This window comes from Chelonoidis abingdonii, chromosome 2 (genome assembly GCF_003597395.2).
Source record: "Chelonoidis abingdonii isolate Lonesome George chromosome 2, CheloAbing_2.0, whole genome shotgun sequence".
In the NCBI taxonomy this organism is placed as follows: domain Eukaryota; kingdom Metazoa; phylum Chordata; order Testudines; family Testudinidae; genus Chelonoidis; species Chelonoidis abingdonii.
This window is the reverse complement of record NC_133770.1, coordinates 151,720,461-151,856,970: the sequence shown is the minus strand read 5'-3', so window position 1 is coordinate 151,856,970 and position 136,510 is coordinate 151,720,461. Positions and strand designations below refer to the sequence as shown.

Here is a 136,510-nt window from a genome sequence, read left to right as displayed (position 1 = left end):
CTAGATCCATCATGGACAGGATGGACAGGAATGATGTCCCTAGCCTCTGTTTGCCAGAAGCTGGGAATGAGCAACGAGATGGATCAGTTGATGATTCCCTGTTCTGGTCATTCCCTCTGGGGCACCTGACACTGGCCACTGTTGGAAGACAGGATACGGGGCTAGAAGGACCATTGTTCTGACCCAGTCTGGCCATTCTTATGTTGTTCTTATGATGTAAGTGATGGAGCCTGAACTCTGAATTTCCTGGTTTTGTGTCACAGCCTTTTGTTGTTTGTCTACACTGCAATAAAAAATCTGCCGCACCGTGGCTCAGAGCTCAGGTCAGTAGACATGGGCTTGTGGGGCTCAGACTGGAGGGCTAAAAACTGCAGTGTAGACATTTGGAGTCGGGATGGAGCCTGGGCTTTGAGACCCTTCCCCCTCGTGGGGTCTCAGAGCCTGGCCTGAACATCCACACTGTGTTTTTATAGCCCCACAGCCCAAAGCCTGCAAACTCAAGTCAGCTGACCCTGGCCAGCCTGACCATGCTGCGGCTCTTTTATTGCAGTGTCAACAAACCCCATGTTATCTAAAATAGCTTTTGGCTGGCTGTGTACCTAACGTGCATTTGTGCAGCTCTGCTGCCGTGCAAGCCCCAGGTTAGCAGAGCTCAAGTCAGTGAACCTCGGGTTTGGAAACCCAGAGCTTGAGCAGACACACGGCCTGCTGACCCGAGGTTGAGAATTTTTGAACTCAAACCGCCAACCCAGGGCACCAGCTTCCACACCATTGAGGCCTGAGTCCAACCAATTGTAACCCTTCTGCCAGTCAGAGCTGGCAGCAACAAGGGCTGTGTTCTGTATCTAGGGGTCCTTTTTCAACAGTACAACACAAAACCAGCTCGAGCCCCCATCCCGTGACCTGGGACAATTACACATCACCTCTGGGGCGCCTCTGAGAGGCAATACTTCCCCTCTTGCACGCACAGAATCTTCGTGTAGCAAAGAAACTTTTAATAAAAGGAGGGAAATAACTCAGCATTAATTTGTGAAAACACCACAAACAGGGTTCACAAACATGAACCATGAGCAAAAGACCCACCCCCAGGTAAGTTGGGCAGTGTCCTTTTCCTCTGGGTTCTTAAGTCCAGCAACCAAAAGTCCCTTTAATGTGCCCCGTTCCTTCTCTGCACTCCACTCACAGTTGCTGTCCTTGGTCAGGGCAGATCCAGAGTTCACAGGTATATCTGCAGAGCTCATCTCCCAGCCTGGGCAGAGGGGGTAGGAAGGTGCCTTACCTGCTCAGCTACTCACTTGCTGTGCCTCTCTGCAGGGCTCTGCTCCAGTCCTTTCCACTGGCCACCTTGCCAGACAATTGCTGAGATATTTTCAGGTCCCACCACTTAATACGGCTTTTGGTAATTTCAGCTATTAGTGGGGGGGCCTCACTGCTGGTGCATACTGGGTAGTCTTTTACACCAGAGACACTATCCCAAAGCAACTCTAACATTCAGATCTAGGTATCACTGATTTCAGAACTACCCCATATAATGACTCTCACTTGAGCCTAAATTGCATCTTTAATTACACCATAATGAGAAATCACAACATATCTTCAACCCTTAAACAACATCCACACCCTTTTTTAACTCACTGGGTTTTAGAACCCATGTCGCCTGTCTGGCGAACAGCTTTTAGTTGAGGGTGAGTCCCTCCCTCAGGCTATGCCAAGTACAGTTCTGCAGCCCTTGATTCACACAACAAGGATAACAACCTTTTTTTACTCCTGCCCCAATACCAAGGAGACTGGGGATCCAACACCAGCCAAAATGATCATTTGGGCAAGCAATCCCATCATGCTGAGCATCTAGGCAGGGTGGGTGTGCCCATGCAAACGAGATCAGCTCCTGAATTCCTCTTCCACAGTTCACCACTACATGGCAGGGGAGCTCATTCAGATTCTGCTTACACAACCATATCCCAGACTTCCTAGCACCCTCCCAAAATGTGGTAGCTCTAGCCCTTTGCACATGACCTGCAGGAAATACTTGAGTGTCCATCCCCACATGTCACTGGAAGTTTGAGCAGCCTGTCAGCACATCCTGTCAAGCCAGGCGCGCCCAGAAACCAGAACCAGCAACATGGAGGAGTTGCTATTTGAAGAACTTCTCTGGCTTGTGCTGACACCCCTGTTTGAAGAAACAGGCAGCACTTCCATAAGCTGCTGGTGGATGTTCCAGCAGCATTTTCTGACCCACCGAAGGCACCTGACATCACTAATGCTGGAGGGTACAGCAGACTCAAGTTGGATGAGGCTGCTCATGACATGTATAGCCACTGATACCTCTGATGTGGAGCAGTGCTAGAAGCACAGAGTGATGGGACCATATCATCATGCAGAGCTGGGAAGAGCAGCAGTGGCCCAGAACTTCTGCATGCAGAAAGCTACATTTCTGGCTTTGTGACTCTTCCCAACCTTCCAGTGGCAAGACACACTCAGGAGGGCTCTGGCATGTCCAGAAGTGGGCTGCTATAACTGTCTGGTAGCTGGTGATCCCAGACTGCTACTGGTCCATTGCCAACCAGTTTGGGGATGGAAAGTCAACTGTGAGTATTTGGTGGCAGTTTTCTGAGACAATCAGACATGTGGCTTACCTCTGGTGCCAGGCATTAGAGATATTACTGAAATAATTGCTGGGTCTGAGTGAATGGGGTTTCCAAACTGAGCCAGGGCCTCTTATGGGACTCATGTGCCAATAGTTTGCCCTCCTCAAGGGGCACGAGTACATAAACCGCAAAGGGTCATGGACCACAGAGGATGGTTTATGAATATCCTTGTGCGTTTTACTGGACAAGTTCCTGATGCCAGGGTTTTCAAGGACAGGCTGGGACAATATTCCCACCAAATGACATTATCATAAATGGAGTTACTGTCCCCACGATTAGTCTGGGAGACTCTGTGTACCCTCTTTTGCCTTGGTTTATCTTGATCTCAGAGGCCCTGGCAAAGGACCGTTTAATTACTCTCTCAGCAGGTGTAGAATGGTGACTGAATGTGCATTTGGCAAATTGAAATCCCACTGGTGCTGTCTAGAGACACATTTGGATGCCAGTGTCATCAGTGCTGTCTGCATTACTGTGGCTTGCTGCGCTCTTGACAATCTTTGTGAAGCCCAAGGTCACCCAGGAGAGCAGGGGCCCTCTGAACCAGTGCACTCAGCCAGACAATGCAGCTACCACAGCTGGAGCTGGCTGCACCGGGGTAACAGAGACCAGAGATGCTCTGTGCTCCCACATCATAGACTTTCATGGGCCAATGGAGGTGGAAGAATAGTACCTTTATGAACGTGCTTGTGCAGTGCTTGCCATACATTAGGTAACTGGGGGAAGGGAGTTGAGTGCCATGCATTGTACTTATGAATAACTTGACCACTTATGAAATAAGGGAAGGAGAGTAAAACGATGGATTAAGGTATCTGGACTGACAAATACACCCTGTTTGCCTACAACTTCAAAGTGGCCACTTATCGTGTGTTTATTATTTTAAATACACGTTCTGTTATGTGCTGCAATGAGAGGAATATGATTTCTTAATAAAATAAAAACCCTTTCTTTTTGAACACGTCTTAGAAAGGCACAATATTAACCCTTGCCAGGCAGGCCAGCGGCCATAAGCACACCAAAACCCTTAACACAATTAGGAACTAAATGCATGAACACCGGCAAACAGTGATACAATTTCCAAGCCGGAACCCCGTACTGCGGCATGTCCCCTCGCCCCCATTCTCCCTTCCCTTCGTTGCACGGTTGTCACGCACTGGCACCAGGGCAGGAGGTGTCCACAGGGGAGATGTTGTTCAGTCTGGGGTACATTTGGCCTATCCATCTGCTGATAGGGCCCAATTGCATGGCCCACCCACTGTTCCTGGTCCATCATCCCGGGGAGGGAACTCAGGGCAGACACAGTAGGAACCTGGCAGCCATTAGTGAAAGCAGCTGCTCAAATGATTCTTTTTGCTGTGCTCTATCTTCCTCCCCTAACCACCATTCCTCTTCCAGGAACTAGGGAGCAAGTGGGGGGGATAGCTCAGTGGTTTGAGCATTAGCCTACTAAACCCTGGGTTGTGAGCTCAGTCCTTGAGGGGGCTATTTAGGGGAACTGAGGTAAAAAATCTGTCTGGGGATTGGTTCCCCCTTTGAGCAGGGGGTTGGACTAGATACCTCCTGAGGTCCCTTCCAACCATGATATTCTATGAAGTGTCTACTTAGAAAGCCAGCTGGAGCCTTTCCAAGTCCCACTCTCTTTGCTATTGGCCCTGTCCAGAATGCCAACCAAAAGTTCATCCTGGAAATGTTTCCTTTCAGACCAGTCCATGACAGTACAGTGACCCAGGCTTCTCCCCACACACAGGTGAGCTGTTGAGGTACTCTGGTCTGTAGAGGTCAGTGGGCCTGGAAGCAGCCAGGAAACACAAGGTGATGGTTGTGTCTCAGAGCATGAGCAAGAAAAATGTCTTTTGGAATTTCAGGGACATAAAAAGTTACTCTCCTTCAATATATCATTAGCAGGATGTGTCAGCCCACAGAAGCTCCCTGGACACAGCTGGGTTAAACAGCAGTGAAAGATGTGACAGAGAATGGTAAGTTAGATATCACTTTTTCTAAAAACTGCAGACCCTTCTGGACTTGGGCAGAGGCTGGTTCCCACACAAAACTCCTCTGTCCTTTCAGGTGTTCCACATCTTGGAAGACATATCAGTTCTTGTGGTTCCCAAGTGGAAAAGAGAGGTTTTATTCCAAGCTGCCGGTGGAAGCCAGCCATGTGTGGCATTGACAGATTGAAATGAATGGCAAGTGAATAGCTCATCTATGAATGGAGTGGGCTGGACAGCTACTGAGGGGGTCCTGAAAATAAGCCTTCCCTGAAATGTGACTCTCTATCTGGAATTCCTGCCATGGGCTCAGCTTGCAGCTACAGCACCTGGGATTCAGTCAAAATTCATGGGGGAATCAACCGGATGCTGCGTTCTGGTCCCTGACTTTGCAGTAAGTGGTTGTGAGTTGCTTATTCCACTCCCTGCACTGGTCACCGATCTAATACATTTCCAGTGCTGTCACCTTCTCTCATTCCTGGAGCTCTGACTAAAACTGATGCTTTGCTTCCCTCACCCCAGAGATTCACCAAAATCTGGCCATGCTCCTGTGACCTGTAAGGAGCATGCTTGGCAAAGGATGTCTTCTGGCCAGTGGGCACTGCAAACACAGGAGCAGGTTTGCTGCGTTTGCAGCTCAGGAAGCCGTCAGAACAGAGTCGGCGGGCGCTTCCATTTAGGGGCACTAGCATTTGGGGGGGTGGCATTTTGCCACCCTTGGCGGCAATTTGGCAGCGGGGGTCCTTCCGTGCTCCGGGTCTTCAGCGGCAATTCTGCGGTGGGTCCTTCACTCGCTCCGGGACCCGCTGCCAAAGTGCCCCGAAGACCAGGAGTGCAGAAGGACCCCCCCGCCGCAGAATTGCCACCAACAACCAGGAGTGCGGAAGGACCCCCGCCTAGGGCACCAACAACCCTGGCGCCGCTCCTGTGTCAGAATCAAATGGAAGGCTTGTTAAATGCCAAACAGTACTTGAAAAAAGGGAGTTGATTCTGTTTCCTGGGAGTCAACTGGTGACTCCTGGGATAAAGAGGACAAAGAATTTCAGCCCATGGGATTGTGGGATAGCATTGGCCTGAGTCTGGTGGGGCCATGTCCATGCTTCAAAACAATAGGGCTTGAACCCTGGAACTCAGCTGGACTCGGGGTTGGCCCGTCCACTCCCATGAGGTCCTAGGACTCTGGGTACGAGCCCAAGTCAGAGAGATTTGTGTGTAGATAGAAGGGGGATTAGGGTTTGAGCCTGAGCTTACATGGCAGTGTAAACATGCTCACTGTGTGTAACACACTTTATCATGCCCCATGAAGGACAATCAGAAAGCCAGTGCTTACTTGAACACTAGATGGCAACGCTCACACTTGTATCTGTGCTCCAGAGGCTTCAGGAACTGCTGTGTTTCCGTCCCGATGCTGCCCAGAGCCTCTTCAAGAATTTCTTTGCACCAAGCCAGGATGGAGAGAGACGCTATGAACCAGGGCACGATAAACGCTTATGGCAAACCAAAGCTCCAGTCCACCCAAAGGCCTGGAGAGTGCCCAGAGCCAGTTCACTTAACACCTATTTCCCTTAAGCTCCTCAGGGTCTATCAACGCCCAGTTTCTTAACTGTATTGAAGCATCAGCAGCCTGAGACAGAGGAATTTGCTGACTTCATTGGGGCCTGGTTAAGGATACCAAGGGCTAGAGCAGTGGGCCCCAAACTTTTCACAGTTGCGCCCCCCCTTATCCCTGTCCACGTCCCCTCCCCCAGGGAATCAGGGCTGGGGCCAAGGCCAAGAGCGGAGCTGGGGCAGAAAGGGGCTGGGTGGTGTTCCCCTAGGCGGGCACGCCCCACAGTTTGGGGACCGCTGGGCTACAGTATTAATGATGCCCTACCAAGCACCTTCATGAGCCTCTGGGTCCGCTGGCAGTGCAGCACTAGGAACATGGATAACCTCAAAATCAGGGGAAAAAACACTGCCATGTGCTTTTCATCTCTCTTCCTGTAGCTGTGTGCTCTGTGGATGGCTTTAGATAGGACACAGCCACAGGCAGACATCTGTCCTCACCCTTCCTCACGTTGTCCCAGCTCTCCCTCTGTCCTCTCATGCACTGCTTTTATCTACAGCTGCAGTGATCTTTTTAGATATACGGTATTGTGTGTGTCATTATCATATACACAGAGGAGCCATTGCTCAGGGGGTTTCTGTAATAACTACCTACATCCCAAATGCCCTGCAGAGGTTCCCAACGTGGAACAGCAATGCTAAGTAGAACCATTCTGCTCACCTGGTGTATTCAGAAAAGCAGCCTCATTCATAACTTTCCAATGTGGGATTTTTTTAATTTTTTTTTTTCTGAGAAGCATTTAAGATTTGGTGCACAGCCCCAGTTAAAATGGGTCAATGCTGCGATAAGGAAACTCGTGTTATAAACAGAAGACAAGCACTACCCCAAACTGAATCAGACATTCAGCTGCTTCAGGGCAATTTATAAAATGCCAAGGAAAAGTAACTACTCAATTTAAATGCCACACCACTGAAAATCTACCGTTGTGATACATCACTGAATGTGATCAAAGCTGGTGAATGACATCAGGCACTGAGAGGGGTTAGAGAGAGCTCCATCTCGAGACTCAGCTGATACAGAATTTAAGGTTGGGAATATATTAATGCCAGTCAACATAATTTCTATGGAAATTAGGTCTTGTTAAACAAACTGATTTCATTCACTGGGCCTCAGTTCTAGTGCTGGATGGGCAAACACCTCTTGTCCCAGCCGCAGGAGCTCAGAGACAAGCCTCCTGCTTTGGCAAAGGAGAGAGGCGTTGGACACTTTGGAACATAACTATCCCTCTGCAACACGTTCCACCTTCAGCAGAGAGTGGTTCGGAAATGCATGAGTTGCGTCTCGCAGCATCATCGTCCTGGCAGTGATGGCAGGAGGCTTCAGCAGGACCTTCTCCAGGGAGCATGGTCTAGAATTAATGACGCTATGCACTGATTCCTTCCCAGCCTGCAGGAAGTTTTTCTTTGTTCACCCACACCCTAACTGCAAGAAAATTTACCCGCACTGGGATGGACCTTTGACATAATAGCTGCCAGTGCTGCTGCCCCCTGAAGAAAGAAAATCAATGCCGGTGGTGCTTTAGCAATAACTTCCCACCTCGCTGGCAGCACTCTCCCCGCTGCAAGAGAGAGGAGTGACAGGAAAACGATGGGGTGAAGGACAGCAACAGGAGATGGCTAATGACCAGTTAAAGGCGGTTATCAATGGCAAGAATGGAGACAACACGCAGGAGCCTGCAGCAAATTCAATGGTTATTTCATAAACATCCTTCTCTCATCTATGCATTAGAGCTGCTCCCACTCTCTCCTGCCTCTCTCTCCCCCAGGATGCAGCTGGTTGGGGTCTTTCACACACAACCTGTATTTACAAGAACACTTCAAACTACTCAAGTCTCAGGCTTACAGCACTGTAGCAAACAACTATGACGTTATTAAGTAACACAGGCCAGGGAGTGCGTGTGTGTTAAAAACTATAACATCTACCTTGAGTGTCCCTGTAACCTTCCCTGCCTCGATTTCCACATCTGAAAAAAAAAAAAGTTACTTATGTGAATTGTAACTGTTGTTCTTTAACATGTGTGGACTTCACGTAGGTGTGCATGCACCCAGCACACCAGAGCTGGAGAATTTTGCTTTGACGTATCCACAGAGGGGCAGTGCTCGTGCCTTATGGCCATAGCCCCCTCCCCGCTGTATGAGGCAGCACCGCCCCGACTCCAGTGCAGAGGGGATGGAAGGTGATTGTGGAAACACGTCTGCATCACATCTTGAAGAACAACAGTTACAAGACAGGCAAATAACCCATTTTTCTTCTTTGAGTAGATGCAGCCATGTATTGCACATGGGTGACTCTTAAGCAACACTCGCAGGAGGTGGGGCTCAGAGTCTATTTAAACCAGGATGGCAGGCCCACCTTCCTGAAGTCTGCCTCTGCTCAGGATGCTACAGTAATCCCATAATGGTTCAGAAAAGTATGTCGCAGCCTTGCAAACATCCAATATTGAAACATCACTTAAATGCCATCAACGTAGGCTGCACTCTCGCAGAAGAAGCTCAAACTCTTTGAAGGGGCACAGAGCTATTTCATAAGCTGTCTTGATACAGGAAGTTATCCCCCTACAGAGAGTCTGTGAAGAGACTGCTTGTCCCTTCATTGGGCTGCATAAGGCAGAGATGAGGCAAAGCACAAACCGATGTAGTTCTGTCCAGGTAAAAGGGCAGACATCGCCTCACATGTGAAGACATTCCTGCCTCGGGGCTGAATGGAGCTTAAAGAACCCAAGTAATGCATTGCCTGGTTTGAGTGAAACGGAGACCGCTTAGTGTGCAGCTGCACTGTCACTTTGTGTTAGGAGAATTAGATGTAACGAGGCTCTGCCATCAGAGCCTGCAACTCTCACACTTGCAGATGTGATTGCCACCAGGATCACTGTATTTTGACACAAAAAAGAAAAAGACAAAGATGCCCGAGGATTGAACAGAGGTGCCATCAGAGCGGCTAAGGCCAGGAAGAAACTGGCTCTCTCACTGGTGGGTGGAGATGGACTCTTTTTAAGAACCTTGTTACCATGGTTTGGAAAATACTGACCTCCACAGATGGGTACATGAAGTGCCAAAATCGACGCCAGATGCACCCTCAACAAGCTAAGTCCCAGACCTGACGGCTGAAGATGTAACAGGTACATCAAGACGTCCTGGATATCAGCCAACTTTGGTGGAACTCTGTGGACCAACAACCATATCAAAAAATGCTTCCATTTGGCCAAACAGGCCATTCTAGTAGAGGTTTTCCTGCTGTTGAGTAGAATCTGCCTCTGAACATTGCTCTTCCTCCTCATTTAACCAAAAAGCAGCCATGCTGCGAGATGCAGAGAGCTGAGCATGGGATGCAAAATCTGACCATGATGCTGAGTCAGAAGGTCAGGATGAAGAGGACGGGACATGGGATGCTGAAAACACAAGAAGGTTGGAGAAGCAACATAGTCTCGGCCGTGGCGGAGCAAGGAAGATGACCTTGGCAAAGTCCATTTTCAGTTTGAGGATGACGTGAGGGATGATCGGAATCAGAAGGAACATATACAGGAGTGCCAATTGCCAACTCAAGAGAAAGGCATTGATTAAGGACACTGGACTGAGAACTCCTGGAGAGCAAAACAGATGGCATTTCTTGTTGTCTCTCATGACAAACAGGTCGATCGTTGGGATGCCCCAAGCTGCAAAGATGGACTGAAAGATGTTGTAGGAGCAGTAATGATCTGTATGCTATGTATAACCTGTATGCTCAAAAGGTCTGTTACACTCTGCCCCACCCCCTTTGTCTCCTCTCCCTCTGAATACCTGTGAAGTGGCTTTCCCCCTCCTCTTCCCTCCTGGGATGCTTGCGGGATGAATGGGCTGGTTGAACAGCAGGAAGATCAGAAGAGCTCCCAGGTAGACAAGGTGTCTGGGACTCTAATTGAGCAGCAATCACATGCCCAATGCACGGACATTGCCTGAGGTGGAGTGTGACCAACCAGATGCGGCCAAGTCATCTCCAGTCGCAGGCCATGAGGAGCAGGTCCTTAAAAGGGGAAGGGGCTATGTGCTCAGCAGTGCACTCACAAGCTTGTACCTCCCGTGAAGGCCCTTCACCCGGACTGCCTGGCCAGTGGTTCACCACGTTGCATTCCATCGTGCCTCAGGAAGACTTACCTTCATCACATCCTCCATCACAGCGCTGCGGGACACTTACCTTGAAGAATCCTGACATCTCCAGTGCCATGCCTGTCCTGGGAGCATGAGTATGCGACTGTGAGTGTGACACCCCCACCCCCTCTTTTGAGCTTAGCTATCAGTATAATAAACATGCTGCTTTCTGCCAAACTCTAGTGGGTTATTAGTCCTCCCTAAGCTTACTAGCTGGTCCAATTTCCAGTAACATTAATGGTGAAGAATGTCGGCAGCTTAGTGGCGGATTTGACCCAAGAGCAGTGGTCCCCTTGTGCCCCCTAGTGCTCTCTTGGGTGGGTCCGGCTCGAGCCTGCGGGAAAAAGTGATAGGCTGGCAACCCACCGCAGGGAGAAAAGGACGCCACTGATAAGTATGCCACTGTAGGGGAAGGGGAAGCAGCCCGAGCAAGAATACACTCCCCCTTGGGGAGCAGCGCTGCCACCCGGGGTGCTGTTAGCTTGACTCCAAAAGAAAGGAGCAGACCCTTAGATGCCAGGGGCAGTTCCACCTGGGAGTACAATTCCTGAACTAGAGTTCATGTTGGATAAATATGTACTTATATAAGGTTCCAATAAGGCGGGACTGGATCGTGCAACCGCCTGGCTGCTGTGGCAAGCAGGCTGGCAATGGCAGGCGGCAGAGTCAGCTTGCCACCAAAACAGACTCACTCAAGCACTGATGTAATGAGTTGGAGAAGGAACGGGGTATGTGGAAGGTGCAGGCTGTGACTGCTAGCGCCCAGGTGTCTTCCCTTTCTGTAGCCGCAGTACAGGTGGCGGCAGCAGAGGAGGAGTGGGAGCGGGTGGAAGTAGAGAATGCTGCTCTGAGCCAGGCAGTTACCTGCCTGAAGGATCTGGTCCTGGAGGGGTCCATCCAGGAGAACAAGGTCTGGGGGGCTTATTCAGCCTGGGTCACCACCATTGGGGTGAGAACTCAGGGGGATGTGGGACCATGTGATGATTGGGATGGGGATATCTGGTGTTTTCTGAATCTCCCGGATCCGGATGGCCAGACCCCAGACACCGTGTTGCAGCGGTCCAGAGGGTGGACCGAAACCATGGGCCTGCGCCCCCCTTTTTCCGAATCTCCTGGATCCGGATGGCCGGACCCCAGACACCGTGTTGCAGCAGTCCAGAGGGTGGACCGAAACCATGGGCCTGTGCCCGCATGGGGCAGGATAGCTCCAAGTACCGGATGCACTGTGGCAGAGACTGAACTGACTCTCCGTGCAAGCAACAGAGTCAGCAAAAACCCTGAGTGGCCCCTCGTGCTCTGGGTTGAGTGGGTGGGCCCAGGATATGGTCACCCTGTGTTTGGGTCAGGTACTGAACCTAGCTGAGACCCGATGTGTGTTAAGAGCCACATCCAGGTTGGGAGGAGATTTAGCAGGGGCGGCTCAGCAGCAAACTGGTCATGCCAAACACAATAGTATCTTTGATAAGTTGGCGGGGATGGCGGCTGCCGTGGGGCCACGCGCATTGTTAGCAGAGTTTCTCAGCGACTGCTGCACCTGGGGAAGACCCCGTCTGGTTCATAAAGAGAATGGTTCTCCTGGCATATTTGTGTGGCTGGGTGTGGCTGCCACAGTGGGAGGGCACGTACCCCAGACCATAGCTCCAACAGCCCTGACTCCGGAGGAATTGAGGCTGATCGCCCAGAGTCTCCTAGTCCATGTACAGCAGGCAATCGGGAGGTGGAGACCCAGGGAACCTGCGGCTGTGGAAGCCCTGCTGGACGCAGTCCAGCAGACTGCTCTCATTGCCCCACCTGTGCCACAACCACCAGTGGACAACGCTGCTAAGTTGGCAGCAGTAGACTGCAGAAATCCCAGGAGACCAGACCCTCAGTCTGGAACCCGCAGGGGGCAGTCCTGCCTGCGGAATAACCTCTGGTGGGCTTTGCTGGAACAGGGGGAGGATATGGACAATTGGCATGGGAAACCCACTGGGGAGCTGATGCTCCAGTGCATGCAGCTGGGGATACCCCTTCCTGCAGGGGAACAGAGGGGCATCCCGGCCCCATCAGGAGCAGTGCCAGCTGGCTTGGATCCACCAGTCCAAGTCCCTTAGGGGAGCCCGCAGGAGGACGGATGCCTGGACAGGTGGGGGCGGGGGCAGGCATCCAGTAGTCCAAATGAGGGTAGGAATTACACGCATCCCCTGTGTGGCACTGGTGCAGCAGTTTTGCTTTTACCCTTTTCCCCCACAAATGTGTGCAAATTCGGTCTGTTGTGCTGGCTGCTTATGGGGGCCAGGAGAGAGGAACCTTGTTGTCAGCAACTAGGTGGGAATTGGCAGATTTGGTGGCTAACCTCCCCTAGGTTCATTTGCGGATAGCAGGCAAAGTTATTCAGGGGATTGATCAGCTCAGAGAGCTCCATTTGGTGGCAGTTTGTGCAAATCGCTCCATGTGACAGGTCCCCGCAGTGGACTGGGGGGGAAGATCTACAAGGAAGCTCTCTAGAGTGCTAACCCGCTCTGTGTTGGAGGTGGCAGCTGTGGAGCTTCCAGAGACAGATGAATGGAAAAAGCAGATTCTCAGGGTCTGGGCTAAGGACAAACACAATTGTGGTCTCTGAAATGGGGAGCCCATTGTCATTCAGAGTCCCCTGGTGCCACCCCAGAAACAAGACAAGTATCCTCCTGAGGCAGAGCAAGCTGTGGGTGAGATATTGGATGCCCTGACAGACCAGGGAGTGGTTTGCTTAACGACCTCTCCTTTCAACTCCCCCATCTGGCCAGTCCACAAGGCAGACGGGAAGACCTGGCAACTAACTATAGATTATCGCCAGCTCAATGCTTGCATCCCACAGCAGGCTCCAGTGGTGGCAGACATGGCCGCATTGTCGGAAAGAATGACGCCCAAGGCAAAGTGGTTCTCAGTGATTGATTTAACAAACTGCTTCTTTGTCCTGCCCCTGGCTCCAGAGAGCCAAGATCAATTTACCTTTACCTTTCGCAATACCCAATATATGTTCACCCAGGTTCTCCAGAGATTCCACAGCTCCCCCATGCTAGCCCGCCAAGCTGTGACTAGCACCCTATATACCCTGGCCCTCTCTGACCGGCCATGGGACCCCGGACGGAAAATGGGTACACCGCGGACAACTCAAACGAGCAGGGTCTGCCCTGGAGGGAGCACTGTGCTAATTTGTTTCTAAGCTTCTATCTTTCAGACTCCAAACCAGATCAGCAGGAGAACTGGTACCAGCTGAAGAGTTATAAAAATACCATGGTTACAGTGTCGCAACAAAGTCTGTGTTCAGTGTTCTGCGTTGCATGTTCTGTGTCTGTCTCTGGTGGGTGTCCTGTGCTAGCACTGGGTCCAGAGAGAGAGGGGACACTACACTAGACAGGGTAAATGCCTCTTCCTCTCTCTAGTTCCCCCATCTCCAACCAAATTACCGATCACATCCACCTCTGTACAAAAGACTCTCTTCCCCAATACATCAGGTTTATTTTTTGTTAGGTTCTGTAATAATCACTTTGTTGTTAAGTTTTATTATGGATACTGATACTCCTACAAATCTTATTTGCTATGTGTGGTCACAGCGGAGGCCATAATTCTGCCAGAGAAGGCACCTGTACCAAGGTCAGGGTGGTACCAAAGCAGAATGCAGAGTTTACCACCAAGACAATATCTGTGCTGAGGATGTCCTCAGTGCTGGGCCTGGCCCTGGCCTCAACTCTACAGGCTGAGGCACAGAAGGACCAGGCTGCTGTGCCGTCAGACTCCGTGTCTCTATGTGTGGGTGGAGGCCATGGCCACAGCAAAGTGCTGGAGGAGCAGAGAGTAAATCTGCTGCCCCCTGACATGCCACATAGAGACGATCAGTGCTGGCATTGATGTCACGGGTACCAGACTAAATGGACACAGAAGGCTGGTACCAGTCAATGGTCATGGCCTGGTAGTGGAAAGCAGTTTGAGGGATCTGCTCCATCCACGTGCCGAAGAAGGGGTGACATTATGGATGTAATACATCATCTCATTGAAAGGTGACAGGGCCAGGAAGAATGAACTCACAGACTGACCTGACCCATGGCCGAACTTTAACGCCTTGTTAGGAAGATCTGTAAACGAACAGAACTCTGAAATGCAGCCTCCATTGTTAGAGATAGAAGGGGAGCTGTTTGCTCAGGTCTTGTGATGTAAGCAAACAAGTCTTGTCCATTGTTATGGCTTTGATTTGAGGATCAAAAAAAAGGAGTATTAATATTTAGGAAGACACTTGAGTGAAATAGTATTTTGTCTATATCTCTCTTTGAGGGTTGTGGTAACCTGTGTCTGAACTGTTTAATGGATAAATTACCCTGTACTAATTGCCATGATATCTGGGAGACGGAGAGTTAAGCCTATTTTCTCAGGTCAAAAGGCTGCTGGAAATGTATAAAAACCCTGGGGCACAATCTTTCTTCATCTCAGATCTGCTTTGGGTTTCAAGAAGGGGAACCCCTAAGCCATAAGAATTGAGATCCCCAGTCACTGACTGGAGTCACCCCGAATACAGTGGAGTCGCATCAAAGGCACATTTAACTTACGTGATTTTAACTATACATGCTCAGCAAAAAACAAAACAAGAGAAAAATAACAATTTAAATACTGTACCTGTAGTGAGGGCGATTGCGCCTGCCATTCCACTCAATGAGCATTTGACTATATACGATGTTCGCCTTACGAGCTGACTTCAGAACCTAACCCTCGCATAAAATGTAACCTATGGACTATTTCTAAAAGATCTTTTGGCAACTATAAACTCACCATCTCTGCTATGTATCTGGACCTCAAGAAATTGAACTCAAATCTGTATGTATATTGATCTTTCAACCAACTCTCTCTCTCTTGTTTTTTAACAAATTTTAGTTTAGTTAATAAGAATTGGCTGTAAGCGTGTATTTTGGGTAAAACCTAATTTATTATTTGACCTGGGTCTGGGGCTTGGTCCTTTGGGATCAGGAGAACCCTTTCTTTTTCTCCTTTTACTGGGGTATTGGTTTTCATAACCAGACATCCCCATAACGAGTGGCACTGGTGGTGATACTGGGAAACTGGAGTGTCTGGAGAATTGCTTGTGGGACCTGTGGTTAGCCAGTGGGGTAAAACCAAAGTCTTCTCTGTCTGGCTGGTTTGGTTTGCCTGGGTGTGCAAAGGGACCCCAGCCTGGGGCTGACACTGCCCTGCTCTGAGCAATTTGTCCTGAATTGGTACTCTTGGTTGGGTCCCACCAAGGGCAGCATCGTTACAGAGGAACGGTGCAGGTCTGCACTCTGTCTCCACATGCCCTGGGATTGTCCCGAGCTGTGTTCCCTCTAAGCTGCACGGCCGCCCAAGAGTCAATCAAGTGCCAGGCACTGATTAGCAGAGCCCTGCACATCCGGCGATGTGTGCTGAGGCGCCCCTCCTCCCCGTCGCTCTGCTGCCAGCTGCTCCTGTCCTTTGCCTTGGAGCCCCGTGCCAGCTGCTTCCGGGACCCTCCTGCTGGCTGTGCAGAGCAGGGACAGGGGACAGGGCTCAAGAGCAGGACAGAGCTGTTGACAGCTGCTGCGGTCTGAACAAGCCTTCTGGTGAGTGCCGCTGGTGAGCACAGTGCCTCAGACTTCCACAGCAGCCAGCACGCGCACACGCACACAGAGTCCTGTCTCTTTCTCTCTCACACACACACACCTCCCAACACATACTTGTGTTACTGTTGTTACTTCTTGGTATTTCCTGCAATGCACATACATTCTCTGTAATTGTATTCTTTCAAAGGGCTATTTTAGTTTTTTGACTGGTCTGCACATTTCATACTTTTGTTTCTCTCTTGTGCTTGAATTTAATTCTTTTGATTAATGAGTTCTAAAATGCCAAGCCTGTCCTGGCTGGAGTAATTACCTCTATGATAACCTTTTAAAAATATATATTATGTCGAGGTTTTGTGTTTCCAGTGGTGGCTCACAGCCACACATCACCTCGATATCAGTGCACATAAAATTCATTCCACACATGGATGGAAAAAATTAGAGGGAACACTGGTCCCAATTAGTTTTAAGGGACTTCCTTTGTGACTCCGAGGAGGATGGGCAGCTCCTCCAGCTCTTGGGGAGACACCAGCACTGGAATGTGGAGCAACCTCAGCCCCCAAGTCCAAGGTGACAGACACAGGCCTCGGTGCCAAACCAGACCTCACGGCCTGCTCAAGAAGGTGCTGCTTCAACCGTAAGTTCCTGGCCACCTAGGTTCTTTTGGCAAGCAACTGCTGCTTAGCGCGTCCCTTGCCTAAACGCAGCATCCACCTCGTGCAAGGATCACTATTGGCAATTACTACACACACTCAACAGCAGTGCTTGAACCCCGGTGAGGACATCACACAGGGCGATAAGTATCCCAACTTCCGAGCTTAACCAACACTATCTAGAGTAGGGCTAGCCATTTAAAAGCTACATACCCGAAGAGGAAAACAGACAGAGAAGGGGAGGTGATAACCACACAGAGCTCTGACTCCAGTCATGCATGGTGAGAAGGAACTGAGGGGGGCTGGGCAGCGCCGCCTCAAATAGCCAGGGGAAGGCACAAGCATCGGCCCCACAGGTACTGCTAGGCAAAGTTCTCCAACTCCAATGCACTGAGCGCACACATGTCTGTGTGGAACGCAGCTGAACCTCCCCGAAGAAGGGGGCAGCATTTACTCCCCTCAGAGTGCTGGGGGGGCTCATCTGTTTGCAAAGCTCTGAAATCCTTCACTGAAAGATACTAGAAATATGCAAAGCATAAGGCCTTTTGATTTCCATTGCATGCTGAGAATCTAAATCCCACCTCCTCCTCAGGCTACAACGCAGGCGGTGATCAAAGGGGAAGGCTACAATGAAGAGATCACACGAGTGAAAAAAAAAAAAAAAAAAAGAAGTTTTATTAAACAGCAAGAGAAACCCCCAAACCAAAAGAAATGTCCATTTGGGCCTAGCATGGGTGCTGCACTCCTGCAGCCAACAGCACTAGTTCATATTGAAGGCAAAACTCAAATTCATGGCAAAGCAGTGCTGGATTCGCTATGGCTTCTGGCTGAACGTGGGCCCCGCTGTTGCTAGGATGGATGGGCTGGCCAGGCTGCTGCCCAGCGTTATAAGTGTGGTGCCAGCCCCAGTCGGCAGCATGCCCTGTGGCAGCAAATGTCTATTAGCCAGAGTCTCCCTGGTGTGGATGATGGTGCTGCCATTGTCCACCACAGAGGGCACCTTCCCCAGGGTTTCCACTGACTCGAGAGTGTGGCCGACTTTCTCCAACCTGCGCCCCAAGGGCCCGTCGCCCTTCGCTGCCAACGTGGAGGTCAGGATGACAGTCTTGGTAGTGTTCTGCAGGATGGGCCCCACTTTGGAATGCACCAGGCTGCAGGGCGGGTTAGCCGGCGTTGCAGAGGTGAAGGTCACAGCACTGGGGGGCGAGCTGGCAGAGGATGACGAGCAGGCAGACGAGGAGGGCGTCTGGATCCCCACAGGTTTCCAGGGGGCACCGGCAGCCTCAGCCATCACGGACTTGGTGAGCGCAGACAGCTTGGCATCTGACATGACATACAGGGTTTTCATGGGGCTGGTGGCAGTCACTGCGGGGACAGAGGGACAAAGACAGCTTAGTGTCCCCTGTGCTTTCCACCGTTTCCACAGGCCAAGCCTACAGCAGCTGGGGCAGAGTAACCAGGGTGTGAGCTGTGCATTGCTCAGTGGGCAAGTTACTTTGTAAACCACGGTATGTGCACAGGTCATCCCCAGAGCCAGCCTATACCCCCATAACAGCAAGTACCCAGGCATGCTGTGGCCCCCTAGGATACTTGGCACAGCACACTAGTACGATGTCCTGAGTGCCAGACCAAGGACCACCTATGCCAGCTGCAGATCCAGAAGCAGCCAAGGATCCAAAGTAATCCCCAAACTGCAACCCTCCTGGATAAGAGGAGGACAGATCTCCCTTAATAAAAGGGAGCAGAAACTCTCCCGGCCCACACTAACACCTTCCAGCCCACACAGAGCACCTCTTGACTGGGCCAGGTTAAGCTCCAGCCATGAAATCAGTGCTCTCCTAGCGGCTGCACTGCTCCCTGAGCTCCTGGGAACCCCCACAGCAACATGCACTATGCATCCGGGGGTACCAGTGCACAGGCCCTCCATCTAGAGGATGGAAATCATAATGCTAGTAGACAACAGCTGTGACTGATACCCAGCACTGGCATGAAGGTTCGCCTGCCTTGCCCTGATGTCCTGTTGCTATTTCTCTGATTGGAGTAGCGCTCCAGAGTCAGAATTGCCACCAAGACAACGACTCTCATCCTTAACTCACAGCTCGTCCTGCGCTGTGTCCTTCAAGTAAACTGATCAGAACATAAGAGCAGCCAGACTGGGTCAGACCAAAGGTCCTTCTAGCCCAGTATCCTGTCTTCTGACAGCGGCCAGTGCCAGGTGCCCCAGAGGGAATGAACAGAACAGGTCATCATCAAGTGACCCATCTCCTGTCGCTCATTCCCAGCTTCTGACAAACAGAGGCTGGGGACACCATCCCTGCCCATCCTGGCTAATAGCCATTGATGGACCTATCCTCCATGAATTTATCTAGTTCTTTTAATCCTGTTACAGTCTTGGCCTTCACAACATCCTCTAGCAGGGAGTTCCACACTCACTGCTTGTCTCCCACAGGGGACAGGGAAACCACCGGATTCCCAATGACCATGGCAGGCTTGTGCGAGGCAGGGGCGGCTCCAGGCCCCAGCACACCAAGCACGTGCTTGGGGCGGCAAGCAGCGGGGTGCGCTCTGCCAGCGCCGCGAGGGTGGCAGGCAGGCTGCCTTCGGCGGCATGCCTAAGGAGGGTCTGCTGGTCCCATAGCTTCGGCAGACCTCCCACATGCCTGCAGGAGGTCCGCCGAAGCCATGGGACCAGCAGACCCTCTGCAGGCATGCCGCTGAAGGCAGTCTGCGTGCTGTGCTTGGGGCGGCAAAATGCCTAGAGCCGCCCGTGGTGGGAGGGAGGACGACGAGGCCTTTTCCCCAGCAATTACACCAAAGCTACATGTATTGCACAGAACCCATGACCAGCAGTGACTGGTTCATCTCACTCACTGGTCTGAACACTGAGCCATACTGGCCTGCATTAGCTGAGCTCTAAGCAAAAGCCCTGTTTACACAGGTCACGGTGCCTTCAGCTCCGCCTTGAGGAGCAGAGGAGTGAGGAGGTAGGAGAAGCTGCCATGGAGGCTGTCCACGTTCTAGCCACACACAAACCCCAGGAGGCAGCTGAGACCGCCAGAGTAAGGAGGAAGGTCTACTTGGGGTTCCTCAAAGGAACAGCAGAAGTGCAAACGTACGGCAGCTCTAATGCTGGAGGAAGCAGGAAAGACAGGAGCTCTTGCACAGACCAGAGGAAGCGGGGTACTCAAAGGAGGTTAGCCCAGAGCAAGTCCTGAAACTGAGGTCAGCTGCAGAGTGGAAGGGTCAGATTCATGCCTCCATTACTAAGCGGTGGCCCTGACCTCTCCCACTGCCCAGCACACTCCTCTGGTGCATGCCTTTGGAGGCCCAAACAGCCTGGATTTGCCCAACACCAGGTCTCCTTTCACATGCAGGTTCAGGAAAAGCCCTTACTGCGGATCCACTGTCCTTCAAACCCTTGGCAGCAAAGTGGCTGCACAGAGAACAGCTCCATGGCTGGAGCACAACACCCCTGTTCTTCAACACTGATCATGTCCAGCAGGCGTGCTGCGTCTTCCAGCCAGCGATGTCAAAGCACCTCCCAAGCTGATCAGCAGGCAGGGATAGTCTTGTGGTTAAGGCACAGAATGTCAAGTCAGGAGACCTGGGTTTTAATCCCTGCTCAAGCTGGCATGTCTGACCTTTGGCACGTCACTCAGCTCCTGGGGCTCAGCTTCCCTGTCCGTACTGCCCAGAAATGGTTGGGAGACTTAATTAGTGTTTGTGAAGCACTCTGAGATCACTGGATGCAAATCTGCTGTAGATATGCAGAGTAGTATATATGCAAATCATTTCACCCTCAAACCAAACATAGCCACCTCTGGGTGGGACTACAGCAGCTGTTTAGGTCAGAGAGAGAACAAGATGACTACAGCCAATTAAAATCACAGGGAAGGGACATTAAAATGAAATTACCAAGTTTACATATGGCCAGGACTCCGGAACTATTTCTATCGTTGTGAAAAGCACTACAGACGTTAGAAAGGCCACAGCCGAGGTCCTATCCATCTCAACAAAAGACGGCATCTCTGGCAGCAGTAGGCTGGGGTATTATCTCAACCCTAGCTCATGGGTCACACCAGCACCTTCCAGCCAGGGAATGCAAGCTTGTGCCCAGGGAGGACATGCTGCATCTCACAAGGAGGCAATTGGCTACATTACCTTTACAGCAGCCGGCCAGGCTGTATGCCAGCACTGGGGTCAGATTCACAGGGAGCAGAAGTGCTACAGTGGCAATTATCTGGGACAAGATGAGCCCTCCTCCCCCACCACCTGATCTCCGCCCAGGGGCTCTGATCTCTTTGAGGCCAGAAGGCAGGATCTGGTGGAGTGAGCTCCGAACACATAAATGCTGTTGAGTGAGAAAGCTTCCTGCAGGTGCTCAACCCCTGGCTAGGTGTCCTGATTGCAGGTCCCCATAGCCATTGCCTTAACACAGGAACAGTCTCATGCCACAAAGACAGGGCCCTGAATGGTGCCCAGCTCAGCACCCCTGGTATGCTGGGATGTGCCTAAGATAAAGGCACTCATCTGAGAGCACAAGGCCTGACACAGAGAAAGCTGGAGTTTGACTTACCCTGCTCCTTTTAGTGACTCAGGGTACTAGGAATCAAGACAAGGGCACCTGCATGCCACCAGTTATCCTAAGGATCAGGAGCAACATTACCCCCTCCCCACCATCAAAAACGCATCACACAACTCACCAAATTCACTATGAGAGTGGCACTCTCCTTCCTCTGAAGCATCAGTTTGGGGCCATCACTGGAGGCAGGGCACCAGTGACGTTGAACCAACAGGTCTGAGCTGGTATGGAAAATCCTAGACTGCGCTGTTGAAAACCACCCCCTTGTCTTTCCATCTCTCACCACCCCTCTTTGTTTTGCTTGTATTTCCCAGTTGGGCTGGGGTTTATTTCGACCGTAAGCTCTGAAGGGCAGCGGCTGTATTTGCTGTGTTTCTCTGGAGCTACTGCAGTTCTGGCCACTAAACAACCAACCAAGAATACACTGAGGCTGCTACTGGGTTACCAGTCAACCAGGGCCGCTAGCGACACAAGAAAGCTTTCTGCAAACAACCACGGTGGCCCTCTAGCTAAAGTACAAATAGCCAAGGGAAACATTTCAAGGTAAAAGAGAAAAAGAAAATAGCATCTTCCCGCTTCCCTGTTGATCTCAGTGGGAGAACTGCTGGGGTTTGAGGTATGCCATGGTTCTAGCCTACAGACACTGGGAAATCATTAGAGTACTAGGCGTCAGCCTCTGCAGAACAGCAGGGACTTCCAAGTGCTCCAGAGCTGTTTGCTTAGACCCTAGCCCTTTGAGAAATCTAGCAGATAATGAAACACAGCTCCACTGTTTCCAAGCAGGGCTCTGTCCAGCCTGCTCATTTCGCCCAGAACGCTTATCATCCATTTGCCTCCAGCGCTTTTCTCTTCACTTTGAAACCAACAGGAAAGAAAGACTCAAACCAACCGTGATGCAACTTTTCTTACCAAAGCATTTTAAGGATACAATAGACTGCAGCTCGGTTGTGCGGATCTGGGTTCTCCCTGGGCAGTTGCAACAGACACACTTACTGAGCTGCAGTGGGTTGGATCCCTTCTCCCTAGTCTAGGTCAACAATAACGCACATCAGGGAGAGCTGCTAGTGTGGAAAGCACAGCTATACGGCAGCCAGTCACAGCCAGCAGAAATGCAGAACCTGAGCAGTCTGCAGCTTTAGGCCATGGAGCTGAACTTAAAATAACTATCCAGGCGTCTGGGCTAATGGTCTCAGTTACATGATGCTACATCTTCCCCTTGCGCTGTCACGCCCAAAGATGTGCACGCACGTACTCAAAGAAACCAGTTAATAGGGTCTTTTCAAAAGTCACAATCTCCAACAAGGTAGTTGGGTGTCCTGGCGATCCTGTCACACCACCACAGCAGCCCTGCGAGTCACCAGGCAGGCACGGCTCTAGCCCTTCCTCCACACTGACTCCAAGGCCTGGCTGCGTGTGCCCCAGAACTGCCATGCGCCTCACCTACAGGTGGCGTTGCTGCAGAGGTCAGGTGGGACGCGGGGTCAGCAGGAGCCGTCTCTATGCCAGCCTGAGCTTTGCTGAGTTCCATCTGAGACAGAAGCTTGCCAGGAGGGGCGCCACTGGAAGGTGGGGTGCTCAAGTTCCCAACTGCACCATCTGGAGCCTGAAAGGGTTAAAGTAATTGAGACCCAACGGAACTGCCAAGCAGAGCAGCAATAATTCACAGCACCCGCAGGGCTCGAGGAGCGTGATGCAGAGTGGAGAATGCCTCCTGTCCGGCCCTTAGCTAGCGGGGCTCTCTTTTCGTTGCCTATAACCCCTTTCAGCAGCGGGGAATTCAAATCCACTTCTCTACGTCTTTTAACCTTTCCTCTATGGCTCTTTTCCCTCCCTCTGACCAGTACTTGTCAGCTGGAGGACTCTGTGGAAGGAGACAAAGTTCTACAAAGACCTTTATTGCAATATCCCCATCAACCTTTGGGAGGGCAAGTTCAGCAGTGGTGACTGTGTCTTACCTAAGGTCTTATTCCCACCTCCACCAGTGACTCCATGGGTGACCTTGGGCAAGTCATTTCTCCACTCTGTGCCTCAGTTTCCTAGCTGTAAAATGCAGATAATACTGACCTATGTCCCTGGGGACTTGTGAGGCTTAATAAGAGATTCTGAGCGCTCAGGGATCCTCTGATGAAAGCAACCACCTGCTGTTACTATCGGGATACTGCCAAGAGCACAACACTATTGGAAGCAGCATGTTCACTTTCGCTTCTGCATCAGAAGAGCTCCTTGCTGAGCCATGAAAGATGCATGAGATCCCTTGGACATTCAGCCTGACGTCTGTGCAGAGCCCATTCAGTGGGAGACCTCAGTAAAGACGTCTAACCTTCCCCGCGCATTCCAGACACTAACCAGTTAGGGGATTCTTAAAGGGTCTATTAGGTATTCAGCTCATGGCTGCACTGTTCCATCCACATCCAGATTCACCCGCTTGCATTCGCTTCAAGGATATGTCTAGACTGGAGTTAATCAGCTGCCAGTTAACAAACGAGTTGGTACATGCTATATGGAAATCTGCTGCCGTGAGCTGTGTACAAACGAACGTGTACAAACGTGGTGGCTGATTCGAGTTACCCCCAGTGCAAACAAACCATCAGCGAGTGGGGGAGGCTTTTGCCCCTCGATCCCATCTCAGAGTGGACTTGCTTCCTCCAAGAAGCCCCACACTAACCCACACCGAATCCGTCAGACCAAACCTTCCCCAGAGTGTTGGCAACTGTGTGTCACTGAGGATGGAAGTTCCCTTGTACAGCATTTACACAATAGCCCTCTCCTAGCAGGGGATCCCAAAGACACCACGGAGTCCGTTCTCCAGCCCTGCACCAGGCACATGACCATTAGCAGCCCTGTTCCACAGAGAGGGCAACAGAGACACAAAGAGACTTGGCCAAAGTGTCTCAGCAGGTCACCTGCTGAGCCAGGAACAGAATCCAGGAGATCTGCACTTTAATGAGATGATCCATTCCTCTAAGGGGTGTACACCCTGTGCACTGCAGATCACACCCAGGTGCAGTTAGCCTGCTAAGAGCATCCCGTATCTGTCACGTCTGATGAGAAACCTAGGACAGCCTCTCTCACTAAGAACTTAGTGTTTGTACACCAATGCGAGGAGCCTAGGTAACAAATGGAGGAAGTGCAGGAAGTGAAACTGGATATTACTGGTGCAGGAAGTGAAACTGGATATTATAGGGATAACAGAAACATGACGGAATAGTAGTCACGACTGGAGTACAGGTATTGAAGGGTATGTGCTGTTTAGGAAAGACAGAAATAAAGGCAAAGAGAATCTGTCTGCGCAAAAATCACATTGGGGAAGAAAGCTACCAGAGCCTCCCCTGGGATAGTGCTTGGGGTGTGCTACAGACTGCCGGGATCCAATATGGACAGAGACCTCTTTAATGTTTTTAATGAAATAAACACTCATGGGAATTGTGTGATCATGGGAGACTTTAACTTCCCAGATATAGACTGGAGGACAACTGCTAGTAGTAATAGTAGGGCTCAGATTTTCCTGGATGTAACAGCTGATGGATTCCTTCACCAAGTAGTTGCTGCACCAACAAGAGGGGATGCTATTTTAGATTTGGTTTTGGTGAGTAGTGACCTCGTAGAAGAAATGGTTGTAGGGGACAACCTTGGTTCAAGCCATCATGAGCTAATTCAGTTTAAACTAAATGGAAGGATAAACAAAAATAGATCTGTGACTAGGCTTTTTTGATTTCAAAAGGGCTAACTTTCAAGAATCAAGGAAATTAGTTAGGGAAGTGGATTGGACTGAAGAATTTGGGGATCTAAAGGTGGAGGAGGCCTGGAATTACTTCAAGTCAAAGTTGCAGAAACTATCAGAAGCCTGAATCCCAAGAAAGGGGAAACATTCATAGGCAGGAATTGCAGACCAAGCTGGATGAGCAAACATCTCAGAGAGGTGATTAAGAAAAAGCAGAAAGCCTACAAGGAGTGAAAGATCGGAGGGATTAGCAAGGAAAGCTACCTTATTGAGGTTAGAACATGTAGGGATAAAGTTAGAAAGGCCAACAGCCATGTAGAGTTGGACCTTGCAAAGGGAATTAAAACCAATAGTAAAAGGTTCTATAGCCATATAAATAAGAAGAAAACAAAGAAAGAAGAACGGACGCTAAACACTGAGGTATGGAAGTGGAGTTAAGGTAATCTAGCCGGGTCAATTATCTAACAAATACTTTGCCTCAGTCTTAATAGGAGCTTAGGTTATAATGATAGGATGACAAATAGGAATGAGGATATGGAGAGGATATTACCAACGAATCCGAGTAGAAGCCAAACTCAAAAACAGCTTAATTGGGTCGAAATGAGAGGCCCAATAATCTTCATCCAAGAATATTAAAAGAACTGCCAACAGACATTACGAAACCCGTATTAGCAGAATTTAAAGTGATCTGTAAACTCGAGGGGCGTACCACAACTGGAGAATTTTAACATAGTTCCTATTTTTAAGAAAGGGAAAAAAAGTATCTGGGCACTAACAGGCCATCATGGTTTACATCTGTAGTATCCAAGCTTGAAAAATTCTTGAAGAGAATATCGGACAATCGATCATGTATTGGACAAAAACAACATGTTTTACAAAAGGTAGATCATGCCCAAACCAACTGATTTCCTTTTTGAGAAGTAATATTTTCTAGACAAACAAAATTGCCGTGGATCTATTACCTTAGATTTCGTAAGCATTGATACAGTTCCACATCGGGAATTATTAGCTAACTGGAAAAATTGGGACAATATGAAATTGGAAAGTGCAAGGAACCAAGGATGGTTAAAGGACGAGCTAACGGGCATACTGAAAGTGAAATTCAGGTTGGCGAGAGGTTATTAGTGGAGTTCTCAGGATCGGTTTGACCAAATTCTTATTTATCCTTTATTATTGACCTTGGCACCAAAAAGTGGTAATGTGCTAATATAGTCTGCAGATACACAAAGCTGGAGTATTGCCATACAGAGAAGGACCAGGATATCATATAGGAAGAATCTGGATTGACCTTGTAACTTGGAGTAATTATTTAATAGGATGAAATTTAATAGTGAAAGTGCAGTCATGCATTTTAGGGATTCATAACAAAATATTTTATAAAGCTGGGGAGGCATCAGTTGGAAGTAACAGAGAGGAGAAGAACCTAGAGTTGTTGTCCAAATTGAGATGACTATGGCTGCCATGTGATTGAGCTGTGAAATAAGCTAATGTGGTTAGGATGCCTTCAGGTGAAGTTCATTTCCAAATTAGAGAATAGGAGGTGTTAGTACGTATACAGGCACTTGTGGAGACCTCATCTGGAATACTTGTGCAGTTCTGGTTTCCATGTTTAAGAAGGAGGATTTCAAACTGGACGGTCAGAGAAGGGCTTACTAGGGATGATCCGGGAACAGAAAACCTGTCTTTGAGAAGGAGACTGAAAGAGCTTGGCTTGTTTAGCCAACCAAAAGAAGTCTGAAGGAGATATGATTGCTCTCTAAATATATCAGAGGAATAAATCCAGGGAGGCGAGAGGAATTATTTAAAGTCGCATACCAATGTGAACACAAGAACAAATGAAAATAAACTGGCTATCAGAAGTTTAGACTTGATATTAGCGAAGTTGGTCTTAACCATTAGAGGAGGAGGGAGTGGGTTGGAACAGGCTGTGGTAGGGGGGGTGCTAGGGGTGTGATCTGACGCCTAAGGAATAGCGAGGCAAAGACATTCTGGCTTCAAGACTAAGCTGATAAGTTTATAAGGGATGGTATAATGGGATAGCCTATTTTTGAAATTAAGTTCATCTTTGATACTAGCAGAAATATGGCCCAATGGCTTTGATGGGATGTTAGATGGGTGGGATCTGAGTTACTACAGAGAATTATTTCCTGGTTGTTTGGCTGGTGAGTCTTGCCCACATGCTCAGGGTTTAGCTGATCACCATATTTGGGGTCAGGAAGGAATTTTCCTCCAGGCCAGACTGGCAGAAGCCCTGGAGGTTTTTCGCCTTCCTCTGCAGCATGGGGCATGGGTCACTTGCTGGAAGATTCTCTGCACCTTGAAGTCTTTAAACCATGATTTGAGGACTTCAATGGCTCAGACACAGGTTTGATACAGGAATGGGTGGGTGAGATTCTCTGTCTGCATTGTGCAGGAGGTCAGACTACATGATCATAATGGTCCCTTCTGACCTTAAAGTCTATGATTGTATGAACTTGGCACCCACCCCGACAGACTGTGCTCTCTCCCTATTGCCAGCCTAATTCTCCCTGATTACTAAAGTGATTTTCCAACATGGAGCAGTTTTCTGAAGTAGCCCAGGCAGTGCTTGACTTCCAGGATATTCTGCAGACCCAAGAGCCTCTCTGCTTGGTGGTCCTCAAGCTGATTTTGACACTATTTATTTAAATGGCTTTATACAAATTGAGACAAAATGTTGTTTAAAAAGTCTTGCAAACTGCAACATCCAGTGGCCAAACAGTTTATTGCTTTGCCAGAAACCCAGGTCTAATTCCTTTGGTCAGAAGGGTCTAGACTGCTATGGAGGCAGAGGCTCAACTCCATAACCCCCAGCACTGATGGGCTCTGAAGGAAGCAGATACCATCCAGATACCCTCCTCCATGAAGGCTGGGGCTGCTATCACAAAACGTGTAAAGGGAAGACGAATCTTGGGCCGGGGCGGTGTCCTGAGCACTGGCACCTGAACTTTAAAGAAAAGAGGGGCTGCAATCTGCTCCATTTTAGACAAGCTGGAGCAGACACTGAAGGTCCTTAGAAGTTGCTAGCATGGCCTGCACTGGGCAATACATGGGTACCCTGATTGAAGCGGCTCAGGCACCTCCCTCACAATGCTCTGCCAGCACAGATCAGGCAGGGTTGGCATCAGTATGTTCACTAACACCCTATAATTCATTACAGGTTCAGCGGCCAGGGTCCTGGTCTGGGAGGCAGGAGACCTGGGTGCTTTTCCCAGCTCCACCACTGCCCCACAATGGAACCTTGGGCGGGTCCCAGTCACATCTCTTTCAGGATCCAGCTGGAAGCTCAGATCTCCAGCTACATTTGCAGGGCCAGCAATTAGGGAAAGATCATCTTTTTAGTAAGTGTGATCTGGAGTCCATGCCACTCACAGCCCCACAATGCTCATTTCTCAGAGAAGCAAAGAGTCCTGTGGCACCTTATAGACTAACAGATGTTTTGGAGCATGAGCTTTCATGGGTGAATACCCACTTGCATCTGACGAAGTGGATATTCACCCACGAAAGCTCATGCTCCAAAACATCTGTTAGTCTACAAGGTGCCACAGGACTCTTTGCTGCTTTTACAGATCCAGACTAACACGGCTACCTCTCTGATATTTCTCAGAGTATAGCTGCACCCAGCAGGAGAGGACCAAAACAGAAGCCAATGGTTCAAATGAGGGTACAGAGTCGTGTAACGAGGCGGTGTGGCTCCCCTCCTCCACAGGGAGGGTCAAGCCCCCTCAGACACTTAAGGGGGTGGGGCCACTGAGCAGTGAGCCCGCCCCTCAGAGGGTCAGGAGGCGACCCGGAAGTATAAAAGCCGGCCCTCAGCCCGAGCCCAGCCGCCGTCGCGAGCAGACCTGCCAGAGGGTGCTCGTGACTGAGAAGCTGCTGAGGCCCAGGGCCGTGGCCCTGACTGGCTGGAACTTCCCCGCGCCCACTACGACGAGGAGCTGCCGGAGCTTCCCCGCGCTCGCTACTACGAGGAGCTGCCCCATCCCTGCTACTACCCCGAGGAATTCCCGGACCAGGCCTGGCCGGACTTCCCAGAGGTACTGCCGGACCTACCGCCCAGCCCTGGCTGGGAGAAGCCCATGCTACTAGACTTCCCAGGGACTGACGCCCCAGGTCAGGTAGGCCCAGAGGGGGAGGTTGGAAGTAGCCCGGGGGCAGCTGACCCCAGTCAGGCTGCAAGTGTACTGGAAGCCATGTCAGTGTGTTGCGGTCAGGAACCCCACTGACCGTCAGCGGCGATAGCCGCAGCTAGGGCCCCAGGCTGGAACGCAGTGGAGTGGGTGAGCCTGCGTTCCCCCTGCCCCCGTACCCGGGTGGCAGAATCCCCCTCTCCCCGGCCTAAGGAGGCCAGCAGGCCTAGTGATTGACTGCTCAACCCTGAACCACAGGGGTCTGAGCTTTTGTAACTGTGTGTTTGGTGCCCAGCCTGAACCAAGGGCTGGGCCCCAGTTGATTGTGCTACTGCTCGGTCCTGCCCCAAAGGACCCGAGCTACCTGAACTATTGTAACTGTGGGTTGGTGCCCCGCCCGAACCAAGGGCTGAGCCCCCTTTAACTGTGCTACTGCTCGGTCCTGCCCCAAAGGACTCAAGCTGCCGGAACTATTAACTGCTCAACCCTGCACCATGAGGGGCTGAGCCTCTATAACTATGTATTCCTTGCCCCGCTCTATAGCAGAAGGCCGGAGTCCAAGCGACTGTGCAGTGGCGCTCAGCCCGGAAGACAGAGGCTGCCGCAGACACTGTGTGTCGAGGCTGGTGTGGCTCCCCTCCTCCCCAGGGAGGGTCGAGCCCCGGCCAGACCCGCTTTATAAGTCCCAGCACAGTTGGCACTTTCATGTTAAATGCACCAAGCATCCTACTGCTTCACCCCTGCTGCACAGACAGACACATCCACTGAGCTCTCCGTGGGGACTCCTCTGGCTTTTCCTTACATGCCCGCCCCCGCCCACCCCCCACACTCAAAGCCACTTGGTGCAGAGTAGTAGTGCACTACATTTCTCACACTGAATCTCAGCTCCTGTTCATGCTACCCAACCCCTTCCGATGGCTAAAGCCAATAGAGCACCTCATACAACAAACAAACCCAGTGTCCTGAGCAAACACCAACAAGTCACTATCCCCTTCATCTTCCAACAGCACTGGTCTCCATTATCAACCCTTGTGATGCCAGCATTAACCATGTGCCACTGGGACTGCGTTTTCTATTATTTAACTAATACTGAATCCTGAAAACATTCATCCCATCTAGATTCCAGCTATAACCCAGACAGGGGGCACTGGCCCAACAGAACTGCCTTCCGAGCAAATTTTTCAGATTCCAAGGCCAGAAGGGACCATTGTGATCATTTAGTCTGACCCCCTGTAGAGCACAAGCCAGAGACCTGCCCACAGTCATTGCTAGAGCAGATCTGTTAGAAAACATCCACTCTTGATCTCCATCACAACCTTTGGTAAGCCGTTTCAATAGTTAATTACTCTCATTATTAAAACGTTACACCTTATTTCCACAAAGGCTGTAGTGCAAGAACTAGCCAAGCCCCCATAATCAGGTGAAACCTTGGGGCAATCCAAAGCTTTAGCCCTAGGACAGGTGCAAGCTGCCTTTCTCAAAGGGGGCCAACCGTCCAATTCCCCGGACTTTCAACTCCCTTAGATCGCCCAGCTGTATTGGGAAAATGGCCTTTGTTCTTTGTGGTTATGTCCCTTAGTCTTTTATCAAGGCGCTCTTACTGGGAAAAGTGCTATCAAACAGAATTACACATTCTAATGGCAAATGTAAGTCAATTACATTAATGGATAGAATTAGACCAGTTGCTGAAATACACAACCCATGACATTTTGTTTCTAAAAGAACTCTCCATGGACACTAACACAATTAAGCACTGCCCTAAACACACAAACCCAACAATGTAAGTCAAACTCACAGCTTAGAATTAAGCCTCCAGCCTCACCTTGTAACAACGCCTGGAGTTAATCTATGCCTGGAAATGTCATGGGTTTGTCAGACTTTCTAATATAGTTATTGTTCTGCCACATTGTTTTAGGGTGCCTCAAAGCAGGTAACAAAGGAGAAAGGAGAACATGCTATTTCTGATCACTTCTTCAACCAGCCTGGGAAAACCAGAGATTGACTCAGGTTTACCCAAGGAGATTTTGACCTACAGGACAACGGAATTAGATGCAACTCTGACAGACTGATCTTCAGCACTGGAAGAAGATTTATGGTGACGGCACACGTCACAGGAAGAGCTATTATCGCCATCTCTATATTCCCTTCAAGATATTCAGCCTTGACACAGAGATACTAACTCTGGAGACACTTACAGGCCATGTCATGCCAGCAAAATGACTGAAACTGACACTGAATAGAGAGGCGAATGAACCAGATGCTCCCAACTCCCGACAAGCTGGAGAACAGCTACCAAGCATTTACAAGGCACATTGCAGGAATGTCTCTGTGTGGAAACTACTGATAAAAAAAAAATACAGTGCAGATCCTTATGTAACAGGAAACAGGTCCAGGAATTACAGACGCTTAATGTACCACTTCCACTGATGGAGCCTGAGGGCGGAATCCAGCGAAACCCTCTCCCACATTTGGGGACTTCAAGTGCCTCAGAAGTTCCTTCTCTCTAAAGTCCCACAATGATGGAGCAATGCAAAGCCAAAGCGATTTCTCTGCCCCCACCTCCATGGGGCTCCCAGCTGGAGGCAGCCATGGGTCACACTTACTGCTCTGAGAGGAGCAGGCCTCAAACTGGACAGCTCAGAGTCCCCAGTCACAGTCTGCTCTCCTGCATCCCCTATGGCAGGGCCTTCTGCACGGAACTTGCATTAGCAACACCGAAAACAGGGAACTCGACTGTGCAATAAGAAAGACACCGTCACAGTCAGGAGAAACATTTTCCCCCGGGATCCTCATCCTCCAGCTCCCGGATGCAGGGAGACCAACTGGCACCAGCTTTTGGTGCCAGCGTGGTCCAAATAGATCTCTATTTCCATTCCTCACCAAGTACTGACAAGCCGAGGTTGTCTCCTCAGCAAACATCATTCCTGCCTGAGTTTCCTGCTTGTGCCCTAGGTGCCAGGCCTCCCTGACATGGTTAAAACGGGGTGCAGAAAGCACTGGTGAAGGGAGCCAAGGGAAATTCAACACAGGGCATTTTGGAAACACACTATTAGAGTTGTGCCCAGGGCAGCTTTGTCCGTCCCCTTCTGCCATGTCACTTTCACGGGGACTCTACAGAAAAGTGACAGACTCTGTAATATTGCAGTAAATACGTCCCTCTCCGGTCCAGGTAAATAATGGGTACTATTTTCAAACAGCTCTTTGGCAGACCTTTAGTCAAATAGCAATTTGTTATGAAGGATCTTTGCAGGAGCCCATGCCAGCGAACTGTAATTCAGAGGGGTATGTTCCTGTGTCCAATGGTAGTTTTCAGGAGCTACCACAACAGCTGAAGTTAAACTCAGACCTGACTCTTCCACAGATGCCTTGTAAAAATATTAACAACATCATTTGTGTCTCTCTCGGCTTTCAGAGAGATCTGAAATCTCACCCAAGGTCTCTCTCCAGTCTTTGTTGCTTTTTTCCAAGTTCTTGAGGTGGTTCTCAACTGGCATGAGGGCTCTCGGTGTCCCTTTTTGACCTCCAGAAGCACCACGTTCACACACACTTGGGAACTTGGACTGGCCTGCCCTTATATATGGCTGGAGCCCAGTAGATAATTGATTTCTAAGAGTCTGAGTAAAACCCAAACCTCAGCCAGGCAGGCCTTAAAGTCTCTCAGTCTCACAAGGACCACGGTGCAGGACCCCTCCTGGGCCAGTCACACCTTCCTCATCCTGCAATTGCCCTATGTCAAAAGACAAAACAGAGAGGCAGACCCAGGTTGCTGTAGCCCTGACACAGTCCTTCAACACCAGCACCCTGCGACGCAGCATCTGACGGGGGCAGCTGAGCCCGTCAGGAGGGTTTCACACAATCCATTCATAGTCTCACTTGGCTCCTGCACTTCAGCGGTTTGCCGAGCAGGGCCTAAAGGCCAGGCCTGGCTGTCACAGAGTCAGCCCTGGGGCTCAAGCAGGAGCAACTTGTGCTGTGGGGCTGAAGGCCTTAGGATTCTGGTGCAGCCTGGGGCACAGGTCACTTGCAGGCTTACACTAGTGTCAATGGTGAAGTCTCTGTAACTTGACATCTTTAAACCATAATTTGAGGTCATCAGTGACCCAGCCAGAGGTTAGGGGTTTATTACAGGCGGGGGTGGGCCAGGTTCTGTGCCCTGTGATGTGCAGGAGGTCAGATCAGGTTATCTGAATACTCCCTTCAGACCTTACAGTCTGTGAGGGTTCCAACTCTGCTGATGGTGCACAATGGGTGAGTGTCTCTGGTCTGGGTTAGCCAGCTCAGGTTGGAATGCGCAAAATAGTCCTTTCTGGCTTTGACATCTGTGAAACTACGTCTCACAACTGCAAACTGACATAAGGTGGAGCCGCTCCAGGGTACGTCTGCCCTGGAGATTTCACCTGCTTCCTTTTTCACTCAAGGGAGTGAGCACGTTCCAGCAGCTTATTTCCTTTCTGAACTTTGCCACTGCCGTTTTGAGATCACACGGTTGGAACATCTGACACCATTAACTGCTTCTCCACTAAACAAATCTGCCTCTAACCAGGCAGTTTGTGTTCTGGATTCAGCCCCAGGACAAGATACAGCTGGGGACTGGGAGGAAAGCAACCTGAGTCTCTTTCCCAGGGAAGGCACTTGATAGGTCAGGAGTTTACAGCCTTCTTCCAACAGCAGCAGGGCTCACTCCTATCACAGTGAGTGTGAAAAATCCCAAGGGACATTTGTCATGAAAAAATGTTACTCTATGGCAGTGTTTCTCAACCTTTTTGATACCAGGGACTGGCTTGCCACCTTCCTAAACTGTGTCAGGGAGTTCTCAGGGACCATGTGCACCAGTCTACACACCGGTTGTTGAGAAGCACTGCCCTAGAGAACACGATAAAGTTGAACATTCCCACGTCACTGGGTCCTGCCACCTGCATGGGGAAGAACAAAGTATTGTGGAGGAAATGACAGTATGGAGGCCCTGGTGTTGCCCACAGACACCATCCAATCATTAGCCATCCAGGTCCCTGGTCTCAGTTCAGGGATCTGAAGACTTAAGGCACCAAGCTCCTGGCACAGGATGGGGCAACCCCCCCCGACCTCACTCTAGTTTGCCCCTTTGTGGAAGGAGCTGACGGAGATGCAGCGAGAGACTCTGGAGTAGGGTCCTGCAACCTGACCTGACTCCTACAGAGCCCGACTACAAGCCTCAGGGTTGGGTTGGATATTAAACAAACCAACAGTCCTGGGCCTGGGGTGGGTCATCTCTCATTACCTCCTCCTGGCCCATGGAATTGGTGAGTTCACAGCTGTGTGCCCCACCCATCGGCTACCACCTCTCAGCTCTAGGTCTGTGCCCATGAGTTGCAGCCCCTCTCATTGTGCAGCGCAGGGAGATGCCAGCGGACAGAAGAGCATACAGCCACTGCTGCTCCAACCCCACAGGCAGGAGGCGGCAGGAGATGGACTGCAGGCACAAGGTATAGGGATGGGAAGCTCATGTCAGGCCGAATCCCAAGGACAAGGTGGCAGCACTGACATAGGTTCAGGGGAGGCAGCCCAGGGAGTGACCGCCCTTTGGGTGCGCAGCACTTGGGCAGGGAGCGGCTGGTGGGCCAGGGTGAGGATCAGGCCACAGGAGGGAGAATAGGGCTGGAGGGTAATTAGCCCCTGGCGGCTCTAAGGAGGAAACAAAGTAAAGCAAATGAAGTCTGAGCTGGCAACTACGCCCCAAGGGACCAACTACAAGCGTCAGGGTCGGGTATGAAAACAACCTCAGGCTGGGTTTGGATTGTCTGTGGTCTAGTCAGGTTCAGGTCAGGATTTCAAATTAGGCCCAAATCGACCTCAGCTCTGGAGGGAGCCCCATTCCACCTTCCTCGGCACAGAGCAGGGTCTACAAACACCTCTCCAGAAAGCCCCAAGTGTCAGAGGGATCTTAAAGAGGGGCTCCCAGGCTGACACCAACTCCAGGTGTTTGGATCCAAAGTCACTGCCTTGATTTGGCATTTTCAGTGGATTAAGTGCAGCAGTGACGTCACATCAGATACATTACTTGGGTAGAGGCTGCTGTGCTTGTGGCAGGAGAGGCCTGATCTATCTCCAGCCACTGCCCTACTAGCCCCTTCCTGCCCAGAGCATGCTCTGCTCTCCCTCACAAGCCCCCCATTCCTGTCCACTTCGGTCTCCGCTGTAGTCACAGCACAGTGGCACAATGGCTCATACAGGAGTAAACACCCTGGCTTCAACATTAGCAAAACCCTAGTGAGAAAATCCCAGTGGTGGTTTCTGGGCCACATGGCAGAACTCTTTCCCCAGGAGAGATGCTCCTGCACAAACGCTGGTGATGGAAGCATGACATATGCCCAACGGCTTCCCTTCGCCTAAGACCAGAGGCCCAGAATTACCTGAGGTGTCTGAGTTTGCAGCTGCTGCTCCTCCAGCTGGGGCTGGATAGTCCCCACGGCCGCTTGGCTCAGGGTAGTGACACGGTTAGGCTGTCCCCGCAGGGTAACTGTAATGGTAGTTGGAGCCTTCAAGCCTGGAAGACACAGGAGCGAGGCAAGTTACTGTGACCAGCCAATCTCCGTGTGCACACTTTGCCCGGGCATGGTTCTTCCTTTCACAGGAAAAACAGATCAGACAGACACAACCCCCCCCCCGCCAGCTGCCAGGCAGCTGCTCCCAAACTGCCAGTGACTGGAGATCAGCTGTAGGACAGTACGAACATGGAGTGTGGCAAGGATCACAGTGCCCAACACAACAAATCCACGTCTGGGAAAGCCCAACATGAGCCCTCCAGGCACAACTGCTGGCAGTGATATTCGGAGACCCGCACCCAGACCCCATGCACATTTCCTATTAACAGACCACGTGCTGTGTAACGAGGACTTCAGCATGAAGTAATGCGAGTTCCAGGGCATGGAGCTGACGGCTGGACTGGCAGACACTAGCTTGGGTGAGCAGAGAGAGCACAAAGCTGACAGTGGCTGGCATCTCCGAGGAACACACAGCCCGCACCCATAGCTGGATCTTGGCTCTCTGGAGCCTGGAATGCTATGAATTAGGGGACTCGCTGTTCAGAGGCAGCCGCCTGGCCCTGTTCGCAAGCCATCCTAAACCATGCGAGGTATAAGTCAGCCTGGTATTAAGGAACATGCAAAGGGGACTTCAATCGTGTGCATGATGAAGATCGACTCCTACTGGGGAGACGATGGATGTTCACGGTCCATTGTGGCGGATCCCCCTTTACCCCGCGAGGGATGTAAATTCTCTCGCTGGACTCACGAATTCGAATCCCAGCTCTGCCACTGACTCAGTGTCTCCACGGGGGGAGGCAATAGCTCCCTCCTCGCAGCAGCGTCAGGAGGGTAAGTCGGCGTTCACAGAGCACTCTGAACTTCAAACAAGCTTTGTAAATGTGAACTACAGCCTGAAAGGAGATGGGAGGGTGCCTGCATCTTCATCTCACAACCACTCCCACCAGCACTAGCCCTTACCTGCCGCCTGATTGGAGATCTGAGCCAAGCCAGGAAGGCTGCTGGCCAGCTTGGCCAGCCCGCCATTGGTCAGCAACTGGTGAATAGCTGTGGGCTTCCCGCCCCCCGAGGCTCCAAGAGACGACAAGGATGTGGCGACTGGAATGGTGCGGACGATTGTACCGGTGCCCGTGGTTATGGCACTCAGACTCTGGATAGGTGCTGGTGTCTTCCCAGCCGAGGTCTGTCAAAGAAGGCAAGTGCGGTTAGCACCAGGGAGGAAGGGGCAGGATGTCCTTCCCTGCTCCCCCTCACTCTCAAGGGCAGTTTGAGGTCTCAGAGGTCTGGCAGAGTCTTCCACCCTTCATCCCAGTAGGCAGCGAGTGCACCTCAGCCCAAGGGCGGATGAAGTTTGGCCCTTTCACCATGGACACTCTTATTTTAAAATGAAGGGGCAGCCCATGGAGACTACTGGCCCTGGCATGCAATAAACCACCTTGATCTGCATGGAGGCTGCTCAGATAGGGGTGGAGCATTGCAAGGTGGGACCTGAAGTCTCCGCAGGCTGCCCCTGCTAGAGCTGATGGGGTTGCAATCCACTCCACTGTGAGAAGCAAGAGTGGAAGAGGCCCAGCAGGCTCGTCTCACCCACTCCCCGGGGCTCATGTGGGACCATTCCCTACATTACATTTTCTAGTATTTTGTCCAGTCTAGGTTTCAGTGCCTTCCGTGCCAGAACTCCCATGTGCCATGCACCTCATGCTATCACTGCACCCAGCCTCCAGATGGGAGGGCAGGCTGCAGACAGCAGTGGTCCTTGTAGAGAAGGCACCCATCACCCTTGGTCCTCAAGTACCCTACTCCTGAACCAAGCGCCAAACACAAGAGCAAGAGTCTCAAGACAGCTTCATACCCGCAACAGAGCTCTACTTCATCCATGGCAACAAGGATGCTGTCCTCCCAAGCTCTCTAGATCCAGTTTCCCGTTCTCCAGGAGAGCCCATGCCAATCTGAAACCCTCCATATCGCTATGGTGGCCTACCTGTATGGACGGCCCCACGGATGCTACGCTCACTGGAAGGGCTGGTGATTTGGTTCCGATGTCCTGCAGGCTGAAGCTCAGTCCCTGCAGGAGGCTGCTAGCAGACGCTGCTCCTGAAAGCAAACAAGGCTGGGGAACAACCTGCCACGAAGAGCTAGTTTCTCACCCTTGGTGGACTAGCTTCAGCAATAGGCTGTCCCCTTGAGTCACGCTGTCTCTTGACCTGTGGGAACCCCTCGTTCCTCCCTAGGAGCTACGTCTCCAGTAGCAAAACACCATTCTAGAACACAACCCAACATCGATCAACTCGCATGACTGTAAACAGGACGCGCGCCCAGCGTAGGCAGGGCCAGTCATGTCTAAACCACCAGACAGCGAGCCACTTCCTGGTCCCGTGCAACTGAACTCGTGGAAATGTTGCCATTAGAGCTGAGCGTATCACTGATTTTTTATTTCAGAAGCTGAACCAAAAAATCTAACAAAAATGTGGTTTGGTTCAAACTGATATTGAATTTTGATGGTTTTTCTTATCAAAACAAAATACATCTGGGATTTGTTTGTTTGTTCCTCATGTTTTTCTGTTTTGCTCCAGGTCATTTTTGGCCGTCTTTCACCCTTTTTTAATACTAGCTAAATTATTAAACAAAACACCATTTCAAAACAAAAAGCTGAAACGTTCCATTTAAAAATAGGCCAAAATAAACCACTTTGGAATTACCCCCATACTCGTTTCCTGAAAGTATCCCCAAAAATGGACTTTTTTGCGAACATATTATTTGCTGAAACAATGTCACCTGGTCTAGCTGCCCTTGACCTCAATGGAAACAGAGCCTGACCCCGTGTTCCATCCTCCACCAGGCTCACTTTCCAGCTCCTGAGTAAGTCACTGGCCTCGTCAAACTGCTGGGATAGCCAAGCACTGGGAAGGCTCTCAGTCACTCCCGGGTTAGAGCAAAGATGCAGGCAGAGAAACACATGACTGATTCCCCAGATCCATCTCACAGGCTGGGTTTGCTTTTCAAGCTCCCAAGCCAGACATGAAGAAAGAGGCAGGTACCTTGGAGTGCATTGCTAGGCTGGGCCTGCCTGCAGTGGGCGCTGCTGGCCACCAGCCTGCTCTGCAAGGAATGGAAGGCGCTGGGAGCTGTGCTGCTAGGGATCATGGCTGAGGGGGTAGAGCTGAGGGAGGGGGTTTCCGCCACAGAATTCAGCCTGGAAAACAAACAGAGAAACACGGCAAATGCACTCCAGTAACCAACCAATTCCAAGGGAATGTATTTCCAGGCCAAAGACTGCAGCCAGAGGGTCAAACGCAGCACATAGCTACTCTTCTGGAAGGGCTGGGTGAGGTTGAAAACCTTACTGTGGTGAACTCAAAACCGCAGCAGCGGCTGTGCCTCCATGATGGGAGATAGAAACAAGCATAAATAGAGTAGGATTTGAGAATCTATTTCTGAAATGAGGGGCGACTGTAGCCCTCTGCCCCCATGCCATGCTGACTGGGGGTTATAGACAGACAGACTCCACCTTTGGAATTACAGGGGGTTCTCAATTTAAAACTGTTTTTATTTTCCAGATCCTGGCTCCAGTTCCCCGTTAAAGGCAGGGCTGCCGCTCTGAGGCATACAGCAAATCAGAGCAGCACCATGGGAGGTAAGAAGACTAAGCCAGCATTAGATGCACAAGAACACACACACTCTGCATGTGCGCGGGCAGGGACATTTTTTAAGGACAGGAACTGGAGTCCAGGTTAAGGCAGAAGACATAGGGAGAGATAAAATAATGCCAGGGTCACAAAAGATCGGGAGGTCTGAATCTATCATTTCAATCTTTGTCTCCACCATATACAGAGAGATATACCTACCACCAGGACACCCTCCCCGCTACTCCCCTCGCTCTGCCAACATTTCTCAGGACTGCCCTGCAACAAGTCAACACTCACAAGGGGTGGGTTCCAGGGGGTTGGATGTCTCCTGTATCTCAGGATTCAGACACAGAGCTGGACATCTGACATGTCCTTTCACACTCAAGGTCTCGGGAAGTGGCAGATGCTGGAATCACTGCTCTCTGGAGCCTGGCATTCGCTGTCTCTGAGCTCCACAGATTAAAAATAAAATGATACACTCACTTGGGAGTGGCAAGTAATCCCGAGAGCTCCTTCACACCTGACCCAGACTGGCCTACGGTCACAGTGGGGGGCTTTCCTGCCACACCTGTGGGAAAGAAAAACAAGAGACATGAAGCTCTGCCCTATTCCAGCCTTTGGGGAACCCCCACTATCACACACGACCCAGTGACACAAAGTAGTGCTGGGGGAACGGAGCTCAACCTGCTGCCCAAAGCACTTTTTAAAGGAAAGCTCCAGTGCAGTCCTAGATATTTTCTAGAAAGTTCTAGGAGAGCGAGTCGTTCCAGAAACATCAAACCAAATAGAATCACTAATAAAACCAGGAAGTTACCATTGCGACAATCCCGTGATGCACAATACGACTGAGGGAATGACCTTCAAACATTGGAAAGCACTGGATACCAGGTGCTCAGCACAGGGATGCAAGCACCTCTCGTGAATTCCACTAATCCGTTTCTACTAATCCTCTCCTTCACTTGCACCCCCACTTCCTCTTGGCCAGATTATTATTATAATACAATTCTACTGCCTCGATGGCTCATTGAGCACATGCCGGTTTTCTAGTGGTTGATTTTGTAAGCATTCTATTGAGACACTTTACAAAATACACAGAAAGGCCGGTGAGTTACAATATTTGTTTATTGCGGTGTTTGGGATACAAATGCGTTTGTCCTGTGTATTCCTCCTGCTCACGCACGGTAAGAGGGAATTCTTGTTTGGTTCATGTTTACTTCTGCATTTCATTTTTTTTCTGTGAAAAGAAATAAAGTTTTGAAAATTAAAAAAAAAGTCCAGGAAATCAGAGACTTTCAAAGCTGTTGAAGGTAAGCCACAATATATTCATTAGTTAATTTTCACAGTAAAACCAACTGTTAAATTAACCAAGAAATGTTGCAAAATGGATTGATTTACTTTACAGCTTTGAAAAATCTCTGATTTCCCAGGGCTTTGGAATGGCGTGCTGACCCTTTCAGCTCTACACTGCACACTAATTCTGCTCACTCACAATTACCTTTAAGAGTTATTTTTTGGTGCTCCAAGCAGAAGTCATCAACCTGGCCCACCACAACAGACAGTTCCCTTAATGTACCGTGGTTACAATAAGCAAACAAAATTCCTGGCCTCCTCTCCAGTGTTGAAGGGAAACAAAGCTGAACACACTACAGTGCTCTCTGGACTTCAGCTCACCAGGTTGAAATTCACATCACAGCAGGGTTTTCCTAACCCAGGAGAAGACTGGAGAAGAGTTGGGTTTTGCACATGCACATATAAAAGGTGTATTTGACAGGCCGTTGCAATGCCCAAAGGGGATCAGCAGAGCAGGAAACTATTCTATACCAAGAATACACAGAGATTCTTCCAGTGGGAGTCAACATCAAATCCCAACATGGTCCTCCCTTTATGGCAGGAGCAGGTCCCGGATGAGATCTTTGCAGACAGATTCCAACCTGTTTGGGAGTCCTTTGTTGTCACTTCTACGGCATCAGGGTAGGAGGGACACTTAAGCAAGCCACAGACTTACAAAACTGAACCAAACCGAGTGTCCCTCAAGACCAGCATCCTGTGTCCAGCAATGGCCTGAAGCTTCAGAGGAAAGTGAAAAGATCACCTCCCTCCCAACTCAGTAGATTGTGCAACGTCATATACAAAGGGAAAACACCTTTTTGCCCACCACACACACAGCCTTCCACCCTGGCACATCCAATTTGAATGACTCTCTAGAACCGAAGCTCATGCCATAGCTCTGCTGTGTATCTATTAAGGGACTTCAATCCCCAGCATTCCTCAAGCATCACTGAGCACCCAGTCGCTGGCACCTGGAACCACTTAGACTGCCTGCCATGTCTAAATCCTTAAAAAAAAAAGGTTCCTACCCCTTTAGCTCCGTCTTTGTCAGCAGACACATCCTCATACCCAGAGCTGGCCTGGGACACACAAACTACCTGCTCTCCATGTAAATGTAACTGAATGTAAATGTCTCTGGTTAAAAGAGCAGTTCTGGAACAGGGACTCACTTTCCGGCTGTGTAACAAGGGGCGCTCCATTCCCCATGCCAGCAGCTTCCCCGTGGGAGACAATGGTCACCTTGATTTTGGCTCGCTTGGAGGATTTGCTGCAATGGGTCGGGCTGGGGGTCTGATGTCTCTTCAGCTGCATTCGCACATCTTCTTTCTCAGTCCCTTCTGGCTGCTCTGAGGAGACTGGAACTGGGGGAGACAGAAGCATATTTTTGAAACCAATACCAGGTGCCTTGAGCATAATTCCAGCACAGATGATAATGCAACATATACCCAGAGAGGGATACAAGCCCATGCATATTCTCCACAGCTTCCTTCATGCTGCCCACTCCTGCCGCCCATGCACCAGGACTCAGACTGTAGGGTCAGAAAGGACCATCATGATCATCTACACTGACTCTGGCTGGGTCACTGATGGCCTCAAATTACGGTTTAAAGATGTCAAGTTACAGAGAATTCACCATTGACACTAGAGTAAACCTGCAAGTGACCTGTGCCCCAGGCTGCACCAGAACCCTAAGGCCGTCAGCCCCACAGCACAAGTTGTTCCCGCTTGAGCCCCAGGGCTGACTCTGTGACAGCCAGGCCTGGCCTTCAGGCTCTGCTCTGCAAACTGCTGAAGTGCAGGAGCCAAGTGAGACTATGAATGGATTGTGTGAAACCCTCCTGACGGGCTCAGCTGCCCCCGTCAGATGCTGCGTCGCAGGGTGCTGGTGTTGAAGGACTGTGTCAGGGCTACAGCAACCTGGGTCTGCCTCTCTGTTTTGTCTTTTGACATAGGGCAATTGCAGGATGAGGAAGGTGTGACTGGCCCAGGAGGGGACCTGCACCGTGGTCCTTGTGAGACTGAGAGACTTTAAGGCCTGCCTGGCTGAGGTTTGGGTTTTACTCAGACTCTTAGAAATCAATTATCTACTGGGCTCCAGCCATATATAAGGGCAGGCCAGTCCAAGTTCCCAAGTGTGTGTGAACGTGGTGCTTCTGGAGGTCAAAAAGGGACACCGAGAGCCCTCATGCCAGTTGAGAACCACCTCAAGAACTTGGAAAAAAGCAACAAAGACTGGAGAGAGACCTTGGGTGAGATTTCAGATCTCTCTGAAAGCCAAGAGAGACACAAATGATGTTGTTAATATTTTTACAAGGCATCTGTGGAAGAGTCAGGTCTGAGTTTAACTTCAGCTGTTGTGGTAGCTCCTGAAAACTACCACTGGACACAGGAACATGTAGGATGATACCCCTCTGAATTACAGTTCGCTGGCGTGGGCTCCTGCAAAGATCCTTCATAACAAATTGCTATTTGACTAAAGGTCTGCCAAAGAGCTGTTTGAAAATAGTGCCCATTATTTACCTGGACCGGAGAGGGACGTATTTACTGCAATATTACAGAGTCTATCACTGTCTGTGGGCTGAGCAAAGGGATTAGCAGCATGCCAAGGCTTCTGTATTTGGCTGATTTGTTTCCTCTGTTTTATATTATTTTCCTTATTCTAATCCTGAAATACAGTGAAAAGCCCTGTTGTGCCAGGTGCTGCACAGACGTTGAGGTGGACACAGGATTTTCAGTGTAGAATCTAGACGGTTCAAATTCAGGCTGCTTCCTGGGGAGATTTTGGGGGAGGGCCCAGCGAGACCCGGGGAAATGGAAGTTGGTTACTGAGGGCTGGTCTATGTTGCCTTAACTTCAAAACTACAAAATTTCACATCCTGTGTAATTAATGTAATTAAGCCGCCCCAAGCCCCAGTGTATACACCACTAGTCAACAGAAGAGGTGGGTTTACTACAGCGCTGGAAGACCCGCTTCTGTCACTCTAGTGAGTGTGAACACGGCAGCAGCCCAGTGCAGCGCTGCATCTGTGCCACTGTAGCATTTCCTGCATAGACATTCCCTGAGCCAGCGCACAGAACCACACTTCATACAAACACACAGACTTTTCTGCAGAGTCCCCCGTGAAAGTGACATGGCAGAAGGGGATGGACGAAGCTGCCCTGGGCACAACTCTAATAGCGTGTTTCCAAAATGCCCTGTATTGAATTTCTCCCGGCTCCCTTCACCAGTGCTTTCTGCATCCTGTTTTAACCATGTCAGGAAGGCCTGGCACCTAGGGCACAAGCAGGAAACTCAGGCAGGAACGACGTTTGCTGAGGAGACAACCTCAGCTTGTCAGTACTTGGTGGAAAATTCCTTCTTGACCTCAAACATGGTGACCAATTCAATCCTGTGTATTTGGGCAAGACCCACCAGACAGACACCTGGGGAAGAATTCTCTGTAGTAACTCAGAGCCCTCCCCATCTAGTGTCCCATCACCAGGCGCTGGAGAGTCCTCTCTCTCCTTACCACTCACTTCTCTAACCTGATTTCCTTGTGCATCACAAATTGCTGTATTTAGAATGAGCTCTTCATATTCTAAGGCAGCACAGTCTAAGGATTTTGTTTTTTTCTGCACTGAAGAACAGTGCAGGCTTATCACTCTATGAACCACTGCAGTAATAATGCCTCTTACGGAAGTGTTTTTCATTCCCAAAACACAGCACAAATACCAGCCCCCGATCACATATCCCCATTTTACCCATGGGGAAACTTGAGGCCCAGAGAGAGGTAAAGTGACTTGCCCAAATTCACACAAACCTGTGACTAGACCTCAGCTGCAGACCCCCTGTGCTCTGCTCCAGCTGTCCCTGCACTGCAGCACATATTGCTAGACTCCAACATTCATTGCTCTGCAAGAGTCAGTTCTTTATCATGTTTCCTTGCTGCTCAGCACACCTGCGCAGCTCCATCATTCCTGTACGTACCCTTGCAACACCCCTGCAAGGCAGGGTAACACTTATCCCCAAGGTACAGATGAAGAACTGAGGCCCACAAAGACTAAGGCCCAGATCCTTCAAGGTATTGAGGAGCCTAATTCCCATTGATTTCAGGACTGAGGCTCAGTGCCTAAGTGGCAGACCCAAGGTGACACAGGGTGTCTGTGGCAGAGCTAGATCCTCTGCCTCTGTCTGATATCCTAACCTGTCAGGCCTCACATAGGCAACAAGAACTTCCATTTTCTGCTCAAACACTATACCCTTTGTACCCGTCAATCCTCCCACCGCTCCCCCACCCACCCCACACATCTGTTCCGTCCTGTCCTGAGGCCTACTCTGTAAATTCTCTGGAGCACACACCACAGCTCCTAGCAAAATGGGACCCTCATTATGACTGGGACCCTGGGAACTAGGGGAACAGAAGTGATAATTAACCACAAGACCATCCTTCCTCAGTACCATATCTTGCCTATTTGCATAATCTCAATTTGGAACCCTGGAGTTCGTGGCTTGCACCATGGTGTCCATCTCTTCACTGGAGAAGTAAGCCTGGTGCAGGAGAACGAGCAGAGGTGATGAAATGAAGGCCTGCCTTCCAGTGCAAAAGGTGCAACTCTACAGTGCTCAGAAAGGGAGCTCCCACCACACCTGGTCTCAGTCCACTCTGGGCTAAGGGGCAATAGAAGTAAGGCACATGACACCAGCCCTTTGCAAGCACTTTGGAGGACAGGATTAGAACTTGGAATGACCTGGACAAATTAGAGAAATGGTCTGAAATCAGCAAGATGAAACTCAATAAAGACAAGAGCAAAGTACTGCACTTAGGAAGAAAAAATCAAATGCACAACTAAAAAATGGAGAATAACTGGATAGCTCATAGTACCACTCAAAAGGATCTGCGTGTCATTGTGGATCACAAACTGAATATGAGCCAACAATGCGATGCAGTAGCGAAAAAGGCTACTATCGTTCTGGGGTGTATTAGCAGGAATGTGGTATGCAAAGACATGGGAGGTAATTGTCCCGCTCCGCTGAGCACTGGTGAGGCCGCAGCTGGAACATTATGACCAGTTCTGGGTGCCGCATTTGAAGAACGATTTGGATAAACTGGAGAGAGTCCAGAGGAGAGCACCAGACAGGATAAAAGATGTAGGAAACCTGACCTGTGAGGAAAGGTTAAAAATACTGGAGACACTAAGTCAGTCTTGAGAAAGGAAGACTCAGGAGAGACCTGAGAACAGTCTCAAATACGTTAAGGGCTGTTACAAAGATGACACTGATCAACTGTTCTCCATGTTCACTGAAGGCAGAACAAGTAGTAACAGACTTAATCTGCAGCAAGCAAGATTTAAACTGGAGATTAGGAAAAACTTTCTAACTCTGAGGGGAATTAAGCTCTAGAACAGGCTTCCAAAGGAGGCTGCAGAATCCTCATCACAGCAGGTTTTTAAGAACAGGTGGGCAAACACCTGTCAGGTTTGGTCTAGGTTTACTTGGCCCTGCCTCAGCACAGGGGAAAGGACTAGGTGACCTGGCAAGGTCCTTTCCAGCCCTGAGGTTCTAAATTCTAAATCCTTACCCTCAAGCAGGGCAGGGCCGTGGGGGAAACAAGAATATACAAAGTCTGCAAAAAGTCACTGAGGTAGTTAATTCCTTCTCCTATGGGGATGGGGGGAAGAGGGGCAGATGTGTAGAAGAAATAGTCTGTCCTTGGGGTCCAAGTTCCTTACAGAATAGCCTTCATCCTCCTGGGGATCAGTGACACCACTTTGCAGGAGCAGGTACCCTGAGCTACTGCTAGGGGAGAGTGCAATTGAACTACTTTATTGCTAGGCATTTATTTGTTGGAACTGCTCTACCCCAATGCAAGCATCAATGCATATTATCTTTGCACCTGCACCCAGGGTCCTGCTTTGGGGGAGAAAGGTGGGGTACTGGCTGCTAACAGACATGCAAAGCTTAAATACCTTCCCCAGCACCGTGAACATGCCAAGTGACTGGAACTACCCAGAGAGTTTCTGATCACCTATCATCAGTTCCGCTGTGAAAGACCCTGACACTGCCTGAGCATCATCCGCGCCACACAGCACCATCAGCTGGGCAGCACCATGAAATGGCACCTGCAGGGGGAAGTGATGCTACTCCTCCTCAAAGCATCCATGATAGTCTGTAGGAACCAGTGATCAAACACCACTCCCTTGCATTCCACATGATCAAGGCCTCCTTCATTACACAGTTACTGGGGTGCACACAGACTCCTGTTCTCACACCAGATGGGAAGAGCACCCTGTGTGCTCCGGCTGAACCCCCAGGCACCAGCTCTCTGGCCTACAGTTAGACATACCTACTGCTCCCACTTCACCATGGCTTACCACGATGCTGCTCTCCTGCAGCGAGGCTGAATCGCTCTCCTCAGCCCCACTGATGCAGAAACAGCCGGGCTGGAAGACAGTGAGACCAGCCCTGGGTTCACACTAGCTACTGTCAGAGCTGCCAGTGGGCAAATCCAACAGAACTGCATGAAGGTATTTTCCCATAAAGTGCTGGATGGCAGAGACGGAGATGCCCTTTTATGGTGTGGAACACTGTACACCTGGATCCTACTGATGCTGTCTCCTCGATGCTCCAGAAACTGGGTGGGGCTGCTGCCAATATGTCCCAGGGAAAAATCTCTTCCCATCCGGAGAGCATGTGAGCAAGAATCACCCCAGTTAAGTACTGAATCCTTTCTTGTGCCTGTGAGCTGCTGTTGGGTGTTCAGACCCTGCGAGGAAGCACAGAGCTATTCTGCTGAGTCACCCAGGCGGCCTGACCAGGTGGATCTCATTACGTCCAACGCAGCAGTAGAAAAAACAAAGTTCTCGGAGGGAGAACTCGATAAGTAGCGAGCCTAGACTAGGACCTACTTGTCTATACAGTCCTGCCTCAGGCTTTGTTATATCACTTCTGGATACAGCCAAACTCCAAGAAGGGAGTGTCTGGACAATAACCAATTGTGTGTGTGTTAGCCAGAGAAAGGGATGGGGACCTCCTGGTATCTCAGAGAACCCAGTTACAGCACCCCACGGTCCCAAGGCTCTCCAACTAATTATCCAGAAATTCATTCGTCCAGACAAGAAGCTACCAGCACTATGCCATGATGCACCATGCTTTACAGAGAGGTGTTCCTCTATCACACTCGCAACTCCCCACATCCGGGGGCCACTCACTCTGGCACTGACGGGTCATGTCATGACAAAGTGACTCACATTAGAAAGAGATCCGGGTACTACAGCAACTGAAATGTCTCCCAACCCTCCTACCAGCCTAAGCCTGCTAAAATCCTCCTTCAGATCTTTGTCACTCGCCTTTTCTAACCTCAAGCCATTCAGCTTGCCTCCACAGCAGGGGCCAATGCCATTGGAGGCAATAAAGTTGCATTCATTTAGCTGAGCTATGAATCTGGTCCCTTCATCTCTAGGTCTCAGAGGCTCCGACATACAGTGTCTTACTTCAGTCTCATCCTCCTGCCATCAGCAGTGGCTTCCTACCCATTTCAGGATGCAATTCAGCATTGCCTTCCCGCTTTCCCAAGGAGTCCCTCACCCTCCCTACCCACTCCTCTGCTGTTCCTCCTCCAACTCTCCATGGGTTTGGAAAGATGCTCCAGCCGGTCTCTTTGAGCCACTACGCAGCCCCGTCTCTGCACCCTCAACAGACTGTCCAAAGCACTTTCCCATACTATGCATCAAGGAAGTGCCTTCCATGTCAAAGCACAACTGCCCGTGCTCGGGTCTGCATCTCAGCCAGTCAGACCAAGCACACAAAGGTTCCGCTCCTGACCACAAGAAGCTGCCAGGTCACCCACGTGATTCCACAGTCCATCAGAGCAAACCATTGTGAAATCATGTCACTCCCAGGGAACGTTTCCCTGCCAGACAGAGGGAAAGCCAGGGGAGGGGTGTGGCTGTTTTGCTTCAGCTCCCACTACAGCAACGAGAAAGCAAAGAGCAGAGAGAGGAGGACCACACACTGCAACGCCCCCCAAACCAGTGCAAGGAGGAGAGGAAGGTGATGGAGGAAAGCCAGAGGAGGAAGGAAGCGGGAGAGAGCGGAAGTGAGGAGATACTCACCAAAGAGACATGAAGAGGTGCCAGGAGGAAGAGCTTTCCTCACCAGCATGTTTTGTTTCAGAAAAGCAGCAAACTGAGCTGAAATGAATCAGAGAGAATTACAGTATCACAGCTGGCTCTCACTGGACGGGGTGACAGGCGGGGGGCAGGCAGCTCTGCAGCCACCACTCACTCTCCAGGACCCACAGCTGGTCAGAGGGGAGCTCTGCAGACCCCACTCACTCCCCTGGACCCACAGCTGGACAGCGTGGAGGTCTGCAGACCCCACTCGCTCCCTGGGACCCACAGCTGGCCAGAGGGGGGCTCTGCAGACCCCACTGACTCCCTGTGCTCACAGCTGGCCAGTGGGGAGCTCTGCAGACCCCACTCACTCCCCGGGAACCACAGCTGGCCAGTGGAGAGCTCTGCAGACACCACTCACTCCCCAGGACCTACAGCTGGCCAGAGGGGGAGCTCTGCACACCCCACTCACTCCCAGGACCCACAGCTGGCCAGAGGAGAGCTCTGCAGACCCCACTCGCTCCCTGGGACCCACAGCTGGCCAACGGGGAGCTCTGCAGACCCCACTCGCTCCCTGGGACCCACAGCTGGCCAGCGGGGAGCTCTGCAGACCCCACTCACTCCCAGGACCCACAGCTGGCCAGAGGAGAGCTCTGCAGACCCCACTCGCTCCCTGGGACCCACAGCTGGCCAACGGGGAGCTCTGCAGACCCCACTCGCTCCCTGGGACCCACAGCTGGCCAGCGGGGAGCTCTGCAGACCCCACTCACTCCCTGGGACCCACAGGTGGCCAGCGGGGAGCTCTGCAGACCCCACTCACTCCCTGAGACCCACAGCTGGTCAGCGGGGAGCTCTGCAGCCACCACTCATTCCCTGGGACCCACAGCTGGCCAGCAGGAAGCTCTGCAGACCCCACTCACTCCCTGGGACCCGCAGCTGGCCAGCAGGAAGCTCTGCAGACCCCACTCACTCCCTGGGACCCACAGCTGGCCAGCGGGGAGCTCTGCAGCCCCCACTCACTCCCTGGACCTACAGCTGGCCAGAGGGGAGCTCTGCAGACCCCACTCACTCTGACAGATGAAAGTACAGCTTCGTGATGCAGCCTCAGGGCATCTGGAGACAGCACTGACTGATCCCCCAATCTGCAATGCATCACACCCGCCTGGGAAGGGGCAACAGCTCTGGAGACATCCCTCTCCCTCTCTCCCTGAGAGCACTACCAAACTACACTCCATTCTTCCCACAGCCCCCTAACCGTCCCCTGACTACCGCCTCCAGGGAGCACGAGCAAACGTGTGATGTCTGGTATTGGAGCTGTCCACAGAGACGCCCTACAGCTAGTCACACTGGGCATCTGTGAGCTGAAATGCTGGCAATGACTGGAAAACAGTAACTAGCACACACAAACCTTCATTGCCACAACGCTTCCATGAACCTCTCTCTGGACTGTCTTTACCCTGCACAAGTGTCTGCCAAGACACCAACCACAGAGCCTTCTCCTGCTTAGTTCCCTTCTCACACACACCAGGAACTTGCTCCTATAGCTAAAACAGAGGCCAGAGCAGACTTGAACGGTTCTTGCATTGCTCTACCATGTGGGAGACCTGGACTCAAGTTTCAGTCTGCAACCTACTGTGAACCAGAGGGAGAATGCATAGAACTAACAGGAGCACAAGGTAATGCTGAAGGGAAACTGGCAGGCCTGTTCGGATCTGTCCTGAGCAAAGAAAGCAAGAAAGAGTGGAGACTGCAGAACTACTTCCCAATTATCATAGAATCACAGAAGGTTAGGGTTGGAAGACACCCCAGGAGGTCATCTAGTCAGCCCCCTGCTCGAAGCAGGACCAACCCCAACTAAATCAATAGTGTTTGCCAGGAGGGGCTTTCGATGGACCACTCATGACAAAATATTATCCACATGTTCCAGAGGAAAACATACCTCTCACTCCACTGAGAGACAAGGTGGGGGAGGTAGTATCTTTTATTGGACTGACATCTGTTGGCGAGAGAGACAAGCTTTTGAATTTATAGGATGACTTATAGAATATCAGGGTTGGAAGGGACCTCAGGAGATCATCTAGTCCAACCCCTTGCTCAAAGCAGGACCAATCCCCAGACAGATTTTTGCCTGACATCCCTAAGTGACCCCCTCAAGGATTGAACTCACAACCCTGGGTTTAGCAGGCCAATGCTCAAACCACTGAGCTATCCCTCCCCCCATGCTCCTTATACAGCGCTCCTGTTCTGTGCAGCTCAAAAGTTTGTCTCTCTCACCAACAGAAGTTGTTCAATAAAAGATATCATCTCACTCACCTGGTCTCTCTAATATCTTGGGATCAACATGGCTACAACAACCCTGCCTACACCAAACAGACCACTGACTGTCAGACCTTTCCGACCTCTTTCCCCGCACGACTGAAGGTGCATCCCAAGATCTTAACATCATCCCACAAGACATAAAACACGGCTCAGGTTAGCCTTTCCATCTTGGTGGCTGGCCCTCCCCTGCCTTCTAGACCGGGGTAGTCAATTATTTTTTGTCAAGGTCCAAGATCAAGGAAAAGTCACAGCCCAGATTCCAGAAAAAACAACAACGATGATAATAAGAAATAAGATTTTGGGGTCCGTTCAAAAGCATCTGGCAGTCTGGATTTGGCCTGCGGTCCGCCTACTGATTACCCCTGCGCTAGACCCTCATCTTCATCCCGGCTCAGTGGCCTGACCCACCCCAACCACCCTTTACTCCCTAGAAAATCTTCACCAATACAAACCACCAGCCCATCAAGCGCCCTCAAATGGATGTGCCCACACCCACTGGGCTGACATTCTACAACTGCATGATGATTTTGCCACCAGGACGGGCAAAGACCCTTCCCGGTCTCGGCATTAGCAAAGCAAAGGCCTTTAAGCAACTCACCCTTTTATGGCACAGAGGCTACCGTTTCCTGCCCAGAGTCAGCTCCCATATGCCACTGCTTAGGAGCGACGGTGCACAGGGCTTGAGCTGTGGGGAGACTGCCCCATCTGAATGTCACACAGCCAAAGGAAGTTTGCAGACTTTAGATTAGCCCTGAGGGGCAAAGTATGAGCATAGCTGGACAGTGACACCCCCAAGAAGCTTTACCAGGATAACGAAGAGGAAGCGAGTGAAGTGAGGTGCTGGGGCGTTACCTTGTGCCTGCTTGTGTGTCAGGACCCCGTCTGTTCTCTGCACATGTCTCTTCAGCAGCTGGGTGGCACCCATCTGGCTGGACTTCTGGACAGATGACACAGCAGCCATTTTGGTTTTGGGACTCGAGGTGGGGCTACTGGAGACACTGGACAGATCCTGCCCAAACAAGAAGGGAAGCCCCATGCAGTCAGGTTTCCATGGCAGGATACAGCGATGGGTTATTCATCATGCTTGGTGTAGCAATTACTTTACATTGCCATCGGTAGTTCCCACTTGACCCTCACAACCCCCGAAGACCAAACTTGTTATCACCATCCCTGTTTTACAGATGGGGAAACTCAGGCATGGAGGGCAGGTATCCTGCCCAAAGTCACACCAGGAGTCAGCATCAGAGCAAGGATCAGCACTCAGGAATTGAAGCCTCCTCGCCCGGCACTCCAACCCCCAGGCCAGGCCCCCCACGAGCACTCCGACCCCTAGCCCAGCCCCTCCCACCCACACACCTCTGCACTCCGACCCTGAGCCCAGGCACCCTCCCACTCATAAACCAATGCTAGAAGTCTAAATAACAAGATGGGTGAACTAGACTGCCTCCTATTAAATGAGGATATTGATGCAACAGGCATCACAGAAACCTGATGGAATGAGGATACTCAATGGGACACAGTAATAGCAGGGTACAAAATATATCGGAAGGACAGAACAGGTCGTAATGGTGGGGGAGCGCACAATATGTGAAAGAAGGCATAGACTCAAATGAAGTAAAAATCTTAAATGAACTAAACTGTACCATAGAATCTCTATGGACAGTAATTCCATGCTTGAATAAGAATATAACAGGAGGGATATATTACCGACCACCTGACCAGGATGGTGATAGTAACTGTGAAATGCTCAGGGACATTAGAGAGGCTATAAAAACAAAAACTCAACAATAATGGGAGATTTCAACTATCCCCGTATTGGCTGGGTATGTCACCTCGGAACAGGATGCACAGATGAAGTTTCTAGACACCATAAAATGACCATTTCTTGGAACAGCTAGTGCTGGAATGCACAAGGGGAGAGGCAATTCTTGATTTAGTCCTAAGTGAAGCACAGGATCTGCTCCAAGAGGTAATCTACCCGAACTGCTTAGTAATAGTGACCATAACAATAAAATTTAACATCCCTGTTCACGGGTAGGGGAAGAACCCACCACAGCAGCCCACCACGGATAGCATTTAATATCAGAAAAGGGAACTATACTAAAACAAGGAAGTTAGTTAAACAGAAATTAAAAGGTACAGTGCAAAAACTGAAATCTCTGCAAGCTGCATGTAAACTTTTTAAAGACACCGTAATAGAGGCTCAACTTAAATGTATGCCTCAAATTAAAAACCATAGTAAAAGAACCAAAAAAGTGCCACCATAGCTAAACAACAAAGTAAAAGAAGCAGTGAGAGGCAAAAGGCATCCTTTAAAAGTGAAAGTTAAATCCTAGTGAGGAAAACAGAAAGGAGCATAAACTCCGGCAAGTGAAGTGTAAAAGAAATATAATTAGGAAGGCCAAAAAGGAATTTGAAGAACAGCTAGCCAAAGACTTAAAAAGTAACAGAAAAAAGTGTCTTAAGTATATCAGAAGCAGGAAGTCTGCTAAACAACCAGTGGGGCCACTGGACGATCAAGATGCTACGGGATCACCCAAGGACGATAAGGCCATTCCAGAAAAACTAAATGAATTCTTTGCATCAGTCTTTGCACCTGAGGATGTGAGGGAGATTCCCAAACCTGAGCCATTCTTTTCAGGTGACAAATCTGAGTAACTGCCCCTGATTGAGGTGTCATTAGAGGTGGTTTGGGAACAAATTAATAAATTAAATAGTAATAAGTCACCAGGCCCAGATGGTATGCACTCAAGAGTTCTGAAGGAACTCAAATGGGAAATTGCAGAACTACTAACTGTGGTACGTAGCCTATCATTTAAATCAGCTTCTTCTGTTCCAGATGACTGGAGGATAGCTAATGTGACACCAATTTTTTTTAAAAGGCTCCAGAGACGATCTCAGCAATTACAGGCCTGTAAGCCTAACTTCAGTATTAGGCAACTTGGTTGAAACTATAGTAAAGAAAAGAATTATCAGACACATAGACGAACACGATTTGTGGTTTTTGTAAAGGGAAATCATGCCTCACCAATCTACTAGAATTCTTTGAGGGAATCAACAAGCATGTGGACAAGGAGGATCCAGTGGATATAGTATACTTAGATTTTCAGAAAGCCTTTGACAAGGTCCCTCACCAAAAGCTCTTAAGCAAAGTAAGCTGTCATGGGATAAGAGGCAAAGTCTTCTCATGGATTGGTAACTGGTTAAAAGATAGGAAACAAAAGGTAGAAATAAATGGTCGGTTTTCAGAATGGAGAGAGGTAAATAGTGGTGTTCCCCAGGGGTCTGAATTGGGACCAGTCCTATTCAACACACTCATAAATGATCTGGAATAAGGAGTAAACAGTGAGGTGGCAAAATTTGCAGGTGATACAAAACTACTCAAGACAGTTAAATCCCAGGCAGACTGCAAAGAGCTACAAAAGGATCTCTCAAAACTGGGTGACTGGGCAAAAAAATGGCAGCTGAAATTCAATGTTGATAAATGCAAAGTAATGCACATTGGAAAACAAACCCAGCCATACATATAAAATGACGGAGTCTAAATTAGCTGTTACCACTCAAGAAAGAGATCTTGGGAGTCATTGTGGGTAGCTCTCTGAAAACATCCAGTTGATGTGCAGCGGTAGTTAAAAAAGCGAACAGAATGCTAGGAATCATTAAGAAAGGGATAGATAAGCAGAAAATATCACATTGCCTTTATATAAATGCATGGTATGCCAACATCTTGAATACTGCATGCAGATGTGGTCACCCCATTTCAAAAAAAGATATATTGGAATTGGAAAAGGTAAAGAAAAGGGAAACAAAAATGATTAGGGGTATGGAACGGCTTCCATAGGAGGAGAGATTAAAAAGACTGGGATTTTTCATCTTGGAAAAAAGACAACTAATGCGGGATATGATAGAGGTCCATAAAATCGTGACTGGTGTGGAGAAAGTAAATAAGGAAGTGTTGTTTACTCCTTATAACACAAGAACTCAGGGTCACCAAATGAAATTAATAGGCAGCAGGTTTAAAACACAGAAAAGGAAGTATTTCTTCACACAACCCACAGTCAACCTGTGGAACTCCTTGACACAGAATACTGTGAAGGCCAAGACTATAACAGGATTTAAAAAGAAACTGGATAAGCTCATGGAGGATAGGTCCAGCAATAGCTATTAGCCAGGATGGGCAAGAATGGTGTCCCTAGCCTCTGTTTGCTAGAAGCTGGGAATGGGCAACAGAAGATGGATGGATGGATCACTGTTCATTCCCTCTGGGGCACCGGGCATTGGCCACTTTCGGAAGACAGGATACTGGGCTAGATGGACCTTTGATCTGACCCACTATGGCCGTTCTTATGTTCTTAAGCCTTGCAGGAAACCTTAAAATGCAACTCATCTATTTTAGAAGAGCCATTTGCGTGAGCAGCTGACACCTCCATAAGCACTCCTCTCTCCCCACACGCTGACATCTCTGTGCTCTCACAGCCTGGCTCATCAGTGCTAAAACAGCCCACAAAACTGTCATTCAAACACAGGCCTTCCCCAGCTCCACATTTCAGAAGGCCAGTCCCTACCTCTGAGCCAGAAGGCGAGGCCGGCACCTTGGCTGCCGGGGAGGTGGGACTGCTGGTTCTTTCTGGCAAGTCGAACGACAAGTCCCTCCTGGTTAAGTCACGTGGTTTCTTCTTTTTCTCGGCATCAAGGTCCCTGGGGTCAGCGCCTGAATGGTTGTCAGCGCGGGTGAGGACTCCGGTCAGGAAGTCAGCTATTTCATCCTACACAGGAGTCAGACGTCTCTTAATAACTAGCCTCCACGGTTTGCCTAGAAGCAGTTTCCAGTTACTACCCTGCTAGGATGCAGGGAATTTAGCTTAGTATTTATTTCTTTAGACCATTAAGATTCCAGAAACAGAGAGAACAGCCAGGGCTTTGCTAGATTCTGCTCTACTCAGACCTTCCCAGCTATGCTGCTCAAGACAAAAAGAATTCAGCTATTTTTAAAGTTACTAGGTATTGTGTTAAAGGTTGATCTCAGTGGCTCTCTGGGAAAGAGGAGGGAAGTATGCCGCTCTCCGTACCACAAAAGGAAGAACCACAAACACCTGCTCCCCCAGGCCAGTCAAAAGTATCAGGACATCTGGAAAAATACACCTTCTTTATGGCCCATAACCTAGGAACAGCCACCCCAGCAGACAGAGCCTCTTGAAAACTGCTGCTGGGCGATTCGTGAGCATAGTACCATCAGCAAAGACAGTAAAGCAGCATCAAAGCCATCTGGGTCACAAGTGAAATGAATGTGGATGGCATGAACTAGTTCTAGAGGTTTCCATCCTCCCCCACAAGCATAAGGCCAGTCCATGCTTCAGTAGGGTTTTGTGTTTCAGAGACGCCCATGACGGGAAAAGCCAGTGTGCTGCACGCCTCAGAACTAGGCACTGATGAGGCAGACAGTCTAGCACAGGAGGCTGGACTTATGCTAAACTGCCACTGCTAGAAGCTGGAACCTGTGACGTGGGACACACGTGAACCAAGAGGGAACAATGCAGGACTATGGCCCTGATAGCAGCATCCAAAGGGTTAACATGTCAGGACTACTGATTTCACCTCGAGGGCACTTGCCCACCCACCCCTGCCCAGTCAATCTAGGCAGCAGCACTGGAGCATGTGCTCATGGAGATGACTGGGCAGTCATGCTATGGAGGGGAAACTGCTCCGAAAGATCTCTCTGCTCATTACCTGGATGCATCTGTCCACCATGCTCTGCGTCAGGCCTTCTGCCTTCTTTTTGGCTTTGCTTATCCTATTTAAAAAGGTGGGCGAGTCAATAGATGTTCATTCTTCCCCGCTTTCCCTTGTCCCCACCACGACGTGGACAACATTCTTAGCTTGAAAGCCAATAATCAAATGAGGGTTTGTTGTGCTACTGAGATTCCACCAATAGGAAGTAGGGGCTAATTAGCTCGAACTGGGCTTAACTTGAAGGGCTCCATCTGCTGGACACAATGTGTTGAGTAGAGCGGGGTGAAATTCAGATGACAGTGACTAGAAAAGGAGTGAGACTATCACCTGGCGGTAAGAGCACACACCTGGGAGGTGTGAGACTCAAGTTCACATCCCTGCTCCAATGACTATTTATTTATTTATAACAAACGGAACAGCTTCAACAGGAGAGACTGAGGGTATGGCTACACTTGCAGCTGTACAGCGCTGCCGCGGGAGCGCTCCCGCAGCAGCGCTTTGAAGTGCGAGTGCGGTCGCAGAGCCAGCGCTGGGAGAGAGCTCTCCCAGCACTGCAGGTACTCCACCTCCCCATGGGGATTAGTTTACGCACTGGGAGCCACGCTCCCAGCGCTGGGACACTGTTTACACTGGCGCTTTACAGCGCTGTAACTTGCTGCGCTCAGGGGGGTGTTTTTTCACACCCCTGAGCGAGAAAGTTGCAGCGCTGTAAAGCGCCAGTGCAGCCAAGGCCTGAGAAACACCAGCCTATCCAGTAGCCCAGGGTTAAGGCACTCTTCTGCAATGTGGGAGACCCAAGTTCAACCCCCTTCTCCCCATTGGGGCAAAAGGGGGAATTGAACCTGGACACTCACCCCAGAGAACCGTAACCCTGGGTTCAAGGTTATAAGGGCTCAGCTACCCGTCCTCCTTGGCTTTTATCAAAATGCCTGAAATAAAAAAAGTGGGATTGAACCAAAACACGTCGCTTTGACACGAACGTTTTTCAACTTTTTGATTCAATGAAAATTTCCAAACAAAAAACTGGTTCTGCTTCCACCTGAGCTGAATTTTTTTTTCAATGTTCTGGATTTGCCAGCGAAGCAAGAACTCCATTGTTCACCCAGCTCTAACGCTGAGCACCTGCGCTCCCACTGGCTGCAACGGGAAGTGGGCCAGCAGCTCTGAAACTCAGGCCCACAGCTTCCTCAGAAGGGCTACATGCGCCTTCTCCCTTCAAGCTTCATTTTCAACGCTGCTAGTCGCTCATTTTGCTTTTCACGCCCCTCCACGGTTTTCTGATCATTCTTATTATAGGCTCCTAGTTACACATAACAACTGTCATGACAGTGCCTGCATAATTTGGCCGCCAGGCCTGATTCTCCTCCCACATTCATTTTACAGCAGATCAGTTCCATTGATATCAACGGGGTTACTCAAGATTTACACCAGTGTGATTGGAGCAGGTGGCCCATGGCTTCCTGCCAGTCCTACAGCACTCTTTCTCCCACTGACCACCTCCCAAAGGAGTCCCCTTCAGGGACACTGCAAACAGCCAAAATCCACCTCCAAGAGCAGAGCCGAGAATGATTTGGAAAAGGAAAGTCTACAGAATTCAGGCTCTCTGGCCTTTCGCAAAGGGGATATTTGCTGCACCCAGGACTTTCAACTTGTCAGCGGAAAGGAATGCTGTAAATCGGCTGCAGTCCGTCAACCCACACGCACCCATCAGCCCCACGTGACGAATGCTCATGCTAGTGAAAGGCAAAGCCTGTCAGCCCTGAAGAACTGAGTTTGCCATTTGCCCATGGAACAGAGCCTGGATGGCACAAACAGCACAAGCTTCCCTCACACACTGCCCTGCCTGCCTACCTCCACCTTGATCTGGAAAAGCACGACTTATAGCCATAAAGAGGACAGTACATTCTCTATGGCCCATTCAAGCTCTGACTACCACAAGGTCACCAACGTATGCCAACTGTGAAGTGGACACGTGACCACAAGGAGCTGGACCATGTCTTATCAAGTCATTCCACATAGCTATTTTGATGGCAGTAAGTTTCTCCTCCCAAGCTGGGCCTGATTTAACTTGACTACTCAGGAATAAAAGGCTCTTTATCCTGTCAGCCATCCAGGCCCCATCTAATTTCAGAATGAAGTCCTAGAATCCTCTTGCATGGCCAATGGGCCCAACCAGACATTGCTCAATGGTTCTGGAAGACGGCATCCCAACAGCATGGGACTATCTCACAGAGCCATACCTCAGATTGTCATCAGCTCCTCCCACCACCACCAGGCTGTTATCAGCTCGGATTTTCTCTCGGAAATCTTCCATAGCTTCAGTGTTGCACTGCAAAGAATTCTGACCAACCACAAAGAGAACTGGGGTCTTCATGTCCAGCAGGGGGTCATCCACATCCTGCAGGAGCATGGGACAACGAGACATTTTAAAACTGAAGGACAGAGGGGCCATTGGGCAATGGAATATGAAGGCCTGGGACCTGACAACCTTTATGGGGCAAGTAAATACATTTATACTAGAGGCACTGAGCCAGAAACTCAGATGGTCTAAATCGGTGTAGTTCCGCTGACTTACACCAGCTGAGACTGACCCCCTATCAAGACAGCCACTCTCACTGCATTTTCCCCCGTCACTGCTGTAGCTACCCAAATGCAATGCTAGATCAACTAACATGCAATAGTAAGTCGCAGGCCTGTACCATGCAGTTTCAGGACTTCCCAGATTACGCCCCAAAGGGGATTTTCCCAGTGGGAAAATGTGGCCCTGAACAAGGCTTTGGTACAGAACTGTCCCCTGTATGGAACTCCATGCCTTCTATACTTCAATGCAGTGCCTGGGCCTACTCTTCTCACACAGCCCCAAAGCTAATCACCGGAGTGCCACCGGGGTCCCAAGGTCACTCCTGAATCAGTCTCAGACAGGCCACCAGATAAGTCTGCCTACGTCATTCTTGTTGCTGAGTGCAAAACAAGGTGAGATCAACAACTGTATCTGGAGTGGGGCGTAGGAGAGGCTCTAGAGATGTGTTACAGGCACACACTACTGCTGTCACACCAAGGATGCAGTCAAACTCTTGAGCTCCTTCCCTCCCAGACTGCCCCACCGTGATTCACTGCCCAGAGCCCAGATTGTTGGCTCTCCATCACCCCAAACACTAGATGGGCTCAGACACACTTGAAAATTCAGACCCTTGCTCTTCTGGCTGGACTTTAAAGCAAGTTCACAGGTCCAGTGGCCTGGTTACCTAACCAATCCCATCTTCTGAACTCTGACCCCTGCTTTGGGCTTACCCCTCTGGGCCCATCCACTGTGAGCAGAGGGAATCCAAGGCACACAACTGCGGTGATGTACTCCATTACTGAGACCTAGAGAGACCAGCAAGACATATCATTACCCAGAGCCCTCCCAGAACAATCCAGCTCAGTGTCAACATAGTTAGCAGAGCCCTCACTGCTGGGTTCCCACCATGGGACACCCCTAGCTTTGACAATACCTCCTTCTAGCAAAGATCTCAATCTCCTCATTTGCTTGTGCCCAAAAAGATAGAGGCTGCAACACAGGACCTCAGGCTGGGAGGGAAAGGAGAGAAGCCCTTTCAGGGTTGGGCTAAGATCCCTCTAAGTTGCGTGGCCACGCAGCTGCCTATTAAGCCCCACGAAAGAACTCAGGGCTACGGTGGGGAGAGATGCCTCTCCCCCATCACTGAGCTGCCACAGCCAGGGAAGAGGCGCCCCTCCCCGCCGGCCCCAGCATGGGCCTGCCCCAGACTTACCACAGCCAGGGGAGAGATGCCCCTCCCTTGGCGCAGCCCAGGTCAGCCGGAGCTGCTGCAGCCTGGGAGCAGCGCCTCTCCCCCTGCCACGAGCTGCTGCAGCGAGAGGGATAGGGGGAGTCCTCTCTCCCCACCACAGCCCCAGGGCAGCCTGCACCCCCAAATCCATCCCTGGCCCCAACCCAGAGACCCCACCCCAAAGCCTGCACCCCAACCCTTTGCCCCAGCCCTGATGTGGTGTCATACATCACATCTATATTGGTGCACATAACAAAATTCATTCTGCACATGGATGTCAAAAATGAGAGGGAACACTGGGGCTTTGTACTGACAACAGGCAGATCACCAATCAAGGACAGACTTTTAATCACAGAGTCACACATAACCCTAGGAACAGATTACTCCAAACATCAACTCAGCACGAAGTTGGGAATCTAGGAATACAAGGCTTTACTTGGTGTGATTGCCAAATAGCAAGTTTCGTTCTATCATCCTGAAGTTAGATTCTTCCTGGTCTCTCTCTCCCTTCCTACGACCCGGATCTCCAAGCAACTCCACCCCACCCCCCGTTATGCCACCCTCAGGTTCCATGCTCCGGGCCTGTATTATTGCTTGGAAAGCAGAATATTCTCCTCCCAAAAACGGCTTCCTCTTTTCATCTCAATTACTGCACTAAGCCGCCACCTCCTCCTGGTGGAGGAGCCTTCTCATCTCTCTACCCGATGAAACATGCAGGCTAGACAGAGTTTGCCACCTAGCTGCTCAGGGTTAGGAGAAGGGAGGTCAGATATGTGGAAGCTATATGACAGGAATTGCACAGAAGTTCCATAATCCCTCCAGGAAGGTCGTTCAGCCCCTTAGCATATGTGCATGGGCTGTGATTTTAACTTAATACACCAGTGCAGCAGAATCACCAAGTTACGAACCCCTTGGGAATGGGATGTTCATTACACTGAAAGGTTCATAACACTGCACATAACATTACGGTTGTTCTTTCAAAAGTTTACAGTTGACCACTGACTTAATGCAGTCTTGAAACTTTGCCATGCCAAAGAAAAATGCTGCTTTTAACCATTTTAATTTAAATGAAACAAGCACAAGAACAGTTTCCTTGCTTTATCAAATCTTTTGTTTTTAAAAAAAACTTTCCCTTTATTTTTTTAGTTTATGTTTAACATAGCACTGTACTGGCTCTTTTGTGTCTGTGCTTCTGCCTGGTTGTACACCTCCAGTTCCAAATGAAGTGTGTGGTTGACCGGACAGTTCATAACTCTGAGACTCTACTGTACTTTACCCCACCCCCTTCTTGGTATTCTAGTGCTCATGCGGAGATTGCAAGAGGAAGGGAAAGGATGGTTATTCTTCTCCCTTGCCTGTGCTCGCAGAATACAGAACCTCCGTTGAAGACACTGAGCCTGATTCCCAGAGCTCACTTTTGCCCGGATGTAAGTGCAAACTGAACTCCAAGGGGCGGTACAAGAGGGCAGAATCAGGCCGTCTGCTTGAATGAGTGCTTCATGTTCTAGAACAGAAGTGTGTCCTCTAACTCCAGTACCCTGCCAGGATGACAAATCTGGAACCGCCCCATATACTCACTGGGCTGCAACCATGTATCAAACCCCTACGCTGGCATCTCCAACTACACTCTTACCCATTGTTCTGGTTTGCCTTATCCAGTTCCCCACCGGTCACATCCACCCCAACTGCCACTAATCAACTTAACTTGCTCATCACCACTTGAACATTCAGTAACACGGAAGGGGGAGGCAGGTAATGGGCCACACAAGTGCCTCTGGTCTGGTAATACAAGAGCCAGGGAATATCAGTTTTATAAGTAGCTTAGATACACCTTATGGCTGCTCTGTTCAGTTATCACCCATGCCCAATCCAGCATGGGGCCAAGCGCCAGGAGGGCGCGTGGGAATCAGAGCCAATCCAGGTAACCTTTATTCAAGAGGTACAGTGTAAAACGACCTCTGATAGGATGCAAGACAAGAAGTTAGACAAGAAGTTACTTACATGACAGGCCACCAAGGCTCCTGTGTTCCACCCAATCAGGATGATCGGCTTGTGGGTGAAATGGTTGTGAATCTGGCCGAGAAAGAAGAGGGAGTGAGAGGAAAGGCAGCAGGACAGAGCAAGCATAGTGAAGGTCATGGGTGTTAGTGGCATATGGTGCAGGCTCACCTAAGCTGCCCATGCACTTACCTCCAGTACTTTGCCTCTGACTGCACCAATCATGTGTTCAAGACACTGCAACACTCCCACCCCGCTACCATTATTCAGCAGGTGGGTGGCAACAGGGATCACCTGGAACACAAGCCGCAAAGAGAGCACCGTATAAATCGTAGCAGTTCCACTGTGGAGCAGCATGTCCTGATGGCCTTTCACAGGGATGCATCCACTGGGGTGAATACACAGAGTCAGGACTCAGAGGTTTACTGTCATTCCCCGACCAACCCACCCCACCTGCTACTGGCTTTCCTCCTATAGTGCTGATGTAGTCAATGCACAAAGACGGCTTGGAGCAGCATTTCTCCCAGGCAGAAGACAGGGTACCAGACACCAAATAACCCCTTTCCCCTGACCTGTTTATACTGGAGAATCCCAGCCACATACTCTTCAATCCACTCAACTGGGCAATCCCTGAAGCAGAATCATGTGCTAGGACAGTAGGTCTCCTGCTATGGCCCGTGGCAGCAGAGGTAAGGAGAGCCCCTCCTGGAAGACCAAGCATGCAGGTCTGAAGGGAGCAGCTCCATGCGAGGACCTCTCTGCTGAAGTGATCAGCATAATGAAGCTGTTGGGCTGTTTAACGGGAGTTGCAGGATCACACTACCCCTAAATGCCCCGAAAGAGCGCTAGCATGAACGACAGCCCCTTCCTTCAAAAACATGCCGAGTTACAAACCTTTCCCAGGCAGGAGAGCTGCGACTGCCAGAACCGGTGCCGGCGAGAGGTGGGGAACATAGAACTGGAGGGTCCCGAGGATGCAATCAGGATGAGGGGAGAACCAGGCAACTTGCTCTACAAAATTCACCGCAATAGAAAGATAAGGCAAGCAGCTTCCTTTCCCTAAGACCTGCCCGCTCCCCAGCACCCCTGACAGGCCCAGGCATGATCCCCAGGATAAGCCTACAACGCATACCAGTCAACCCATATCCAACCAAACCTGCCCCTGGCAGCTCTGAGCAAAAGACTCGGACATCTGCAACAGCACAGGACACACAGAGGAGTTTGTCAGGCTGAACTACTAAAAAGCTGTGTCCAAGACAAAACTGCAGATCATTTGAATCAGAGCTGCTACAAAGCCCAAACATGCACTCGGGCACCCTCTGCCACAGGTGCAAGAACATGACATGGCCCAAAGTACTGAAGAGAACCAGCGATGCTCTCAGCACAACCCTTGCTAACAATCAAACACAGCTACGGATGATTGACAAAGGACAAGCCCAGCCCAGGCCTCCTAGAACAGGAGCTAAATAGCATCCCCAGGGCACAGATTCAAGGGAAAACTAGAGACCCTGCCTTGCTCATCCTGTGAGCTGGGAGCAGGTGTCACTGGAAGAGGCCTTCTTGGGATACTAGGAGAGTACTGCATCCCAACACAATACTCTCATCCATTGAGTCCGACACAGTTACACAACACACACGCGGCACAGAATGACAGTATCAGACTAGGAAGGCTGTAGAGAGAGAAAAGGCAGCATGGATTCCTGGAAAAGACTGGGTCTGAAGGAAAAGAGGGCACTTTGAAGAAAGGAGGTTCTGGGGGTAGAGACACCGTGACAGAGATCATGATGCCGAGCGTACAAGAGAGACCTGGACAGAGAAGCACAGAGAGGACTGGGGAGAGCGAACGGATTCGGGCACCAACCAGACACTGAGCTGAGCCCCTTCCTCCTTGCAAGCCCAGGGATGTACTCACAGGTTTATTATGTGACAAGACACCCACAGCTGGGTCCCATGGTCTCTTCAGAAGGAGGGAGAGAGCCTCAGCCCCTGCCGCCCCTGTCTTTGTGGTGGACGAGAGCAGCATCCTGTCAATCAGGGTGGGGATCTGAAACCAAAGGCCAGACGGTGGCTGAAGAAACATATTAATCACACACCTAATATCCTATGAGATCTTCCTTCAGAACTGATTTCACTGGGCACTTCAGTGTGTATACCGGAGCATGGGAAATTGAGTTAGCTTCTCCCCAGCAACGGGAGAACGCATAACTGGCACTTCCCTCCCACATACACTATGGAGTACGAGTCAAGGGGCCAGTACTTGGCTTTGCACTGCTCAGCTGGTGCACAGGGCACAGCTCAGGAGGAGCTGTTGTCAGACACAGGTCCAGCCAAGTTGCCCTTTGCTCACAGAGCATGACTGATGGACTACAGAGTTTGCATTTTCGCACATCAAGGAACTTGCTGACTCAGGGCACTGGAATTTAGTTGGAGAAAACGAGACCTTTAGAGCACTGAAATGGACCAGTAAACATTCCTTCCTCAGGGCACTAGGTAAGGACAACAACTCAGTGAACAGGTGCCACCAGTGATTCCAATACCTTTTCTTAGCAGACACTCGTCCTCAGATACTGCATGAGCACCAAGAAGTGTCAACCCCCCAGAAGGGAGAGTCTGTATTTGATATATCTGCATGCTCTTGTCTCGATGTGCAACCTTCACCTCCAAACAGCTCCACTGGCTCTCCTTCATTGCAAGATCCAGCTAAATAAATGACCTGTTTGTTGTTAAAACTCTGCATGCACTTCTCCAGTTTCCTGACCAGACCTTCGCCGATTTCTTCCCTCTCTGTTTCCTCCACTTAACTACCACTGAGCTCTCCTTTAATCCCTTCACACCAGTGCATCCCTGCTGACACAAAAGCCTTCTTCTTTGCACCTGCCGTCATCCAGTGGAACAGTCTCCCTCCACTTCACTGACTCTCCATTTTAGCAACTGCTGTCAATTAATCACAGTTACCCCAAGTGATTAACACAAAACCAATTAACTAGCTTAAAAAATTAATCATCATTAATCACAGTTTTATTCACCCTTCAACACTAATAGAATACCAATTAAAATGTATTATAAATATTTTGGATGTTTTTCTACATTTTCAAATATATTGATTTCAATTACAACACAGAATGCAAAGTATTCACTTTATATTACGGCTGATTAAAAATATTTGCACTGTAAGAATGATAAGAGAAATAGTCGTTTTCGGTTCACTTCATACAAGTACTGTAGTGCAAGCTCTAGCGTTCAACTTGCACATGTAGAATTTTTTTTTTTTTTTTTTTACATCGCTGCACTTAAAAACAAAATAATGTAAAACTTTAGAGCCTATAAGTCCACTCAGTCCTACTTCTTGTTCAGCCAATTGCTCAGACAAACAAGTGTGTTTATATTTATGGGAGATAATGCTGCCCGCTTCTTAGTTACATCCCCTGAAGGTGAGAACAGGTGTTCATATTGCACTGCCATAGCTGGGATTGCAAGGTACTGATATCCAGATATGCTATGCCCAGGGTTCTCAAACTTCATTGCACCATGACACCCTTCTGACAACAAAAATTACTATACAACCCCGGGAGTGGCGGACTGAAACCTGAGCCCGCCCGAGCCCCATTGCCCCAGGTTGGGGGCCAAAGCCTGAGTGCAGGGGGGCCAAAGCCAAAGGGCTTCAGCCCTGGCAGGGGGCCTGTAACCTGAGCCTTTGGGCTTCAGCCCTAGGCCCCAGTAAATCTAAGCCAGCCCTGGCGACTCCATTAAAACAAGGTCGAGACTCACTTTGGGGTCCCGATCCAGTTTGAGAACCGCAGTGCTAAGCATTTTTATGCCCTTCATGCTTTGACTTGTACATCGCACTCTCTTTTATCTGTTTCACTGTGCAAATATTTCTAATCAAAAATAACAACTAGGGCTGTCAATCAATCACAGTTAACACATACGATTAACTCAAAACAAATTAATGCTTTTTTTTTTTTTTAAATGAATGTTAACCACACACCAGGGCCATCCTTAGGGGGGCGCTGTTGCGTGCCTCCAGGGCAGGGGTGCCCCTCCTACTGCCGCCCTGCTTCATTGCTGCTCCCACCTCCATGGAGCCCCTGGCCAAGCTGCTCCGGACCGGGAGCCTGCTTCCTGTGTGCTGCACAGAGCAGGGGCGGCGCGGGGGGGGCAGCGGAGCTGATGTCTGGGTGTCCCCCTCCACGCCCCCCCATGTGCCCAGTCCTTGCTGCGCTGGAGTCGAGGAATAGGGGGAGCCTGTCTGCTGCTCCCGGCTCAGCAGAGAGTGCTGGAGACAGCAGCTGCTGCTGGCTGAAAAAGCATTCAGGCTCCTGAGCACTCTGCTTAAAGAGACAGTGCTCCCCAAACACACACCTCCCCCTCAACACCAAAAAAATTTAAATAAGTGATATTCTATTATTGCTTAACATCAAGATTAAAATGGCGATTCATCGCACCTGTGTTTTTAAATCATTTGATGGCCCTAATCTTAGCTGATCTCTCTGCTGTAAATGTCTTTCTAAAATCTGATCGTTCCTCTGCACCTCTAATATTTATTGTATTTAGCCATTTGGGGAGTTCGTTTGTATGACGGATGCTATGCAAAAGTACAGCTGTAGTGTACCGATTCACCCTGGCTTCGCGGGATGGGAATATTGTACTGAAAGTGCTCATCCAAACAAATAAAATACACAATTCTACTTAAATTGAGAGAAAAAGATCAATTAACAAAGTTCGATCTAGACTATTTTAACAATAAACAACATCCCTGTAGTACCTTTCCTAAGAGTCTTCCCTGTTGGCCAAAAACATTTAACTGTGGCATGTGCCTCTTGCATATAAACCATAAAACAGGGTACTGAATACCTAGCTCTGATTTCACGATTTTCAATCCATAGATATCAAGCACTTCCCAAACTAGCTCAGTATCATTACTCGCATTTTATTTATGGGGAAATTGAGGTACAGAGGTGTGAGGTGACTTCCCCAGGGATACCCAGCAGACCAGAGGCAGAGCAAGGAAAACAGCCCAGGTCCCCTCAGTCCTAGCACAGCACCTCCTAAGTCCCTTGCATTTCTCTGAATCGCTTCAATAAAAGTTTAGAAACTAATATGTTGCCCGTCTACAATAACTCTCATCCCAGAAGCTCCATCGGCTTTACAAACTTAATTGTTTGTCAGTTGTTTACAACATCCCTGTAAAGTATTAGCCCTCTTTTACAAATCTATCCATCTAAGATAACTGGGTGCTCTGATGCTATGCTGTATTTATTCTCCCAACCCCTCTTGTGACAGGGCAGAGCCATTATTCCCATAGTACAGAGAGGAACTGAGGCACACAGAAGCAAAGGGATTTGCCAGGGTTACACAGGAAGCCTGTGTCAGAGCGAGAAACTGACCCAGCCTCTCCCAAGTCCCAGGCTAGTGGCCTCTCCTTTCCTCACTCTCTTGATGGGGCAACCAAGACAGAGAGAGGCTAAGTGAAATGCTGAAGATCACCCAGTACCGCCACAGAAAAACCAGGAGTCCTCCCTCCTAATCTCCAAGGCAAAAGCTCCCCAAGCTAGTGCAGTGGGGAAAAGAGAAGGAGAACAGGGGAAAAGAGGCTACTTTTCCCCCAGTCGCCCAGAAAGAAGATTGATGTCCCATCAGCTTCCTTTGAACGAACTGTTTGAAGACAAAGTGGTATTAAGTGAAAGCAAAGTACATTCCAGAACTCATTGTGTTTATCACCTTTCCCTTAAGTGTCTGCAAAGCATCCAGGTAAGCAGCCAACATAGGTAAACTGAGCGTCTCCACCAGCGTGGTGTGAAGCCATTGGATCAGCTTGGAGTCCCAGTTTACACTGGCCAGAGCTTGGCGGACCCGCCGGGCGCATTTGTCCACTGCTATCCTCCTCAGCACAGGCTCATTGCAAGCCTAAAAACAAGGGAAGCAGAACACATGGGCATAAGGGAAGTGAATGTGCCAGGACCATACAAAATCCACCAGGGCAAAATTTGCTGCTACCCCCTCCGTTCCTCTGGCGACTGAGCATGGTCCAATTCTTCTGCCACTGAAGATCACATTCTAGTCCATATCAAAGTCATAAACCTGCTCATGGAGGAGGTTACAAGAGCTGAGGATCCAAACTGTCCTACATGTTTCATCTGTCACTGCCAGAGAGGACTGGGTGCATAAGGAGGCAACGCAGCTGCTGCAGCTTGAAGGAGAAGGGATGGGGGAAGAAAGATCTTACCCCTTCATTGGCCAAGCGGGCCAGCCTGTCAGATTGCAGGGCTTTAAGGATCTTATTAAATAGCTTGTTCTGGGCCATCGTCCAACCCGACCTGAAAGGAAAACCAAGAGGGTAGTTTAGACAGGATATAAGGGGTTTATGTTTTTTTACTCCTAACCCTTAAAACAACGCAGTAAGGGTGCAGGTAAGTAAGATGGTGCAGCTGATCTATCAGCTTTTAGCACCCAGGAGTTAATGGCTCCCAGTCGTGTGCTCAGATCCCATGTCTCACAATAAATAATAATTGTCTCTACACTGTAGTATGGTTTTGGCTACATATATGATGTAGGCAATGCAGACGGAGAAAATACCAACCACCTTACATGAAAGCTACCGACGCATCTATCATCAGAGGGGCCTGAATGTCCAGATAGTCACGCTCAAGTCACGTGGACGATCAGAAGTGCCACTTTGTCTTTACAGGCAGATTTCCCTCAGTTTGCAATGAGGATCTCATTCATGACCTCAGCGCTGTGGGCAGGTCAGTGGTAAGCCAGGAACAGGCTAGGACCATGTCTCCACTACACAGCCTATGTCAGCATAGCCCCACAGGCACACACAGCACACATCAACAGAAGGTTTTCTGCTGGCCCAGGAACATCACCTGCCCAAATGACATTAGCCATGGTAACAGAAGCCCTCTGCCACTGGCATAGCTGCGTTTCCACTGAGGTTTTGTTGGCATAGCTATGTCACTAGTGAGTTAGTTTGTTTCACATCCCTAACCAACACAGACCTGGGAACTCAGAAGACCTGAATTTAATTCTCAGCTCTGTCACAGACTTCCTGTGTGATCTTGGCCAACACACATGCTCTGCCTCAGCTTCTCCTCGCTCTTCTGTCTCACAAGGGTGTTGAGCTGCTCGCAGATATTACACAATAGGGGACAAAAGCCCACAGATAGATGGGTGACCTGCATTCTAGCTGATTTCTAACCCCATTCCTTAGACACAAGATCACGTTTCCTTCCTAATAAACAAAGCACTCAGACAGAAAAAGCATTTACAAACAATGTTTTAAGAAGAAACACAGTTACTAGCTCCAGGCTGCAATCCACAATACACATGCAGATGCAAAACTGATGTACAATATCTTACACAGAACAGAAGAGTGCCTGCTTCAGACTACAGACAGTCTTCAGAAGTTCTGAAGAGAAAGGCCTCTGTAAAGGAGATTGATGGCTAGCACATAGAGAGAGGCAACTGAAAGCTCTTCCTAGGAATATTTTGCTTGATTGAAGACTGACTGAGGAAAAAAGGGAAGGGAGCTTGGACCAATGTGAACTCTCATGCAAGTGAGAAACAAGCAGTATCTGATCCAGTTGTACCTGTATGCAAAATTCAGGGCAAGCGTGATACTTGAAATTTAGAAAGCCACAAGAATTAACAGGGCTGTGGGAGGGATGGGGTCGAGGGGGTTTCCAGCTCAGAGGGACTGGGCTCGGAGTTGGGGGTCAGGGCTGTGGGGGGGAGGGGGGGGGGGGGGGGGAAGGAAAGAAAATCTATTTATTAACACTGGTAACTAAACTCCTATGAAGTGGCTAGACTATGAGCAACTGCAACCTTTCTACACATGTTGACTTCAGAGGCTCATATGTCATTGTAAAATTAACAGCTGGATAACATGTTCCTTTGAATACCTGTGCAATTAAATAAGCGAAAGTTCCACAGTTTATAAAGGGAATCAAATTACTCAAATTACTGGGAATTCTGGGAAATATATTTCTAGACATCGGAACATAATAAGATTAAATAAATAAAGCCCGGAGGGATGTGAAAAGCCACCTGAAGTGGAACAGCGCATGTCTAAACACATTAAAACAAATCAAAAACCCAAACCAAGGCCCTCATCCTGCAAAAAAATCACTGCCAATCACTGCATATACACAATCCCAACGCAAAAGTGAGAAAAGGCCTGCTGTCCAATGCACATTACAGAATAAACTCATTAATCACAGCCTAGGTCTGTGATCTACCCATCTTGTATCGCACAAGACAACATTACAGAACAGACACTGTCATTTTATGTGAGAATGCAAGTCAGCTTTATGTACGCAAATGAATAACGCTTTGTCTTTGTATAGCTTTTTTTGCATCAGGACCTCAAAACACTCTACAAACATTAATTCGCCGAGGCAAGCATAGAACCCAGAAAAACAACAAGGAGTCCGGTGGCACCTTAAAGACTAACAGATTTATTTGGGCATAAGCTGTCGTGGGCAAAAAACTCACTTCTTCATTTTACCCACGAAAGCTTATGCCTAAATAAATCTGTTAGTCTTTAAGGTGCCATTGGACTCCTTGTTGTTTTTGTGGATACAGACTAACTCGGCTACCCCCTGATATAGAACCCAGAGACATCATGGACCAGTGGATAGGGATGGACAGAGTCAGGAGACCAGGATTCTCTTTCTAGCTCTTTCACTGACATGCTATGGGACCATGGGCAAGTTATTTCACCTCTGCCTCAGTTTCCCCTCCCATCCTTTGTATTGACTGTAGACTCCTTGGGGTAGGGACCCTCTCTTATCTGTATGCACAGTGCCTGGCACTATGGAGTCCCATCTCGGCTGAGGCTCTCTATGCTAGTGAAATACAACCAACAAGAGGATTCCTGAATCTCAGTCTTCTGCTGTGACCCCAGATCACTGCCCCTACGTACTACCATTTCCACGTTGCTTATTTTGTTCCTCTTCCCAGCTAACAGCCTCTCAGTAAGAACTGCAGCATAGAAACCACCAATAGCATCCCAACCACGTTACCTGTTCATGTGCTCCTCCCAGTCATCAGGTGGAGGAGGGGCATCGGCATCCGTACGGGCAAAGATGACGTGCCGCTCACACTCATTCATCACACTGCGCGCTTTCTGGTTGTCGTAGAGCGGGACAGGCGTGGGTGTGACAGTTTCCACATCAATGGGGATATCCACCTCACTGAAAGGAGAGCTGGAATTTCAGAGAACAGGACCCCACCACCACAGTAGCCTCAGAGCAGCAGGTTTCTCAACACAAAACAGGAACTGGAAACACATTGCACTGGGTTACAGGAATCTGCCTGGGCAAGATGGAACAGAGACAGCACACCTGTGCCCACCTGTCTGAAACCACAAGGCTCCTTCAACTTATTTCATCCTCTGTCCCCTACAAGCCCCAAATCAGTATCTGACCATGGCTGAGACACAGCCTTTGAAGCTGCTGCCGCTGGAGCAGAAGATGGAACCGCACTATTTTTCATTGTATTTGTAACCATATTCTGCACCCAAAAACTCTGTCTTGGGGACAGGCTACACTACAAAATGAAATGTCATCTAACAACATGGTTGTCTCCTGATAAGGTTACTTGCAGCTTGTAATGCTGATAAGCCCTGAATCAGGTTTTAACCATGTGTGGGCTTGACTGTTATAAAAAGGCAGCCAGTTGCAAACCAGCTGAGCGGCGAACAGAGGGAGTTTGACTGAGAGTTCGCCTGGGGCAAGCCCACTGAGGCTTTCATCTTGCAGGCTTCTCTGAGTAGTTACTGCAAAAGCTGAAGAAGCTCTTAGAGTGAAGGTAATATGGATGGTGAGCCATCAGCTGTTGTGACCTGCACAGGATGTGCCATGTTTGTCTTTCTTCCACAGGACAGAAGCGACTTTCTCTGTACAAAGTGCAAGCTGGTCTCCATATTGGAAGAGAAGGTTCAAGGTCTGGAGAAACAAGTATCAACCCTGCGTTGCGTAAGAGGAAATGAAGATTTCCTGGACAGACGTCAGGATATGCTTCTACGGGCACAACATTCTAAAGAATCAGAGCAAGCTGAGCAGCGGGGACAGAAGGATGGTGAAGAAAATTGGCAGTACGTGACCTCCAGAAGACGAAAGAGGAGCATCCATGTACCAGCAACGGAGATACAAGTGAGCAATCGTTTTCATGATCTCCCCATAAATACTAATGCAGAGAGTGGACTAGATGATATACCTGAGGGAAGGACACAGAAGGAGACTCCACCAATTGGAAGGCATGAAATGCATTGTCCTAGAGATGAGGGTTCCACGACCACGGAGGCAGCGGGTAGTGACGGTCAGGGACTCCCTCCTAAGGGGATTGGTCATCTATCTGCCATCTCAACCAGGAAAACCAAGAAGTGCGCTGCTTGCCAGGAGCTAGGATTCACAATGTGACAAAAAGACTGCCAAGACTCATCAAGCCCTCAGATCACTACCCCTTCCTGCTTCTCCATGTGGACACCAATGATACCATCAAGAATGACCTTGAGTGGATCACTGCAGACTATGTGGCTCTGGAAAGAAGGATAAAGGAGTTTGAGGTGCAAGTGGTGTTCTCGTCCATCCTCCCTGCGAAAGGAAAAGGCCCGGGTAGTGACTGTTGAATTGTTGAAGTCAATGAATGGCTATGCAGGTGGTGTCAGAGAGAAGGCTTTGGATTCTTTGACCATAGGATAGTGTTCCAAGAAGAAGGATTGCGAGGAAGAGACGGGATCCACCTAACGAAAAGAAGGAAGAGCATCTTCGCAAGGAGGCTGGCTAACCTACTGAGGAGGGCTTTAAACTAGGTTCACCGGAGGGAAGGAGAACAAAGTCCTGAGGTAAGTGGGAAAGTGGGATACTGGGAGGAAGCACAAGCAGGAGAGCACAAGAGGGGAGGACTTCTGTCTCAGACTGAGAAAGCAGGACGAACAGCGAGTTATCTTAAGTGCCTATACACAAATGCAAGAAGCCTGGGAAACAAGCAGGGAGAACTGGAAGTCCTGGCACAGTCAAGGAATTATGATGTGATTGGAATAAGAGAGACCTGGTGGGATAACTCACATGACTAGAGTACTGTCATGGATGGATATAAACGGTTTAGGAAGGACAGACAAGGCAGAAAAGATGGGGAAATTGCACTGTATGTAAGAAAACAGTATGACTGCTCAGAGCTCCAGTATGAAACTGCAGAAAACCTGAGAGTCTCTGGATTAAATTTAGAAGTGTGAGCAACAAGGGTGGTGTTGTGGTGAGAGTCGGCTATGGACCATCAGAACAGAGGGATGAGGTGGACGAGGCTTTCTTCTGACAACAGAAGTTACTAGATCACAGGCCCTGGTTCTCATGGGGGACTTCAATCACCCCGATATCTGCTGAGAGAGCAATACAGTGGTGCACAGACAATCCAGGAAGTTTCTGGAAAGTGTAAGGGACAATTTCCTGGTGCAAGTGCTGGAGGAACCAACTAGAGGCAGAGCTCTTCTTGACTTGCTGCTCACAAACAGGAAAGAATTAGTAGGGGAAGCAAAAGTGGATGAGAACCTGGGAGACAGTGACCATGAGATGGTCCAGTTCAGGATCCTGACACAAGGAAGAATGGAGAGCAGCAGAATATGGACTTCAGAAAAGCGACTTTGACTCCCTCAGGGAACTGATGGGCAGGATCCCCTTGGTGAATAACATGAGGCGGAAAGGAGTCCAGGAAAGCTGGCTGTATTTTAAAGAATTCTTATTAAGGTTGCAGGAACAAACCATTCCGATATGTAGAAAGAATAGTAAATATGGCAGGTGACCAGCTTGGCTTAACAGTGAAATCCTTGCTCATCTTAAACACAATAAAGAAGCTTATAAGAATTGGAAGATTGGACAAATGACCAGGAAGGAGTATAAAAATATTGCTCAGGCATGCAGGAGTGAAATCAGGAAGGCTAAATCACACTAGGAGTTGCAGCTATCAAGGGATGTTAAGAGTAACAAGAAGGGTTTCTATAGGTATGTTAGCAACAAGAAGGTGATCAAGGAAAGTGTGGGCCCCTTACTGAATGGGGGAGGCAACCTAGTGACAGATGTGGAAAAAGCTGAAGTACTCAATGCTTTTTTTGCCTGTCTTCACAAAAACGGTCAGCTTCCAGACTACTGCACTGGGCAGCACAGCATGGGGAGGAGGTGACCAGCCCTCTGTGGAGAAAGAAGTGGTTCGGGACTATTTAGAAAAGCTAGACGAGCACAAGTCCATGGGGCTGGATATGCTGCATCCGAGGGTGCTAAAGGAGTTGGCGGATGTGATTGCAGAGCCATTGGCCATTATCTTTGAAAACTCATGGCGATCGGGGGAGGTCCCGGATGACAAGGCTAATGTAGTGCTCTCTTAAAAATGGAAGGAGAATCCGGGGGAACTTATTAGCCCTTGTCAGCCTCACCCAGTCCTGCCTGGAAAAATCATGGAGCAGGTCCTCAAGGAATCAATTTTGAAGCACTTAGAGGAGAGGAAAGTGATCCGGAACAGTCAGCATGGATTCACCAAGGGCAAGTCATGCCTGACTAACCTAATTGCCTTCTATGAGGAGAAAACTGGCTCTTTGGATGAGGGGAAAGCAGTGGACGTGTTATTCCTTGATTTTAGCAAAGCTTTTGATACAGTCTCCCGCATTATTCTTGCCGGCAAGTTAAAGAAGTATGGGCTGGATGAATGAATGAAGAGAAAGATGGCTAGACAGTCAGGCTCAACAGATAGTGATCAATGGCTCCATGTCTAGTTGGCAGCCGGTATCAAGTGGAGTGCCCCAAGGGTCGGTCCTGGGGCCAGTTTTGTTCAATATCTTCACTAACCATCTGGAGGATGGTACGGACTGCACCCTCAGCAAGCTGGCAAATGATACTAAACTGGGAGGAGAGGTAGATACGCTGGAGGGTAGAGAGAGAATATAGAGGGATCTAGACAAATTAGACGACTGGGCCAAAAGAAATCTGATGAGGTTCAACAAGGACAAGTGCAGAGTCCTGCACTCATGAAGGAAGAATCCCATGCACTGCTACAGACTAGGGACCGAGTGGCTAGGAAGCAGTTCTGCAGAAAAAGAGCTAGGGGTTACAATGGCTGAGAAGCTGGATATGAGTTGACCGTGTGCCCGTGTTGCCAAGAAGGCTAATGGCATTTTGGGCTTTATAAGTAGGAGCATTGCCAGCAGACTGAGGAATGTGATCATTCCCCTCTATTCGACATTGGTGAGGCCTCATCTGGAGTACTGTGTTTAGTTTTGGGCCCCACACTACAAGAAAGATGTGGAAAAATTGGAAAGAGTCCAGCAGAGGGCAATAAAAATTATTAGGGGGCTGGAACACATGATTTACAAGAGGCTGAGGGAACTGGGATTGTTTAATCCGCAGAAGAGAAGAATGAGGGGGGGATTTGATAGCTGCTTTCAAGTACGTGAAAGTGGGTCCCAAAGAGGATGTATCTAGACTGTTCTCAGTGGTAGCAGATGACAGAACAAGGAATAATGGTCACAAATTGCAGTGGGAGAGGTTTAGATTGGATATCAGAAAAAACTTTTTCACTAGGAGGGTGGTGAAGCACTGGAATGGGTTACCAAGGGAGGTGGTGGAATCTCCTTCCTTAGACGTTTTTAAGGTCAGGCTTGACAAAGCCCTGGCTGGGATGATTTAGTTGGGGATTGGTCCTGCTTTGAGGAGGCGGTTGGACTAGATACCTCCTGAGGTCCCTTCCAACCCTGATATTCTATGATTTTGTGTCTCCCAACCCACTTCAGTCATAGGCACAGATCCTGTAGCACACACCTGTGCGTCTGTGTGACATTCCAAAGAAGTCAGTGGGACGCCATACATGCAGGGGTCCATGCTTGCAGATTTCATAGCCCCATGGGGGCCTTCAGTGGTCCAAGGTGGTAGCAGTTTGGTAACATGGCTCACATACAGTTTAAGAACATAAGTACAGGTACACTGGGTCAGACCAAAGGTCCACCTACCCAATATCCTGTCTTCCGATGGTGAGCAGTGCCAAATGGTTCAGAAGGAATGAACAAAACAGGGCAATTTATCACAGGATACATCCCCTGTTGTCTACTCCCAGCTTCTGGCAGTTAGGAGTTTAGAGACACCCAGAACATAAGGTTGCATCTCTTATCATCTTGGCTAATAGTCATTAATGAACCTACCCTTCAAAAACTAATCTAATTCTTTTTTGGGTCCAGTCAAATTTTTGGCCTTCACAGCTGGCAATGAGGTTCCACAGGTGAACTGTGTGTTGTGTGAAGAAGTACTTCCTTTTCTTTCCATTTCATTGGATGACCTCTAGCTTTTGTGTTATGAGAAAGTGTAAATAACACTTCTCTATTCACTTTCTCCACACCATTCATGATTTTATAGACCTCTATTGTATCCCCTCCCCCCTTAGTCGTGAATAACGTAGCTGAAGTCGATGCACCTAATTCGACTTATCGCGGTATCTTCACTACGGTGAGTTGACTGCTGCCGCTCCCCACCGTTGACGCTGCCTGGAGTACAGGAGTGGACGGGAGAGTGCTCGGGGATCGATGAATCGCGTCTAGACTAGACGCAATAAATCGATCTCTGCTGGATCAATTGCTGCATCCAGCCAGTAGTGAAGACATACTCTTACTTGCCAGAGTTTATGCTGCTTTCTACTTTCCTCAGTAGGATCTGACTTCCAATTTTTAAAGGATGCCTTTTTGCCTCTAATAACCTTTTTTTACTCTGCTGTTTAGCCACAGTGATAATTTTATTTGGTCCATGCTGGATTATATTGGCTAAGGTATGTGGGTGAATAATGGGATGACTAGTGGGGGGAGGAATTCAAACAAAATGGCTCAGCTATAAACAACGGTTAAAACATTTTTCAATCTTGCAAGTTTTAACCATTGTTTACAGCTGGGCCATTTTGTTTGAAATACAAATTACTGAGCTTTCTTGCGGGCATTTATTTGTTTAACTGAAATGTCTATATCTGATGCTTTACTTTTCAGCTCAAGTAGTAGCAGAGACTCTGCAGAAGTGACTGCACCATAGAGCAGTTGAGTAGTGGAGGAGAAAACATCCCACGTGTTTTCCTAGATAAGCTGCATCACTTCCGGCAAGTAAATTTATCTCACACATGATCAGGGCTCTGTGATCCCTGCATCATCTGAGGAGCCCTCCAGCAGTATCTGTATTCACAGATTCAGAGTTTAAGACCAGAAGGGACCATTAGATCATCTCATCTGATCCCCTTTATACCACAGGCCAGAGAATTTCACTCAGTTACTCCTGAATTAAGCCCATTAATTTGAATTTGACTTAAGCACATCCTGTCTTGATTTGAAGACTTCAAGAGACGGAAAATCCATCATTTCCTATGGTATTTTGTTCAATGGTTAATCACCTTCACCGTGAAAATTTGTGCCTTTGTTTCTAATTTGAATTTGTCTGACCTCAGCTTCCAGCCATTTGTGGTGGTTCTGCCTTTCTGCACTAGATTAAAGAGGCCTTTAGTACCTGGTGGTTCCCCCCATGAAGGTACTGATGATGATGATGTCACCTCTAAATTTTCTTGTTGATAAGATTAAGCTCTTTCAGTCTCCCCCTGTTAGGTATTTTCTCCAGACCCTGAACATTTTCTGCGGCTCTTTTCTGCACTCTCTCCAATTTTTCAACATCCCTGTAATAATATAAATACTAGAACTGGATGCAGCATTCCAGTATCAGTCTCACCAGTGCTGTATAGAGAGAAAAATCACCTCCTTGCTCCTTCTCTCTACTGTACTGTGTACACATCCAAGGATCGTGTTAGCCCTTTGGCCACAGCATCGCACTGGGAGCAATGATTTTACATTTACTTTCAGATCACTGATAATATATTCAGCAGCATCAGGCAGAAAACCAATCCCTGCAGAACCACACTAAAAAAAAAAAACCATTTGATGTCTATAACATAATCAGGCCGACCTTGATTCTTTTATTTCATCCACCTATCCCTCACATACACACAGGAAACAGTTCCAGCATCACAAAGGGAAAATACATATAACAATAAAGGAAAATAAGAGAGGGGACACACTAGGTTGCAAAATATAAGCAACAAAAATAAAACATCCCCTTCTCTTATCCCATGACTGCTCCAGTGCTCCCATCACCTTTTGAGAAATAGCAACCCCCCTACTTTTTGGAGGGATGTGCGGAGGCCTGGTCTGCATTTGGAAATTTTACTCTAACTATGGTCATCAACAATCATGCTGCTGAAGACAGTGAAAGACCCACCATGTCACAATCAGCTGAAGGCAGTCTGACCTGCTGCACACACTGACTTTTAAAATGCCTTCAGCACTGGCTAGCTACCAAGCCCAACAATCATGTCCAGACATGGTGACATTCTGCAGTGTAGACGGGGTCTGTGAGTTTATCAGCTCGCACTCAATCCCTCCCTAAAGGTTTTGTTTAGACTAGGATTTAGAGATGTGATGTTAGCTCAAATTAACAAGCTTGATTTAATTAACAGCTTCTAAAACTCTAGTCAAGACACAGCCATTGTACTTTAAGCACTTACTAAGCAGATCTCTAGGCTTTCACTGGACTTAATGAGCATTTCAGGCCTTGTCTGGACCAGAATTTAAAAGTGTGATGTTAACATCAGAGGTGGGCAGGAAATAATTTTCCTGACCCAGGAGAATTTTCGAGATCTTGAAAAATGTTCCCATCCTGAATCTAGGTGAAAAGTCAAAATCTTGAAAATTTACATGAATTGAAAATGCAAAAAAGTTTCAGATTGAGTCAATTGAAACGTTTAATTTCAGTATCTGGAGAAGGAGTAGAGAGGTAATTTCACCTCTATTCGGCACTGGTTCGACCACTGCTAGAATACTTTGTCCAGTTCTGCTGCCCACAATTCAAGAAGGGTATTAATAAATTAGGGAGGGTTCAGAGAAGAGTCAGGAGAATGATTAAAGGATTAGAAACCCGCTTTATAGTGAAACATCAAAGAGCTCAATCTGTTTAGTACAACAAAGAGAAGATTGAAGGGTGACTTGATTACAGTCTATAACTGGTTCTCAAACTGGAGGCTGCGACCCCTTAGGGGGTCACGAGATTATTATGTGGGGGTTATGAGCTCTCAGCCTCCACTTCATAACCCTATTTCACCTCCAGCATTTATAATAGTGTTAAATATAAAAAACGTGTTTTTAATTTATAAGAGGGGTCACACTCAGGCTTGCTGTGTGAAAGGGGTCACCAATACAAAAGTATGAGAACCACTGGTCTGTAAGTACCCACGTGAGGAATAAATATTTGATAATGGGTTCATCAGTGTAGCACAGTTATTTTCAACCTGTGGTCCTCAGACCCCTGAGGGGCCGCAGAATATGTCTAAGATTTCCAAATGGGTCCTCATCTTCATTTGAAATTTTGTAGGGGACCGCAAATGAAAAAAGATTGAAAATCCCTGGTGTAGCAGAGAAAGGTCCTACACAATCCAATGGCTGGAAGCAGAAACTAGATAATTTCAGACTGGAAATAAGACATAATTTTTTTTTAGATGAGAGTAACTGACCATAGAACAATTTGCCAAAGATTATGGTGGATTCTCCACCACCAACCATTTTTAAATCAAGATTGGATGATTTTCTAAATGATCTGCTCTAGGAATTACTTTGAGAAAGTTATCTTTCCTGTGTTATACAGGAGGTCAGACCAGACGATCATAATGATCTGTCAGGCCTCAGAATATATGTACAATTTTGAACTGTTTCATTTCTATTTCAACCTTTTTAGTTTAGTTTTGTTTTTTTTACTGAATTAAATTCCAAAGTGACTTTTTGGTTTGAACTGAAAAAAATCAAAATGGAACACACTAATTCCAAAACATTTTTTTTCAAACGTTTTTCAAAAGATGAAATTCACACTGCAAGAGCTTCAGTTTAGGAAAAAAACACCATTTTCTGACAAACATTTAATTGAAAACTTCCCACCCAGCTCAGTTAGCATGTGTTAATGTTTTAAAAATCTATACCAGACCGGGCAGGGTGCTCTCTAGGGGAGCCCTTCTACAGCTAACATGGTCAAATACAAATTGTCCTGTCCAGACAATTGTCAGATGAAATTCAATGTTGCTAAATGCAAAGTACTGCACATTGGAAAGCATAATCCCAACCATACATACAACATGATAGGGTCTAAATTAGCTCTTATGACTCAAGAAAGAGATCTTGGAGTCACTGTGGATAATTCTCTGAAAACACCCACTCAATGTGCAGCGACAGTCAAAAAAGCAAACAGAATGTTGGGCATCATTAAGAAAGGGATCGATAATAAAACAGAAAATATCATATTGCCTCTATATAAATCCATGGTACACCCACATCTGGAATACTGCGTGCAGATCTGGTCGCCCCATCTCAAAAAAATACATTGGAATTGGAAAGGTTCAGAAAAGGGCAACAAAAATGATTAGGGGTATGGAATGGCTTCCGTATGAGGAGAGATTAATAAAACTGGGACTCTTCATCTTGGAAAAGAGACAACTAAAGGGGGATATGATAGAGAACCATAAAATTATGACTGATGTGGAGAAAGTAAATAAAGTATCATAATACAAGAACTAGAAATGAAATTAATAGGCAGCAAGCTTATAACAAACAAAACAAAGTATTTCTTCACACAATGCACAGTTAACCAGTGGAACTCCTTGCCAGAGGTGGTTGTGAAGGCCAAGACTATAAAGGGGTTCAAACAAGAACTAGATAAGTTCATGGAGGATAGGTCCATCAAAGGCTATTAGCAAGAATGGGTAGGGATGGTGTTTGAAGCTGTGAATGGGTGCTAGGGGATGGATCACTTGATGATTACCTGTTCTGTTCATTCCCTCTGTGCCACCTGGCAATGGCCACTGTCAGAAGACAGGATACTGGGGTAGATGGACCTTTGGTCTGACCCAGTATGGCCGTCCTTATACTCTTAGACTGGGGTTTCAACATGTGTTACCTAATGTGTTAAAAAGCACCTTGAAAACAGACACAGAAAGCAACTAGTGAACCATCAGAGCACAGGAAAGGAACATCCAAGGTACACGTGGACCCAAGCCCAACAAACTCAGTAGCACCAGAAAAGGCTATGCTCACATGGTGCTGTCTTGGTGCCTCCTGGGGGTGACAAAGAGCATCCGAGTAGGCCGGGCACTGCTAGCGTCGGGGTGGGCACTCCATGGCTTGGCATAGCTGTGATCCAAGAAGACCAGGTCCAGCTCTCTCTCATGGACAGAGAGCTGGAAGAGCAACGAAGTTCCCATCCTCCTGGCTGAAGTCTGGAAGTCCCGCTCGCTGCCTCGGTACGACATGTCTTCTGGGGCGTCCCCACTTCTAGCGCCAGTGTAAATGCTTCTTCCGGCTCCTCATCCTGCCCACCTTGCTGTGGGACAACATGACAGAGGGTGGTAAACACGTTGGGGGGAAATGGCCCTTGCTGTATTGCCCCGTCCTCAACACAAATGACAAAAGCCGAGCCCAGGAAGAGCAGCCACCCCCTCACCAGACCCCAGAAGACAGACACCCCAATGGCACGTTATTGCCCTCAGCTCCAGCCCCATAACACTCGCAGCCAAACAAGCCAGTATCCTCGTGCCCCTTCTGATATCTGCGGGCACAGCATCCAGCACCGCCCTCCCAAATCCCCCGTGCCCCCACATCCTGACCCCTGCTGCAAAGACACCACCAGGCAGGAAAGCAGCCTACCTGCCCCGGGGCAAGAGGAGTGTTGGCGGGGGCGCACTGGGAGTGGGGTCCTGGGGAATGGGGACAGGGCGCGGGGCACTAGGGAGGGGGCCTGGGGGTAAGGCGGGCAGGAGGGAGGAGTAACTAGTGTAGCGGGGGGGACGGGGGGGGCGGAGGGGGCAGAAAAGAGCTGGGGCAGTGGGGCGGGGGGGTTCAGAGGCGGGACGCGTGGGAACACTCGATGGTGGGGCGGGCCCGACTCGACCGAGCCGATGGGGTGGGCGCGCCCGGCTCTGGCGTTCACTAGGCCTCGCCGCAGCCTCGGCCGCCCCGGCGCACTGCGCATGCTCCGCTCCTACAAGACCCGGACGCAGGAGCACGGAGCGGGGCTAGCGCGCGCGCGACGACCCGGAGGGTGAACGTTCCCTGTCTTCGACCGAGCTTGGCCGTCTGGGCGCTCACGCCAGCGCGGCGGGGCCCTACGCGGCAGCGGGCCAGAGATCCCGCCCCGAACAGGCCCCCGCGAGCCCACGGGCCCCTCCCCCCCAGAACAGAACCCCGACGTCTCGCGGACCAGCAGGGGTACGCCGCCCCAGCCAGCCCACACCGCACCCAGAACTCACGTCAGACCTGTTCCCCCGCGTGGGTGCTAGCCAGCCCCCCCAGCCGGGACGCCACCGCCCGAGCCGCGGGGCTGCTCAGACACAGGAACCCGCCCCCCCAATGACACTCTCCCTTGCACCAAGGTTTTCGAGCGATACACGTAGAGGCCCCTTTCTGAACAGGGGGATCTTAGGGAGCTCTCCCCTAACCATCAAGCAGCACTGACGTGGGGTCTGGCGTTGGTGCGGAGCTTTCGAACCGAATGTGTTTTCTAGTGAGCAGCAGGGGACTCAGTTAGGACTGAATAACACAGCATCTTCTAGGCTACCATCGGGGTATTTGTTTTCCAGTCTGATTGGTAGCTAGTGCCAACCAAGGAGCGAGCGAACGGGAGTTTTTGGGGGAGTTCTCCAGGTGAAGAGGAAGAAGTAACTTGTGTTCTCAGTTGTGTGTGTTTGTCTGTGAGTGTGCTTGTGCTTGACTGAAAATACTACCATGTTATCTGCACCCACAGGCAGCTCCCTGCCCCCCCCACTTAGCTACATCCAACCCTTAGAATCATAGAATACCAGGGTTGGAAGGACCTCAGGAGGTATCTAGTCCAACCCCTTCAAAGCAGGACCAACCCAATAAATAATCCCAGCCAGGGCTTTGTCAAGCCTGACCTTAAAAAACCTCTAAGGCAGGAGATTCCACCACCTCCTAGGTAACCCATTCCAGTGCTTCACACACCTTCCTAGGTGAAGTTTTTCCTAATATTCGCCTAACCCCTCCCTGCAACTTGAGGCCATTATTCCTTGTTCTGTCATCTGCCACCACTGAAACAGCCGAACTCCATCGCTCTTGAACTCCCCTTCAGGTAGCTGAAAGCACAATTTTGGGAATAATTAAGAAAGGGTAGATAAAAGACAGAAACATATTCATTATTGACCTCTATATAAATCCATGGTGCATTGACATCTTGAATACTGTGTGCAGATGAGGTCGCCCCATCTCAAAAAAAAAGATATATTGGCATTGGAAAAGGTTCAGAAAAGGGCAACAAAAATGATTAGGGGTATGGAACGGCTTCTGTATGAGGAGAGATTAATAAGACTGGGACTTTTCCATTTGGAGAAAAGGTAACTAAGGGAGGTGTAGCAGGGTGGTTACCAGGCTCCCCAGAGGATTCAGGGAGCTGAGGGCAAAGCGGGGGAGCTGCAGCACTTGTATTCACCTGGCGGCAGTCCGGGTCTTTGGTAGCATTTCTGTGGCAGGGAGCCTTCAATTGCTTCACGTCTTCAGCAGCACTGAAGGGTCCCCCTGCTGCAGAAGACTCTGACTGCTGCCAGGCCTGGGGCAAATTGCCCCACTTGCCCCGCCTCCTCTGATTGGCCCTGGTGGTTACGCTCCCCAGCCTGAAGGGATTGGAAAAGCCTTGCAGAGGGCTAGGGCTCAGGAAGGGAGCAAAACCCCAGCTGAGTGGGGGAAGTGGCTGCAGCTGGGGCTGTGCCCGAAACAGACCAACCAGGCCTTATAAGAAGGCCAGGGCAGCCAGAGCTGAGGAGTCTCTCTCTGCTGGGAAGGGGGTCTGGCTGTTAGGGAGCTGAGCAGTGTACTGGGAGTGGAGCAGGGCTGGGGTGCTCTACCCTGGCAAACCCCCAGGCTGTGGCCTAGCTGAGGGCTGAAGACCAGTACCGGGATTGCAGCGGGGCAGCAGGTCCAACTCAACCTTGTCTATGATGAGTGGCTGACACTGCAGTCTGCCCCAGGGAGTGGGGCCTAATGGTGACTGGCAGTAGCTGTATATTGAGGTGAGGATAGTGAATGGGGGTTTCCTGGGGAGATGCTAAAACTGAGGGGTTACTGCCAAGGGGCAGTGCCCCAGATAACAGGGCACCAGGTCTGGGAAGGACATGGGGCTAAGCGGTAGCAGGACACCAGCCTGCAGAGGGCACTCCAATGGCTGGAGAGCTAATTCCCTGAGATGACCAGCAGGAGGTGCTGCAGGGTGAGTCTGCATGCTTAGAGGGGATATGAGAGAGGCCTATAAAATCATGACTGGTGTGGCTAAAGTAAATAAGGAAGTGTTAGTTACTCCTCCTAATACAAGAGCTAAGGGTCACCAAATGAAATCAATAGGTAGCAGGCTTATAACAAACATAAGGAAGTATTTTTTTCACACAGCGCACAGTCAACCTGTGGAACCCTTTGCCAGAGTGGTTGTGAAGGCCAAGACTATAACAGGTTCAAAAAAGCACTAGATAAGCTCATGGAGGATAGGTTCATCAATGGCCATTAGCCAGGATGGGCAGGGATGGTATACCTAGCCTCTGTTTGCCAGAAGCTGGGAGTGGGCAACAGGGGTTGGATCACTTGATGATTCCCTGTTCTGTTCATTCCTTCTGGGACATCTGGCATTGGCCACTGTTGGAAGACAGGACACTGGGCTAGATGGACCTTTGGTCTGACCCAGTCTGGCTGCTCTTATGTTCTTAGGCTCTTAAATACCAGCACGTAGCTTGTTTCAGCCACGTAATTGGCTACTGAAGCAAGATGCGTCCCATGATAAGGAGAAACAGGGCACTTAGATGGTCAGGCTGAAAACCCAGGCCTTATTAAAGTCAGTGGCAAAATACCCCTCCACTTCAAGGGGGCAGAATTTCTCCCTCAGGGTTTGCATGGGTCCCCAGCAGCCTATCACTCTGCTTAGGAAGTTTCCACAAGCTGCTGAAATAAGCAGTAATAAATAATCAGATCTTCTGTTGACTAATTGCTATTCTCTGTCTCCAGGGATCTCAAAGCACTTAAACATTAGTTAAGCCTCACACTCTCTAGCTAGGTACATTTTTCAGGGACTGGAAGGACATTGTCTGAAAATGATTACTTATTATTAGATCAAGTCTTCAAAATGTTAAGTGACTCAAAATACAGAACAAAGCTTCGTTTTAAGAAAGAGGGTGCTTATGGTTTATTTGCCCACCAGTTAAATATAGCCAACTGTGGAGAGTAGCTTGGCCATTATTTAACAGCTCATATCAACACTATATAATGTCTTGGGTCAGATAGTGAACAAAGCATTTTGTCTAATTGAAAAGGCAGGCCGAATGCAGCTACCAGAGTGGGAATTTATTCAAGATACCAGAAAGTGTCCAGGTATTACCAATACCCAACATGGTCAGCACCTCAGGTGTTTTATCTCAAAAAACATATCACTGATTAAACAGCTGAACATAGCTGGTCTATGAATGGAAGCCTCTTTCCTTCCTATTATGGCATCACTTCCTGGATGCACTATTTGACTCTTTCCTCTGTATGATGTCACTCCTTGTTCTGATGTACTTCCTGGAAACGGAAATTGCATTCCGTACAGACAGGACTTCTGAGACAAAACCTCCAAGTGGCATTAGGAGGTAAGCTGTAAACACAGGAGTTATTACTACTAACAGCGCTCCAGCAGGACAAAAACAGGGCTGGGGCAGAGTGAAGGGGAAATAAGAAAGAACTGAAGGGGTTGCATCATTGCAGAATAAAGCCATTTGCTGGGAAGAAGGGAGAGCCACAGCAGAGGTGGGACAGAAATGCTACACCTCATCATTCTGTCTGCTAACATCCCAACTGCAAAATTCACCACACCTGACTCACACGTGTCTGCCAGCTTCAGAGGTAACAGCAACTTGTTCAGCATTTTCCAGTAGATAATTGATCATCCTTTGCCTTTCTCGGGTACATTTTGTTTGAGGATCACAAAGTGGTCTCTGGACATTAAGGGCCTCCTTTTCCTACCTGGGTGGCACATGGGAAATGAATCTACTAAGTATAGAAGGACAAGAAGCCCCTCTGTGCAGCTGGGGATTGTAACAAGGCAGGATTCTCCCCATCTTGGTAGAGACTCTGCCACACCCACATCTCTTTTCCGCAGGTTTATTGTCCAAACTTAAACAAAATCTCACCCTGGCTACAATTTCCAGGGGATTTCCCCCCTTTCCCTCTCAGACTCTCATGGCTGCCCCTCCCCAAGAAGTCCTGCAGCTCCTGGTTCCTGCTTCGTGCCCTGTTCCAAGAGCACTACCTCCCTCAGCTTTTCTCCCTGGAGGCCCCCTTTTAGACAGTTCCTCTCAGGTTTTCACTGCCTCTTCCCCAGTGGACTTTGACGGCCTCTGAGTTCTCACTCACCTGGCCTCTCTTTCCCCAGGCCCAGGTGCCCTGTTTTAAAGTCAAATCTGGGTCAGCTGATGTGACAAAGTGCACTGGCCCTGCTCTCTCTGAAAGGGTCAATCTCCCCACAGACTTTTGGGGTAAAGGTGGGCTGGGGGGTGGAGTGTCTCAAGGATTCCCCAAGGGAAGTGCCTTCAGCAGTTAAAGGGGCTCAGAGTGGCATTTTAAGGGATCTGCCTGAAGCACAAAGCAGGTCAAAACTAAAGCAAGAGAAGAAAATGTAGATTTGTAAACAAGAAGGCTGAGATTTCAAAGCCCCCTGGGACACTTGGATGCCCAGATTTCAATAAAATTAATGGCAACTGGCCATCCAAATTCCTTAGAAACTTCTGTATGGCATTTGGCTTTCAGGGCTGTCCTGTAGTCTGTGATATCCAGGGAGTGAGACTAGATAAGCATAGTGATCCATTCTGGCCTTGGAATCTATGAATTTAAGAAATAGACTGGAGATGGAAAAGACCTATTCACTCATCCAGTCTGTCTCCCTCCCAGTGCAAGGTTGTTCCCTCCAAAAGCAGGCTGGGATCAACACTGGATATCACAAGGAAAAGAGACTTGACTCAGAGAACACTGTAAATGGGCTGTGTTCCATCCTCACACACACTCAGACACCACCACTTCTGTGGAGCTGCTTGCTGGGAATCCATTGTATGTCTAATTTCTCTTAGATGTCACAAGAAGTACAAGAGTTATACAGAAGGAACAGAATCCCACTTGGAATGAGGTAAGACCTTGTGAGCAGGTGGTGGTATATAGATAGGTATATCTCTATATCTATCTATCTCCTAGAGTTGTGAGGGACCCCAAAAGGTCATTGAGTCCAACCCCCTTCCTTCACTAGCAGGACCAAGTACTGATTTTGCCCCAGATCCCTAAGTGGCCTCCTCAGGGATTGAGTTCACAACCCTGCATTTAGCAGGCCCATGCTCAAACCACTGAGCTATCCCTCCCCCCACAGTGTTCCCCCTCTGCTCCTAACACAGCATGTGCCTGAGTGCACGCACACACGACTCTGAATTTACCATCTGCCTGGGGTTTGCATGTATTATGGTTTTTATAACAAAACCGAAAACTCAGCCCAAGCTTTCTCCCATCTGGTTGTCAGATAAGTCAGCAGACGTTATTCCTAGCACCTGCCACCAGCCCTATGGCTCTCTACAGGGTCCTAGAACCTGACCTTATCATATAGGTCCCTAAAACCTTTGCAATCCATGACTGAACCATATATGAATATCTGAAACCTACAAGTACAGGGTGGTCAAAGAAAAGATTGAAATAGGTGGGATATACTAGGGTACAATCCAGGCCAATGAGCAGCCCTGTCACCCCTGTCCTGTAACTTGGGATGCCTTTGCAGTGCCTTGCTGCTGTAGCTTCCAATGTGGACTGCTCTCAAACAGCCACCAGCGTGCAAGTCACTCCCAGATGTTTGCACGTACTGCAGCCTGCCGGCGACACTTGGGTTATCCTCTGTCTTTTACCAGCCATGGTTATACTGCAGAGTGACCCCAGCACACCCCTAATCCTGGATTTTCCCCTCAGAAATGTATGTCTTGTACTAACCAGCCCTCTCCTGGACTGTCCAAATCTATTAAGTCCATTATTCCTTCAAGAGAATAATATACACACAACTTACCATCCTAAATGGAGTTATCGAGGCACTTTAACTTAAACACACTATATCAGATAAAACAATAGAACAAGTGTATTAACTACAAAGGATGAGATTTTAAGAGAGTACAAGCAATGAGACATAAAAGTCTGAAAGGCTTACAAGAAAGATAAAACATGTTCTGGTGTCTAATGTAACAAACTATATTAGTTCCAAAGCAAAGTTTCTCACCACATTCCTCCAGCAGCATTACTGACCAAACTGTTTATGTCAGTTCCCCTCGCCCAGAGTCCAATGGCTGCTTCCTTTGTTTTCTCAGATGCAGAGAATGAGATGGGTAAGGAGAGAGAGGGGGGTGCCTTGGGGTGTTTGCCCCCTTCTTTTTATAGTTTTAGTCCCTCTTTGAAAAGCATTGCCAGCTAAAAACCAGGAGACAGGCAGTCTGCAGGAAGAAGGAGACTTCATGCTGTTTCTTTGCTAAGATGCAGATCTTTGTCCCTGCCTCTCTTCCTTGCCAAAGACCAGACATTTGGTAGGTAAAGGCCCATTGGCTTTGCTGATGCCTGGCTGGTGTGTCAGCTTGCCCTTTTGTCTTCGAGAAACTGGTTTAACCACTCTCCAGATTGATCTGGGAAACACACTTCAGTCATGATTTCAGCTTATGTTCATAACTTTCCATGTAATGTTATTTTGTGCACTTTACGATGATAATACTGACCTGCAAATTATCAGTTTTCATGTGATACCTCCAAGCATGCCTTGTACAAGGTTATTACATTAGTGTGTAGGGTGTGAATACCTGGGTGCATTCTGTCGCGGTAGGTCATTGCATCCCCCTCAGCCTGGCAGACTCCATGCTGCAAGTACATTTGTCAAGTTTAGGTTCAATATTAGACAAAGGTTTCTAACCATCAGAGGAGTGAAGTTCTGGAGCAGCCTCCCAAGGGGAGCAGTGGGAGGCAAAATCCTACCTGGTTTCAAGACTGAACTTGATAAGTTTGTGGTGGGGATGGCCTGATGGGGCTGCCTACAATGGCACATAGCCGATATGTGCTAGCAGCAAATATCTCCAATGGCCGGAGATGGACACTAGATGGGGCAGGCTCTGAGCTACTACAGGGAATAATTTCCCAGCTGTCTGGCTAGTGGTTCTTGCCCACATGCTCAGGATCTAACCGATCACCAGATTTGGGGTTGGAAAGTAATTGTCCCTGGGTCAGATTGGCAGAGACCTGGGGGGGAGGGGTTCGCCTCCTTGCAGCATGGGGCACAGACAGAGGTGGAAGTAAGCCGGTATGGTCCAGTACGGTGTACCTGCAAGAGCCAGTACGCTGTGCCGGACTGGACTGGCTTTCGCGGCGGTGATTTAAAGGGCCCAGGGCCATTTAAATCACCACTGGAGCTCTGGCAGCCAGGTTCGGGTGGGAATTTAAAGGGCCTAGAGCTCCAGCCACTGTGGGAAGCCCCGGGTCCTTTAAAATACTGCCAGAGCTCCAGCAGCCACCATGGTGATTTAAAGGGCCTGGAGCTCCATGGTGGCTGGAGCCCCTGGCCCCTTAATTTGCCACTGAGCCCTGGGGCTCCCACCTGCCTCTGCAGCTGGGAGCTCCAGGGTGATTTAAAGGTCCTAAAGTTCCCAGCCACAGCCGTAGCCACACGCCCTTTAAATCTTGAAAGGCCCTGCCTCTTCCGGTTGAAGTCACGTCCCTGCTCACGACTCTGGTGTACCGGTAAGTCCTTTAAGTTACTTTCACCCCGGGCCCGGGTCACTTGCTGCTTTGAACTAGAGTAAATGGTGGATTCTCTATAACTTGGGGTCTTTAAACTATAATTTAAGGACTTCAGTAACTCAGCCAGAGGTTAGGGGTCTGTTACAGGAGTGGGTGGGTGAGGTTCTGTGTCCTGTATTGTGCAGCAGATCAGAGTAGATGATCACAATGGTCCCTTCTGGCCTTAAAATCTACAAGTAAGTCCCCCAGGCCACAGTGCGTCTACACTGCAAAAAAACATTCCCACAGCAGCGAGTCTCGGAGCCTGGGTCTACAGACGCAGGCTCAAAGGGCTCAGGCTACAGGGCTAAAAATAGTTGTGTAGACATTGGCACTCAGGCTCTGAGACCTGCCCCTTCACTGGGCTTCAGAGCCTGGACCCCAGCCCAAGTGGAAACATGTCCATGGCTATTTTTAGCCCTGTAGCCTGAGCCCGGTGAGCCTAAGTCTATAGACTCACTGCTGCAGGTGTTTCTTTGCAGTGTAGACATACCCAGAATAGCAGACTGAGCAACATGAGTTAATAAGAGAAGAGGGAAAAGCTGAGCCCACAGGGAAGCAGTGACCCAGAGAGAGCAGACATGCAACAGGGGCCAATCAACAGCCCCCAAGGGGCTGGTCTTCCAGCTGGTTTTCATCAGGCAATTGCAAGGGGCAGAACAATTGATTTGGAGGCCCTCTCACAAGGCTTGGTGTTTTCGTGACTGCCAGCCCAGGCTTTCTTCTACAAACTCACAAGCATCCCCCACTTGGTTGGAATGCTTTGGGCGCTATTTATGTTTAACCTGGGCAACAATTCTAGATCTGCTTCTTTTTGTCTCCTTGCCCATCTCCGGGGCTTGATTCAGATGTCACTCTGGTGTAAATCGGGAGTAACTCCAGTGTCCGATCAGGATCAGACCCACAGTGCATGGTGAAGTGTATATTGTGTTGCTTCCCCTGCAGACGTTGGTGTGGTTCCTGAGTGATCAGCCCCTGGACAGCGCTTCCTTTGTGGACATACAACTCCGGAAGTGGGGTCACATGGCTACAGAAAGGTGAATCATCAACAGCAAGTAAAGACGGAACCTCTTGGGCAATTTTGGAGGAGGTCCCTTCTTGATCTTTTTGCAGCCTTGTGTATCCACATGTACTCTCCCATCCCCACGCACATACTACAGTATTTTCCTTCCAGTCAAGGAGACCAGAGACCTTGTTGTTCCTTCTTCTAAAGCTTTGTCTCAACTAGGAACGTGGTCACGTAGCTTGGATTCAACACATGCCAGTTAACCCTGACCTAAGCTTTGCTGCCTTTCCTGGGCAAGACAAAGACTAAATGATCATTTCCAAGTAGCAGCAATTCTGCCCTCCCCCCAAATACTCCCTCAAAATTGGAATGTACCAGCCCCTGCCCCTGCCCAGGACCCTCTCCCTGCAAAGAGTGGACTCTGGCACTGAGGAATCTAACCAAGTCTTTTGTATGGCATTAATCGCTGGTTCACAGGGCTTCTCTATCCTTTAAAAGCAGAACACTGGCTACCATTCTTGCACCTTGAGACTCTCACTGAGACCATCAGGGTGAGACTCCCTTCCTGGGATTGTTGAGGGGAATGCTAGTGCTACTGACAAGCAGATGTTTCTATCCTCCAGGGATCTGGGCTCTGCTACTGTATTTCTAACATCTCTTGCTGCAAAACCAAGCAGCATCCTCACCCTGAAGGACCTGCCTCTTCTGGACCGTGGCCACCAGCCAACAGGCGTAAGTAAGAAGGGTAACCCTCACTTTAGAGAAGGGGCATCCTATGGTCTTATATAGATGCAACAAATGAGCCAAAGTTGTTACCGTAACCCAGTCATTGTCCAAGGTCAAACAGTGTCCAAAAATGTCCAGGGTTTGGTATGCAGAGATCTCAGCCTGCTTTGTACCATGGCAAACCCACCAGGAAACAACATTTTAACCTTTTACTAAAGGTACAGAAAATAGGGGGGGGGACAGTGAAAGCCTTTGAAATGCAAAATATTAAGTAAGGCATTCCTTTGAACCACATCCCTTGTTCCCGTTCCCTTTAGCTGGAGAGAGCTTTTAGAAGGGAAACCTTCCCTTTCCCCTCGTATTTGAGTCTGTTAGAAAGTATCAAAGATGATAATAACTGTCCTTGGTGGGGGAAAGAAGTTAGTTGAGCTGGCTGGAGCTGCTGTCTGTCCAATCCCATTTCATCCCAGGTAGGGGTTGGGATCCAGCCAGAGCCGGCAGAGTGGTGATGTCATCTGGGTCCCTCTCCCTGGCCTGGTCTGGTTAGGACATCGCTTGGCATCATGGCATCCCAAGAGATGGGCGGGGTGGCAGCCATAATAATAAGCTCACTCCAGTAGCCAATTTTTCTCCTCAAAGTCTCTTTCTTTAAGGACCCTGTGAGGCAGTGCCCTCTCTGGCCAAGCATGGCACAGCCTCTGGGCTCACAGCCTAGTGGGACTAATAGTCTGTTCCTGGTGACTGGGAGGCTACCTTTTCTCCACTCCCAATTCCATCAGGGGGTGAGTAGGGGAACCCAGGCCTGCCCAATCCACTCGGTTCCACCTCAGGCCCTTAAGCCAGATAAGCAGGATCAGGATTCTTCAACTTTGACAATGCCCTGAGCTCCTTCCTACCTTCTCCTGGATCTCTGCGGGCTGTCAGTCAGTTCGTCCCGTCTTGGGCTGTTGTCTCTGGGTGGCTCTTTGGTAGCTTGCTGGCAGAAGCTCCTTTCTGCAGCCTGCTCACTCTGGTAGCCACCCTGTCCCACTGCTTCCCAGCTGTTGAGAGACTGCCAATCAGTAGTGGCCGGCAGTGCCTATATTAACCCTTTGATTGTTGGGCTAGCATGGGGTACATACACCCCATGACAGACTCACAAAGGGATTGGTGGGTAGAATAACCCCTCCCCTCTTGTTATCAGGCATGATCTTAAAACAGTCCTTGAGTTATATCAGGAGGCCTTTTTCTTGGGACTAATTCAGTCTGTCTGCCTCCCGTTTGGACTTTTGCTCAGCAACGTTTGTTCTTATAGGTAATTGTGACATCTTATAAACTCATTCTCACTTTTTACAGTTCAATTCGAAATTAGGGTAAATTTGTAGACCAAATTATCACAATAGTGTTGTTGTCAGATGCTACTGGTGTGGTGCTCTGCTCTGTTTAATGTTGATATCAATCGGCTGCGTGCGCGTGTTCCCTCTGTGTGCTGCCCCAGCTCTGCACAGATTCCTGACACAGCAGACCCCAAGAGAACCCCCAATGACCACAGACTCTAGTAAGGTATGAAGGCACGTTGGCCAGGTTTATTGTCAAACGAAGCACAGTAATAGTTCCCTCTAGACTTTACTCTACAGGACATACTACGAATATGTGCCCCCTGGCAATGGACTAAGCTCAGTTGGTGGCGGGACTTTCCACTGCCCCCTAGGCTGGACAAAGACATCCACTAAGGGATGCATTCTTATACAGAGGTACAAACAAGTTACACATCACTCCTGATGTATTGAGATGCAACCCCTCTACTAGAAAGGTGCCGCCTCTCACCTTGTACATGTTGGTTCGAACAAAACAACTCTATCCATTGTATTACCCTTTTGGCCCTGTCATTGGGATGGGTCAGCCCGTTCCTTGTTATCTGTGTGGCATGTACAAGTATGTGAATGTTCTGTTATCTGGTGTCCAGTACCTTTAGGTATGTCTCTTTTTGCAGCATCAGCCCTTTCCTTGCCGCTTCTGCGAGCAGGGCCTGCCTCTGGCTCACAGCTTAACTTTGTTTTATGTTAGCAAAGTCTTGACCATTACTTTAGTTCAGGCCTCATATCGGGCCTCTGATAAGGGTTTACATTTCAGGGCTTCATCTTACTACAAGTGTAGCTTTTTATTTTTATTTAACGTGAATTTAGTGATGTTGTTTTACACTACGTGAGTTCGGCTATGGTGGCTACAGTCTCAAGTTCAACAGAGTTACCTCTGCCACTTGTTTCAGATCTAGAGCATATAGGAACACATGAACACCAAGGAAAGTAACACAGACACTCACAAGAACCAGGTCTAATATCTTTTATCAATTTTATCCAAGTTACCAGCAAAGTTACGAATATCACAGCATATACAAATGCTAGCTATGTCCATGCACGTATTACAGCTACAGTCATACTCACATTGTCCTAGACAGTGTTGGGGTCTCTCCTGGATTGATCATCAGTAGAGGGATGGTTCCTGCTGGAGTTTTCCCCGTCTGTAAAATGGGTCTAATGACTGTAACCCAGGTCAATGAGTCTGATGAAAAAGGGAGCCACACTTGTTGCCGGGTAGATGAGAGATGGTGAAAACTGCAGTGTGCTCACCTTGCCAACTGTGTTGAGCCTTATAATTGGGTGAACCTTGGGGGATGAAAGACTGACTAACATGATCGGTAGGATGAGGAGGAGGACAACTCTGTCCGAGGGGAGTGCAGGTGATCCCCCGACTGTCTCCCCTGTCTGAGGGGCATGTCAGGTGGAGACACCACCAGTTAGTAGCTAAGGATGCAGGCCGTTGAAACCTCTGTGGCCAAAGCTGAGGGACACCGGGTGAGGGGTCCTGTTGATGATTAGCTGCTCTTGCACCATCTTGACCCACCTGACAGTGGGTATGGAATCCTGTAATCATTGTTTGTGAAGCACTTTGGGATCCTCAAGCGAGGGAAGTTGAAGAAGTGAAGAAGGTCTGTGGCATGCTCAGAGGAGAAGAGTGTTATCTACTAAGTTTCACTCACCCTGCCCTGTTCCTGTAAAGCACTAAAGCAGAGGAACCCAAACTGTTTTTTGCTGAGTCTCCATTTGAATATTCATGTCCCAGGCACGGCCGCCTCGGCACAGGGCAAAGGGGAGACCTGGGTGGTGTCAGTTTGAAGCCCATGTGGGAAGTGGGGTGGAACCACCACGTTGGGGGAGGAAGCTCACACATCCCTGTCAAATCCCAGCTGCCTGGAGTAGGAACTTGTGGGCATGCATGGTGACTCCACCCTCTCCCAGCACACATGCATGGGCCAGGTGTGGGGCCAGGACACGGGCACCGCAGCCATGTTGATTCCCAGCAGGGAAGGGAGGGTGAGAGACAGAGAGCTGGGGGGTGACTTCTTGCAATGCTGTGTGGGTCCTGTGGAGCAGGCTGGGCAGCAAGATGGCGGGACAGCACTGGACATGCTGGGTAATGGTAACAGTGATGGGGACCCCAGGACCAGCATCCTCGCACTCACCCTGCCCCAGGGCACTTGGGGGGTGGGGGTGGGCACCTGGGGAATTGAACTAACACACACTGGTTACCCCAATGGTCCCCAATCCTTTTACCTCGCCGCCAGGTCGCGGCTCCAGGAAGCGGGGATGTGGACAGGGATAAGGGGGCCCAGGCTGGGGCCCCTGCTGGGAGAAGGGGTGTGTTTGGTAGCAGAGCCCCAGGGCCAGCAGCCAAGACCCTAGGCACAGGGCCGGCAGCTGTGGCCAGGAGCAGAGCTGGGCAGTGCTCCTTCCCTGCTCCCTCATGGGCACTGGCAGGCCCCAGCCACACAACAGTGCACGTTCCTCTGTGCCCCCCTAGAGGGCGCGTCCCACAGTTTGAGCACCTCTGCACCAGAGGAAAAGCCCCATGCACCCTTAGAGTAACGGGTAGTGTTTGGGGCCATTACCATATTGCAAACAAACAGAGCCAGCATGGGATTTGTGTGCAACTCTGGGAGGGTACCCTGTGCTCTTGGGCCTTGAATAGTGTCACCACACCTACACCCAAACCAATGGAGGTGGTTTAATTCTATTTGTTGTTGAATTTCAGTGTACCATCAATTTAAGTGCCTCCTACACCCCTCCAGGACTCAAGGCGACAGGGGAGCCAGGAAAACAAAAAGCCAGTGGTGAAAGTAAGTGAGCATCTGCTGATTGGACCTTCCTGTGCTGTAAATGTAATTTATCATGTTTACATTTTCCAGATCAACTTGGCCTCGGTTTCTTGTGAGGGGAGTTTTCCTGAGTTTGGGGGAAAAGCATGCGGGGGAGGGGAAAAGTACCCCAACCTGACTCCATCTCACACATCCCCACCCCATAATGAGTATGTTACTGTTCCCACCAGTTCCAGAGACCATTATGATGCCCATTTCCTCCCTGTGCCATGTGGAATCATCTCCTAAGAGAAGTGGTAGAGGCCCCATTGCTTGCATCTAGTAAAACTGAACTGGACAAAGCCCTGGAGAATGAGCCACATGGGACAGCACCACCTGGCTCAGGAGAGGATGGGCAAGTGATCTGATAGGTGCTTTGCCAACTCTAATCTCTGTGGGTTGGGGCCACGCTTCGACGTTGGGAATGATGGTCTAGTCCCTACTTCCCCCTTGCTCCCTTGCAGAAGTGAAGTAGTAGCCCTTTGGCTAACATAGCTTGCTTCCCTCTCTGCACCAGCACTTGGACATGGGCTGACAGAGTGGGCAGGAATTACATTTGAGTGATACTTGTTGAACGTCTCATGCTGCCAGTACCAGAACATCCCTGGAATTTCTAAATATTATAGATGGCAATTTCCTAAATCTAGAAGTGCAGCATCCAACATGGAGGAATTCTATTTTAGACCTCATCTTAACAGATAAAGAGGAACTGATCACAGGACTAAAAATTAATGGTAGCTTAGGTAGAGAGGATCATGATTTGATCACCTATATAATGTGCAAACAGAATATAGTCCTGACAAGTTAGCCAGACAGACAGACTTGGTGCTTTAAGAGCCAAATTCACAAAACTGAAAACAATTATGATCCAAATAATCCGAGAGGGAGAATTTAATCAGGAAAATATGAAAGATCATTGGAAATTGTTTAAGAATACTGTAACAGATGTCCCCAAAGCTACAATCCCACAACCAGGAAAGAAGGCCATACCACTTAAAAAAAAAAAACCAACCTAATTTAGAGGAGAAATGAAGGTGGATATGAAAAATTAAAAAAATATACATAAATGGAAGACGGGGAAGTTGATAGTAATGAATATAAATCAGAAGCTATTAATTGTAGAAAATTGTAAAGAGAAGCAAAGGGAAAGGAGGAGAAATGTATGGCCAGCAGAGTTAAGGACAATAAAAAGGAGATTTTTAAGAATATTAGGAACAAAAAGAATCCTGACAATGGTATTGGTCCATTATTCAGTGGAAATGGTAGAATTATAAGTAATGAAGTAGAAAAGGCAGAAGTGTTCAATAACTATTTCTGGCATGCATTAGGGACAGAATAAAAACCTATTTGGGATGTAATTTCTTCATATGGTGATGACACTTTTTCCATTCTACTAGTATGCCATGAGGATGTTAAACAGAAGCATTTTTAAATTAAATTAAACATTTTTAAATCAGCAACTTCGGATAACTTGCATCCAAGAGTTTTTAAAGAGCTGTCTTAGGAGCTCACTGGACAGTTAATGTTAATTTTTCAATGAGTCTTGGAATACTGGGGAAGTTCAAAAAGTCTGGAAAAAGACTAGTATTGTGCCAATTTTTAAAAACAGTGAACGGGATGACCTGGGTAATTATGGGCCTGTCAGCCTGACATTGATCCTGGGCAAGGTAATAGAGCAGCTGATATGGAACTCAATAAAGAATTAAAGACAGGTGATATAATTAGTGCCAATCAACAAGGGTTTATGGAAAATACATCCTGTCAAACTAACTTTATATAATTTTACGATGGGAATGATATAAAATTAACACGGCACTCAGTAAATGGATTAAAAACTGACTAACTGATAGGTCTCAAAATGTAATTGTAAATGGGGAATCATCATTGACCAGGTGTGTTTCTAGTGTGGTCCTGCAGAGATCAGTTCTTGGCCCTATGCTAGTTAACATTTTTATCAATGACTTGGGAGAAAACTTAAAATCATCCTTGATAAAGTTTGCAGATGACACAAGAATTGGGGGAGTGATAAATAATGAAGAGGACCGGTCATTGATACAGAGTGATCTGGATACACTTGGTAAACTGAGCACAAGCAAACAATGTGTGTTTTAATATGACTAAATATAAAACAAAAAATGTAGGCCATACTTGCAGCACAGGGGGAGTCTATCCTGGGAAACAGTGACTAACTGGGGGGCCATGCATAAGATCCCAGAAAAATGCTGTGGCCAAAATGGCTAATGTGATCATTGGACACGTAAAAAGTAGGATTTTGAGTAGGAGTCAAGAGGTTATTTTATCTCTGTATTTGGCACCGGTATGACCACTGCTGGAATACTTTGTCCAGTTCTGGTGCCCTCAGTTCAGGAAAGATATTGATAAATTGGAAAGGATTCATAGAAGAGCCATAAGAGTGATCAACGGATTAGAAAATCTGCCTTATAGTGATAAACTAAATAGACGGAGCTCCTTGAGTCTAATAAAAACAAAGTTAAGAGGTGACTTAATCACAATCTGTCGGTATCTACATAGGGAACAAATATTTAATAATGGGCTCTTCAGTCTAGCGGAGAAAGGTATTACACAGTCAAATGGCTAGGAGTTTAAGCTAGACAAATTCAGACTGGAAAGAAGACATACATTTTTAACAGCAATGGTAATTAACCATTGGAAAAACTTACCAAAGGTCATGGTGGATTTTCCATCACTGGCAATTTTCAAATCAAGGCTGGATGTTTTTCTCTCAGTCCTCCCCCTGTCCAGCCCATATGCAGGCTCCAGCAACCTGGATAGCCTGCTCAGGTATTTACGGGATCTCCTTTTAGCCCTTATCCATCTGTGCAGTTGTGCAGCAAGACTCTCACTTGATCCCTGTGAAGATCAGAGCTCACCCCCCCATTGGCACAATGTGGTACGTGTGTATTGAGATCATTCAGACTGCATGTAATGGAGCATTTATATGGGACATGCTCTTAGGCTCCTCACACCCAATGATCTGTGTCCCAGATTCTGACTTAACTGCTTTGATCCTGAACACTCTGCAGCCACAGGCACAATGTATCAAACCAGTGAAATTAAAGCTCCCATGTCTGACACCGTCCTTGACAAAGCTGCCAAAGGAGGAGCAGAGAATGTTTGTTTTGACTTGCTCTGTGGGAAAGGATTATTCTTCTAGGTCATCCACCCCAGGTCAATCCATTCCCTTTCTGACCATCTCCAGGGGCACACAGTGGGGTCACCACAGCCATCCGGAGTATCACAGGAAAGGATCATCAGAGGGAAGGACTCAGTAGCAGAATAAATTCCAGAAGAGAACTCGCAGACAAAAAACAGGACTTCCAGGTATTGCGAACCATGGAAAAATTAGATCCGTCAAGGAGCGATTCCCCCCACCCCCATATAGCCTAGGCCCCGTGGTAAAGGTGGTCAATACATGGGTCTCAATGGCCAAGTCAGTCCTTTTCCCACAGCGATAGACCTAGTTTGCCAGAATTAGTTCCCTCTCCGTAGTAGGATATGAGGATCCCAGCCATATATTCCTTCATCCATGGGCTTCATCCTGCTACCTTGGATGGAGCTGATGCCTTGGAAAATGGATGATATTATTCTGGAGTTGCTTTGCCATTGGCATGTCCTGCCTCAGGTCAGGGTGGCGTTGAGACCAGTTCGAGCAGTGGAGCCCAGCTAAGCTAACAAAACATCCCTGCCCTGAGACCCTTTAAATCATACCGCTGTATTTCTCACTGCAGGTGCGTGTGAGGATCATTGAAGGCCGCCAGCTCCAGGGAAACAACATCAAGCCCGTGGTGAAGGTCTTCATCGGCGACCACGTGTACAGGACGAGAATCAAAACGGGGAACAACCCTTATTTTAATGAGGTGGGTGGGTATCATGTGGTTCCATGCCTGCTTTTGTGGACTTATCCAGCCTGTGCTGGGGAGGGCCCTCTAATCTGTGAGCCAATTTCAAATTCCACATAGGATGGCCCCAGGGCACCAGTTATTGAGAGAGTTGGAGACAAGATTGAGGAGGGATGCAGCCATCCCTGTGAGTTATAGTCTTCCTCCCCAGGACAGTGTCTGGATTGGACTCCTAAAGGGACTAATATGGGGTGATGCATGTAGGGTTGCCAGCCTCATAGAATCCTAAAATATCTGGGTTGGAAGGGACCTCAGGAGGTCATCTAGTCCAACCCTCTGCTCAAAGCAGCACCAACTCCCAACTAAATCCTGGAGTTTAAGATTATGTCATGTGATGAAAGCTCTGTGAATACATCCAACCAAAACTGACAACTCTGACTGCATGTGAGTGAAATCCTGAGCTCCCCAGAGAGCGCAGGCAGGTTTGGGACTGCGCTAAATTTACCTCTCCCTGTTTTTCTCAGATATTTTTCCAGAACTTCCATGAGACGCCTACTCAGCTCTTTGACGAGACCATAACCATACAGGTATGATAGTGAGACCAGAACCCTCTACCTCTGGAGCTGGCTTCCTGCATCTCACAACTCCCTGGCAGGACCTTCCCTGCTACTCCAGGTATAGGCCAGATGAAGGGCAGGAGACACCTTGCATCACTTCTCTTCTACCTGGTTGACCTGAGTCTCCCCTTTTACTCTCCTGGCACTGAAGAACCTTGAAGCACCCTGCCCTCTAACTCTTTTCTTCTAACAGTTGGTGTTGAGTCTGTTTGCTGATAGGCTAAACTTGATGTCACTCAGCATTAGTGGGCCATTACTATGCATTTCCTGAGCATGCTTAGTGGTGTCTTCTGACTGCATAAGAATTAACCATGGTTCATACATGGCTATCACGGGACACTGTAACATGAGTCTTGGTACAAGGGTGGAGTGGGTCAAAGCAACTATAGATTAGCAAGAGTTTTTTGTCCTGAGAGGAAACTAAACATATTGCCCCAAGCCAACTCCATCTAAGGACAGAAAGTAAAATCTTGCCCCCATAATAGGCTGTTTTACTGGTGCTGAATTCAACAGACAAAACTTCAGTTGTATGCAAGAAATTCCAGAAAACTGGAAGAGTGCATATGTTGTACCAGCATTCAAAGATTATGTCTACCCTGCAAAAAATCCCTGTGGCAGCATGTCTCAGAGCCCAGGTTTCCAGCCTCAAGCTCACAGGACTCGCACTATGGCACTAAAAATAGTCACATAGATGTTCCCACTTGGGCTCTGAAGCCCACCCTCTGCCCTGGGCTCCAGCCCATTTGGGAACGTCTACACAACTGTTTTTAGACTGTAGCACAAGTCCAGCAATTCAGAGTGTGTAGATCCAGGCTCCGAGAGTCACTGCTGTGGGGTGTTTTTGCAGTGTAGATGTACCCAAAAAGAGTAAGTGGGAAGACCAGGGTAACTATAGGCCGGTTAGCCTGACATCAATCTTAGATGGAAAATAATGGAAAAGTTGATATGGGAGTCAACTGATATTGAATTAAAGGCTAAGAATATAATAAAATACTGGTCAACATAGTTTTATGGAAAAGAGGGCTTGTCAAACAATCCTGGTTTCTTGCTTTGCCGAGGTTACACGTTGGTGGGTAAAGGTAACTGAGTAGCTGTAATAGACTTAGCCTGTGGTAAGTGTAATCGGGCGCAGACTCACCCCTGCGGGTCCTCCTGCTGGTTGTCTTGGGGAATTAGCTTCCAGCCTCTGGAGCGCCCCCTGTCAGCCGGTGTCGCGCTACCGCTGGCCCCCGTGTCCCTACCAGACCCTGGGTGACCCTTTCAGTGGGTGCTGCCCCCTGACAGTACCCCTACTGTTTCTCCGGGTCTCCTCACTCAGGGGAACCCCCACTCACTACCCCCACCTTGCCTCACTCATAGGCTACTGCCAGTCCCCAACTTGCCCTGGGCCAGACTGCAGTGTCAGCCACACATCACAGGCAAGGTTGGGTTGGACCTGCTGCCTCCCCCTATTGCTAGGCTGCCCCTTTGCAACCCCAGTACTTATCTTAGGCCCTCAGCTAGGCCTGCAGCCTGGGGGTTTTCCAGGCTGGAGCTCCCCAGCTCCTCTAATCTTCCCCCAGCCCTGCTCCACTCTCAGTACCCTGCTCAGCTCCCTAGCAGCCAGGCCCTTCTCTCTCTACAAGCAGAGAGAGACTCTTTGGGCTTTTGGCTCGCAGTCTCTTATAGGGACCAGCTGGGCCAGATTGAGGCATGGCCCCAGCTGTTACTGCCTTCCCCAATCAGCCCAGGCTTTGCTTCCCAGCCTCAGCCCTCTCCCAGGCCGGCTTTAACCCTTCCAGGGCTGGAGCGGGCGACTGCCCCGCTACAGTAAGGCATATGACTTAGCACTGCATAACAGAGACTAGAAGACCTAATGATCCCTTCTGGCCTTGAAATTGGTGAAAGAGTGAATCAGACGTGATGTGCCAGGGGAAAGAGAGCAACCAGCATGTTCATTGGACACAGTATCCTAGCATCGATTTAAATGGGTTTACTCCCAAGTTACACCAGTGTGAGACTGGAGCCAGGAGCAATATCTGAGTGATCAAGGTACCCAGGGGGCCACAACAAAACATACCAGGGAGTCATGAAAAATCTTCTCTTATTTGACCCTTGGAGGGGTGAACTGTTCTTGAGGTGAACATAAGAGCAGCCATACTGGGTCAGACCAAAGATCCAGCTAGCCCAATATCATGTTATCTGACAGTGGCCAATGCCAGGTGCCCCAGAGAGAATGAAGAGAACAGTTAATCATCAAATCATCCATCCCCTGTCGCCCATTCCCAGCTTCTGGCAAACAGAGGGTAGGGGCCCCATTCCTGCCCATCCTGGCTAATAGCCATTGATGAACCTATCCTCCATAAACTTATCTAGTTCTTTTTTGCACCCTGTTATAGTCTTGGCCTTCACAACCTCCCAGGCAAAGAGTTCCACAGGTTGACTGTATGCAGAAATACTTCATTTTGTTCGTTTTCAACCTGCTGGTCTCAGAACCCCAAGGTAAAAGGGCACTGGGGTCCAGGAGGGATACAGGGCCTGAGGCAGGTGAGACACGGGCCGGCAGAGGGTGCTCTGAGCCTGGAAAAGAGCTAGTTCCGAGATGACTAGCAGGAGGTGCCACACCAGTGAGTCTTTGCGCTCTGCTACACTCAGGTTTAGGAATCTCCCTCACCTCCTCGGCCATGAAGAGTGATGTGAAGAATTAATTTAGTTTCTCTGCAATGGTCTTATCGTCCTTGAGTGCTCCTTTAGCACCTTGATCGTCCAGTGGCCCCACTGGTTGTTTAGCAGCTTCCTGCATCTGATGTACTTAAAAACAATTTTTGCTATTACTTTTTGAGTCTTTGGCTAGCTCTTCTTCACATTCTTTTTTAGTATTTCTAATTATATTTTTACACTTCATTTGCCAGAGTTTATGTTCCTTTCTATTTTCCTCACTAGGATTTAACTTTCACTTTTAAAGGATGCCTTTTTGTGTCTCACTGCTTCTGTATTCCAATTTTTATAGCCTCTCTAATCTCCTTGAGCATTTCACAGTCACTATCACTATCCTGGTCAGGTGGTCAGTAATATATTCCGACTGCTATATTCTTATTATTCCAGCATGGAATTACTATCCATAGAGATTCTATGGTACAGTTTGGTTCATTTAAGGTTTTCACTTCATTTGATTCTACACTTTCTTTCACATATAGTGCCCCTTCCTCATCATTACGACCTGTTCTGTCCTTCCGATATATTTTTGTACCCTGCTATTACTGTGTCCCATTGAGTATCTTCATTCCACCAAGTTTCTGTGATGCCTATTACATCAATATCATCATTCAATACGAGGCTCTCTAGTTCACCCATCTTATTATTTTGACTTCTAGCATTTGTATATAAGCACTTTAAAAATGTGTCACTTTTTAGCTGTCTGCCATTACATGATCTAATTGAATGGGACTTTTTTCATTTGACTGTTTCTCATCAGATCCTGCCTGTATTTCATCATCTTCCATCCTCTCCTCCTTACCAGGACATAGAGAATCTCCATTAATAGATCCTCCCCTCAGGGGGGTGTCTGTCCAAACCATGTGCTCCTCTGCACCTGTCGGCTTTCCCCCAGCCCTTAGTTTAAAAACTACACTACGACCTTTTTAATGTTAAATGCCAGCAATCTGGTTCCATTTTGGTTTAGATGGAGCCCATCCTTCCTGTATAGGCTCCCCCTTTCCCAAAAGTTTCCTCAGTTCCTAATCAATCTAAACCCCTCCTCCCTACACCATCATCTCAGCTACACATTGAGACCCTGCAGTTTGCCTGTGTAACTGGCCCTTTGCGTGGAACTGGAAGCATCTCAGAGAATGCTACCATGGAGGTCCTGGACTTCAATCTCTTACCTAGCAGCTTAAATTTGGCCTCCAGGACATCTCTCCTATCCTTCCCTATGTCATTGGTACCTACATGTACCACGACCACTGGCTTCTTCCCAGCACTACACATAAGTCTGTCTAGATGTCTCGAGAGATCCACAACCTTCGCACCAAGCAGGCAAGTCACTATACGGTTCTCTTGGTCATCGCAAACCCAGCTATCTGTATTTCTAATGACTGAATCCCCCATAACTAGTACCTGTCTCTTCCTAATAACTGGAGTTCCCTCCCCTGAAGAGGTATCCTCAGTGTGAGAGGATACCCCAACATCATCTGGAAAGAGGGTTCCAACTATGGGATCGTTTCCCTCTGCTCCGGTTGGATATTCTCCTTCCCTGAGACTTTCATCCTCCTCAACAGCACAGAGGCTATCAGACCGGGGATGGGACTCTTCTACTGTGTCCCGGAAAGTCTCATCTATGTACCTCTCTGTCTCTCTTAGCTCCTCCAGTTCAGCCACTCTGGTCTCCAAAGCCCATACATGGTCTGTGAGGGCCAGGAGCTCCTTGCACCGAATGCACACAAACGCCACCTGCCCATAGGGCAGGTAATCATACATGCTGCAAGAAACTAGGTAGCCCCCACTCTGTTGATGGATGTCTGCCTGCATTCTCTTTTTATGCCTGAAGCGTGTTTCTTTGTTGTTGTTTTTGTTTTTATCAGGGGGTGTTTTTGGCTTTATGTTTAAAGAATCTTAAGTGTATCTAGGCACACACACACACACACTCTCCCTCTAAACTCCCTCACAAAACTACCCTGTGACACAGTGAGCCACTGTGTGATAATGAATCATCTTATTACCCCCTGCCTCCAGCATGAGGGAGCCTTGCCAATGGTGGGTGGGTGCCAGCTCCCTGAAATCACCAGCCTTTCAGACACTTAAGCCCTCTCCTCTGGGCTAGGCCAGCCCTGTCTTTGCCTTGCAGGTTAACAAGAGGTGCCCCTAGTCCCCAAGTCCTTTTGAAGTATTCTTGATATCCAGCCTCTGACACTGGCTACTCACACAAATCCTGGAACTTCTGCCCCAGTTTGCCAGTTTGACTTTAAATCACTGCATCTGTGCAATGCACAGCACTTGTGAGCACCTCTAATAAAACAAAAAAGTTCATTTAAGAAAGAATAAAGATTCCACCAGAAACAAGAGAGTGGCGGAAACAAATGATCACAATATAAACCAAAATCATAAACAGCGCACTAGGACCTACGTTTATTAACAGTTCCCTTTCCTAGCTAATAAAGGAAGTTTTCCCCAAAAGTTCAGTCGGTGATTGGAACCAAGATCCAAACCTTCCTGAAAACTCCCTAGCCCCCCAAGATGTCTCCTCGGTGAATGGATACAGAGGACCTCTCTCCACTAGGTGTTATACTGAAACAGTCTTTTGAGTCTATTCACAGACAGAGTGATTCTCCGTCTGTTATAATGTCTCTTTTTCACCTCCAAGTGGTTTCAACTTTTTGCAGTTGTTTGTTCTGGTTTTCCATTGATAGTCTTGAGATGGAACAAGGCTGGTGCCTTGCATACCTCACTGGTTAACCTGGGAGGAGTGACAACTCCCTCCTGCCAGAAAGGGCCATCACCGAAACAATTTATCCCCTAGTAACTAACTTTTACTCCAAGTCCATAAAGCATACAGTCAGTATAGTTACATTATTTCTGAAAAGTATCAGAGAGGTAGCCATGTTAGACTGGATCTGTAAAAAGCAACAAAGAGTCCTATGGCATCTTATAGACTAACAGAGGTATTGGAGCATAAACTTTCGTGGGTGAATACTCACTTGGTCGGATGCATGTGACAGAACAGAACAGAACAGAATGAGCCATAAACAGAGCAAGGGGGAGAGAAGCCTAAGGAGAGGAAGCATGCTAGTTACAGGATAGGATCAGAAATAGGATTAATGAGGGAGTATATTTGCTATAATAAAGTTGGGTGTCTGAGATGTGCGTTTGTTACTATGTATAAAGTTTATAGTTTATTCAGATTGGTGTCAGTGTCCTGATCACCATGTGCAGAACATAATCACCTAAGCAGTTCCAACGGTCTGAAATACATTATTCCTGAAATAGTCCTGTACATACATTTCATATTATGAATCTTGACAAGTTGTGAGTTTTCTATAGATGCATTACATGTTACTCTTTATGAATAAATACCCCATAAGTCGTGTTTGGTGTAGTGAGTTTGTCAGGCCTGAGATGCGAGTTGTTTGCAGAAACAGCGGGCTGTCTGCCAATGGGCCTCTGTCACAAGGGGGACCCAGGACTTGGCCCCAAAGTAAATACATCATTGGGTCAAAGTGGAGAGGGCGAGGAGCTTTCCTGTGTAATTGGAGTTCTTTCTGATGGTGCAAGCACAAAAGTAGATCCCGTCAAACTAATTTCATGTCTTTTTTTTTTTATGAGATTACAAGTTTTGTTGATAAAGGTAATAAGATTGATGTAATATACTTAGACAGTAGTAAGGCATTTGACTTTTTGTTGCACAATATTTTGATTAAGAAATTAGAATGATACAAAATCAACATGACACATTATGTAGATTAAAAACTGTCTACTGATAGGTCTCAAAATGTAATTGTAAAAAGGGAATCATCATCAAGCGGGTGTATTGCTAGTGGGATTTTTGGCCCTGTGCTGTTTAACATTTTCATCAATGACCTCGAAGAAAACAAAATCATCACTGATAAAGTTTGCAGGTGATGCAAAAATTGGGTGATGGGTAGGTAATGAAGAGGACAGGTCAGTTATACAGAGCTATCTGGGTCACTTGATTAGCTGTGTGCAAGCTAACAATGTGTTTAATATGGCTAAATATAAATGTATACATCTGGGAATGAAATGTAGGCCATGTTTACAGGATGAGAGACTCTGTTCTTGAAAGCAGTGACACTTGGGGTTTGTGGTAGATAATCAGCTGAATGTGAGCTCCCAGCGTCATGCTGTGGCCCCAAGGGCTAATGCAATCCTTGTGTGCATAAACAGGAGAGTATGGAGGTGTTTTACCTCCGTTAATTGTTACTCCAGGAACAGAGTGATCCCCGAGTAGCTCTCCTGTTGCTTACTTCTGGGTTCCCTAAATATTAACCTATTAATCTGTTCTAGCAAGGTGAAAGTAGAATTGCCAGGGTTTACCAAGGATCTCCCTAGGCCCTTCAGGAAATTTCCCAGGATAGACTTGATCTGTTTACCCTTGGGAAGACGCAGATACAGCCTTCCATTCAAAGGATTAACACACAGGCAGTATATTTCCAAAACAAAAATATTTGTATTATTACTGACAATAGGTTCAGCAATAATGGAGTTGTTAAATGTAAATCCCTATGAAGCACTGAATAGAAATTGCATCGATTAAACAAGTTATCAGCACATCCTACAGCGCAGGTATACAAGTTAAAGTACCCTGTCAAGTCATACCATTGAAATGGCTTAGGTGATTATGTTCTGCACATGGTGTCAGGACACTGACACCAATCTGAATAAACTTTATACATAGTAACAAACACACACCCCAGACACTCAACTTTGTTATAGAAAACATACTCCCTCATTAATCCTATTTCTGTCCTGTATCTTATCCTATAACTAGCATGCTTCTTCTCCTTAGGCTTCTCTCCCCCCTGCGCTGTCTACAGCCCGTTCTGTTCTGTCCTGTCACTGGTGCTGCAGCTTCTGCTGCTTCTTTCAGGTCGTCTTCTCTGCTGTTCTTTGCCCTTTTAGGTTTCTTTCTTCTGATCCGATCTTCTCCTGGTTCCCCATCTTGACTGACTTTTGCCTGCCGCCTGCCTGCCTTTTATTCAGTTTTACCAGCCGCTAAACCCTTTCAGATTGGCTTGTTTCCCAATCCCAATGTGAGCATACTCTATCTTCCAATCACCTTTAAACCCTCTCTGATTGGTCCATACTTGTAGTCCAATCACAACTGCTAAATCTGGCTGTCAGTCAAAGCTGTTACATAACAAGTCTTAGTGTTATAGTCTGTTTACTGTTATGGTCTGGTGACCCTCACCTAGTTTTGGACTGACCCCGCCCTGCATAGGGGGAGTGACCTTTACCCCAGGCTACACTTGTCTGCCAACATACTTGCTATAGGCTAAATTGAAACTGATGCCTCACTCTCTTTGGCTATGTGCCAACATTTTACCAAACTATTAAACTGTAAACAATTACCTTATCCCTTTCACTATGTATCCAATTGTTAATTTATGCATCTTAACATTAAGCTCTACTGTTGCCACCATATTCCTTCCCAATTTCGTTCATTTTATTTTCGCTCTTCCCCCATTTTCAGTTAATGGTGGCAAAGCAACGTTTTCAGCGCTGTGCTTAGGAAAACAGAGCAGCTCAAAATCTCTCTTATCAGTGAGATCAATACTAGAATACTGTGTCCACTTTTGTGCCTGCATTTTAAGATAGATGTTGATAAACTGGAGAAGGTTCAGAGGAGAGACACGAGAACATTTAAGGAGTAGAAAACATGCCTTATAGTGAGAGACTCCAGGACCTCAATCTATTTTGCTTATCAAAAAGGTAGGTTAAGGAGCGTGTGAGGTATCCAGTGACTTGATCACAGTCTATAAGTTCCTGCATGAGGAAATGAAATTTGAAAACAGAGAGCTCTTCAGTCTAGCAGCCAAAGGTATAACAAAATCCAATAGATGAAAGTTGAAGCCAGGCAAATACAGGGGCAAATTTTTAACCCTGAGTGTAATTAACCATTGAAACAACTTATCAGAGGTCATGGTGGATTCTCCATCACTGACCATTTTTAAATCGAGATTGGATGTTTTAGAAAAACATCTGCTCTAGTTCAACCGCAGCTATTGGACTCAAAGAAGGAATTAATGCGGGGAAGTCCGGTGGCCTGTGTTATGCAGGACGAGAAGATCACAATGGTTCCTTCTAGCCTTTAGACTTATGACTCTATGAACTTTATGTTCACAGAGCCTAGTTGCCATTTTGGGCTTTCAAGACTTGAAGTCCAATTCTTCTCTGCTTTGCACCTTATGCAGTCATTTCTCCTGTGCAAGGTGCTTGGAGAATTCTGATTGTGTAGCATTTTACGCCGGTGTAAGTGATGAGACAGGGTGCCAGGTATTGAAGAATCAGTCCTACAGACCCTTCATGTCAGCACCACGGAGCTGGGAATTGTGGGTAATAGAGCCATCATGCTGTCCCTCAGGTGGGTGGCGGCGAAGACAGGGGCTTCGCCTCCTAGCACAGGAACAGTGAACCAAAGTTTTGGATTTGTTTGCTAGGTGCTAAACTCAAGGGCTGTGCGAGCGGATTCCATCATTGGAGTGTTCAAGGTGAGTGACACCAGATGTAAGCATCTTGGCAGAGCCAGGTGACTGTACCACGCCAGCAGATATTTTCCTGATGATGTTGCATGCATGGATGTGGCAACCTGCATAGAGGCAATGCTCACTCCCAAGTAGAGCTGGTTGAGAATTTGCTGGGAGGGAGGGAGAGAGAAAGAGAGACCAATGCATCTCAGAATAGCCAATAGCCAGGTGGTTAGGGTCCTCACCTAGGGTATGGGAGACCCACCTTCATGTCCTTCCTCTGAATCAGGCAGAGCAGGGACCTGAGCTATTTTCTCCTCCATTGCAGCTGAGTGCCCTTCCCAGTGGGCTGTTCTAGTGGTGTGTACTCATGCTCTCTGTTTTTTTGTGAAAGGTTTCAAAGAGCTCTGCTTGTCCCAGTGCAAAACAAAACAAAGGCCAAAACTTTGAAAAGGTGTGAAACAGGATTCTTGTTTTCTGGCCAGCCCTGCTCCCAAGAGGCTCTTTAGGAATCATCTGTTGTCTCCGAGTAGCGATCTCCACAACTGGTTACAGTTCTCCAGTGGGTCAATAATTTATCCTTACTCCAGTCATTCATTGCAATTCTACCTATGAACTCTCTCCCCCTTACCTTGCTCCTGCCTCTGGCACACTGTGGTAACATGGGGATGAAATTGTCTGTCTTGTCCACTGTAACATATGTTCCTAGATTTTTGTCCCTGTCTCTTTCCTAGTCAGTCACCACTTTTCTAGGCAGCCAGGAATTACCTCAGCTACTGCTGACTGAAGCTGGTCAGGCACTTTTTGACAAAATCTTGGTTTTCTGAAACTGGGCGTTTTCACAGAAACACATCTATTTTGACTAAACTTTTGCCAGAAAGGTTTCTCAGGTCCAGGATGGGATTTCTGATCAAAATTAGAGCAAGAGACTGCCAAAATAGCTACTTGTCTAGAGCACGCCTGGGATGTAGGAGTCTATGGGCTTGTCTCCACTTACCAGGGGATCGACACATGGCGACTGATCCACCAGGGGTCAATTTAGTGAGTCTAGAGAAGACCCACTAATTCAACTGCCGATTGCTCTCCCATCAACTCCGGTACTCCACTGGAACGAAAAGAATAAAGTAAGTAAATGGGAGAGTTTCTCCCGTCGACCCAGCACGGTGTAGACACCGCAATAAGTCAGTCTAAGGTACGTCAACTCCAGCTACGTTATTCATGTAGCTGGAGTTGCGTAACTTAGGTCGACTTAGCCCCATAGTTGAGACCTGCCCTAAGGTTCAAGTCCCTAGCCTGAATGAAGGGAATGCCTTAGAAGGCCAGCTACTCGCCATTCTGGGATGGGCTAGTCAATCCCTCTCCCCAGTTCACAAGGTATTAGTTTTGTTCTGCATCAGAATGGAAGCAAATGTTGAAACATCAAGATTTTTCATTAAATCTTGTTTTGGGGCCAGTCCAATTCCCCCACCCCATTTCCCAGTACCACACATGTACCTCAGTACCCCTCTTCAGGTTAGACCCCCCCTCCCCCAATCCGGGATGCCCCCTGATGTGCTGGGGTCCCATTTAGCCCTCCGGCCCTGCAAGCCTGGGTTTCCCTTGCACTGGGTTGCTGTGCCAGGCTCTCAAACCCCTTTCCAGCACACACCCAGGCAAGACCACACCCAGCTGCAGACACGACTGCAGTCAGATCTGTGTGAAAGGATTCACCCTGCACTCATGTGCACACCCCCTGTGAAGAGGTAAATCCCAGATAATATTGTCTTGCACTGTAAAGAAATCTATACAGTGTAAGTTAGTAAATTCATCCCCTCCCTCAACGTGGAGGAAGAGATGCACAACTTCTTGCCTCCATCCCCAGTTAGAAATTGCACAAACTGGGTTTAATAATAAACCAAGTTTATTAACTATAAAAGGCAGATTGTAAGTGATTATAAGGGATAGCCAACAGAACAAAGCAGATTACTAAGCAAATAAAACAAACCGTGCAAACTAAGCTTGATTCGCTAAAGAAACATGTTACAAAATGTAATTTCTCCCCCAAATGTTGACGTAGGCAGGATGCAGAGTTTCTGTAGCTCAGAGTTCCAGTTATTTCTCTTTACAGACTAGTCTCCTCTGTCTCAGTGTGGACTCAGCCCTTGCCTTTCCCACAGCTCAGTTCCTTTGTCTCTTCAGGTACTTTCAGCAGTCTTTCTTCTTGGATAGGCAATGGAGGAGGGTCTCAAGGGCCTTGCCTCTCAGCCTTAAATAGAATAGACATAAGGCGGGAAGCCTATGTTTCCAGTGGAAAAGTACCAGCAGTGTCTAAGGGGGTATTTTTCATCAAGTGACATTATCACCAGGCGTTGTAGTGTTCCTGCAGCATCCCAGGAAGCTCCTCAGGGAGGTGGGAGATTAGTATCTTCAGCGTTCTATTGTCCTTCCTAAATGGCTCATTCAGGAAGATTGCCTGCTGTCTGGTGGGCATTTCTCCAAGTACAGACACCCTCCGACTCACACAATCGATCTGTTCCGGAAAGCCTTGCGTAACTCAAATTTTGCATGAGTCGGAAACGTATACCCATACGTTATGCAAAAATTTTCAGAACTCGAAAATCCTATTTCTGGCTTATGGAACTTTTTCCGTAAGTGCAAATTTGCGTAAGCTGGGTCTTGCATAACCCGGGGAGCATCTGTACACACACAGTTGTAATTGTTACATAATCAATATTCCTAACTTCAGATACAGAAATGATGCAGGCACACAAATTGGATAATCACAGTCAGTAGGAACTTTTCCAGTGATCTCACATGAGCCATCTTGCATAAAGTATATCTTAGTTATGCCATATTCATCTCATAAGCATAGTTCTATAAAGAATATGGAGCATCGTGTCACAATAGAAATGAGTAGAACGGGAGCAACAGCAGCTAGCTGAGCTCTGTTTTGCCTTTGATTTAGCTTCTCTTAGGCTTGGGCTCTGTACACGCTATTGCTTACGTCAGTATAAATGATGTCACTCGGTGGTATGAATGAGTCACCCCATGAGTGACATACGTTACGCCAACCTCAGCGCCGGTGGGGACATAGCTACTGTCACGCATGGGGCTGGAGTAATTAAGTCAACAGGAGAGCTCTTTCCTCTGAGTTAGAGCATCCGCACTACCAGTGCTACAGCATGCAGCTGCATTGGTACAGCTGTGCCACTGTACACTCTGCAGCGTCGCCATAGCCTGGATCTACACACCCCTGAGCGACGCACTTATACTGACCTAAACCCTGGCGTAGACAGTGCTAGGCCAGTGGGAGGGCTTCTCCTGTCGCCATAGCTACCGCCTACATTCTCCCATCAGTGTAGTCACATCTTCATGAAGTGCTGCAGCAGAGAAGCTGCCAATGAAACGCTGCAGCACTGTAAGTCGAGACAAGCACCTAGCGTCAGCATGGCCTTGTGCTATGTTTTTAAATACAGAACAAGGAGTCAAGCGGGCCAGGGTCTATTCCAGGCTCTGCCGTTTTGCCACGCTGTGCCTCATTTTCCCCACCTGTACGGGGATCCTAGTTACCTGATGGGGGGCTGCGTGGTTTAAAGCACTGGAGGATCCTAAGAGGGAGAGTGTAGGGGGAATGCCAGGTGGTGTTGTTGTTCTCCTAGGGCAGATCCCCTAACATGTTCCATTTCCCTCTCCACAGCTTGAGGTTGGCCGTGTGTACGACTCTACTGGTAGGTGAAGGCTGTTCGGTGGAGCCGTTAGACTATTAGATGGGCTGGGCTGTTGGAAGTGCCTGGGTACCAAGGAAGATACAAACCAGGATTTCAAACCAATCCCAGTTGCCCTGCGTTTATTTTCACCCTTGGGACTCCAGGTGCACAAACCAACCAGAGACCTCTGCACTGATGCAATCACCCAGATTCTTTATTTCCAGTGTACTTTCCCACCACCTTCTAGCTACAACCAACCTCAGGGACTGCTAGCTCCTGCAGCCAGGAGAGGAGAGTTCCCACTCCCTCTCTTTCTTTCTCCCGTGGCTTCTTTCTTGCCAGCCTTTATGTAGCCCCTGGCTAACGAGGCCGGCAGCTGTTCCCCGTTTGCCAATCAGCAATGGACTTAGCCAGCCAGCTTCAATACCCCTTTCTTGATTGGAGCTGGCGTGACAGAGCCCTGGCTCAGATTTTCTTAGCCAGCACCCTGTCACCAAGGCCGGCTCCAGGGGTTTCGCCGCCCCAAGCAGCCAAAAAAAAAAAAAAAAGCCGCGATAGTGATCTGCAGCAATTCAGCGGGAGGTCCTTCACTCTGAGTTGGAGTGAGGGACCCTCTGCCAAATTGCTGCCGAATACCTGAAAGTGCCACCCCAAGCACCTGCTTGAGAAGCTGGTGCCTGGAGCCAGCCCTGCCTGTCACAGGAACAAAGATCTGATAATGGGCTCTTCTGTCTAGCAGAGGAAGGTCTAACATGACCTAATGGCTGGGAGTTGAAGCTAGACAAGTTGACTGGAAATAAGGTGCAGTTTTTTAATGGAGAGAGTAATTAACAGTTACAATTTACCAAGGGTCATGGTGGATTCTCCATGACTGACTATTTTTAAACCAAGATGGGATGTTTTTCTAAAAGATCTGCTGCAGGAATTATTGTGGGGCAGGTTTCTGGCCTGTACTCTCCAGGGGCTCAGACAAGACCATAGAATATCAGGGTTGGAAGGGACCTCAGGAGGTATCTGGTCCAACCCCCTGCTCAAAGCAGGACCAACACCAACTAAATCATCCCAGCCAAGGCTTTGTCAAGCCTGACCTTAAAAACCTCTAAGGAAGGAGATTCCACCATCTCCCTAGGTAACCCATTCCAGTGCTTCACCACCCTCCTAGTGAAATAGTTTTTCCTAATATCCAACCTAGACCTCCCCCACGGCAACGTGAGACCATTGCTCCTTGTTCTGTCATCTGCCGCTACTGAGAATAGCCGAGCTCCATCCTCTTTGGAACCCCCTGTGATGGATTTGGGCCCTTTGGGGTGTCACCTTATGTGCTGGGGTGCCACTGAGTCACCCTGTTCTGCCAACCTGGGTCTCCTTTACCTGGCCTTGCTGGGCTAGGCTCACAACCCTCTTCCAGCCAAGCTGACAGGCAGGACCACACCCAGCTGCAGAGAGACAGAGACCTGCTCTGGGAAGATTCAGCCTTAGGGGCTCCCTCAACACTCTGGTGCCCGCTTCCTTTAAGGGGGACAAACCCAAAGGTTTTATGAAATTCACCCCCTCCCTCAATGTGGAGGGAGATATGCTCAACGTCTTTTCCCCTACCCCCAGGTAGAAATTACATAAACTGGGTTATATTACAAACAAGAAATAAGTGTATTAACTACAAAAGGTGAATTTTAAGTGAATATAAGAAATGACGGACAGAACAAAGCAGATTACTGAGCAAATAAAACAAAGTACACAAGCTAAGCTCAATAGCCTTAAGAAACAGGTTACACAATGTAAATTCTCACCCTAGGCAGGTTGCAAAGTTTCTGTGGTTCAGAATTCCAGTTATATTCCTTTTCAGACTGGACCCCTGTCTCAGTCTGAGCTCCCCTTCAGGTGGTGTTTGCAGTCTTTCTTCTTGGGGAGACAGGCCATGGAAAGGAGGAGTCCCTTTGTCTTCCTCCCCACCCTTCCCTTTCCTTCCCGTGGAACGTTATAAGAAGTCCCAGGTAATGTTTAGTATCAGGTGACAGACTACCTGACTCTGTAGTATCACAGTGTCCATGAGTCAGTGGCAGTATGGAGGGTCTGCAGGAAGGCCAAACCTTTTCACAGCCCATTGTCCTCGCTGATGGGCCTTCCACCCTGTCTGGCTTTTACATTTTGTACCTGAAGTGTTGGCAGTGGGTGTCACCCAAAGAAGCATAGATGAAATACAGATACATAGTCACTGTTACTAACTTCAGATACAGAAATGTTACAGGCCCACAAATTGGATAATCGCATTCAGTAAATTATAACCTTTCCAGTGCATACAGCTAAATTCCAGTGATATCCTACATGACCCATCTTGCATAAAGTACACCTCAGTTATGACATGTTCATATCATAAGCATATTTTCATAAAAAATATGGAGTGAAAGATCATACCCCTCTTCAGGTAGTTGACGGGTGCTATCAAATACTCCCTCACTCTTCTCTACTGCAGACTAAATAACCCCAGTTCCCTCAGCCTCTCCTCATAAGTCATGTGCCCCAGCCCCCTGATCATTTTCGTTGCCCTCCACTGGACTCTCTCCAATTTGTCCACAGCCTGTAGCGGGGGGGCCGGAACTGGACGCAATACTCCAGATGTGGCCTCACCAGTGCCAAATAGAGGGGAATAATCACTTCCCTCGATCTGCTGACAATGCTCTTACTTATACAGCCCAAAATGCTGTTAGCCTTCTTGGCAACAAGGACACACTGCTGACTCATATCCAGCTTCTCTGGATCACGATGGTCCCTTGTGGCCCTGGAACCTGTGACTGTATAAAAGCTGAGTGCGAGGAATACAATGAGTTTCACAGATTGCAGACCCTGCTGTCCTTCTCTCCCAGGTCATGCTCTCAACTGGAAATGGCTCAGTCTTTACCACCCGACTCATCTGAATGCTGGCTTGAGAGGCTACTTGAAAGTCAGCCTTTGTGTGCTCGGAGCCGGGGACCAGGCACCGGTAAACACTGCCTGTGAAAGGGACATAATATTTTGTGATCCCGCCGAGTATCATAGGCAGGGGTAGGCTGTGCCTTCCCAAACAGCCTAGTGTGGCCCTGCCCACACTCCGCCTCCAGGCCAGGCCCCTCCTGCGGTTCCCAGAGCACTCTGCCTTGGCTGGCCTAGGCTGGCTGGGGCTGGCTGGCCTGCCTCCCGCAGGGAGTCAGGGAGGTTGGTGCTGGGGTGGTGCCACTTGGAGCATGGGGGCCGGGAGTGCTGCTGCCTGGCACACCAGGGCTGGGCCTTTGCCCCCTTGCCACCTGGCACTGAGGCAGGGGGCCACAGTGGGGGTGCTCTGGGCTCCTGAGGGGGAGATGGAAAGGGGCAAGGCCTTGGGCACAAGGGGAGGGGCCGGGGGCTAGCCTCTCCCAGCAGCTGGGTCCCCCAATGGCCGCCCATGCTTCAGGCCCTTGTTGGAACTCAGTGAACCTACCTACCAGCAAGACTCAGCAGTGATTAGCCTGAATCTTGGTGCAGGGTTCGAACATGAGGGTGATTCAGCAGAAGAGCCCTGCGTTGTCAGAAGTGCTGAGCTCCCACTGCACATCGAGGCAGCTGTGGGTGCTCAGTGTCTCTGCAGATCAGGCCCTGGCGCAACTCATTGTTAGCATCTGCACTTGCACTTCCATACCTGGCTTCATGCTCTGCCCACCCACAGACCATGCTGTCTGGCCCCTGCAGGCCACCATTCATACACAGCCCTAAGATGACTCTCGGTTACAGCATAAGGGCCCAATCTTCCTCCCATTGGAGTGCCTGGCAGAATGCTCCTTGCTCCAGAGGCATCTGGATCTGACCCTAACACCACACAGGCTGCAAAGTAACCCGCTTGCCACATGCCTTTGACTCTCTCCAGGGCAGTGAAACACCTGGTCTCAAACACACCACATACCATCCTCTGGTTCTTGCCATTGCTCTGCTGGTGGGACTGTCTTGCGGTTGTTCTGTGCCTGTATACATTCTCAGCACTCTTCTCTCCTCTCAGGAGCTGGACAAGCCTGCAGAGAGCGAGGACATAGAGTCCAACCTTCTCAAGCCAGCAGCGATGCCCGTATGCATGGCCACCTTTCAGCTCCGCATATACAGAGCTGAGGATATGCCCCAAAGTATGTGTCGTATAGCGCAGAGATACCTCTCCATGGCCTGGTAGTCAGAGCTGGGGGATGGGCACCAGGACTCCAGGGACTGTTCCTCAGTCGTTTCAGCTCCTTGGGTGGGGACCGGGCCTTCTGGTGTTTGTGCAACACCTAGCACACTTGTGGCTGCTACCAGAACACAGGAAGCACAAGGGTTTGACAGTCCCTGTTGCTCACCCTTCTGCACTGACAGTTCGTAGAGGGGCTGGAGGCTTGGAATATCAGGCTTGGAAGGGACTTCAGGAGGTATCTAGTCCAAACCCCTGCTCAAAGCAGGACCAATCCCCAGACAGATGTTTACCCCAGTTCCCTAAAAGGCCCCCTGAGGCCCTCTCAAGGATTGAGCTCACAAGCCTGGGTTTAACAGGCCACTGCTCAAACCACTGAGCTATCCCTCCCAAATACATTAGGATCTTTGCCCACTATTGTAGGGTGGCCTGCCACGTCACCTGCCTGCTTCAAATGTCACCAGCTTCCTCTGCCCTTTCAGACCCTCATTACCCTCAGCTGAGGGGAGGTTTTGGGTCTCACACTGAAGCACAGATGGTCAGCAAACTGTACCAGCCAAGAGCTATCTGACATGAATGCGTCTTTCTTCCCCCTCCAGTGGAGGATTCCTGCCTGCACTACTTTAGGTCCATGTTCCAGATGCATGATGACAAAAGGATCTGCGTTGACCCTTCTGTGGAAGTTAGTTTTGCAGGGAAAACGGTAGGTAACATGCAGCTCCGGTCAGAAAAGTGACCTCTTGGGAGACGGGTGTGTTTACAGCACCAGGCAACGTCAGTCACCTCACCAACAGCCAGTCTTATACTCAAACACTAACACATGAGTGTAGTAACAGATGTGTGGCCCCTAGAAATGTCTTGGCAACAGAGGCGATAGAATTCAGATCTCCCCTTCAGGTATAGGAGAATCCCCATTAGCTGTTGGGAATACAGTATACAGTCTGTTACACACAGCTGAGCAGTACTGATTGCATCCAGTAGCCGGCAGACACACGCTAGCCTGTTCGTTACAGATGACGTGCCATCTAGCAGACGTCAATACACACAGAGTAAACCTAGCAGTAGGCGTTTCTACACAACACTACGGACTGAATCCCTATCCCATTAGTATAGTAACACATGAGTGCTCTAGTCCAGAGTCACCCAGTTCACGCCTGTTACCACATCCAGGCTGGTAGTTATTATCCTGCGGCAGTTTCCATAGTGAACTTGCTCTATTTGAGTCCAAGCAAGATTTGTTTGCAGCAGCACACCAAGCAACTTCCATCCCTGAGGGCTGAGAGTCAAACTGGGCCCTGTTGTATTAATTTGGATGGAATACATAGGCCAAAGGTGTGAATAGAAGCCAGTCACTGTCCAACGTTACGCAGTGTTAAACAGGTCCAAGGTTTGGTAGACTGAGACCTCAGCCTGGCAAACACACGATTACAAATTCTTTTAACTTTGTATTAAAAATACAGAAGAGAAGGAAACACAATTAAAGCATCTGAAATAGAAAGTGTTAAGTAAGGCTTTAATTTTAACAACAATCCTTGTTCCCTTTCTCTTTAACTGGAGAAAGCTTTTAGAAGGAAAGTGCATCTTGTCTGACAGTCTCTTAAAGAGTTAAGGTGAGGGAGGTGATATATTTCATTGGTCCAACTTCTGTTTGTGAAAGAGACAAGCTTTCAAGCTACACAGAGCTCTTCTGTACTGAAGAAGAGCTCTGTCGAAGCTCGAAAGCTTGTCTCACCAATGGAAGTTGGGCCAATGAAAGATACAACTGCACCCACCTAGTTTCTCTAATATCCTGTGACCAACACAGTTATAACATCACTGCAAACAGTCTCTTGGATGGTTTTAAAGATGGTAATAACTGTTTTTGGGGGGGTTGTTGGGGGAGGGGTAAAAGAGAAGAAAGTAGCTGAGATGAGCTGGAGGAGTTGTTTTTGCTGTTGGTTAAAGTCTGAAATTGTCTCTGGGCTATACTACAGACCTGTATTGGTATCACAGTGTCACTCAGGGGTGTGAAAAATCCACACCTCTGAACAATGGAGTTACACTGACCTCGCCTCTTGCGTAGACAGTGCAACCCCTCTCGGGAACGAGATTAACTATGCCCTTGGGAGAAGCTCTTCTGTCCGCATAGTAGCGTCTTCATTAAATCGCTACAGGGTGCAGCTGTAGTGCTATGCTTGAAGACAATCCCAGAGTTAGTTGAGATAGGCTGGAGATGTCACTGTTGTTGAAGTCAGTTTTCGAAGGAAAGCACCATTGTTTGACAATCTTTCTGATGGTAATGTGTCCTTTTGGGGGAAAAGAGAAGAAGCTAGTTGAGATGGGTTGGAGCTGTCCTTGCTGCTGCTGTTGTTAAAGTCTGATCCTGTTTCTTAAGAAGACGCACCAAGAAAAACACACACAAAAGGGGGGAGACAAGAACAGAGAAGGTAGAAAATGCAGCTTCTGTCTCTGGTGTGACTCTCACTTGCAACCTCCCTGCTGGAGAAAGACAGGCACAGGCACTCTGAGGCAAACTCGTACCAGCTTTGGGCTGGGTAGGCCATTGCTTTTAGCTGCCTCTTTCTGGTCACAGGTTTATAGTAGTGCTAAAAATATCCAGGCTTGGCTGGCTAAGCCAGACTCTTGTTAAGCAGAAGGCAAAAGGAGAGAGAGAGGGAAGGAAAAGGACACACAAAGGGAGAGAGAGACAGTCTCACATCCCAGGTGGTGGTTGAGATTCTCCTGAAGCCAGCAGGGATGGCAACGTTATCTGGGTCCCTCTTTCTAGATCAGTCTGATCAGCACACTTCTCAGGATCAGGATGATCACAGGTGCTAGCTTCTAATTTTCCCCAGGTGTGCTCAAAACCCCCTCAGCCCCAGGCCCCATCCCCACTCCACCCTTCCCCCAAGGCCCGACCCCACCTCTTCCTACCCTTGCTCCACCCCCGCCCTGCCTCTCTCTACCCCCTCCCCCAAGCATACCCTGTCCCTGCTCCTCCCCCTCCGTCCCACTGGGAGGGAGGGGCAGGAATTGATCGGCAGGGGTCGCCAGTGGGTTGGAGGGGGTTGGGGGGAGGGAAGGGAGCTTGGCTGCAGGTGGGTGATAAGCACCCGCTAATTTTTCTCCATGGGTGCTCCAGAGTCGGCGCCTAGGAGTATGATGAAGGCCCTGCTCCCTGCTATCACAAAGCGATTGTGGGATTCTGACACTGAGAAATGCCAGACAGGGCCCCTCACATAAGGATGCCCCATTCCTATGACTTCTCTAAGCCTCCCCAAGTCAACGTCAGTCCTGATGATCCCACAATGGGAAGGCAACTGGTGTTGGTGCTGACGGTGCATGGGACAGTACCAAACCTCATCTAAGGCTCTGCAGTGCTGCCTAGAGAGCAAACTCTTGTTTGCTGGGGGAAAATATGGGAAACTAAGGTGGGTGAAGGAAGTGATTGACCTGCAGAGGGTGTAGCTGGAAAGAGAGGTGTTGATCTCTGGTTTTTAATAGTGTCATTTAATGTTCTCAGCACTGCACCAGAGTGATGCCAAGAAATGCCAACCCGGAGTGGAACCAAGTGCTATTCTTTCCTGCCCAGGTAAGATGGATGACTCAGTAGGAAGGGATGTTGTCAGAGCCCCGACAATCTGCACTGAACATCTGCCCTGCATCCATTCTTTCTCCCAGGTGTTACCCAAATTCTCATTTCCTGAAAGAGGATCAAGGGAGTTCTTGCCATAGACACCCTAATAGAGTCTCTCCCTGGGAGGGCCGGCATTTGCAGCACAGAGTCCCAGGAGTATTGACGGGGGGCAGGAGAAGTGACACACAGAGCTTGTGGAAGATCATGTCCTTTCCCTCTTGTGGGGCCTGGGTTTCTCCCCCGCACATGTTCCTGACGCTGGGAACTGTCACGGAGTCCCCGGGCGGTGCTCTGGAACTACTCCCTACGAAGCCAGGCAGGACTCTGGAGGAGCTTCCTCTCCCTTGGAGCAGACTGTCTCCAGGGCAAGAAGCTCACACAGCTTCACCTCCTGGGTCTGATCCCGGAGCATTCAGCATCCTCTGCCCCTCCGTGCGCTTCCCACAACAAGTCCACCCAGGCAGGGTCCTGAGGAAGCCAGAAGGTCCTGCACACACCCGCACTTCGCAGTCAGACATGACTCTTAGCCAGGCGGGGCTCCTGGGGCAGCCAGAGGGTCCTGCACCCCTACTTCATAGTCAGATGTGACTCTCAGCCAGTGTAAAACAGAAGGTTTATTAGATTACAGGAACATCGTCCAAATCAGAGCTTGTAGGTACAGAAAACAGGACCCCTCAGTCAGGTCCACCTTGGGTGGCGGGGAGCGCAGACACAGGTCTGGGCCTCCCCCATCTCCCCAACCAGCTGCAAACTCACTCACTTCCAGATTTCTGCCCTGCCCATTGCTCCTCCTCTGGCCTTTGTCTCTCTTCCCAGGCCAACAGCCACCTAGTCACGTCCCCCTCCTGGGTCTCAGGTTGCGAAGGGGCAGCCATAGCGTCCATGCAAGGAGCTGGAGCAGCCCCCACAAAGGTCACCCACGCTCATTCCCACAACCTAGGCACTGGTGCTATGCACAGGGAAACGGAGGCACACCCAGCGTTCAACAAAACAGCAAGACTCACATACAACATAACAAGGGAAAATCCCCTCTTCCTCACAGGAACATAGGGAGTGGAGCCAGCCCTGCAGCAGTGGAAGAGGCTGGAAGCCCTGTCTGTAGGGAGAGGAAGGAAGGAACGGGGAGTTCCCCATAATGGTTGCCTCCCTCTGCTCCCCCTAGACAGTGCTTCAGCTTCTCCGTCCGCTGACCATCCCCAGCTCCCACAGCTGAAGAGCCAGATGGGTCATCCAATGGCTTTGTCACCAGTCCACACAGCAGCATCTTTCCTACTATGCCAACAGAGGCAGGACAGCCCTGCCATATAAACCGTGGGAAGGAAGAGCCTTGCTGTATCATTTAGGTCGAAGTGTAAATGGCTCACTGGGGCTGGCCGCAGGGATGTATGCCCTTCTAACATGCCACTCTCCCATTGCAGTTACCGTCCGTGTGTGATAAGATCAAGCTAACAGTTCTGAATGGGTAAGCAGCACTTTGGATAGTCCCTGCCTGGAGCAGGCGATCCTGGCGTTACCCCCAGAGGCAGGGGAGTAGCTGAGGAGAGCAGGACGGGGTGAGGCTGGCCAGTGGGATGAAGGAAAAGCCAGCAGAGACACTGTGGTGGGTGGAAGGGAAGGGGCCCGCGAGGGGTTCATGAACAGACATGTTGCTCTGTGTTATGTTAGAGAAGGCAGGTCAGGGAAGGGGGAGGTTCTGGATGGTCCTTAGTTCTGGGGGATTTCATTCTGTGACTGGCCCCAAAGGAAGCTCTGTCTCCTGCCCTGACGATCCTTACAGTGGACAGTTCCCTTGGGCCGCAGTGGTGCAGGGGTTGACCACAGACTCATCCCAGAGCTTTGGCCAAGTTTTAAATACCCTGGTCCCAGGCTGTGAAGCCCCTTGTCATGGAGTCCCTGGACGATGCTCTGGAACTGCTCCCCACAAAGCTAGTAAGGACTTTGGGGAGCCTCCTCTCCCTCGGAGCAGACTGTCTTCAGGGCTAGATGCTCACACAGCTTCACCTTCCTGGGTCTGACCATGGAGCATTCAGCATCCTCTGCCCCTCCGTGCGCTTCCCACAGCAAGTCCACCCAGGCGGGGTCCTGAGGAAGCCAGAGGGTCCTGCACACACCCCCACTTCACAGTCAGATGTGACTCTTAGCCAGTCAGTAAAACAGAGGTTTATTAGATGACAGGAACATGGTCTAAAACAGAGCTTGTAGGTACAGAGAATGGGACCCCTCAGCCGGGTCCATTCTGGGACCCAGCAAGCCAGACATCCCCATCTGCCCTCACTTCCCGTCTCCAGCCAACTCCAAACTGAAACCCCCTCCAGCCCCTCCTTTCTGGTCTTTGTCTCTTTTCCAGGCCAGGAGGTCACCTGATCTTGTTGTTCACCTTTAGCTATTCCTTTGCACGGGGGAAGGGCCCTGGCCATTTGTTGCCAGGAGACAGAGTGTCGGCCAATTATGCACGCTGGAGACTTAAGAAATGCATAGGGGAAACTGAGGCACCCACACACTATTCAGAGGAAACATTAAGAACAGTCCCACTTTGTCACACCCTTTGACTGGGTTGCAGAAGCCTGTGTCCGTAGACCCCAGGGCTTGGTAGGAGCACGCAGCACTTGGTGGGCCTTTTTCTCAGCAGCACGCCCAGCCTGCTCCAGTGACACAGAAAGGCCCTTTGCTGTCTGCTCTGCACTTCCAGGGACCAAGCAGGAAAGAGGGACATTCTTGGGACCACGTACATCAACCTGTCCCAGGTGTCCTCCACGGGGGCTGAGATAGAAGGTAAGGGGCTCTGACTGCTCACCGAGAGCTGGCTTCATTCTGGGCCCTTTCGTCCTCTCAGGTTCCTCTCTTGGTTCCAGGGGATTTCTCCGGGTTCCTGCCATGCTTTGGACCCAGCTTCCTGACCCTCTATGGGAGCCCCAGGGAATTCACCAGCCTCCACGACCCATATGAGAAACTCAACTCTGGGAGCGTAAGTGTCTCCCTTCCGTTCATGGCCCAGATCCCAGGGAAAGCATGTCCTGGGGGCGAGGTCCTCATGACTCCCAAGACCTGGGGTTACCATGAGTCCATGTCACTAGGCTTGTAGTGTGGCATCTGGCCACAGCATTAGGTTGACTCTAGCCCTCACTGACGGGAGCACCCCACAGTTCCCCAAGCTGCTCCAGAGATGGGTGAATTGTATGGGGGGATGAGAGAGGGTGACCAGTAGGTGACAGCCCATCTCGCCAAACCCACAGTGTCTGTCCTCTGCCTTCCCCTCTGAGCCCAATTCACGGAGACATGGTCGCTTCTGAGGTAGCAGGCCACTTCTAGCGCTAAGCAGTGCTCCCAGCCTGTATCGTCAGCATGAGTGACCTCTGGCTGTTGCTGAAGGGGAAGTTAGGAAGGGACGAGAAGGGTCTGGAGGAGCAAGGGCAGACCTGGAGTGGGGTGAGCCGGGCAGTCTGCAACAGGGAGAAATCTGGTAGAGACCTTTATCCTTCTTCACAGCCCATAAGTTGCCTCTTACTGCTCTGAGTTGTCCCATGAGCTGCAGAGCCTGCATGGAGCCCGTAAACATTGTGGTGAGGGGCTCAGACAGTTGTTTGGGTTGCTTGCCCTTGATGTTAGGCCTGGAAAGCGTGGGGAAAGTTTCCCCAGGCTCCTCCCTCTCTTCTCTTACCCCTTTTCCATGGTCTCCCATTTCCTTGCTCTTCTGTTCTCTTCCTGCGCCTCTTCTCTGGACCTATTTGTCTTCCAGGAAGAAGGGGTGGCCTATCGAGGTCGGATTCTAGTGGAATTAAACACCAGCATGGATAGGACCCCCCGGCAGGAAACAGAGGAGATCCCTGCAGAGGCTGTTGCCAGGGTGGAGGTAACTAGCCATGATTGAGGGGGTGACCCCAAGACCGCAGCCCAGCTATGGCCTAACAACGAACAGGGATGGGGAGCAGGGGAACAGAGTTTCTCAGGAAGCAGTTCCAGCAGAAGGAAGCTGCACATCATTTATGAACTGTAATGCTGTGTGAGCATTCCAGCCAGCCCTTTATGAGCTGTGATTGCCTTGGGAGCTCCCAGTGGCTCTTCCAGGAGCCCACGACTTTCTCTTCCAGTTGCAGGGCTTGGCAATTAGACAGAAACACACGTTCACTTGGCCCCTGAGCCCATTTGAGCTAGGAACCATAATAAACTCCCCATGCAGTTCTTACTGTCATGGCTCAGAGCAGAACTGCACTTGACAACAAAACACGTCCTGGAGCTGTGAGAAAGGCAGGGCCCCAGAATCTGTCCTCTTGGTGCCGGGAGAATATCGGAAAGAGGTTGGACACATTTCACCCAGTTACACTGATCATGCCGCAACCATTCCTGGTCCCTCCCCACCAGCGCGCCCCAGAGAAGCTCTATAACCTCTGCTACCAGGGACATCTGAGACAGAACCTTTGACCTCATTCAGATGAAATGTAGATGGGGAATGACAAAATGAAGCGCTGTAATAGTTAATGCTATCAGTTTTTGGAAGGGAGATAAAACCTCCCAACCTTCAGTGTTCAGCTACTAACTTTCCAAGGTGAGAATGAGAACATCATGGGGGCAGATTATCCCACATCTGCTATTGTGAGGTTTTTGCACCTTCTGCTGAAGCAGTTGGTGGTGGCTCTTGTGGGACATGGGGCTAGATGGGGCCTGATCCTGTCTGGCAATCCCAGTGTACCTAGGAAAGTACAGAAGGGCAAAGCTTCCCTCCAAAGGTCAGATCACTGGTGATCCCGTGAGTCTGGTTCTTTCCCCACCAGGAGCAGAGGCCGTGTGTGTTCCTGGTGGATACATGGCTTAGAGAACAGGAACCCCAAGGTTTCATTTGACTCTTTCCCTTGTAATCAGTCACCGACTTTTCTTTCCCTCCAGGATTCCCCTCAGCCTGGGTTCTTAATTTAATCATGTTTCTGGAATTTTGGTGCCTCAGAGTCTTGCAAGATGGGTGTTCAGTGGGATCCTGCACATTGGCTGGCCCCTTGGGGAGCGGTCTCCCAATCCCAGGACTGTACATATACAGAAAATCCAGCTCCTTTTTTGGGGTCACCCTGTGTTTCCCCCTCCCAGCACTGAGTCCCTCCCTGCCCCCTTTTCCTAGAGGACTGTGATCTGTGCTCTGTGGGCGAGGTGTGTTTACCCTTTGATCAGATTCACCTTTTCCCAACAGCTTTCCCATAACTCCTCCCTGTGTCTCACTAGCCTGGGGGAAAGTACCCCCCTCTCTGCCCATTGGGTCATTTGCATTCTCACAACCCACCACCTGGCAGTTTTCTGGTCCTTACTTCTCTGCTGCCCCAGGTGTTGGAGCTGCATCTTGTTGTAAAGAGACACAGTTACTTTCCAAAAACTTCTCAGAAATAGCATCCTGAAAAACTGGCACCTGGATTGAGGTACCTCTGCCACCCCTTTCTCTGTCCCTGGGAAGTCAGCTGTGTGACTTCTCCCCTCCAGGAAGTCAGTCACATGATTCCCTCTCAAAACCTGGGTCATGGGCTGAGTGCCTGGGTGCACAGATGCTGACTCAGCCATCCTCCTAGTGTCCTGGGCATCCTGCCCCAAGTGACTAGTGAGGAGACATTCCTGTACCCCCACTATTCCTTCCCCAGTTTCCTCCTCTGGGCCCCCCTCTCAGGCACATTCTTCTGTGCTCCCTAGGAAGGGGTCTGTCTTTTGTTCATCTGCAGAACTCTGCCAGCTAACAACTGGGACAGCTTCCTTAATCCCAGACAACCCCTCTCCTGCCCCTGCGCCTGAGGGCACGTTGCCTTCTGCTGGAAAGGAGCTAGTCTCAGCCCCTCCCACACTTGGAAGCACCTGCTTCCCTGTGTTACAGAGTCACAGGAATCCTCACCCACCTCAGTGGTTTCTGAGATTCCATGACCCTTCTCTGGGCTCTCCTCTGGGACACATTTCTCTCTGCTCCCTAGAGCCGGCTTTGCCTCTGGTTCAGCCTCGACCTGCTGGCAGCTAACAACCTGGACAGGTCTCTCCCTAGCCGGCATCACACCCCCATCCTTTCCCGATGTGGTGTTGCCTCCAGCTGCAGTGCAGGAGTTGGTCTTATTGTATGCAGGCCATAGGTGATCCCAATTGTGGATTTTTGGAGTGATGGGAATGGTTGGGGTTGGCGGTTTCTGGTTCTACTTCTTTAGCAAGTCCAATTTGCATTTTCTCTCTCTCTCTCCTTCCTCCAACTCTCTTTCCTTCTCCTCCATGGCCAGTTTCTCTAATAGCAATATTCTCAGGTGCTCCCTCTCCTTTTCTGCAACCTGCAGCCTAAAAAGCTCCAACTTCGCACTCATTTCACTGTTTTCACTCAGGTTCCTGCTTTTCTGTCCCTACTTCCCTTTCCCAAAATAAGCAAACAGAAAATAACAAACTGGTAGCCTCCTCCTGACTGTCCTTCACCACCACACTTAAAGCCTCACTTAAAATCTTTACACCAGTGTATGAAGTGTAAATCTTGCGCAGTATAACGAGTGGGTTGTGATGGGATCCCTGGGGTGCAGCCTGGGACTGTGGGACCGTTGTGCCCCCTGAACTGTCCCCAGCCTGGGCTGTCTGTCACAGTGCCTGGCTAGTGACTAGCAGCAAACTCCTCCAGACACTGTGATTGCTCAGCAAACCGCATGTGGAGATCCCACACCTGGCTAGATTTCATGAATGCTCCTAGAGCCACTCATGGATCACCCAGAGAAAAGCACCAGCCAAATCCCCCCAGCTTCCAGCACTGTACCCCAGGAAGAGTCATTGCAGGGGAGTCATTGCATTGTAGCTCCCTTGATGAACAATGGCAGGTGATGGATTGTTCGACACCCCACCTGGGCGTTGGTTCTTTCCTTGCTGTTGCCTCTGGGGAGCTAATATCTGGCTGATCTCCCCATTTACAGCATGCTTTAGTGACAACCATACTACACAATTCTCACAACTTCATATGCATTAATGATACACATGTATGGATAGAGAAATGACTTTCAGCAGATCATAACCTTCCCCTGATACCTTAGAAGTCCTGCTTTCTATATGAGATCATGATTATATGAAAACGAGGACTATGTGGGTTCCAGGATGCTCCCCCAAGGTATAGAAGTCACAGTAAGATCACATCTCCTGCTGCTGACTGGCCCACACAGAGGATAAAAGCCTGCTGCTGCAATCAGCTAGGGCTGTCACTCCTTTAGCTCAAACAGCAGTGGCTGGTGCTTTGCTGCAGCAGGTCTCAGGTTAGGTCCTTGCTGATGACCTACAGAGACAGGTGATAGTGACCAAGACACCATCACCTGCCCGATCCCCGTCCTAACCCTGCCTGTTGGGTCTTTCCTTTGCCAGCGATATTTGTCCCGGCGCAAGTACGGCCTGTGTGCCATCTTCTATTCAGCCACCATGCTCCCCGCTATCAAGGAGCTGATCCAGTTTGAGGTCAGCATCGGGAACTATGGCAACAAGTTTGACGTGACATGCAAGCCCTGTGCCTCAACCACCCAGTACAGCCAAGCTGTGTTTGACGGTAGGAGCAAGGCAAGGCCAGGGAGGAGGAGACAGGCTGGCCGGGAGGCACAAGATGGGGTGGAAGGAGTGGGAAAGCAGGAAGTCAGGAAAAGGAAGAGCTCTGTAGAGATGGAGGGACGTGAAGAGCCAGATTCCGAGAGAGCAGAATTTCCATTCTGCAGGAAATCCTGACATACCGATAGTTGTTCCTCTTCTAAGTCAGAATGAAAACAAAAAAAATTTCAAATTTTCCTGTGAAGTGAAATTTTCCAGAAAATGTCTTTGGGGTCAGTTGAAGCATTCCGGTTTGATCAAACGGAAACATTCCCTTCCGATTTTGACTGCTTTAATTGTATATTACAAAAATATCCATTTTCAAACAAAAAGTTCTGCTCCCTGAAGGTCAGAATGTTCTGGTTTGAACTTCTTGAAACACTTCTTGTCAATTTTTTTCCTAAATGAAATTATGTCAAAATCACCCCATTCTCACAGAAAGGTTCAGTTTTGACAAGTGGTTTGAGCATTGGCCTGCTGAACCTAGGGTTGTGAGTTCAATCCTTGAGGGGGCCATTTAGGGAACTGGGGTAAAAATCTGTCTGGGGATTTGTCCTGCTTTGAGCAGGGGTTTGGACTAGATTATCTCCTGAGGTCCCTTCCAACCCTGGTATTCTATGACTGTATGACAAAGATAGAAAAATGTTTATTGCAAAATGTTTGACCAGTTCTGTTCCTGGGGGGCATATCACCATGAGCCCCTTCTGTCTGCGCAGGGGCTGGTCTAAGTCTCTGGACACACACCAGTCCGTTGTGAGGAGATCCAACCATTGCATCCCACGTGTTGCTAACCCCCAGGTCTGAGTGGTGACTGGTCAGTGTCCCTGCTCTGGGTCCCTTGGGCATAGTCCCAGGTGCAGAACCTGTGTCTGACATCCCCCTTGGCAGTGGAAACCCACAGTCCAGCCAGACCCTGATACCAGTGCCCCAGCCCCACTCCCCACTCACACACCCCAGTTGCTCCTTTGGCTTGGAGAAGTACTCCTTTTTAAAGCACTCTCAGCCCCTCTGGGCCAGGAAATGAAGTGGAGATGCTGCTGCTCTCCGCCATCCCAGACTGTGGGATTCCTGCCCCCTGCCCCAGGCGGGTTTCTGTGTAGAGAGTCACTAGGCGAGAGCCATTCAGTGGTAATAGCTCCTGATGGCCTGATCATACCTTTCTCAACAGAGCTTCCTCTGGGCTTGTCTGAACTTAAGTCAGGCTGTGAACTGACAGTGCAGGGGCTATTGTGGAATAACTGCATGTGCAGACAAGCCCTCTCTCCCTGTCCAGTTCCTGAGATCTAATCCCCAGTGATGGTCACAGTTACGAAGAGTGTTCATAAAACCAGGTGGAATTCATAACTGGACACAGACCTATTCCTCAAGCTGTCAAGGGGCCCTCACAGAGGGACATGCATCAGGTCCTATAAACCCATGGCCAGCAGCAGGGGAGAGAAGCTCCATAGGGTACACGCTGCTGATATTAACCCACCCAGCCTGCTTCCACCCGTCATCTCCTTAAGGAACATGCCTGAGCTCCCCTGAGCCAAGTAGTCCACCTACCTTCCTTCCTGCTGTCCAGGAAACCATTATCACTATCTGCCGTGGTACGACACCAAGCCAATGGTGGCCATCACTTCGTTCTGGGAGGACGCTAGCTACTACATGGACACCCTGAACATCCTGCATTCCACACGGGACAGGCTGGTGAGTGCAGGTCCTCGCTGTGCAGGGAGCCGGGCAAATCACCAAGAACAGACTGCAAAGCTAGGCTTGAATCTGGGATGAGGGACAGCAGCAAACAGGGGTTGTGTGCGCAGAGGGGCACCCCATCACAGAGCCCACAGGGGACAGCTCCAACGTGAGCGCATCTGGAATGCTGTGGGCAGCTCTGTCATAAGCATTCCCAAATCTGGACCTTAGCATCCAGAAATCTGGGTGCCTGCATGAACCCCTCTAAGCTTAATTACCAGCTTAGATTTGATCTCGCTGCCACCAGCCAAAAATTCCAGGGTTTTGGCTCCCTCTGGTCTCCCCAAACCCTTCCCTGGGGAACCCCAAGACTCAGAAGCTCTGAGTCTTACCACAAAGGAGAATAAGCCACTTCCCTTCTGTAATAGCTCTGTCCAAATTCATGGCCCTTAGGTCAAAATCTGGGGTTAGCAATGAACTACCCAAGCTTCTTACCAGCTTGGATCTGATAATCACTGCAACAATCAGATTCAGAGCTCCTATTAGCTCCAGGCTCCCAAACGCTTTCCCTGGGGAACCCCAAGACCAGAAACCCTGAGCTGCCCACAAAAGGGAAAACAAGCTCTCCCCTTGTCCTCCTCTTATCTCATCCCACGCTCTCCCTCCCTGGGTACCTGGCGATACTGAAACTTAAACCCTTGAATGTCAAACAGAACGGGCAGTTTGACCTTCCCCTCCTTTCCTCCCCTGAGGCGATTGCATTCAAACCTAGTCAAGCTAACACAAAGAGAATTTCCACCTCCTTTGTCCGTAGCTTTAAGCCAGAAAAACCTCAAACAAGTCTTAAAAAAAAACTTTGTATAAAAATAAAGAAAATACATTATAATCTCAAACTCTGCATTCAAGAGTTCACCCAATACAAGGGGCTATTGCTTATAGGAAATGATGAATAAACACGTCTGATCAAAAGATATCCAATTTTGAACTTCAGCAAACTACACACATGTAAATACACTACAGATACAACCTATGCTTTTCCTTTGTACTCACAACTTGGAACAGCAGGGTACGAAAAGAAGGCTGGAGATAGAAAAAAGCTGCTTCTCTCATAGCCAAAAGAAAATGAAAAGAGAACGGACAAAACAAAAACCTCCAAGGGTTCCTTCCCTGCTTTTGAACATCCGCTTCCTGATACGTCCTGGTAGGTTATTGGTCCTTTTCAGGTAAAGAAACCATTACTTTAGCTATCTATTATATGAACCCCTACCCCTCTCTCTCCCCCAGACTTTCCTCTCTGGCTGACTGACGAGTTACTGATCATCTCTTCTACATCAACAATCACGAATATGATAGTATTCTCTCTCTAATCTCCACCAAGATGACAAATCCCCAAAGAAGAGTCCAAGGAATCAGAAAAATGATTCGCTGATTTCTTCCCCCTCCCACCAATTCCCTGGTGCTGCCCCATGACCTCACCCTCAGCATGAGCACTCTAACCAAATAGAAAATTACCCTCTTCCTTCGTTTCACTATAGCCTACCAGAGAGAACAAATCAGCTCACGTCTTTGAAATAGAAGGCCTTATCGATTGATCAAGCTACAAGAAGCAGAAAACCACACACATGAACATCTGATCTCTGCAATCTAAGTTGCACTACACAGGCTACTACTCTGAAAGAAAAATACGTGAGGAGACGAGCTTAATTCAAAAAAGACGATGAACACCAGAGGTTCAACACCGCAGTTCCAGAACTACACACATGTAATAAAAAAAAAACAATAACAGCCTATTTGTTTTTTCTACCGGTTGTAAGCTAACAACTTTGAGACACTGAAGATTAGAACTTGCAACGATAGAAAGAAAGAAAAAAATCCCTCTCATAGCTGAGAGCCAGACAAAGACAAAGACCCAAACATTCCCTCCCCTGAGCTTTGAAAAATCCGGTTTCCTGATTGGTCCTGTGGTCAAGTGTTTGGTTCTCTTTGTTAACCCTTTACAGGTGAAAGAAACAATAACCCTTAGCTATCTATTTATGACAAGCTCAATGCCAGAAAGGTATTGGCAGACTGGAGAGAGCTCAGAGAGGAGCAACTAAAACCGTCAAGGGGCTGGAGGGGTGAGCCTGCAGGGGACGACTCAACCGATTACCTGGCCCTCTCTTGGCTAAGTGGTGACTACGGGCAGGAATATAACAGTCTGCAAGTGTGTTAAGGGTAAAATGCCAGGAAGGAGAAGGGCTGGTTGGGGCACAAGGAGGGGCAGTGAGGAGTGAGAGGTGGAGTTAAACAGCAGGATGTATTAGACTGTGGAATCGTCTGTCTCCCAAGGAAAGGGATGGAAGCAGGGGGGCTGGGAGACAGTGAACCAAACTGTATGTGATGGAAACCACTTCAAGCCAGGGGTGCAGCAGCACCCCCTTGCCCCCCAGGTTCCAGCACCTATGGATGGAAGACACTAAAAACTAGACTAGACCAAACCCTGGCATGTTCACGGTAGAGAACAATCCGGCATTGGCAGCAGACAGTCTGGATGGGCACTAACGGGCCTTTTCTACCTCTAATGACTATTATAACTTCATTGTAGCTCCCACGCCAGCAACAGCCAAACCCCTTGGGCACAGGCTCTTCCTGTGGCTCATCTCTAAGCTCCTCCCCTTCACAGCTCGAGATGCACCAAATACTGGATCTGTCCTGAGGGAGGAATGTGGGCCGCTACCCATTAAAGTCAATGGAAAGACCCCCTGTTGACTTGACTGGAAGCTGAGTCAGTTGCACTGTAGCTCTGTGCCCTGGCCCATCAGTTGGAGGATGAACTGCAGATGAAATCTGACTTGATTTCCTTCTCCATCAGACATCGAATCTGGATGCTCTGAGATCCGTCCGAACCGCCAAGGATCCATCTTTGGGTGATGTCTGGAAGAAGCTGCTGAAAGAGCTGCTGGAGGACTGCAAGTGAGCCAGGACGCTAAGCGTTGGTCTCCCTGGGTACGTCTACACTGCAATGAGACCCTCACGGCTGGCCCGGGCTCGCAGCACTCAGGCTGAGGGGCTGTTCAGTTGCAGTGTAGACATTTAGGATTGGGCTGGAGCCCAGGCTCTAGGACCCTGCGAGATGGGATGGTCCCAGAGCTTAGGCTGCAGCCTGAGCCGACCCTCGTGAGCCCAAGTCAGCTGGCAAAAAGGCCAGTTCCGGCTTTTAATCGCAGTGTAGACATACCCTGTGAGCAGCTCAGGAGTGTGACCTGCACAGCTTTCCTCTCGGAGGATGAATAATAAAGTAATAAATTGCTTTGCACTCCTGCAGCTCTCCAGGATCTCACAGGGCTTTACTGATGGTCACAGGACTGCAAGTCAGGCCTCCTGGGTTCCATTCGTCACTGGCTCTAGGTGACCTTGCCCCCAGCAGGGGCCAGCCTTACACCAGACCTCAGAACCAAATCTCCAAGTGTGCAGCACCCTACATGCCCCCAATGTGCTGAGCACTTTTGAAAACCTGAAGAAGTCCAGTGGCACCTTAAAGATTCTTTAAGGTGCCACCAGACTCCTTGTTGTTTTTGTGGATACAGACTAACACAGCTACTTCCTGATATTTGAAAACCTGGGCCTTCATCTTGTTGTGATTTAGAGTCTCACTGTGTCGAATGGGAATTATACTTTGTGTAATTAACCCTAAAGGACCAGACTCAGAGCTCAGTTACCCAGGTATCAACATTGACCTCAGTGGAGTCACTCCAGATTTTTACCAATGTGACAGATCACAATCTGTGAGCACCTGGCCTTGAGATCCTCACAAGAAAGATGCTATAGAAGGGCAAAGTATCATTTATTACCAAAGGGGCTGCCTGTCACAGAGTCCCCGGGCGATGCTCTGAAACTGCTCCCCACAAAGCCACTCAGGACTTTGGGGAACCTCCTCTCCCTTGGAGCAGACTGTCTTCAGGGCAAGAAGCTCATACGGCTTCACCTCCTGGGTCTCTCCTTGGAGCATTCAGCATATGCCCCTCCGTGCGCTTCCCACAGCGAGTCCGCCCTGGCGGGGTCCTGGGGAAGCCAGAGGGTCCTGCACACCCTCCCCACTTCGCTTTGCAGTCAGATGTGACTCTTAGCCAGCCAGTAAAATAGAAAGTTTATTAGATGACAGGAACACAGTCTCAAGCAGGGCTTGTAAGTACAACCAGGACCCCTCAGCCAGGTCCCTCTGGGGGGCAAGGATCTTAGACCCCAGACTAGGATTCCCTGCCTCTTCCCAGCCAGCCCAAAATTGAAACCAATAAAAACCCCTTTAGCAGGCTTCCTCCCTTTGTCCAGCTTCCCGGACCTCCTTCCTGGCTCAGATTATAGGCTCAGGTACCTATAATCTGCCAAACTGTACAAGAAGGCTATATCGTACAATACTGCATTTGTCCTCCTGTCTCCAGAGGTTGGCTGCTCTGGGCTTTTGATTGCCAGACTATGGTGCCAGCTTTCTCAGTGCCTTTCTCCAAGGCTGGATCTCCAATGTCTGTCCATGTCCTCACCATCTATTGGTTTCCTAGCCTAGCATGTAGGTTACAGATCAGGCTGTGCCCTCATGACATGTCTTCATCTCCAGAAGGGTATTTTCCAGCTGGGAGGAGTTAGGAGAAACAGGGGGCTGGCGAGCTAACGGGGTTACATCTTAGCTAAGCAGTGTCTGGGGCGTGGGGAACGTGATCATAGTCTGCAAAAGTCTGAGGGGTGCGAACCCCAAGGAGGAAGGGGGATTGTTTAGGGTGGGAAATGTAGGGTAATTAGGAGCGATGGTATGGACTTGAGAAATGGAAACTGAAGGCTGACTCTCAGGGAAAGCTTCCTGCCAGTGAGATCAATGAGGATGTGGGACCGGGATGGGATCTCCATCGCTTGAGACATGTAAAACTGGACTGGACAAAGCACTGGCAAAAGTGCTGCAGGGAGCAATCCTGCCTGGCCAGGAGAGGGACTGGCCACGTCTTTTCCAGTTCTGACTTACATGATGCCATGGGTCAGTTCCACATTTCTCATCTCTCCACCCGCGAGCCAAGGGGCAGGTCAGTTATCAGACCCGCATGCTCTCTGCCCTGGGTAGCTGGTGGCAGTGAGGGAACTCTAATCTCTCCCTGTTGATGCTCCTCACAGCAGGCCACTGCCCAGTTTGGAAGGTCAGGTGACAGCCACAGTCCTGGATCAGCAGCTGAGGGACCTGCGTGGTCGGCTCCTCCACCAAGTAGCCAGGTCTGCAGAGAGGCTGAGCGCTGGGATGAACCCAAAGACCTTGATCCTCAAGGTAGAGGACTGGCTACAGAGGATCAACTCCGTCACTCCGGAGGTAGGCCAAGGCTTTGCATGCCTTCCCCAGACACCATCCCCAAGCTGCCTTGCCCGCCAGCATCTCCTCTAGTCAGGGTCAGTTCTAGCTTTTTTGCTGCCCCAAGCTGCGAAGCAAAAAAAAAAAAAAAGACAAAGCTGATCGGCAACACTTCGGCAGCAGCTCTGTCGTGCCGCTTCATTCTTCTGCGGTAATTCGGCGGCGGGTCCTTCGCTTCCTCTCTTCCTCTTCGGTGGCACTTCAGCGGCAGCTCAAAGAGAAAGAGAGGGACTAAGGGAAGTGCCACCAAGGACCCGGACGTGCTGCCCCTTTCTAATTGGCTGCCCCAAGCACCTGCTTCCTTTGCTGGTGCCTAGAGCTGGCCCTGCCTCTAACATCATCTCCTCTAGTGTCCGGGCTGAGCAGTCCTGGAGAAGAATGGAGACATGCTTAGCCAGGGAGCCCTCACTCTCCAGTCTCTGACCTCGCTGTTCATTCCTTGGGTCACTGGGAGCTAGGAGTGATGAAGTTAGTGCTGAATAGCTCCGGAGGGGCTCTCTGGTCACCCTGGGGGTTGCATCTGCAGACAGGCCTAT

At 49.1% G+C, this 136,510-nt stretch overlaps 2 protein-coding genes across 9 annotated transcripts in view; one reads left to right on the top strand and one right to left on the bottom strand.

The window, feature by feature from the left end:
* Positions 1-17,253: 17,253 nt before the first annotated feature.
* Positions 17,254-82,537, bottom strand: KANSL3 (KAT8 regulatory NSL complex subunit 3). Of its 8 annotated transcripts, XM_032790300.2 has the most exons (23): positions 82,446-82,526; positions 81,593-81,878; positions 71,481-71,651; positions 68,681-68,771; positions 68,176-68,361; positions 64,367-64,498; positions 63,349-63,465; positions 62,647-62,748; positions 62,458-62,529; positions 59,957-60,031; positions 58,906-59,063; positions 56,663-56,726; positions 55,501-55,701; positions 51,788-51,944; positions 48,617-48,694; positions 41,695-41,886; positions 39,680-39,764; positions 38,609-38,763; positions 37,552-37,664; positions 36,531-36,753; positions 35,439-35,572; positions 22,621-22,783; positions 17,254-17,963 (listed from the first exon to the last, which is right to left on the bottom strand). In XM_032790300.2, exons 2-23 carry the CDS (start codon positions 81,805-81,807, stop codon positions 17,413-17,415), a joined length of 3,435 nt encoding a protein of 1,144 aa, XP_032646191.1. In that variant the 5' UTR covers positions 81,808-81,878; positions 82,446-82,526; the 3' UTR covers positions 17,254-17,412. The 8 variants fall into 8 exon arrangements, with proteins under 8 accessions (XP_032646191.1, XP_032646192.1, XP_074918808.1 ...); XM_032790301.2 differs by lacking the exon at positions 48,617-48,694 and having other exon boundaries at positions 82,446-82,537; XM_075062707.1 differs by lacking the exon at positions 48,617-48,694 and having other exon boundaries at positions 22,625-22,783; positions 82,446-82,537.
* A 7,350-nt stretch (positions 82,538-89,887) lies between these two features.
* The window catches only part of FER1L5 (fer-1 like family member 5), a 100,067-nt gene continuing 53,444 nt past the window's right edge, over positions 89,888-136,510 (top strand). Inside the window, exons 1-19 of the mRNA XM_075062003.1 lie at positions 89,888-89,902; positions 91,307-91,398; positions 91,991-92,103; positions 99,488-99,609; positions 100,017-100,145; positions 100,652-100,714; positions 109,894-109,944; positions 113,597-113,627; positions 116,468-116,583; positions 117,610-117,730; positions 118,368-118,471; positions 122,803-122,846; positions 124,074-124,156; positions 124,237-124,349; positions 125,121-125,234; positions 128,723-128,900; positions 130,500-130,624; positions 133,461-133,561; positions 135,746-135,935. Coding sequence (XP_074918104.1) covers positions 89,888-89,902; positions 91,307-91,398; positions 91,991-92,103; positions 99,488-99,609; positions 100,017-100,145; positions 100,652-100,714; positions 109,894-109,944; positions 113,597-113,627; positions 116,468-116,583; positions 117,610-117,730; positions 118,368-118,471; positions 122,803-122,846; positions 124,074-124,156; positions 124,237-124,349; positions 125,121-125,234; positions 128,723-128,900; positions 130,500-130,624; positions 133,461-133,561; positions 135,746-135,935 — 1,905 coding nt within the window. The remainder of the gene's footprint in view (positions 89,903-91,306; positions 91,399-91,990; positions 92,104-99,487; positions 99,610-100,016; positions 100,146-100,651; positions 100,715-109,893; positions 109,945-113,596; positions 113,628-116,467; positions 116,584-117,609; positions 117,731-118,367; positions 118,472-122,802; positions 122,847-124,073; positions 124,157-124,236; positions 124,350-125,120; positions 125,235-128,722; positions 128,901-130,499; positions 130,625-133,460; positions 133,562-135,745; positions 135,936-136,510) is intronic.

Bases quoted from the DNA above. Each gene is read 5' to 3' on its own strand.
- KANSL3 (XM_032790300.2), bottom strand. From the start codon at position 81,807: ATGTCGTACCGAGGCAGCGAGCGGGACTTCCAGACTTCAGCCAGGAGG. The intron at 41,887-48,616 runs GTGAGTATCTCC...TGTCTCCCCCAG, and splicing joins CACCTCTTCATGTCTCTTTG to TTCCAGTCTCCTCAGAGCAG. The intron at 17,964-22,620 runs GTGAGGCGCATG...CTGTCCCCGCAG, and splicing joins TGCAGCAACGCCACCTGTAG to TGACTGCCACCAGCCCCATG.